At 41.7% G+C, this 112,862-nt stretch overlaps 5 protein-coding genes and 2 long non-coding RNA genes across 12 annotated transcripts; 2 read left to right on the top strand and 5 right to left on the bottom strand.

Annotated features, from left to right (window-relative positions):
• Positions 1 to 3,796: 3,796 nt before the first annotated feature.
• Positions 3,797 to 7,042, bottom strand: LOC308395555. Its single transcript, XR_013971413.1, has 3 exons — positions 6,906 to 7,042; positions 6,228 to 6,360; positions 3,797 to 5,621 (listed from the first exon to the last, which is right to left on the bottom strand). It is a non-coding gene; the product is annotated as an uncharacterized lncRNA (long non-coding RNA).
• Positions 7,043 to 8,514: 1,472 nt separating this feature from the next.
• LOC308407254 (uncharacterized protein) lies at positions 8,515 to 21,987 on the top strand. 2 transcript variants are annotated; one of them, XM_080898810.1, is made up of 4 exons: positions 8,515 to 8,765; positions 9,814 to 12,299; positions 13,327 to 13,458; positions 19,284 to 21,987. In XM_080898810.1, the coding sequence occupies exons 1-4, from the start codon at positions 8,676 to 8,678 to the stop codon at positions 21,292 to 21,294; spliced, it is 4,719 nt and encodes a 1,572-aa protein (XP_080754936.1). In that variant the 5' UTR covers positions 8,515 to 8,675; the 3' UTR covers positions 21,295 to 21,987. The 2 variants fall into 2 exon arrangements, with proteins under 2 accessions (XP_080754936.1, XP_080754937.1); XM_080898811.1 differs by having other exon boundaries at positions 8,748 to 8,883.
• A 6,693-nt stretch (positions 21,988 to 28,680) lies between these two features.
• LOC308402602 (uncharacterized protein) lies at positions 28,681 to 48,828 on the bottom strand. The gene is made up of 4 exons (XM_080891566.1): positions 48,775 to 48,828; positions 41,019 to 41,248; positions 38,299 to 39,354; positions 28,681 to 35,202 (listed from the first exon to the last, which is right to left on the bottom strand). Exons 2-4 carry the CDS (start codon positions 41,133 to 41,135, stop codon positions 35,155 to 35,157), a joined length of 1,221 nt encoding a protein of 406 aa, XP_080747692.1. The 5' UTR covers positions 41,136 to 41,248; positions 48,775 to 48,828; the 3' UTR covers positions 28,681 to 35,154.
• A 6,151-nt stretch (positions 48,829 to 54,979) lies between these two features.
• On the top strand, positions 54,980 to 81,932 carry LOC308402282 (PRELI domain-containing protein 1, mitochondrial-like). Of its 5 annotated transcripts, none has more exons than XR_013972726.1 (7): positions 54,980 to 55,115; positions 55,918 to 56,041; positions 56,341 to 56,566; positions 58,189 to 58,302; positions 59,689 to 59,767; positions 60,443 to 61,015; positions 81,349 to 81,932. XR_013972726.1 is itself a non-coding variant. In XM_080890985.1 (6 exons), the coding sequence occupies exons 2-6, from the start codon at positions 55,950 to 55,952 to the stop codon at positions 60,532 to 60,534; spliced, it is 603 nt and encodes a 200-aa protein (XP_080747111.1). In that variant the 5' UTR covers positions 54,980 to 55,115; positions 55,918 to 55,949; the 3' UTR covers positions 60,535 to 62,414. The 5 variants fall into 5 exon arrangements, 2 of the variants coding, with proteins under 2 accessions (XP_080747111.1, XP_080747112.1); XR_013972727.1 differs by lacking the exon at positions 81,349 to 81,932 and adding an exon at positions 71,047 to 72,538; XR_013972728.1 differs by lacking the exon at positions 81,349 to 81,932 and adding an exon at positions 70,716 to 70,879.
• On the bottom strand, positions 69,641 to 70,587 carry LOC308408953 (von Willebrand factor-like; the record flags this gene model as incomplete). The annotated part of the gene is made up of 3 exons (XM_080901435.1): positions 69,641 to 70,139; positions 70,327 to 70,389; positions 70,496 to 70,587. Coding segments are annotated over 3 exons (378 nt in total), but the record flags the coding sequence as incomplete, so codon positions are not given.
• LOC308408941 (uncharacterized protein) lies at positions 73,103 to 86,578 on the bottom strand (the record flags this gene model as incomplete). The annotated part of the gene is made up of 13 exons (XM_080901427.1): positions 73,103 to 73,263; positions 76,760 to 76,835; positions 77,376 to 77,485; positions 83,859 to 83,937; positions 84,098 to 84,285; positions 84,379 to 84,510; positions 84,620 to 84,819; positions 84,975 to 85,037; positions 85,147 to 85,234; positions 85,359 to 85,515; positions 85,819 to 86,062; positions 86,225 to 86,354; positions 86,524 to 86,578. 13 exons carry the CDS (start codon positions 86,576 to 86,578, stop codon positions 73,103 to 73,105), a joined length of 1,683 nt encoding a protein of 560 aa, XP_080757553.1.
• Positions 86,579 to 109,690: 23,112 nt separating this feature from the next.
• LOC308411464 lies at positions 109,691 to 111,289 on the bottom strand. Its single transcript, XR_013974378.1, has 2 exons — positions 110,790 to 111,289; positions 109,691 to 109,955 (listed from the first exon to the last, which is right to left on the bottom strand). It is a non-coding gene; the product is annotated as an uncharacterized lncRNA (long non-coding RNA).
• Positions 111,290 to 112,862: the final 1,573 nt, after the last annotated feature.

The following is a 112,862-nucleotide window of genomic DNA, read 5'->3' as shown; positions in this document are numbered from 1 at the left end:
GTTCATCCTGCTACTTATAGCGGCTTACAAAAGTATTCGGCCCCCTTGAACTTTTCCACATTTTGTCACATTACAACCACAAACATGAATCAATTTTATTGGAATTCCACGTGAAAGACCAACACAAAGTGGTGTACACGTGAGAAGTGGAACGAAAATCATACATGATTCCAAACATTTTTTACAAATAAATGACTGAAACGTGGGGTGTGCATAATTATTCAGCCCCCTTTGGTCTGAGTGCAGTCAGTTGCCCATAGACACTGCCTGATGAGTGCTAATGACTAAATAGAGTGCACCTGTGTGTAATCTAATGTCAGTACAGATACAGCTGCTCTGTGACGGTCTCAGAGGTTGTCTAAGAGAATATTGGGAGCAACAACACCATGAAGTCCAAAGAACACACCAGACAGGTCAGGGATAAAGTTATTGAGAAATTTAAAGCAGGCTTAGGCTACAAAAAGATTTCCCAAGCCTTGAACATCCCACGGAGCTCTGTTCAAGCGATCATTCAGAAATAGAAGGAGTATGGCACAACTGTAGACCTACCAAGACAAGGCCGTCCACCTAAACTCACAGGCCGAACAAGGAGAGCACTGATCAGAAATGCAGCCAAGAGGCCCATGGTGACTCTGGACGAGCTGCAGAGATCTACAGCTCAGGTTGGGGAATCTGTCCATAGGACAACTATTAGTCGTGCACTGCACAAAGTTGGCCTTTATGGAAGAGTGGCAAGAAGAAAGCCATTGTTAACAGAAAACCATAATAAGTCCTGTTTGCAGTTTGCCACAAGCCATGTGGGGGACACAGCAAGCCTGTGGAAGAAGGTGCTCTGGTCAGATGAGACCAAAATGGAACTTTTTGGTCAAAATGCAAAACGTATGTGTGGTGGAAAACTAACCCTGCACATCACTCTGAACACACCATCCCCACTGTCAAATATGGTGGTGGCAGCATCAGGCTCTGGGGGTGCTTCTCTTCAGCAGGGACAGGGAAGCTGGTCAGAGTTGATGGGAAGATGGATGGAGCCAAATACAGGGCAATCTTGGAAGAAAACCTCTTGGAGTCTGCAAAAGACCTGAGACTGGGGCGGAGGTTCACCTTCCAGCAGGACAACAACCCTAAACATAAAGCCAGGCAACAATGGAATGGTTTAAAACAAAACATATCCATGTGTTAGACTGGCCCAGTCAAAGTCCAGATCTAAATCCAATCGAGAATCTGTGGCAACATCTGAAAACTACTGTTCACAAACGCTGTCCATCTAATCTGGCTGAGCTGGAGCTGTTTTGCAAAGAAGAATGGGCAAGGATTTCAGTCTCTAGATGTGCAAAGCTGGTAGAGACAAACCCTAAAAGACTGGCAGCTGTAATGGCAGCAAAAGGTGGTTCTACAAAGTATTGACTCAGGGGGCTGAATAATTACGCACACCCCACTTTGCAGTTATTTATTTGTAAAAAATGTTTGCAATCATGTATGATTTTCGTTCCACTTCTCACGTTTACACCACTTTGTGTTGGTCTTTCACGTGGAATTCCAATAAAATTGATTCATGTTTGTGGCTGTAATGTGAAAAAATGTGGAAAAGTTCAAGGGGGCCAAATACTTTTGCAAGCCACTGTATAGAAAGGTGAAGAAACCCTTCCTGCTAAAGGGTTTAGGGCAATATATGGCTCTGTCCAGCTCTCCTAGTGTGGAAAGAGCCTGTCTCCTGGAATCTCCTCCATGCTCTTGAGACTGTGCTGGGAGACAGCAAACCTTCTGTCAGTTGGACAAATTGATGTTCTGCCCTGGAGGACTTGGACTACCAGTGCAAACTCTGCAGGGTTCAGGTATCAACTCATGCTATCAATAGTGACACTGAGCCTACCCAAATAGAAAACTAGTGAAAAAACAGTCAGAAAAAATGAGGACGGAGAAATTGCCAGTGGCCTCCACCTGTAAAAGCATTCTTGTTTTGAGGGATGCCTCATTGTTGCCCCTCTAGTGCACCAAAGCAGCTGAAACTTGCCAGACCAGATCAATATCCCAGATGTTTCACTGACTTGATGACATATCTGATTAAAAAGTGTTACTTACAGATTTTTAGCTTCTATCTCCTGAGATGAATTTTAATTTGATTCTGGATTTAACAGGGAGCCAATAAAGACAAGCCAATATTGGAGATATATGCTCTCTCTCTGTAACCTTCACTAACGCTGTTTCTTGACTGTGATTAGTCCTGAAACCTGACTGAAATGCTTCAAATAATTTTGACCTACAACTTGTGAAGACATCCTACTCCCGTGTGTCTTATCAAAAAGGAATATATATTTCATGATTTACTTCTACATGCTGTGTGTGTATACAAAGTGCCTGATAGCGAGTGAATAAACAGAGTCCTGCAGCCTCACACGAGTGCTTGTGTGTTTTATGGCTCATCTGCATGAGAGGTTTGAATACAAGCACAGCTGCAGAAGGCAGCTCGCTTTTTCTTTCCAGCATGCAGAGCAGTGACGTCTCACTTCAGAGGACATCGTGCTAATTTAACAGGTATTCATCATCCAATGGACTCAGTGCAACCATGTATTTATTTATTTTTTTAATTAAATAGAAACAGTGCACGTTAATGGCCATCAATATCAAAATATAAAATGTAAAAATGCTGTATTTCAAAAAAAGATTTTTTGGAGATGCACATGAACTGACTACAAAAATCAGGAAAAGATCAAAACAGTAACCAAACCTCAAAAACATAACATGTCCTTACAAGGTGTCGTTTCATTTCTGATTAATTCCAAACAGGTTAAGGAGATAAACTGGATTTAATTCTATGTGTTCAATTTAAAAATTCAACACTTTGATTTAAATCCATAATCGAATGGGTGGCTAGTTTTGCATTCACAGTAATGCTGTATGGAGTTCAAAGAGGCGTCATTACAGGTGAAAGATGAAATCAACAGGCTGCAAGAGCACCAAGAAGAAGGGAATACAAAAGTGGTGGACGATCACAGAATCTTTTCCATTGTAATAAAATAAAAGCCTTTTATAACATCCAGCTAAAAGAAGACTTGACATGTCAGTAATGTATCATGAAGACTTCATAAGAGACAGTTGAGATGCAAATCATACAGGCTGGGTTAGACGGACAAAAATCCCCTGAATCAGCACTCTGAAAGTGAAGACTATTGGAAAGCAGCTGAGTACACCAACTGATCTCAACATGCTGTATTTCACTGCTGAACACGAAAACTAAAAAGCACGAAGGGCTGCAAACACATGTGAACACACCAACACTTCAGTACTTCTTTTCTTGATTTCAAATAGATTTTTGGTGATGTAGAAGGAAAAAGAAGCAAAACATTTGCCTCTGTCCAAATACGTTTGGAACTATACCACCTTGGTTAATTAATAAGTAGGTCAACAAGTGTTTTACCTAACTGAGAAAGACTCTGTTTAGACTCCAGACGCCACTTGTAGTTCCTAGGAGACCCTTATGCACCCCCCTCACATTTATCACATATTTCCAGTGGTTTCCAGAGGGCTCTGGATCTTTCTGGCAGGTGGGATCGTGCCCACATTCCCATCAATGTTTTTAATTTTCCATGAAAAGGTCTCGGGGCCCCAAACACGAGAGCAGATGGAGACACGATGAGCAGGATTTTAATTACAGATGACAGAAGGTGTGTGTGTGCTTGAAGTGGTTTTTGATAACAGAATGAGTATTTACATAAAGAGAACCCCCTCTCTCTGCTTCTCATTCTCTCCTTACCTCACTTGCCCTCACTCACCCATTCTGTTAAGAGCATTTACATATCTGAGGGCACACATCAAAGAGCAAACCTCTTCCTTCCAAATCAACCTCCTGTGTGTGTGTGTCTGAGGTTTATTTACTGAATACATCAGAGGACACACGTCTCCATTATTATCCCTGCTTCTGTTTAACATAAATCTGTTCAACCCTGGTGGCATGAAAATGAAACATCTCAACACACATGAGCTGAAGAAACTAATCTTTAATGTTGAAATATACAGAAAAATGACCAGATACTCGTTTTTTATTGCTTTTATATTAATTTAGAGGTAGATCAGGTAATATTAAACTACAAACAAAGCATCAGACCATCAGGTTTCCCAATGTTAAAGACACATTTAGACCTTAGGGAAGTTCACACTTGGGAGTTTAAATTGAATTTTAAAAAACAAACATTAAAAAAAAACTGCAGAAAACTTTTTGGTGATTCAGCCGTAGTGTCTAGTTATAGAATTACATGTACTGAATAAATAACTTTGTGAATGTGAAGCCTGCAGTTCCTCTAATGTCCACTAGAGTGACTGTGTTAAAACATCTGACTTTACAAGACAAACAAACATATTTACACCCTGCTACAATAAAGGTTTTGAACCCTATAGCTAACTCCCCTCTTCTTAACAACTCTAAGGGAGGGTGAATTTTTTATAAGTCATCTGTTTAAATTATATTAAGGTTTAAAGTTTGCATTATTGGGGCGTGGCCTCTTTGACTGACAGGTGGATGATGACACAGGCGGCTAAGCTTCACCTCAGCTAATTGGAGTTCCTGAATTGGACCCCTGGACCCTGTTTATGTTGTTGGAGCATTTTTATTGTGATTATAAGACAAAAAAAGTACAGATTCCTGATTGGCTGACCAGATCCCAATAAATGATATGTGTAAGTGTGGGACAAAGTGTTAAAAATGCTGGGAGGTAATCCAATATATGTGAATGCAATTTTCCCAATTCTTTTTTTAAGTAAATATAATAAGATTTAAAGGGCGCTCATGTGATAGTCTTTACATACTCCTGCTGTTCCAACTGAAACTGTCTGTGGGTGTCAGTAGTGATGTATCCATAGATTATGTCAATAAAAAGTACACCAGAGTTTAGCTATTTTTAGTCAGTTGTGGCACAGCATACTGTGTCACCTCACACCAGACTTGCTTCCGTGCAAAATCAAAACAACTACAACAAAAACACTATTTTGATTCTAAAATACCGACACTCCATTTCATTTGTGGTGGTTCCAATCATAATCACTAAAATGTGAAAATCTTATGACTTTCTGGCAATTTGTAACATTCGCAACATTAAACAGGCTAATCTTTATTTGACACATATAAAAAAGCCTTCCCTTGATATGCACTGGGTAAAAGCCACACTTTAGAAAAAGTGCAGAAGAAGTCAAAATGTGAGACAGATGTGGGACAATGTATAAAAGTCTCAATTAAAGAGAGAGATCTGGTCTGACTGCCCAAGAAGTCATTAATCCAGCTTCAATTACTCTAAGTTACTCAGCAGTAATTACAACATAAAGTATCAGAGTGGATGTTGTGGGTTTTACTGTGTTGTGGGCTAAACGCAGTCCCCATAGAACCCGCTCAAGTTCGGAGCTCGTCTTCATTGTTTCTCTCATTACGCCGTCTTTTCCCACTTTTAAACCAGTTTTTGGTTGTTGTGTCGTCTCCTTTCAGATCTGACCTCCTGGAAACCTCTGGTGCTTTCAGCCGCTTCTGTCCTCTCCTACCTGAACAGTCACCATATGTTCAGGTCTGAACCTCTGGAACGAGGGCTCAAAGGGGTCCATCAGCCTGACACCAGAGCAGGAGGAACAGGTTTAACCTTCTGAAACCAAAGAACTTCACTTCAAAGAAAGTCCTTCCAGACACACTAATACATCCACAACTAAACAAACGACTGTAGACTTTAGGAAAAAAAAATCCTACAACATCCTATCGTGCGGGGATAAATGACCAGCCTGATCTTCAAGCTTCAACTCCACTAAAGGAGGCAAGCACTAAAGGGTCTTTTGTTATGTACCTAGAGAATCTAACCCACAACCAGGCTCATATTTAGGGTCATGTCATTCAGTTAGGAACTTTAATTAGCAAATTTAAAAAGTTAAGCAAAAATCTGACTGAAGCCTGAGATCTGCAGCAGATCACAGTTCATATACTGACCCCTGGTGGTGCTGCAGTGACTTCAACCTGGCTGGGTTTAAAGGGATGTGAAAAGAGCAGTGAGGTGTTCATATGAGCAAGGAAACAGGGTCTGTTTCTCCCATTTGTACCAGCAGCTAAAAGAGCTCTTCCTAACATGCTTTGTCTTTTATGCATGACGCTCACTTTGTGCTTTGAACAATACCACAGTTTACACCCTTTACACTGTGCAGGTGTCCGTGGAGATGACTTTATTTATGATACCACATGTCATCATGACCAGAACACAGACCTGTACGCTTGCACTCTGACGCACGGTCAGTCTTGCCTCAACGACGCGTCCTCTGTTCCAGCAGCCAAACGGAGGCGATCCTGCTGGCGTAGATCACATAAGACCAGGACAAAACCACAACTGCCAGCAATACCTGAAGGCCGGAGAGAGACTTGATTCAGAAGGACTTCAAACCTTGGAAAGATGGTTAAACGTGCTCTAAGCAGCATTTTTAAACACGTTTTGGACAATTGAATCTGTGCCACGAAGAGTTAAAGCAGCTCATGTCCAACCAGCAAGTTGTACCTAATGAGTTGAGGCTGATGAGTGTATAAGATCACACACAACTTTTCTGTGACAAACTCACATGATGCTGACATTCAGACTATGACTGTTTTCCTGTCGTACGTAATAAACAAAAACTGAACCACAATAAACGCACACGATAAAGCAATTTGTTACATGTCGGTAATTTTGTGTTTTCACAATCAAACAGGCATTTCAATGTTCTACGTGTTCTATTTTTGATGTGAGTGAAAATTTTTATGCATTTATTTTTGGTCTTTATGATGTTAAATATCAGCTTGTTAGTGTCTTCCTCGCTAGCTTTACTGTTTCCAGGCTGTAGCTTGTTGCTAACGGTTACCGCGTCTAGTCCCGGTGACTGAGAAGTCAATAGAATAAATAAAGAAAATTTACCGCGGAGTAAATCCGGTCCAGAGCCCGCCTGCTGAGTGCCTCCATCTTCTGTTAAAACCTAAAAACTAAACACAAACGCCGCCTCACTTTAGTTTGTTTACAGTTCTTCTTCTTCGACTGCCGCTGCTTCTTCTTCTTGGATTTCCGGCAGACTCAACAAAAGGCGTATTGCTGCCCCTTCAGGTCCTTCAATCAATCAGCAGGAGATGTCAAATAAAGAAAATCAAATAAATTAGATAAATAGAATAACGGATGGTTATAATAGGTTATAAAATAATAGGAATATAACATTTTAAAAAAATATATGCTATTTTTATATAAATATATACAAATCAAATCAAATACTATGTAAATATCAATCTAGAATGCTACCTCAGCTGCACGTGCAGTAGACAGCAGTGAGTGTGCAATTGCATGTGTGCAAACAGAGGAATATAGATGGAGGTAAAACAAGTTTACAAACTCCTGTCAGGTGTTTAGGAGTCTGATGGCAGGAAGAAAGAGTTCTTCAGTCACACACTTCTACACCTCCAGCAAGAGGCTGGGAGTGTGAACACAGTTTGTTGGTAGTGAGTAGGGTCTTTAAGGGAGGAGCCAGGTATCCTGTGGACTCTGCAATGGTAGATAGAGATGTAAAGGACCTTCTTTTTCTTTCTTTTTGCAGCCCAATATTGGCCTCTGTCCCCATGAACAGAGATCAGATTCAGGAAAATGCTTGTTAGTGTGCAAACTACTTTACTGAGAATTCAGGGGCTGTGTAAGAAATGACTGAAACTCATGAATAGTTGTTGTTAAACATCTTAAATTTAGGCTAAAGATCAGCACTACAGTAGTTCTACAGTTGATTTCAAATATAGACTGGGGGTATACAAGTCATCTAGATTGCACTTATCAACATTCTTTTTTCCAATACATCCACTATCCTTCCTGCACACATGCACAATCTCAGCCTTGATCCTCTCTAACCCAAGTGGGATAATATGCCTACTCCCCAGAGAGTCTTCTTCTCTTGCTCTGAAGTATTTTTTCTAATCATGGAAACGATCTTGCGATCCCCTATGGGCTCAAATTGTGGTCATAAATATTTTGTACTTGTAAATCAGGATTTGTATGTGTAAAAAAGAATTTGTGTGTGTGTGTAAAAAAGATTTGTATGTGTAAAAAGAATTTGTGTGTGTGTAAAAAAGCCAAACCCATGTGTTCTCTGATTGACATGACATTGGCCAATCAGATGAAAGGACGAAAAATAGGGTCACAATTCGTACTTGTAACTTGAAACTTGAGTGCAGACTATCTCACGTATTTTTTGGCTAAGTCCACACACAAATCTTTTTTAAGCACACACAAATTCTTTTTACACATACAAATCTTTTTTACACACACACAAATTCTTTTTACACATACAAATCTTTTTTACACACATACAAATCCTTATTTACAAGTGCAAAATATTTGAGCCCATAGATCCCCCCGTGCTGTCCCTCACACCCTGTGCTGCAGATTGCATTCAGAATCCTCGTACCATCACCCCACCCAACTAGGTGGCAGTGATAAACTGATTGTGGGGGCTGACCACAGAAGAAGACGAAGAAAACTCGACTGTCATTGTATTTCCCATCATCCATCGCGGCGTTTTTCTCGTTCCAGCTGTGAGGAGCGTCGCTTCTGAGGACAGTGACAGGCAGATGTGTGTGTTTCTCACAGCAGTCGGTTTCTAAACGGATCGATACAGTGTGTGTCCGGGGCCATCGCTGAGCTCGGTGACGGCGGATGCCGCTGAAAGCGCGGAGCTCGACCCGGAGGAGGAGAAAGAATCCGGATGAGGAGCAACCCGCGGAGCCTGCTGCTTCCTCAGCTCAGGTACGAAGCTAACAGGCATGCTAACAGGCTGGGGGAAGCCGTTTGTTTGAACCCGGCTAGCTTTGGTTAGCATGTTGGTCTGGTAGCAACCTCGGCATCGGTCCTGCTAGAATATGTTGTAAGTAATAAAATAAACAATATAATGTTTTAAAACATCATTGTTGTTATGGAGAAAGAATTAAAGAGTAAAGCCAAGTAATTAAACGCAGATTTTTATAATGACCGTAGAAAATAACAAATGTGGGCTAAATGCTAACAGGCAGGGAGCTTCTGTTAGCCAGAGATAGCATGTAGGGTTTTTAAGCAACGATGAGCATCCCTAGCTTGAAAATCTTTAAACAAAAAAACATATTTAATTTAAACAATTAGATTTTTCGCGAATAATCTTTGCAAAATTAAAGGTCTTTATAGAATTGATAGAATTAAACAAAATGGAAGGCTTAGGTAACAGCTAGCTGGTGTGTTAGCAGGCTAACAAACTCAGGGGAGTCCTTCCGTGTCGGTAATTGGGTGAATAATTAGAATAATAATCAGTGTTAATATTAACACAACTGTGTGAAGGGTTTCCACAGACGGAGGGTTAAACAGACGGATGATTTAAACAAACAGAGGCTCTGACAGGTGCAAAGTGTTTACCGCAGTGTTCAATCCTGACTGTGAGCTTCAGTTAGTCAGTGTTAGCACGCTAACATAGTGGCTACAAGGAGCATCAGTGAAGTATAAATCTATAAAGAACAGCACCACAAGAGGGGCTTTGATTTACAGTTAAGTTATTTTTCAATAAAAAGTCAAATATAAAAGCAGAAAGTCAAATGGGTAGCGAAATTTAAAGAGTGACAAAGAAGCAGTAGCTGCTAGCTGTGTTGGTGCCACAGCTTTCCTGTGTTTTTAGATCAAAGTGAAGCACTGGGGAGCCATGTGACCTGATTAATTTGTAATCCAGGACTTTGTTTTTGTTCTCAGCAGGTGTCATTTCACCTGTACTCAACAGTTCTGAATCCTGAAAGCTGAATAAGGACACATTTCTTCCTGCGTTGTTTGTTTTCAGGTGATGGCACCGACGCGAATGAAGCTGCGCGTTCGCCGCCGTGACAATGCAGCCGCAGGTGCTGCAGGACGTGGTGCTGCGCTGGAGGAAGATGAAGAGCAGAAGAGTCGAGAGAGTGGCAGCAGGAGGAAAAACGCTAGCAGATCTTCTACTGCGGCCACATCCTCCTCGTCCTTGTCTCCACCCGCGTCCTCCGCCTCAACGTCAGCACGCCCCCATCTGATGGCAGCAGAGGAGGCGTCGCCTGACTCCAAGTGCCCCATCTGCCTGGACCGTTTCAACAACTTGGCATTCCTGGACCGCTGCAAGCACCGCTTCTGCTTCCCGTGCATCCAGGAGTGGTCTCACAAAAAGCCAGAGTGTCCGCTTTGCAAGCAGCCCTTTGCTTCAATCTTTTACCGGAACCAAGCTGAGGATGACTTCAAGGAATATACGCTACGCTCAGCGCCCCCCAGCAGCAGCGTGGCCGCTACTGTGGCAATGGTGGCAGCGATGGCGTCAGCTGCAAGAAGCAGCCATCAAATGAGGCTAATGCTGAGGCGGCACCGGGTGTCAGAGGCTGGCGAGACAACAACAAGGAGGCGGCGGAGGGAGAGAGGGGCCAGAAGGGCGGAGGAGAGGGCAGGGAGTTGGGAGTGGTACCTCGATTCCCCTCCCCTTCCACTCCCTCCTCTTCCTCACCCTCCAGTCGTTGCTGAGGACAGTGAGGATGGGGAGGAACAGAGGATAAGAGGAGGTGCTGATTTGGTGGAGCGCGGTGTGATATTTGAAGGACTAACAGGCCTTGGAGGGGCAGTGGCACCCATTGCCCCCAATGACCGGGCATCACGGCGACTGATGACTCGCTTAGCGGCAAGGCAGCGTTTGCAGCGTGAAGGTGGAACCGTGCGTCGACTTAGGGAGAGAGAGACGGTGGCTTTTCGCCGTGGCCTCTATCGCTGTGGCATTCGGGTCCGTGGGGTTGCCGGAGTACACGGCAACGAGGGACAGCGTGACATCACGGCAGATAGCTTCCGTCGGAACCCTGCCCACTTGAACAGGCTCCGCCCCTGGCTGCGGAGGGAGCTCACGGTGCTGTATGGCTCGCACACCTCGTTGGTTGACATCGTTCAGCGCATCATCATGGCAAGGCTCGCCCGCCACGGCCTGGAGAATACACCCAACATAGAAGAAGAGTTGCGGCCATTCTTGCTGGCACGCACTGAGCACTTCCTGCATGAGCTCATCAGCTTCGCCCGCTCGTCGCTCAGCCTGGAGAACTATGACCTGCAGGCGGTGTACGAGCCACCGGACGCTGCAGTGGAACTGGATGGGATGAGCAGCTCGTCCGATGGCAGCTCTGTCATTGCCATCTCCGAGGGGGAGGATGAAGAGAGGGGGGCAGGGGGAGGGTCCGAGGAGAGGCTGGGGAGGGAGGTGGGAGCTCAAGATGACCCCATCCAAACAGCGAGTGTCCTTAGCCTTTCGGGTTGGGACGATGAAACCCCAGGCCCCTCCTACTCCACCGCCGAGCCTTCATCTTCGTTCAGTCCTGCCCTGCCGGAGGCAGCCAATCAGGATGGAGGAGAAAGGCAGGGAGAAGAGGATGAGTGTCTCATCGTTGGGTACAAGAAGCCGATTGCAGAACGGACGCCAGAGTTGGTGCAGCTCTCCTCTGACACAGAAGAAGAGGAGGTAGAGAAGAAGAAAGAGGAGGAGGCTCCTCCTCCCCCCTCTGCAACACCTCCCCTCTCTTACCTACCAGCGATCCCTCCCTCCACATCAGGTACTTACAGAGAGGAGCAGGACAAGGGGCAGAAAATTGGCGAGGTGGCAGGACAGCGCTCACGTGCACGCTCATGGTCAGGGAGCTCTGGTCGGAGCAGGAGCTCTGTGTGCACGCTCAGCCCGGCGACGCCTGGAGAGACTGAGCGGCAGCAGGAGATGGGGAGCTGGAGAGACAGGAAGTCCACCAGTGAGGCAGCAAGAGAGAAGAGGAGGAAGAGAAGGCAAGAACGCAGCAGCAATCAGCACAGGAAAAGTGGCACTCTGTTCAACCCAAATCGCTCCATTTATCCCGCCATGATGCGGCACCGCTCCTCGCCTCCGTTTGACTCCAGCGCTGACTCCAGCTCCCCGCCGTCGCCCAGCCCGCCGGACTCCAGCTGGGAGTACCCCTGCGCCCAGGTGTCCCCTCTCACCTCCTCTGCCTCTTCACCATCCCTCTCCTCGTCCTCACCACGTCCTCCCCCACCACCACCGCGGACGCCACCGACGCCCACGCTGTCCCCCAGCGACAGCGCTCATCACGGAGAAAAACCCAGCGGGAAAAGGAAATGCAAGAGCCGCCACCTGGACAACAATGTCAAGGATCCCACATGGAGGCCGAGCGGCAGTGGCGGTATTCGCAAGGAGAAGAGGAAAGAGAGGAGGAAGAGGAAGGAGCGAGACAGAGGAAGGAGAAGGGAGAGGCACAGGCGGGCGAGCAGTGGCTACGGTGGCGAGAGGTAAGAGGCCACTGGATTTATTATTATTATTATTAGACTTTCCAGAAGAGTGTAAATTATCAGTGGTCTATTATTGACTGTTTTTGACAAATTTTGATTTGCAGGATAAGCCAGTTTCACCCACCACCCTCACCTCTGATTTGGGTTTCATTTGACTTGTACCGTATTTTTCGGACCATAAGGCACTCTGATTTTCTTCAAATTGACAAAAAGGTTGTTTTAAAATCACAGGACAGTGCTTTGAGTGAAAAACTTGAGCTACTAAGTTTTTCGGTAATTTGACACATTTATTTTGCCGACTGAAGCTACCACAAAGCGCGACTTGCACAAGCAGACATGATGTCACTGGTTGTACGGTGAAACTAAGAAACATTTCCTACCTGGGATGTTACCTGTTGGTTCTCATCGTTTTGACCTCTTGTGATTTTCAAAATCATGTAAATGAATTCCCCACAGGGGATGTGATTTTGAACCCATAAATATTAATGTAAAAGCGTTCCCGCAGGCCAGTGGTGCCTAGCAACATTGTTTATACATTTTGATGTGATAGCTGCTTCTAGCTAGATCTGATTGATAGGTAAACAGAAGAAGCAAGTGTTTAGGTTTTGAAAATGATTATCTTTGGTTAATCACTAAGCTGCAGCTCTTTATTCAGGGGACGATGCACGAAAAATGAATCCTTTACCACGAGAGATCAGCATTAACGTATTCCTCTTTATTCTGGAAACAGACACAGTTTTGTTGTATTTTCTTAAGTTTAAATGAACCTCAGTCTAATATTAATGTTTGGGATTTTCTTTTCAGCAATGAAAAGGCTTCATGTTCGCGTGTTGTTTCTCCTCTTACTGTTGATTTCTTTTTTTAGAGTTGCTTTCCTGACTCTAAAACTGTCAGCTGAAACATCTCACCAGCTGTTGTGTGAAGTGCTCAGCTCAACAGATGAGGAAGATCTCTCAATAGCTTCCTGTGGTTCAGGTGTTTTAATGACGTTTCCAGAAGTTGCTCACTCCATGCTCTCCCTCTGCAGCAGCCGGAGGTCCAGACAAGACCGCAGCCCCAGCGTGGAGATCATCTACGAGGGCACCATCACCGCCGACGGGGCGCAGCCTCCTGCCCACAAACGGCGCCGGAAACGTCATCGCAAGGCTCAGCAGAGCAGGTACGAGGTGTCACACTGCTGGGAGGGGAAAAAAAGGTTTGTTTTAGCACGTTACACAAATTCATACAGCTGACAGTAATTAACACGTAAAGAAGAGTCTGAGACGAAGCGAAGTGGTCGTCACCTGATTAACTGTGAAATCAGTTATTTTAAATGAACACAGTGATGAAACACTTCTGTTGATCATTATCAGGTGTACCGTTTGCACAGGTGATATCAGTTTTTGAATGTGAGATGTTACACATCCACTCTACAAGTCTTTGTCAATCCCTGCATCACACTTTGCTCACAGACGGGGAACAGAAATGCTATTTAGAAATTACAGGCTGCTACATTTCTGCTGCTACATTTCCAGCCTAAAGGTGGATTTTTCTGCCTGTATTTCTCTGGTTTGTTTAGGATATATTACTTTCTTTCGAGGAGGGGGCCTAAGGGTACATCTTTCGCCATCTTACAATACTGTGATTGCAGCCATTCCCCAACTCTCTGTGAATGGTACTCATGGCCATTGATCAGTGGGTTTTGGTCAGTGGTTGTTGGTCAATGGTCATGACAATTTGCATAATTAAGATTAAGGAACTGACCTCCCAGCCCATTGTTCCTTCAGTGGGCTGGTTTCAGTCATTATGCAAATGTACTGTTTATAACAGGGGTGGGCAATTCTAGGCCCTGAGGGCCGGTGTCCTGCAGGTTTTAGATCTCACCCTGGGTCAACACACCTGAATCACATGATTAGTTCGTTACCCGGCCTCTGGAGAACTGCAGGATGTAATTTAGCCATTTAAATCAGCTGTGTTGGTTCAAGGACACATCTAAAACCTACAGGGACACCGGCCCTCGAGGCCTGGAGTTGCCCACCCCTGGTTTATAAGATTTGGGGAAACCTGCAGTCAGCTGAGACTGAAGAAGTCACTTTGATGAGTGACGAAACCTTTCTCCCACAAAACGCTACATCCAGATGAACAGAATCAGCTTTTGGAGATTTACTTTCCTGGATGATTGAGAATGCATCAAGACATTACTTTCTTTGTTAGTCCAAAAGTGATCTGCTGCACTGCGTCTTCTTTTAAAGGGAACCCCGGCTATCAAGACATGTTTGCGTTAAAATATGTACTGTGCTTTCAATAACACATGTGGTATTAAAATACGCCAAATGTTTTCCTTTTAAACACATTTTATATAAAACCATTTACCAGTAGGCCGCCATTGTTATTTACTTCTCAATACACTCTGGGTAGTGACGTCATATGGTTGCACCGCATCGAGTTCACAGTTAGCAGTGCACTGGAAATGGCTTCTGTTCAACCTTTCCAGTTTGAACCAGATCAAACCGAGAGAGCGAATGAAAATAGTCAACTTAGTTTAGATGAAGATGAAAACAATCCGTCACACGAGGACGAGAGAGTGAGGGAAAACTACTGGTGTCTATGCGGCTACTGCTTGCCAATGGCAACGGCGACTGAGAAGGTTTGTTGTAAAGTACCAAAACTTTTTTAAGCCGTTTGTCTTAATCCAGATGTTCTTTGGGCAGCCATGACCGGTATCTGGTCTTTAAGTGATAACATGATAAATCGTGCTTCCAGGCCCAAAGTTGTCTGCATTTAATAAGACTGTTGTGTTTTTAACATGTTTTAATGTTTTGTATCTTGTTCGATTTAATCTCAACAAGCCCCTAAAAACAGTCAGTGATCACTGTCGGCTTCTCGTGGTTTTTATTACCGCTAATCATTTTAAAGCTCAGTTTTTAAACCCTTACGATGTAACTACAGACCAGCCCATGCAGCAGTATATTAATGACTAACCTCGTATTGTGGATGGATTATCTTGGTGGTTCTCCTGATGTTTGGTTCGTTTACAGCATCCTGCCATGAGCTGTGTCGCTAGCGGCATGTAGCACATCATTATATACCAGCTAGCCCAACTTCAGTAACCCTACAAACGTCACTGCTGTTTAGTTTTCTGTCTTCATTTATGTTGGAAGTGATAACAGAGCTGTACGTTTACGTTTTTTTTTTTTTGTTTTTTTTTCCAGAAATCTCTCAGTCAGAACATGATATATCGTGTTTCACCTGTCTATCCAGTCGTTAAGTGATGACGTGATGAATCCTACTTCCGGGCCTAAAGTAGTCTCCGTTTAATATGGCTTTTGTGTTGCTAACATGTTTAATGTTAAGTATTTTCTTCTATTTAAGAAAAGCTCCTAAAACAGTCAGTGATCACTGTTGACCTCCCTCGGCTTTTATTACCGCTAATCATTTATTTAAGCTCAGTTTTTAAAACCTTAGGATGTAGCTACAGCCCAGCCCATGCAGCAGTATAAGAATGACTAACCTCGTATTGTGGATGGATTATCTCAGTTGTTCTCCTGGCTAAAGTTTGGTCCTTTTACAGCATCCTGCCATGCGATTACATTTGTTCCTGACCACCGAGAACACTCACGGTAACTTTTATCGAGTGGAAAAAAAGTTAGCTTGTTTATATTATGCTAACATAGCTGTGTCGCTAACGGTCACGTAGCACATCATTATATACCAGCTAGCCCAACTTCAGTAACCCTACAAACGTCACTGCAGTTTAGTTTTCTGTCTTCATTTATGCTGGAAGTGATAGCAGAGCTGTACGTTTTAATTTGTTTCCAAAACCCCGCAGTCAGGACATGCTATATTGTATTTAGATAGAAGCTAGCGAGCTAACTTCCTGCTAACTTCTAACTCCGTTAAATGTTATAAATTCCGTTTTCATGGATGCCTGGATGTTAAACTCAATTAACTCAATTGTTAAACACCTGGTAGAGCAGAACGCTGATCATTTTATTAAATATGAAAGACTTTGGACAGTTTTTCTACTCTCAGTAATGCCATAGTGATCGTTTGATATATGGACCTGCAGCGGAGTTTAGACCCAGACACGGCTAGTGACGTCAGACTTGACGGGATTTCCACCCTGCAATGTTAGTGATGACGTCCAATTCCAACAAAGTGCCAGCAGCAGCAGTATTATACTGCAACAGTTGTAACACAGGCATTATATCCAGTAACGCAGTCTAAGTTTAAGGACCTGCAAATGGTGACATCACCGCAGCTCTGTAACATTTACACCAAACTTTGCAAACATAAGTCCTCTGTTCGTTAGCGTTCGTCCTCCAGCTTTACTGTTTATATTATGCTAACATAGCTTGTCGCGCTAGCGATCACGTAGCACATCATTATCATTAGCCCAACTTCAGTAACCCTACAAAAGTCACTGCTGTTTAGTTTCCTGTTGTCATTTATGTTGGAAGTGATAGCAGAGCTGTACGTTTTAATTTGTTAAATAAATCTCTCGGTCAGAACATGGTATATTATATTTAGATGGAAGCTAGCAAACTAATTGCCTGCTAACTTCTAACTCAGTTAACGTAAATTCCGTTTTCATGGATGCCTGGATGTTAAACTTAATTGTTACACCTGGCAGAGCAGAACGCTGATCATTTTATTACAGATGAGCAAATTTAGACAGTTTTTCAACTCTCAGTAATGCTGCAGTGATCATTTGAGTTTGGGCCCAGACATGGCTAATAACGTCAGACTCAAAGACCAGATAGTGCTGGTCTACCAAGTCGTAACCAGGTCACTAATAGGCAAGTTAATTAAAACTGTTGTTACACTTTAAAAAACAAAACAGGTTAGCTGAACGAAAGCACCGATGGAAAACTGCCGACAACCAATACACGTCCTCGTCCCAGAATGCATTGTGTGCGAAAAAACATGGCTGGCATGGCATGGATGGAAACCCGAACAAAACACGCATTAGCAGGCTCTAATGCCTGTGTCTCAATCTCACGGCCCATGTCACCTCTACTTGCGAAAATTATTACTCTAAAAATTTTATATCAAGGCAATAGGCAGAGTGTTACAGGCATAGCCCTAAAGAATGTAGCCTCATGGGCAGTTTAGTCCATGCTGCAGGGAGAATGGACTGCCATACCTGTTGTGTGCAAAAAAGGAGAGTTGAAAAGTACAAGTTGTCACCGAGCAGAAACGGGAGCTGGAAGCATGTAAATATAATAATGACCACTGCAGCCAAAAAGAGTGCCTGACAAGTCCAGTTGTAAGTAAGCTATTAAGACTTGACTGTACACGGTGTTCATGTGAAACAATAAGTTCCAGTGGAGTAGCGTTTCAACGCCTCTCTCTGTCTCTCGCTAGCAAAGTTGACGCAGACAACAAAGTAAAGCTAGTTTTCGGCTACAAGCTCAACACGGAACCTGGCGTATTAGTCAGAGGTCCCTTTACTACGGTTCGGAGCCACAGACCTGTTTTATATACGCGTGGAATAGTTTTCTATACAAGATTGCTGCAAAAAGTGCAGTCTTACCTAATGTCCACTCTACTGTTACTCATTTATATTAAGATTTAAATATCTAGTTGGTATTGGTATGGCGAGTAACCTTCAGTAATAGTAATAAATCACACAGCAATAGTACATTCATGTATTTGGGTCATTAATATACTGCAACAACATGGGAATAGAGCAGCTGCGAGAGAATTCAACATTAATGAATCAATGGTACGGAAGTAGACAAGGCAAGAAGAATGAGTTGAGTAAAGTTTAAGTTATCTGACTGTTTTGTTTCCCTTAATGCGCCTCATGGTCTGAAAAATACGGTAATTTTTAAGGTTGCAGCAGCGTGGCGTTCAGAGTTCAGCTGTTTAAGGGTCAACATCAGGTTGTAGCGTGTAACGGATGGTAAACATTAATATCATCTAACACTTAGCAGGTATTTTGTTTGTCTCAGGGAATTTTGTGATGTCATTATCTCTTTTCCTTTCATGAATGATGCTTCAATGTATCCTCTGCTAAATGAGGCAAGTAAGGAAGCATTGAAACTCCTTTCCTTTGTGTTTAGAGAGTTCATCCATCTCTGATGATGGCTCCACTTCTGTTGCCTTCCTGAGGAAATCTGCCTGTTTGACTTAGGAAGAAAAAAGGAAAATAAATATCATTTTGCAGATACAAATTTTAATTTAAATGAATAATTTTTGCTATTTGTGCAGATGGTTTCTTAAAAGTTTTATTTGGGTTTTTCACAGATACGATACACATTACAGGATTAAATATGTATTATTTGTAAGCTCCGTAAGTACAGTAAAAATTTCCAGGAAAAAAAAGCAGTTTTAACCTCTGCTAAAAATTGACACCAGTCCAACAAATGTCATGTGGGTATCTTCTGCACTAATAAGGCTATAAATGCTCACAAATGCTGAATAAAATCTTTAATAACGTTAAGATAGGCAGCACGGTGGTTAGCACTGTTGCCGCACAGCAAGGTCTTGAGTTCAATTCCACCATCAGGCCGGGGTCTTTCTGTGTGGCGTTTGCATGTTCTCCCCGTGTTTGTGTGGGTTCCCTCCGGGTACTCCGGCTTCCTCCCACCGTTCAAAGACATGCAGCTTGTGGGGATAGGTTAATTGGATAATTCAAATTGCCACTAGCTGTGAATGTGCGAGTGAATGTGAGTGCGAATGGTTGTCTGTCCCTGTGTGTTAACCCTGCGACAGACTGGCGACCTGTCCATGGTGTACCCCGCCTCTCGCCCTATGACAGGTGGGATAGGCTCCAGCGCCCCCCACGACCCTGAAAAGGAGAAGCGGAAGCGAATGGATGGATGGATAACGTTAAGATTTTTACCACAATATGTACTTCAGGTGGGATTGATCTATGTATTGATCCCTTTGTAGAAGAACACCATTATTGATCACAGAAGACTCAAGTGATGAGGGTTGTTGCTGTTATTTATTTCTGATTTTATTCTGATTTTATTTCTTTGTCTTTCTCTCTGTCAGCTCTCCGGTCATCATCACCCTGGACAGCGACAGCACCCACGACGACGCCAACAACAAAAATAGCGGCAGTATCAGCAGCAGCCCACTCAGCAGCCAGCAGACCGTCGACTTCTCAGACCTTCCTCCGCTTCCATTGGTGCATTCGGCCAGTGTGGGCGGCGTTTTGGACGCTGAAATCGGAGAGCTTCCCGTTGACATTCTGGACCGAGGATACGATGGGTCGGACACAGAGCTGGCGGGCCGTTCCAAGGCAGCTAGACTGATCGCCATTGACAACAGCGATCACGAGGTGGACGTGGAGAACCTGGATGTTGATGTAGAAGGACCAATCAAAGCGACAGATCCAAAGACACCCAACGCCGACAGTCACAGAAACATGGGCTCTGTGAGCGTGGGCTCTCGACCAATGGGAGACCAGGATGCTGCCCGCGTAATGACTGATCTTCTTCATAAAAGACATACTGAAGCTTCAACCTCTGACAGCCACCTCTTGGCCTCCATCCTAAGTGACCTGGACAGGATCGCTGCACCTAAACGTGAAGCCCCGTTGGACATTGACGCCAGCTGTTCCCCAGACTCCAAAAAAAGGCGCTACCGAGATCCGTGTGGCGTTAGTCAGGCTCATCAACAGCAGGACAGCTGGAAATCCACTTTCTCTGAGGAGCAGCCAGTCCAGAATCAGGACGCTACGTCCATAAACTCGCCATCTCAACTCAAGCAATGGAAGGAGGGGAGGGATGCCCCTCCGCTCCTCAGACAGGCCAGCCCGGTTCGGTCATACAACAGGAACACGCCGCCACCACTAAAACACAAAGATGCTGGGAGTCCACGCCGCTCCCCTATCTTTAACAAAGACCTCCACTCAGATCACACCTCTGCCGGACCAATTCTGCATAGTTTAAATCCCACCGACTCCTGTTCGCCCGCGAAGCTGCCTGACGACAGCGAGTCCATCCCGCCCATTTCTGCACTGAAGAGACATCTGACCAGCATGTTCGCACTGAGCAGCAAGCCGGCCAACATGAGCAGCGTTTCAGCTGCTCTCTCTAAAGTCCGAGCACTAACCACTGACTTCGATCGCTCCGGTCACAAACCTCCTGTCGCTCCCTCTTCCTCTTCTTTTGCGTGTGATTCGACTCCCACGGCTTCTCGTTATTACTCCTTAAACTCCTCAGCTTTACATTCCACCAGGGAGAGCACGATGGGAATATCTTCCATCCTCTCACCCGTCGACTTAAATCCTGTGAATTCTTCATCGGACATTGATTTCCACTCAGCTGCTGGCTGGTCCAAAGAGAAGCCAGCTCCTGCTCACTCTACCTCCGCCAGCTGCAGGAATAAGACTCACAACTCCTTCTGGGCATCACCCGTTGACTTTCATCGATTCAGCAGTGCTGCTGGAGGTCCCCCGGCACGTAGCGGCATGTACTCAGGAGTCAACTCTCACGACACATCACTTCCCGTTTCTGTTAGTGATTCCAGGACTCAGAATGATGTCTCACCCCCTAACTCCCCCTGTTCCAGTAATCTGACTCTAATTGGCTTGACAACAGCTGCCACGCCGTCCACCGTGAACCTGCTTCCAGTTGACTTCCACTCCTCCAGTCCGGCCTCGGGAGGACGGACAGGCGAGGAGACGGCGTCGGTGCTGAACTGCGAGGGAAAGCCACTCTCGGTGGGTCTTGTTGCACCTGCTAACTTGCATTCGTCTTGTTTGATTGACGGACACTTGAACCACACAGCCTTCTCCTCCTCCTCTACTCCCTCTGAACACAGCATTACATTCAACGCCTCGCACAGAAAGTCCGAACTCGGCATGGACCCGAATCTTCTCCGGCCCCCCAACCACGTTGATCCTGATTCAAAACATAACCTCCCCCCTGACTCTGAGCCTCCACCACCAAAATACGCTCAGAGGGACTTTGAGCCCCACATGGACAATCACATCATCTCGGAGTATAACTCCACTTCTACCACTGACACCCATCCATACGAACGCTCCGCCACGTAGGACACGATGAAACGAGAGATTTAAATGTTCGGAATAAATGTCAGGGACAAACTGTTGCATTATACTTTTAGCATCATTTTTCATGAACCATTTATAAACTTGTTTATTTAGAATTTAACTCGAGTACAAACACATTCCTAGTGACTGATTTTCAAAATAAACTTGTTTTCTGAGGCAGCACCAATAAACTGATTGTTTAGACATGAGCACTGTCATGTACTTTTGTATTACTTTTATTATTTTAATCGTTGAGGCAAGCGGGTGAAACCCCCTCCAAACCTCGCTATCAATTGGTTGGTTTTTGTTTTTTTTCCCATGTTCAAACTGCTTAAGAAAAAAAAAAGTGTAAGGATGAGTCCAGAGTGAAGCGCTCTCAATCACATGTAGTCCACAAAACCGGTAGCTCTAGACTAAAAGTAAAAGACAAGGTGTAAACCTGAACAAAACTGGCCTTTTCAGGGGAATGATGACTGAATTTGGTAATGACACTCGGACACATGCTTGTGTAAGTGAGTGGATGTTTGTGCGTTTACATGTTCTGTGTGCAAAAAAAAAAAAATCTGAATAAAATTTTGGTTTAAAAAAAAAATCTTTTACAGTAATGTAAAAAAAATGCTTTTTTTACTCAAATGTATGAGCAATGTTGGCAGTGGCTTGTAAAACAGATGGAGAAGTAATGACTCATTAAAGCTTTCTGACTCATCATATATTTGAATGGAATTTGGATTTATGTACTGGGGTCCATTGCTAAAAATACGTGACATTAGCTTATCGTGGTAACGGATCTTTTTTTCTTTTCTTTTTTCAAACTGGTTACACTGGTGTGTTCCTGCGTTGTTTGACAATGAAAAGTAAAAGAAACACAGACCTCCAAATCACTAACTTGCCCACTCCAGCTCCTCTCCCACAGGGGATTTGTAGAAAAGGGCGGCTGCATTTATTTTCACATTAAACATAAAGTACGAACTTACATGGAACAAATTTGACTTACGATTTAAAAAAAAAAAAAAAAAAAAAAACCAACAACACGAAATCTGACATGCCTGACAATGAAAAGTAACAAAGACATGCAAGTCATTAACTTGCCCACTCCAGCTCCTACAACCAAATGAAAACAGTAGGGAAGAGGGTTAGCTCAACCCTCCACAACTCCCAAGCTAGCAAAAAAAATAGTTTTTTGGGGTGTTTGGGGTCTGGCCCAGTCTAGTAGCAAAATGTGGGGGGGTAAAGTCACAAATAGCTGCCTGTGCATTTGTGTTCACGGATATGAATCATCGGGTTTTGGGTTTGTTTTTTATTTGCTTTTTATACCAGTCAACAGACTGGAAGTGCACATCTGGTCTAAAGTTGCATCATCATATTATGAAAGCAAAGAAGTGGTAGTCAAAGGAGCTTGCAAAGAAAAGCGTCTGGACTTCTTTAAGTTACTTGAAGACGTTTCACCTCTCATCCGAGAAGCTTCTTCAGTTCTAAGGTCAAATGGTGGAGAGTCCCAGATATAAACCTAGTGGGAGTTTCCCCCCACAGAGGGACAAAAGGACCTCCTGATGATCCTCTAATCGCCTGAGCCAAGGTGTGAAACTGGGTGTGGGTCCCAATCAGCCAGAGTTTCAGGTGAGCTCATTGTGAAACCTGGCCCCACCCTATCATGTGATTTCCTGAGGTCAGATGGCCCAGGATGTGAGTGGGCATTAAGGCGTCTGGGAAGGGATCTCAAAACTGGATTATAGATGGCAGAGAGTTGGTGTCGTAAACCCCCGCCTCTGTTCAAAGATGGTCGCTCACAGTGGGCATAGATGGCTTCTTTCACTCCTCTTTCAAACCATCTGTCCTCTCTGTCCAAAATGTGAACATTGGCATCCTCAAAAGAGTGTCCTTTATCCTTAAGATGCAGATGGACTGCTGAGTCTTGTCCTGTGGAGGTGGCTCTTCTGTGTTGTGCCATGCGCTTGTGAAGTGGCTGTTTGGTCTCTCCAATGTAGAGGTCTGAGCATTCCTCGCTGCACTGTACAGCATACACCACGTTGTTAAGTTTGTGTCTTGGCGTTTTGTCTTTCGGGTGAACCAGTTTTTGTCTGAGTGTGTTGCTGGGTCTGAAATACACTGGGATGTCATGCTTGGAGAAAACTCTCCTGAGTTTTTCTGATACACCGGCTACATAGGGGATGACAATGTTGTTGCGTCTGTCCTTCTTATCTGGGACTCTCCACCATTTGACCTTAGAACTGAAGAAGCTTCTCGGATGAGAGGTGAAACGTCTTCAAGCAACTTAAAGAAGTCCAGACGCTTTTCTTTGCAAGCTCCTTTGACTACGATGACCTGGATGACTGAGAACCTTCACAGACACAAAGAAGTGGTAATTGTGCTACTTCAGGCCAAACCATGGGATTTTTTTTTTTGTAACTTAAACGTTATTTGTAATGTCTAAACAGGTAAACAGGTAAACCAGGTAATGTATTCTGAAATTACAAAGCATTAAGGAATCATATTTGTGTCCTCTGGTTTTTGTGAAAGGTGGCCCAGTGAATTTGCTAAGCCCATATATATATATATATGTATATATATATATATATATATGAAAAAGAATATAAAATGACTGCTTACAGACATTATATACACACAGTACGTTTAGTGCGTTATAAACGAATTTATCAATACTGGAAAAATGTATCTGAAGCTGTGTGATTGTTATGATTAACAGGTGGGAGGCCTCTCCAGATCTCTTTCATCTGAGTAAATTTTAATTATTTTATGCAAAGGTGACATTAAAAAATCAGTAAAACAGAATAGGTGGCAACAACATAAAATGAATAAAAATCAAAAAGGAAAGGAAAATAAAAATGAGTCAGGAAATCAGAGTGAAGGACAATTAAACCAACAATGTGGAAAACAGGAGAATAAAAACACATAAAACTTTTCCTTTTTAGATCTCATTTATTCCTTAATTTTCAATTAATTATTTTTCAGAGTAGTAGCTCTTGGAAAACATAAAAACAAAAAATATAAGGCAAAAACAGAGTTTGTCAACGAGCTTGCAAGTCTATATTTGGTATGACCACCTTTATTCTTCAACACAGCCGGAACTCACTTAGCAAATCTTTCTTGTAATTCCTTTAAGTAGTCTGCGGGACTAGTTCTCCAGGCTTTTTGAAGGACATTCAAAGCTCTACATTAGATGTTGTCTTTTGTCATGTTCTCTGTCAGGATGAGCCCACACTTCATCAGTAATATCTGGGCTTCAGAAAATCCATGACTGATAGTGGTCCGCTGTGTGTTTTTGTATCATGGTGGGCTTTTACTGCACTCGCAGTGTGTTTGGGATCATTGTCATACTGAAAATCTCCCATCGTCTCCCCAGCTTCTCTTGTGATTGCCTCAGGGTGTTCTCCTTGTTGGACATCAGCTAGGAGGCTCCCAGAAGGGCATCCTAGCCAGCTTGCTCCTTTTGATGTGGAGCAGCAGCAGTTCTCTGAGCTATTCTCACTCTAAGGCTGAGCCCAGAAACTCATCATAGGAACATTTCTCCACTTAAATCCATGATTAAAAAATTTTCAGTTAAAAATAACAATTTATTTGACATGAAAATAACCACATGCAGATACAGGTAGTACCTCGGCCTGCAGTCTAAGGGGATAAGTTGACTCAACAGTGACAGAACCTCCAGATCCCTTCACTGTGAAGGACTAGTGGATCAGTTCCCCCACAGTTCATCGCCCGTCTCATCAAATCATTTAATAAAGTTAGAAAAAATAACGTTTTTCTGTGATTTACATTTTTACAAGAAAAAAAGAGTAACAGAAAAGTCAGTGCAGTTTATGTTTCTCACCACCAGATGGAGCCAGAGGAGTGGTTTCCCCCCCCCCCCCCCCCTTTTCCTCTTCCTCTTCCTCATCATGTCATCACTTTCTCACCACATCCTCATCTTTCACTTTCTCCTTCTTCCTCCCAATTTCCGTGTCCTCCTCTTCACTGGCCCTTAGAAGAGAGCAAGAACACTAAGTGGGATAATGAGCCCCGAGAGAGACCGAGCCAGCGACAGCGGTTCTCCCACACTAATTAAAGCCGCTGGGGTCCCACTAAATGGCTGTTAAATACACACAGTTACACACTGTGATGGATCAATGTCAACTCCTTACTACAGTTGAAGAACATGAGGAGTGTAAAGGAGAAAAGATGACATGATGAGCTGTACAAAAACACCTAAAGAAAAAGCTGAGTACACAAGTGGAAAACAGCATCTTTTCCAGCATACATGTCCATACTGGAAAACGTGCTGTGAAAGATTTGAAATGAACCTCAGACAGTATAGACAGCAGCATAACGCTGAATTTACATTTTTTAAATTTCAAAATAAAACTACTTGTTGAAAACCCATAAAACTACTCTTCAGAAGTGAATTTCATGTCTTTGCACAGCATAAATATGAAGTTGTTTTATAAGTACAATTTCACAGTTTGTAAAGTCTTGTTTTGAAAGATACTGTGCAAAAGTCTTGAGCCACCCCTAGTTTCTTTACATGTTTCTTTTTGTTTAAAGTCATCTTGAGCAGTTGTTCTCCAGGCTTTCTGAAGGTCTTCCAAAGGTCTGTCCCTTGGCTGCTTTTTCACTCATTCTCAGTCCAGTCCTTGTACACAACCACTTTCAAAGGAATGTTTTTAGTTTGGTAAGCCACTAACCAGTGAATCATACAAGCGTAAAAAGGGATGAACCTGTCTGGTGTCTGCACATAGGTGGCACTATGATAAAGATAAACACATGAAAATAGTCACCCCCCCCCCCCCCCCATTTTATTTTATGCCCAAAGACACTTTATTTTGGTAAGGACACTATTAATGTCCATTTCCTGTCATGTAAGGTGCGCCAGCAGAGGGCGCTCTGTGTTGTACGCTTCAGTAGCCAGTGTTGCCAACTTAGCGACTTTGTCGCTATATTTAGTGAGTTTTTTTTTTCTAAAAAGCGACTAGCGACAAGTCTGGCGACTTTTTCTGGTGTTATTGGAGACTTATTTATGACGACTTTTTGACGTGAAAGAGCGTGTTGCTCTTACTCTCGACAAGCAGCGGTGCTGCTGTGGGCACCTCACCCGTGCTAAAGCGCTCATGGGCAGAGGATAGTCCTCCCCCAGCTGCAGGAGATGTTCACATCTATGCGTCCAAACTGCAAATGAACCACGCATGAGCGAAACCGCTGCTCCCGCACTGACTGTAACGCAGTCAGTTCTTCTTTTACTGTTATGCTGTTTTGTGGATCACAACGTTTAAAACTACTTATAAACACACACACATAAAGTGGGCTTTTTTCAGTGTTTTGTTTGTTCGTGAGTAAATCGGTTTGGCTGAGATTAAAGTTATTAGATTAGATTAGATAAAATAAAACTTTATTAATCACCCGGGTGGGTTCCTCCTTGGTTTTCACACAGCTGACTAAACGTCAAACAGAAAACTGATTAAACAGAAGTATGAGACAGTCGAAAATTTACGCCAGTGTCCTGTTATATTTTAGATAGCAAGGAGCAGACGGCTGAGTATATTAAACTCCACCGAGACAGCGGTGACGCTAATCTGAAGGCTAGACCGTCCAATTTCACGGCCGTTTACTTCCGGCCTATCCGACCTTCTAAGGACCCGGCCCACGTAGACCACAAAGGCCGGGTCCTCAGGAGGATGCAGCCCATGAATTTGGACACGACCATAGACTCCTCCGAATGCGGCCGACAAATGCGTCCTCCTTTTCCCCGAATTTGAAGGATGGGTCGGGTGTGTCCTTCGTGGCCCACCATATCCCAGCCAAACTCCAGTTTCCAGCAATGGCGGCCGCTACTAAGTTTTAAAATTACTCTTACTAATCTTTCTGGGTCACAAAATAAACTTTTAACATATTTTCAGGCGAGAAAGTAGCTGTGTAAACATCAAATATCTGCTCGTTTTATCAAGATATCGCATATTTGCCAAAGTGCTTCGATGTTTTCGGAGCATCTGCTACCCACCAGCTCGATAGCTAGCCGGGAGCTCGAGGGTTACTGATGCAGCCGAGAACGGCACAACTCCCGGCACATCATTTTCAGATCACCGCGGACTTTCGCTACTCGGGTTAAATGTAATATATAATTCACTTAGACAACCTAAAAATGTTATTGTTGGGCTTTTTTCAGTGTTTTGTTTGTTCGTGAGTAAATTGGTTTGGCTGAGATTAAAGTTATTAGATTAGATTAGATAAAATAAAACTTTATTAATCACCCGGGTGGGTTCCTCCTTGGTTTTCACACAGCTGACTAAACGTCAAACAGAAAACTGATTAAACAGAAGTATGAGACAGTCGAAAATTTACGCCAGTGTCCTGTTATATTTTAGATAGCAAGGAGCAGACGGCTGAGTTTATTAAACTCCACCGAGACAGCGGTGACGCAAATCTGAAGGCTAGACCGTCCAATTTCCCCAGCAGTTTACTTCCGGCCTACCCGACCTTCTGAGGACCCGGCCCACGTAGACCGCGAAGGCCGGGTCCTCAGGAGGATGCAGCCCATGAATTTGGACACAACCATACATTACACAAAACATCACATGGGGAAGACAGGTCAGAGAGGTATAACAATGGAAAAATGTACCACATGAGGAAAGATAAGGAGATACAAATAACTCCCCCCAGACTGAGCTCCAACAGGGAGATTTCTTTGGAGTCTTGTGTGGTGAGCGTCATTATTACCTCATTATTACACATAATTTATGGACATCTATGTTCTACTTCTTTCTGTGTGCAGATGGGATGGGTTGTAGCTGACTTTGGTGAGAATTTCATGTCAATAGCAACTTTAGAAATATATTTTCTTCAATACTTTTTTAACCTGCTGTAATTCCTAATTTCCTATCAGCAAATAAAGAAGCGAAGAGTGGATCAAGACTTTTTGTACAATAGTGCAGTTATTATTATGATTTTTGTTTGGATTTGGTCATTTTCAGCATACCATGTCTTTTGCACCTCAACCCTGTGCAGAATTTTATTCACGTCAGAGTTTTAAAGACTTCGTTTTTTGTTTTTTGCATAAGCACGAAGTGGTTCTTAAAGCTGTAGATGTGCCTTTAGATTTGTCATCTCTTTTTGTGTAATGGCGTTCCTTTTGCATGCTGTTTGTTTGTTTGTTTAGATTTCTGACAGATTTAAGGAAAGCTGCTTTATTCGCAGATTTGCAACAGACTGTAATAAACATCAATCATTCATGTCACAGCTGTTTATCACGAGATTAATGGGCTGAAAACTCTGCTGAGAGAAAAGTGCCCTCCTCTATCACTCAACCCCTCTCTATCTGTCAGGCCACGCCCACATTCTAGAACACTGGTGGTGGGCCATTGTTAGCGCTGTTGCTAGGCAACACGGAACACTGTCGTCAGGGACAACCAGCCTTTCAGTCTTTCTCTCTTTTTCTGATAGCAACACCATTACTGAGATGAGAAGCCCACGCGCACACATAGACACTCTTAGACACACACTCAGCTTCCATCTTGTGGCAGAGAATTTCACACAAACACAAGAAAACATATTGTTCATTTTCATGCCTGCCTGCTCTCACTCTCCCCCTTCCCCTCCAGCTCTCTCACTCTCCCTCTCACACACATCATTACAAACAATACTGTATGATGCAATCACCTGACATCCACTGCGTGTCTGTCACACACTCGCAGCTAATCTTTGAAATGCTTTATTATAATTCAGCACATGAGGAGGTCACAGAGACAGAATACATGAGGAGGAGGACACACATACAAAACAAACGCCCCCTTCCTCTCTCAAACCCCCCCTCAACACCTTCGACACCTCAGCCAACCTGAGAAAAAGGGGATGTTTGATTCCGACAATGAGGCAATGGAACATTTTCCTCCAAAAATAAATTAGGCTTACGTCAAAATAAAAGTAATCTGTATTTCCATCACGTCGGCAGGTGCAGAAACTTCAACACACTGATGGTAGTAACTGAAACCAGCCACAAACAAACTAATAGGAATCATTCAGCGGGAAACCTGAATCTTTGTACAAATTTAACACCAAATCATCAGGTAATTATCAAGACATTTTCTTTGAAGTTGAAATTCTGACCTACTAGTGGTGCAGTCTGTTATGGACGTGAACGTCCAAGTAAAACATTTAAAATATTTTACTGCCAGTTTCTATTACAAGAAGCTGTCGCCATATTTGTCAGGTACAGATTTGTCAACATGTCAGAGCAAGCAATCATGATGGCATCACACTCATATATTTATGGAATAATAGGAGGATGCATTGAGCATAAAGCTACATAGCTATATGCTGATGATGTCAGATTATTTGCAACAAATTAACACAAATATGTGCTCTTTGAAATAATTAAAAATTAATAAAGATTTTCTTTATTAAATCGGAATTTTTGGGCTTGCTGTCTGTGGAACAAAAGGATCAGGTTGTGATTACTATTTTTTGTCTTGTGTTGTTTCTTCTTTCTGGTCAAAATTCAACAAATATAGTGTTAGAAAATATAGTTCAGTATTTGTGTTTCACCTAAAGACCACTTTGTCGAAGTACTGATCAGCTACACAGGACCATAGTATAAAACACGGATGTATTTTCAGGTTGGAAAAATGAAGTCAATGCCCAAGTACCTAAACACTGCAATTTATCTGAAAGCCACTAGATGGTGGTAGCTAGGGTTGCAGAAAGACTTAGGGTCCCGTTGACGTTTCTTATGTGATGTTATGCACACTTTGCTCGAGAGTTGTCTGCAGTGTTGGATGTGATACAACCAATTTTGCTGTATTGGTAGCTAAGGAAATTTGTTTTTCCCAACTAGTTGGTAGTGGCTCCTCAATGTTTCTGCTGCACACTGGGTGTAATCTGTTGCAAAAAAAAAGGTCCACTACCAAAAACCTCCTGATGTTAAATTTGGTTGCTACCAAATTCCACAGTTGACTAAAATTTTTCATGTTTGTTTGCAAATACTTGCTAACTGCTAGGCTGCTAGGGTAGTAAAACTTGAAAAAGTTTGAAGCAAACCAGAAAGGGAGAATGTTTGCCTCTATAGTAAAAGTTCGGTTTCATGAAGGCAAATAGTATCCAGTTCCAGTTTGCATCCTTCTTTTCAGTTTAACTGTAGCTTGGACGGTAACTGACTACTGTTTGTAGACAAGTCTGTCACATTCATCCAAATTATGACCACTGCAATCTGCCAGTGACCAAAGCAATCACAAGGAAGTTTTTGCTAACCATAAGGTTGCCATCAGGTCACTGAACCATTTGTAGACAAGCGTGACTGGGGATTTAGAAATAATTTTCCCAGGATTTCAAAAACCACTGGATGGCATTACAGTATCTACATCCACCTTTTTATAGTGTCTGGCTGGAATCACATTTATGTATTTCAGGAGTTAATGTTCTCCTTTCTTAGTTACAAATCACTTATCTACTGAGTGGATAAGTGATAAAGTAACAAGAGTGTGTTATAATGAAAATCTTCTAAATGTTATGTGATCCAACCCAGAAAACATGTGAAATGGCTAACATTCTTGACTGTTTCCAGATACACCATATGGACAAAAGTGCTGGGCCACACTTCCTAATCAGTAAATTCAGGTTTTTTTCAGTTCCATTGCCACAGGTGTATAAAATCAAGCACTTAGCCATGCAGCGTCCCTCTACAAACATTTTAAACATTACAAAGAGTAGGCCTCTAGCATCAGCAAAATACGTCACCAGAAGCTTCATGGCATGGGTTTCCATGGTCGAGCAGCTCCTAATGTGTGGTTGGCCCAGTACTTTCATCCATATGGCATATCAAAGGTCTTCTGATGGCAGATTGCTCAACATTCGTGAAGATAATATTTCAAAATAAGACTGTAAGAAGGCTGTGGATTCTGCCGTCCAATCATTTTATAAGACAAATTATTGTTAACAGTAATAAAGGTTTTTGTGCACAAAGTCTCATAGGGCCTCATCAATGGCCTACAGACGTGTTGGAAATAACATTATTTTTTTCTGTGTGTGTGTAATGTTCTGATTTGATCTTTTAGTTCAGTTCAGTTCCTTTTAGTCCCAGAGTTATACTCAGAACCTCAGAGCTCTCCAGATGATCCAAGGGTGAGTCTCTGTGCCACAAATAAACTGCAGGTGAGTTCTTCTGTTCTGGATCCTACTGGTCACCATGTGTGGTACAATATGCCCAGATACAAGTACAGAGAAACTGGTTCTGAACTCTCTTGGAGGTCCTGGCAGGGGTCTCATAGATATGAACTTTAGAGATCTGAATATTCAGGACTGGAGGTGTAACTTGAGAGCAGATTTTCTGATCCATACTTCTCTAAAAATGCATCTTGCCATTTTAAGCTTTTAGTGAAGACAGGAATTTCAAACCTTCAACTGCCACCTTTTAATCAAATGTAAAAAAAATGCAACAAAGTGAGTTTTGTGTTCAGTCTACTGTAGTTCATATAAACCAGAAGTGTGACTGCACCCTGAGAACTTTCCATTAAATCTAGACAAATAAAATAAATTCAGACATTTCACAACTCATTTAGACAGCAGAGTACACTTGCAAATACAAAATCTAAACACCAGATTCCACAAGAGGCAGATCAGCTCCGGACCATCTAGAGAGTTAAGAAGCAGATCATGCCGTACCAACATGAACAGAGCCCAATAAGAATCAATCAAGGTGCCTTTAATGTTCTTGAGGAGGAGGTAGACAGAAGAGACAGATAACAGTGATGTGGTAGTCCTACTGTGGTGAAGTTGTAGTCCTTAATAACAGTCCTGAATCACGTCCTGCTGAGGTCAGTTTGTATCCTCTCTGTGGTGATTTTTTTTCCCTTTGAGGTTAACGTGTCATCCGGTTTTGGTCAGACTGTAATTGTTTCTGTGGTTAAGTCCTGAATCTTCCTGGTTTGGCTACAATGGGGTTTGTGGTTTGCTAGGAGGAGGAAGAAGAGGAAGCAGGTGACAGTTTTATCACAGATTGTGAAGGCTGTACACAAACATACATAATCTGTGCCATGATCACAAACTATATACCATATATACGGCTTCTGTTCACATTATCGGACATCTCAAGACAGCAAGACTACAGCTGACCAAAATTATACTTTATGTACTAAAATCAAAAAGTGCAACTGTGAGAGAGCAGAATGTGGAAGAATTGAAGCTCAAAGGTCAGATCAGGAGTTCTACTACCATGCTAGTTGATATTATGGCAAACTGTGTGTTGTGCACCCTGAGTTCACTCTCAGGTGTCAGGCTGCCAATGCAGAGTTCTGCTCCAACATCCCGAGGCAGGGTCCTGAGGGGTTAGAGGATGACTTCCACTATGCAACCTAAGCCATGTTGGGCTGCACATGAATTTGAACATCCTGAAAGGAAGAGTAGCCAATTTAATCCGGTATAGTTATTTTTTCTATTTACTTCGAACTTTCAGACAATCAGCTTTTCACTGGTAATGTCTTGGATGTTTATGTGAACACCGCTTACATACCTTAAAGATATGTTATTCATAAAAGAAATCCAGATTAAGGAGTTTGGACCTTGACCCAGAACAAGAACAGTCTTCTATAAAAGCACGTCAGCACGATGCTTCAGTGGTAAGCCCTGTTGCATGTTCTCCCCATGTTTGAACAGCTTTTCTCTGAGAACTATGGTTTTGTCATAATTGCCATAACTGAAAACCAGGCTAGACTTATGCTCCCTGTTTAGGATAAGGACACTCTCACAAAATCCAGGAAGCCAGAAAGAGATGTTTCATCTCAATTGTTTTACTTCCTGGTAATATAAGTGTTATGGAAAAAAAAAAAAAAAAAAAGTTGCTACATTGCACAGTACACAAAGCGTCCTTGCAATAATGTCACTATTAACATAATACTTTTTCTCTTAGCAAAATATGTTTGTCAGCAAGATTGCTGAATTTCATGAAATCTGTTTACTGGTTTACATTTGGTACTAAAGTTTGTATAATTTCTTATATTTACTGAAGATTATTTCCAGAAAGCTCTTTCCTGTGGGTGGCCAGTCAGAGGTGAGGTAATGTTAGCTACATGATTTTCCTAGTGTCAGGGGGATTACAGTGAGAGTAATCCATTGTCATTAGTTTAACAGGACCAAACTGGCATATATTGTTATTTCAGAATGATGTTTATAAGTAACAACAGGAAATCCTATGCTACAAACTGGGCTTTTCTTCTTCTGGGAGAGACTACCTTCCTTTGGTGTGGACTTTGGGCTTTGTGACTTGATGGACCTTTACAGAAAAGCTACATAACACATTAGAGGAAATGGATAAAACGGTTACAATGTTGGCACTTAAAATGATTTCTATGTAATTAATACATGTTTATGTGAATGAGATTGTCAAGACTGTTCTGGAACTTACAAAAACACTGCTTTGATTGCCTTTTTCCTTCCTTTTTCTTCTTTTATTTTCAGACATTTTTAAATCAAGGCTACATGAGGTACACCAGGCTAAGGTAAACTTCATGTTGAGGTCCATACTGGGATCTGAAATGGATAATCTACCTTATTGATAACACCACCCGCTTTTGCCAGAGCAATCACGTGACCGGAGCATCTGGCCAAAACATCTGGTCAAGCTTACAAAGAAGCCCAATTTCCCAAATCTAACATTTACTGTTGAAAGCAGGTACAGAACACTCTCTCTGCTGTTGGCTTATTGATCTTTGATGCCATGCCTCTATTTTCTGTTTTTCGGGGTCAGGTTGCATTGATAGCAAACTATGCAGGGTATTATTCTCCCAATGTCTGCAACATTTTTCAGTTACCCGTGGGAGTTCCCAGTTTTCTCTTGGCTGAAATGGGATCTACAATCTGCATGGCTCCTTCGAGCTTGGATTGTACTGGAACCTTCCAAAGGACAGTACTCAGAGGGAATCTCTAATTAGATGCTCAAACCACCACAGCTGGCTGCTTTTGATGCAAAAGAGCAGCATCCGAGATCCTTACCCTACCTATAAGGACCCAATGAAAGAAAGTCTAAAAATCAGTCCATAAAAAGTGGATTAGATCTTGACACAAAGAACTGCTAAAAGTAGAGGTACAGGGCAATACTCTTGCATTTTCACCAGTAGATGTCAGATTTCATATACCCTCAAAGATGTCGTTTTGATACAATTTCATGTAATTTTAAGAACAGCCTAGCTACAGACATAGACATAGTGGCAGCTTTGTTCCAGCACTAGTCTTTGAATTGATTGCAACTCTATGAGTAAGCCATAAGAGAACCGTTAATGTTTCGATATTCATCCAGTCAAGCTTGCAATGGAACAACCTGAGCTTTTCGAAATTTTTATGTAATAGATTAGAGCTACAGAATTTATAGATTATTTTTATGTGGCTACTTAGCGGCCTATCCTTTCAATAGTCAAGGCCTGAACTGTTTGTTAAGAAAAGCAAACAGGAGAAGTGATAGACAATTTAGAGGTCTGGAACAAGTTTGTTTAGCCAGTACAAATACAGACTAGTATCTGTTCTAGCCAGTTTGCTTGCTACGGTCTGGACATTCTGTGTGCGCCTTTTTAAGAATTGATTTATAAATTTACCTTTACACAATCTTGGGAAAAACATGCAATTATGGCATCACCACATCAATTGGCCAAGTCCGGTTGCCTGTGACCAAACTGCCCCCTCTTCCTCTCCTTCTGTCTAGCTACTCCCTGTTCCAGCTGAGGTGGGAATAGTCTCAGTCTGGGAACTGTCATCCATACAGTATGAAATTGTAATCCTGTCGCAGAGAATCAATTTCAGTTCCAGAGGTTGTAGTCCTTTTGCTGATTTTGCAGTCCGTGTGATGGTGACTTCCTGCTAGGCCTCCAGATTTTGGTTCTGTTGGTGGAGGGAAGGCTAGAAGAACCAACGAAATGCCTCACTGGCTGGGACAGAGGGAGGCCGCTAAGAATAGGAGACAAAATGTGGCGTGAGACATAGGAAAACTGACAGTAAAATCGAAATGACAAAATAAATACACACCTAAATGTCTGTTTCTACTATTTCTTTCCTGAATCTTAGTCTTTTACCTTTGACTTTTTTTCAGTTAAATTGTAAATATTGGATCACATCAGCATCAACGCTGGCTCGCAGTTTCTGCTGTGTTTCTTGAACCGTTTGTGTGGGTAAACACATCCGCAGTGATGCAGGCTGTAGATCAAAGTTGGTCTGCTGCGACTATACTCTCCTTCCTCTGAAAAGCTGCCAGCAGAACTTCATAGAGTCAATATAGATTTCCTGTCTTGTCACCTTGTGATAAAGTTTAATTTCATTATAATTTGGGGTTTGGGATATAAATTAACTTCGAAAAACAGCAAATCTCTTTGACTGTGTGGATACACAAACTATCACTGGTTTAGTTTAATACTGAGATAATATTAAAAAAAAGAGGGTTTGTTGAAAGAAGAGCCACCAGTCACAAAGTAAAGTATTCATCTGTAAAGGGAAAGCATGTAAAAACAAGTTCTTTAATATAAATTAAAAGGTGACCCCAATAATGAAACAGTCCCCAGCATTTTTGGGGGTGTGGCCTCTTTGAGAGATGGTTGGCGACACAGGTTCAGCTCCGCTACATTTGGACTGTTTGATCTCTTTGAGCCTTTTGGAGGATATTATTGCAATTATCTGATGATTAATATAGTCGTAATAGACTAATATATTTCAATGCAACTTTTCCTGTTGCTTTTGATCTTTTAATAAGATAGTAAGATAATAAGTTTCTTTTATGGTCCATGAAATAGTCTTTATACACCCCTGTACAGCTGCAATTCTGTATGGTCAGTGGTCTGTGGTTTTCAGTAGCGATACATTGTAGATTGACAGAGCCATATGTGACAATTTCGCTATTTTTAACCAACTATGACACATGTACTCTTCTTCAGTGTGAAACTGAAAAATATGTTTAAGAAAAAAACCTGAAAGACAAAAATGTTACTTCTCAGAATATACTACCACTTCATTTCCTTTATGGTGGTTTCCATCATATTCAACAAAATATGAGCTCAGTATTAAACTGGCTAAGTTTCATGTGACTATAATAAAATGCTTTCCCTTCATATGCTCTGGGTAAAAGAAGGCGTAGAAAAGTGCAGAACCAGTCAAAATGTGGGAGGTTTTTGTAAGATGTTTAAGATGTTGTGCAGTCTCACTTGAAGCATAATTTTTCAATCTGCATAATTGTTACATTGCTGGGGGGGGGGGGGGGGGGGGGTTTGTTTGTTTTTTCTTTTTTAATCTTCGATGGGGTTTTTTCACAGTTCTCCCATTCCTGGTGAACTCCTGTTGCTCCTGTCCTATTCTGACCTACTTGTCAACCAATTAGCATTTGGCAGATGCAAATGTCATATGGTAGCAATCTGTAGTTAGGATTTTGGAGGCCAGGATGGGAGCACGTCTGCGGTTGAAAACCCTTCTCTGCTCACTCCGTGAATAGAAAAATGTTTGAAGTGAAACCGAGTGTAAAAAACAATGAAAAGTTTCCACCGCTGCCATGATCTCTCTTTGTATTTTATAACTTCACTCTTCTCTTTGGCTGGCTAACGGACCAACAACAAAACAAGCAAGAATGGCCCACAGACCAGTTGTACCACTTATTTGTACACTGGCGCCACTGCAGGTAGAAGGGCCATCCTTAGACTCGAACCATAAATTCTGCGTAATGAGGGACATGTGGTCACCCTACCTGCTAAGAGTTGACCATCGAAGAAGTCTGTGCTTCAGTTTTGGTCAGTGACACTCACTAATTAGCACAGTTAACTGATAACTCAATTACATCCTCTCATCCAAATATGGTCGCTTCTAGCTCCACAACCGCCAACATGACGATGGACATGAAGTTGAAATTAAGGCTTCAAAACTGGACTTCTTAAAAGTGACGACGCCTACATATGCGGGGTATGATATCCTTGCATACGTTGCATCGAGTGCACTGAAATCAGCTGTGACTGGTTTTGAAATCACTTTGAAGTTAGTGGCCAGTTTGCTCTGGGCTCTGACAGGTTATCCTGCTGCAGAGAAAGGTGGAGAAAACTACCCAGGGTGCTTTGCTGTTCATCTCACAGAGTAAACTTGGTGCCAGGCTGAGAGTTTGTCAGGTCGACATCAAAGAGAGCGGAAAGAATGAGGCAAGAGTGTGAAACCACCTGCTGACACACACACAGAGAGGGAGAGAGAGAGTTGCCCTCACAAACATTCACATGCTTTGTAACACACACACACGCCGCTGTCACTTGCCGTTAGCCTCCACAGGTCCAATTAGCGTGTAATTGAGGAAGATTATGGCTGCTAATTCACTCTCTTCCCATCACACACACACACAGTGTTTCAGCGCGTGTCCTCACAGCACATGTGTGCAGATGAGGGAATAATTAGTGATAGTTTGTAGCGATTCCCACAGGAAGTGCGTGTGCGTGTGTGTGTGTGAGAGAGAGAAAGGGAGAGAGATATATAGAGTCATCAGTGAGGTCGAATGCTGGTGTCAAAGAATTATTGATCGCCACTAATTCTTATTGCGCTCACACACTCTTATACACACGCACGCACACAGCAGTGGTAGATCACATAAATATTCGCTGTTCCCTCCCTCTCGCCCGGCCGCTTTATCACCGTGAATCAGTGTTGGTGTGTGTGTGTGTGTGTGTGTGTGTGTGTGTGTGTGTGTGTGTGTGTGTGTGTGTGTGTGTGTGTCTGCTGGCGGCTTGCCAGACCTCAGCAGGGACCGAGCTCTCGCATTTCACCACCCACCATCTGCACAGCACTCACACACACACACTCAGCAGGGTGAGCGATGCCTTCCAGCTCGAGCATCACTGCCAGTGATCTGGGTTAAGTGAGCCAGGACACACACCGAGACACACACGCACACCGAGATGCACACATACACACAGACAGAGATGCGCACACACACAGAAGAAAGAGAAGATGAGACATACATTTGCTAACGTCCAGCCAATGCTGTGCGTGTGCACGTGTGTATGCGTGCGTGTGCGTGCATGAACTCACCTCCAGCACCCCCCCTCCTCCCCCCGGCTTCTTCTTCAGCTCCTCGCACTTTCTGAACTTGCAGATCTGGTGACCCGTCTTCCTGTTGCGGCACGATGAGCAGACGCCACAGTTGATGAGCCGCCTGCACGGCCCGCACACGCCACACCGCTTCCTCTTTCTTTTAGCCACCGTCCCGGATGACGAAGATGATGATGACGACAAGGAAACGGCCGCCGCTGTCACGCCTGATGATGGGGGCGAGGAGGAGGAGGGGCAGGGGGAGGAGTTGGCATGCTGCTGGCAGTCTGTTAGCGCCCGCTGGCCGCCTGTCATCTGAAAGGCGCTGCTAGCGTCTGAGATCCCGCCCCCTGCTGACCCCATTGCCATAACAATGACCCCGGGAGGTAGTCCCAGCCCCCCCAGGAAGCTGCCACCCATAACCCCTCCTCCGTTGCAGCTGCCACCCTCTGATAGGCCTATCATGTCCGCGTGGGTGTGTCCCTGCTTGTTCATGACGCCACAGTCTGTTCCGCCACTGTATCCAGGAAGGAAGTTCCCGTTGCTTGATGCCATGGCGTGATGGTGTGCCGTTCCCTGTGAAACAGGAAGTGAGGCAGTGTGTCCGTGTTTCTCAGCCCCTCCACCGTCACTGCTCCCACCACCTCCTCCCCCTCCCGACCCACTGTTGCTGCTCTGGTGCATGCTGGTACTATGGGGGTGCGAGGATGTCATGTGACCCGGCGTCGCAGAGGGGTGATGATGGTGGTGGGGGTGGTGCGTCGGCGTGGCCGCCACGGGTTTAGGTCGGCCCCAGAACATTGCCGCCGGGTGGTTCATGTTCATGTTCATGTTGTCGTGGCAACCCCAGGGCGTCGTCGCCATAGCCCCAAGTCTGGCAGCGGTGGGAGGGAAGATGGGGGCGGCCGCGGCCAAGCGGGCGGCCAGTTTGGCTGACTGAGGGAAGTTTGTAACGTTCATGTTCATATTGACATTGGTCTTGTAGAAACTGGCGATGGAGGAGCGGTACCGATCCATCTCTGTAGTGTAGTCCAGCATGGGAGCCAGGCCCGACACCTGCAGGACATAGCACCAATCACTGTTATCAATACCAGCCATAATCAATTTAAAAAAGCACACGGATAAAGTGGCTTTACAGGGAGGTTGGTGGGCAGAGCTGTCTTCATGGAGCAAAATACAAAGGACAGAGCGGTTCACCTGTTAATGGAGCCTCAAATATCAGCAAACACCAAGGCGACAGAGTTGATACTATGCCTAATGACGACTGCTAAAAGCTGGCTACACACCAACAAGTCCACCTTTGAATTGCCCAACAAAACCAAAATGAAGGTGTTGGAGTGGCCTAGCCAAAGTCCAGATTGAGCTGCTGTGGCATGACCTTAAACAGGCTGCTCATGCTTGAAAACATTCCAGTGTGGCTGAATTAAAACAAAGCTGCAGAGTAAAAGTGGGCCAAAATTCCTCCACCATGACACGAAAGACTCATTGGCATTGCAGTCATTGCTTCCAAGGGTGGAACAACCAGGTACTGTTTAGAGCAGGGGTCCCCAATCCCAGTCCACGAGGGCCGGTGTCCCTGCAGGTTTTAGATATGTCCTTGTTCCATCACAGCTGATTTAAATGGATGAATTACCTTCTCAACATGTCTTGAAGTTCTCCAGAGGCCTGGTAATGAACTAATCGTGTGATTCAGGTGCGTTGACCCAGGGTGTTATCTAAAACCTGCAGGGATACCAGCCCTCGCGGACTGGGATTGGGGACCCCTGGTTTAGAGAACAATTACTTTTCACAAAGGAACTAGTGGGTTTGGATAGCTTTTTTCCTTAATAAATGAAACCATCATTTAAAAACTGTGTTTTGTATTTACTCAGGCTATCTTTGTCTAATATTGACATTAAATCTAAACGATTTACCGAATTTCCCAGAGGGATTAATAAAGTTTTATCTAATCGAATCTAAAAAAAAATCCAAGACATATATGCAAATCGCTACAAAATCTGGAAGGGAGCAAATACTGTTGCACAGATCTGTTCCACGTTTTCCTTCCTTCACAGCTCACAAAGAAATATCCGCTGTATTCACCAGTGCAGTTTTATTCATCTCTATTATTTGCCTACAAACATTCGTTCATGAGAGCCAATCTAAGAACTACTTTATTCCAAAGTACAACTCTTAATGAACAGTACCACATTCTGTCTTTGTAGTAAATCCATTTTTGCCTAGACTTCGTCTGTCGTCTCACTGCAGGAAACATTTATTTTGCAGTTGGTCTGACCACACCGTCGCTGTATTCTCTGGAGCAGAGTGACAAGAAGGAAACTGAAAAGTAAAAGTTCTGTAAATGTGAGCATTAATTAAGCTGGCAGTCCCCCCCCCTAGCTGTGAAAATGTGGGGGTCATTTTCACAGCTAATGGATCAATCCTTAAAAGGCTTGTTTCGTTCTTTGAAAGTAACGCAGTGGATTGGACTAATGAGAAAGCGTATTGACCGAACAATCGACCAGCTGACCCTGAGATCGGCGCCCTCGCAGCAGAGCAGCGGTGGGTTCTGTAATTGATGCCTACCTGGATGATCTAATTGAGTTTTTGGCAATGACCCGAGGCCAGTTTCAACAGGAACCTTCTAAATTTAATTTGATTTAACCTTCGCTTCACCCGCTGATTCTGCAGCCCTGCACTGGGAGACCAACATGGATGCAAAAGTTTACACGTCAACTCACCTGTCCCTGTCCACCGTAGCCATGGTGATTTGGGTGATGGTGCGAGGGGGCTGAGCTTCTCTGGAGCATCGAGGAGAGGTCACTGTCCACACACACGCCACTCGTCATGCCCGACATGACCTCACGCACACATATACATACAAGCGCACACACACACTCACTCACACACACTCAGGTGGGCTTTGTTGCACAGGAAGCTAGTTAGTTCTGCGTGGTCGCCACGTTTTGCTCTGAAAGTAAAAAGAAAAGTCAGGTGAAGGTGCTGCATTCAATAAAGAAAACCCTCACTCTCGTGGATCATCTTTTTCAGGCTCAGCAACAAGATTTTCTGTGGTTTTAGTCCCACAAATGCACAACTCTGTTGCTTGTGAAGCTCGCACACAAGAATTTCACTCACATGTACTGTACCAATGTACCTGCACATGTGATGTGACAATAAAAGTGATTTGATTTAATTTGATTTGACAAATGATCTACAGAGAGTATTTTAATGTAGCTGATTGATTGGTCAGTTAAGTCGGCAGGCCATTACCCTCAGTTATTCACATCTAATCTGAAAGTAAACCCAGAAAGTAAAGCCGTCAGAGGACATGAAAGACCGACTATCCTGTGACAGTAAGCGAGGGGAAATCCCTTAAGCCTGCATTCCCTCTGAGGTTCGGCAGGGGGCGACTGCTCATAGCTGCAAAAAGAAGTCTAACTGTGTAGAAGTCTGATTCTAACTCGATGTCTGACTTCGGCTAATGCTTTCCTAATGAATTTTAAAAATTATAGGAAATTTAGTCGAGAATAAGCTCTCCTCAAAATCATCACATCAACAGCTCACTTGGTTTCAAAAACCATGATGGCAGCGCACAAAACGCTCCAACAAACTACCTGGTGACATTACGGTGGCTACGTCTTGTCTTTTATATGGAGATGGCGATGACACAAGGCTGCAAACAAAAGAGGAAACAAAGAACAAGCTGCCATCTTCTTCGTCTTCCTTTGTGGAATTCCCTTTTCCTCAGGTGATGACGTGCCCTTGAGCAAGCAAGCGCCGAATCCCCACCAGGGACACCGCAACATCCGACATCGAGTGAACTGAGGCCTCTATTTGTAGCTCGTCAGCGTCGGTTTCAAGGCCAGGTCGTGACCCCAGTGCTTCCACGGAGGGCACTCAATAGGCAAAAAAGTTCACGTAAGGCAGATCTCAGGTCCAAGCAGAGGCCTCGAAATATCAGAAAGGGTGGAATAATCTGATTATAAGTGACCTCTGACCTCTCGGTGTGCACACGCACAAACTCACACACAAATGGTTAAGTCCAACTGTAAAGGAGTCATTGTCGTTTGTGAGCGTGTGCAGAATAAACGGGCTGCAAATGTGTGAGCTTGAAAATGTGTTTGCATGGAGAAAGAAAGAGACTGAAATTGTGTCCCTGTGTGTGTGTGTGTGTGTGTGTGTGTGTGTGTGTGTGTGTGTGTGTGTGTGTGCATGTCTATGTGAAAAGAATTGAATGTGTGCAGCCTCAAATGTGTGTGTGCGTCCGTGCGCTCTGCTCTGCGTGCGCAGCCAGTGTGTACGTCAAGCCTGTGTGTGTCTGTGTGTGTGTGTCTCTCGCAACATCCCCCCCCCCCCCTTCCTCACCACCACCACTCTCCCACTCCCCCGAGGCGTAACTAATTACCCTGTCTGGTCAACCGGGCTGGCGCGAGCTCCGACAGAAGGTCATGGTGGCCACCGGCCGCGAGGGGGGAAAACGGCTCTCCCACGCGACACATTAACACCTCCCCTCCTTCCTCCCCCCCCCCCCCCCCCTCCCCCGGCACAGCACGAGAAAGGAAAAGGAAGGAGGGAAGAAGGAGGAGAGGGAGGGGGGAGGGTGAGTGTTGGGGGGGAGGGGGGTCAATCAAAAAAAAAAAAATAGCCAGACTCGATAACGAGCGGTAAATACCGTGAACACAGCATGCAGTCCGACAGAGAGAGGAGGAGTAAACGAGAAGATGGACGGCGCTTGCTGCTGCTGCTACTTACCGGGCCCGCGAGGAGGAGGAGGTGGTGGAGGAAGAGGGTGATGAGAAGAAGAGGAGGAAGGAGGAGAAGAGGAAGAAGACCGTCTGGGAATTAGCCCGCCACGGATCATGGCTGGCGGGAAGGAGACAGAGAGAGAGAGGAAAGGAGAGGAGAGGAGGGGTAGGGGGGAGAAAGGAGCACCGGGAGGGATTTGTCGGTCTGTTGGTACCGAGGAGAGGAGGAGGAGGAATGGAGGGGGGGGGGAGGAGGAGGAGGAGGAGGGGGGTAACGGATAACGGGGGGCGGATGGATAATCACCTGGGCTTGGCACAAGCCAGTGCGAGGCAGGGAGAGAGACACACACAGAGAGAGAGAGAGAGAGGCGTTAAATTAGCCCGGGTGAGGCGAGGAGGAAGCAGCTCTGTGGAGACCCTGCAGGGGTGGGAAAAAGAGACGAGCTCGAGGAAAGGAAAAAAAACGGCACCATGGGAAGAAAGGAGAAGGACGGGGGAGAGGGAGGGGGTAGGGGTTGATGAATAATGGCGGAGGTTATGAACGGATACGTGCGTCGCTCTTGCGACAGAGTGAAGGGAGCGAGGGAGGGGGGAGGGTGGTGGCAGGGGGTACACACAACGCTGATGTTCAGTAACAGGGAGGGGAGGTGTGTGTGTGTGGTGGCTTGTGCCCTCCGCCGTGTCTCCTGCTGTCAGCGGCGCCCGTGGCGACGTGCCGTGGCGACGTGCCGTGGCGTGTGCGCAGTGTGAACGGTCTGATTGGCACTGAGGCGAGGTGAGGCGAAAACAGGAGGCGCGAGACCCTGCAGATGATTGGCTGCCTGCCGGTAACAGAGAGAGATGGAGAGACCTTAGAAACCACACGGAGAGAGAGAGCTGAGCGAGGAAACACTGAATGAATTTACTCGATATTTTTGTGACAGTGTGGATGATTTTAACTGAGTCCTGTGACTTTGTTGGATTGCTGTTGTATTATTAGTGCGATTGTTTACTACATTTTTGTTAATGTGGACTTGTTGGACCCAGACGTGCCCACATTTAAAGAGGTCGGAGGGTAAAGTTATCAGAATGTTGTGGTCGTTACTCAAAAAGTTTAAAGCGTTAAACATTACTTGTTACTTTCCTTAAAAGCAATGCAGTGTGTTGCTTATTTACTCTCCAGAGAAACTAATTTGGTTACTGTTACTTTTGCTTAACTCTGTAACATGAACTTAAACACACTGTCACATAACGTGATAACAATATAAACCTGAGGCTACAGTTCCACGCACCGCCACAAACCCCTATCCTCATCATATATGCTAATGAGAATACACATATGATTTTTCTTACAGTACAAACACAAAAACAACAACAACAAACTTTGAAGTGATTGCTGGTGCGTATAAAGCACCTTTCCGCTTAGTCTGGGGAGTTATTTCACCCGCACCTTCTCTAACAATTGCACACACATACACACACACAAACACACACACACAAGCTCATCAGGTACGGTATCTTGCCCAAAAATATTTTTTTACATAAAGAGTAGAGCAGCCAAGGACAGTAGACAACCTGCTCTTCCTCTCCGCTACAGCAGCAAAGCAGCTTTGCATTGACTCAGAATCGAACCCGGATCAACTGCTCTAACTACGGCTGCAACGATTCATCGAGTAATTCCAGTAATTTGATTATAAAACTCTTGACACAGACAGTGCATCATTTAACACATGACTCTGCAGTATGCCGATGTGTTAAATCAGCAGTCCCCAACCTTTTTTGTGCCACAAACCGGTTTGTGTCCGATGATACTTTCACGGACCGGCCTTTAAGGTGTCGCAAACAAATACAACAAAATAAAACCAGTACCGGTACCCAAAAAAAGATTTCTTCATAACACACAGGAAAAAACCCGGGGAAACCGAGTCAATGATAAAAATGATTTAAAAAAATAACGATAAAAAACAATAAAAACCCTGAAAACAGTACATTTCACACCCAAGCCTCAACTGTCATGGCCCGGTACCAAACGCCTCACGGACTGGTGGATTGGGGACCGCTGTGTTAAATGATGAAAAGACAAACATTTCATTCTTGTAACTAAAAACAGCTCTGCAGTAGGAACATATTTAGGAGCAGTGTTTGAATAAAAAGTCTGAAAACATTAAGCCCACACAGCCCCCAGTTTTAAACAAAAACACAGATAACATAGCAGCAGTGATGATGACGCTGCCACAGTTTTTTTTAATGAGATGGTAAGCTCAAACTGAGTAAAAGAAAGAGTGTTTCTAGTGTTTAAAACAGAGGCCCTGTTCCTGTAATTACCATTAAAACCTTAACTGGGAAAAAGCTAGCAGGAGTCCTTCATCAAACCACCTGATCAATAAACTCCGACATGAAGAAAAGGAAAAGGAAACTGGCATTTCCCTCCACCACTGTTTGTTTTACACAGCAAAAAGTCTGCAGTAAGCCTCCAGAAGGTGTATTCAAATTTTATATGGAAGCGATACCTCCAGCAAATAGTGGTGACTCTAAAGGGGGGCATGGGGTGTACTAGTCCAGATTTATTTCAAGGCGTTCGTACCATTTTTCAGATTGAAAGTGGAGTAATATAAAATATTTTATCAATTAAACTGGATTCGCGTTTAAAAATATAAAAATAAAAGCTTTTTTCACAGGCCAATAAAAATGTACATGGGCAACTCTGAGCCACTGACGTGAGGGTTGTTGTTCGGTTGGACGCTATTAATTAACGTCTATATCATCATAGCGTCTGTTTTCCGCAGGACAAAAAGTTGCCTCCAAGAAAACAGGCAAGAAAACAGAGTAAAGGTATGCTTTATTTTCGATTGCGTATACATCTTATTTTATTTGCCTTTGCCCTTTGATCGTACTTGAGATTATTTATATATTTTTGAATTTAAGAAAATGTTTTCAGTATGAAATGTACATCCAATCAAAGAGTTTAGTTTTGTTGGTTTTTTATAAAAATCAATTTTATGCAGTTAAACTTTAAAACATTGTAATTTCTAAAATGCAAACTAATATGCATATTATTATTCATAATATTCTGAAAGACCTGTGGGTTGTTTTTTTTTCTTTCTTTGAATGGGTTTTATTGCTCATTAATAAGACAAAAGCATTTCTTATCCGATTAAAAGACGGACTAACTGATAACTAACTCGATTACCAAAATAATCGATAGCTGTAGCCTTAGCTCTAACAAGTATACCACCAATACTTAAAAATGCAGGTCAAATGGAGGCTCCAGTGTCCAAGCCTAATTCCTCATCACTGCCTTTGTTACCTGTTGAAGTTCAGGCTCTGGCTGCTGGGCTCAGGTCTGCATACACTCAGCTTTGATGTCACTCTAGGATCTTCGCTAGCGTTATGTTATTATTGTCTGTGCAGATATCTGCTGAGGACAAAGGTTGTGCTAGTAGCACAATGAATTTTTTGACACAATTTGCATGCTCTTGTTTTTTTGTACATTAACAATAAAAGCAATAAAAACTTTTCACTCAATTGGAGCTCTAAATTAGCTTTTTACACCAAGTAACAGACATTCAACATTTACATTCAACATGTTAGACAACATTGTTTAACATTTGCACTCACTCACATGAAAGCATTAGGGTTCAGTATATTGCCCAAGCTCACTTAGATATGCAGAGTAATCAGAGTAACCACTCACTCACTGATAGGCAGTGTTGAGTAAGTTACTTTAAAATAGTAACTTAGTTACATTACTAGTTACTTCTCTCAAAAGTAACTCAGTTACTTCAAGTTACTCGTTACTTTCAAAGTAACTAGTTACTAGGGAAAGTAACTTTGGTTTTACTCAGAATTCTCTTGTTAATGTGTTTCTTCCATAACATTGCCAGTCTTCTAGCTTGCTTACTTGCCACAGGTGCACTGTGCCACCTACCAATAGAAAGGAAAAGATAATGTGCATATTTCCACGAGAGAAATCCCACGCCTGGACCGTCATTGACTACTGCCATGATTCTAGCCTACGTCACAGTGTCATGTGCGCCTTTTACATCCAACACAAAAACTGCAGTCGTGGTGCTTTCGATTGTACTCAGAACTCGGAAATTCTGCCTTCTGAATAGGAAGATGTAGGTAACACCAGACTGCACATGAGCTGCATACAGGGCTGGACTGGGACAAATAAATCGTCCCGGGCATTTTGACTAGAGACCGGCCCACCATTATAGGAAAAATCATAAAGCCTTTGAATGAAAATAAACACTGTTGTGACAGTGATGTACACTGTTTTGATGGTATATATGCATCAATCTATCAATCGTTTGTTGTAAGATTCAGATAATTATTTTTTAAAAGCTAGACATTTTAAATGAGAATAAGATAGAAAAGTATTTCCTTGTGCCCACCTCTCCCTGTTAATGCCCTACCTGGCCCCCTGGCAACACTTTGCTAGATCCGCCCCTGCACAGTTACCAGCTGTCAGCTACCTAAAAAAGGATCCTGGTGTTATTTGTCTCTCAGAAACAGTTCATAACTTCCCTTCAACTCATTCATGTCACCTAAAAGGTAAACCTGTTTCTCCATCACCTGTTCAGCTCTGATGATCCAGTAAGGACATCTCCTGGTTTCATCTTCATGTTTCCCTCTCACCAGATAACCAAACCATATCATGACCAGCAGCGTTTTTGCAGCTGTGGCTCCAGCAAACATCAGCTGATAGTAGAAATTAATATTAAATAAATTCTAACAACAGCTGATCAAGCTTAAACGTGCTGCTGTTGTTTAGCGCGACATCCGCTGGTTTCCTCTTTCGGCGCAAAGTGGGAGATAAACAAACAAGAGAGCCGATCAGCTGATCACTGATCAGTTTTCATGATTTAAGTACAAACGGGAGAGGGAGGGGGAGAATGAGAGAAGAAGAGGCAGCTGTGCAGCATAAAGACAGAATAAATCCAGCTTTGTGTCTTTTTCATTGTAGCTGAATTACGGGACAAACTGTTCCTTTTCACCTCATTAAGAAACGCGTAATATTTTCTCTGAATACCAGACGGGACGGTTGGCAACTCTAATAACTTATGAACAAAATAAAGTTCAACATCATTAACTTCATAGCACCCACCCAGCTGTATAGAAACTCCGTCATGCTAGCTAGCACGCAGTACGGAAAAAGTCAGAATAACGAAAATAAACTCCACCTAAACTTGGTTCATATCTGACCCAGAGAGACTGCAGGTCATAACTTCTTACCTGAAGTTCAGTTCACACTTGGACCGGCGGCCGCCTCGGGTCTCTTTTCCTTCTGCGTCCCTTTTCCTTCATCCACCTGCTGGCCTCCACCACTTGCTAATGTTACTGAATCTGTGGAAGCTCCGCGATGCCACCACACGAAGTAACGAGTAACGACCCTATCTAAATCCCAGTAACGACTAACGCGTTCCTGATTTTGGCATAATAACTAGTTACCGTGCTCGTTACCACAATAATAACGTAGTTACTGTAACGCGTTACTTAATAACGCGTTAGTCCCAACACTGGTTATAGGAAAACTTTCCCCCCACCATTTGTGTGCCCTTGGCAATTCCAAGAAGAAATCAAGGAAAAGAGGCTGTAGAGCCCACTCTTCCTCCTGAGTTACAATCTCAAAACAGTTTTACTTTGGCCAGGAATCACACCTGCTTGGAAGGCAACTAAGCTAACTACACATCCAGTGCTGAAACATACAGATAGAAATGGGACATACAACACTGCAAGGTGAACTGCTAATTACTGTCTTTGTTACCTTTTTAAGTTCAGGCTCTGCCTGCTGTGCTCAGCTTGGCTACATTTGTGTTAGCAGGCTGTCTGTGCAGGTGCTTTCACAGACATGCTAACACATGCTAAAAGTTGTGTTGGCAATCAAATGTAGTTGTTTTGTGATCCAGTTTGCACTTTACCATTACAGTCCTGTCTTTTTATGCAATAAAAGCCTGCAAGTCCACTCCTCAAAAATTGTAGATTGCTCCACTGTTTTCCTCCTCCCGCCACACAAACTGAAATCACTTGATGCTATCGTAAAAAACACTTTGCAGTATTACAAGTAGCTCAAAGGTCACAACAAATAATAGGATGTCAAAAACACTATATGGAAAAAATTATGTGATATGTCAGTGAGTGAGTAGTGTTGGTATGTTTGCATGTGAGCACTTGTGATAAATGAAATGCTGCTTGAGTGTAGAAAAGAAGCGCAAAGGGAGGACTGAGCAGCAATTTTCGTCTCTCACCTGCAGCAGAAAACAGAGACACAAAAGCTACGTCCACATGTACACTTGTATTTTGGCGAATGTGGCTTTTTCTTTGCTATATGTTTTTGTGCACATGTAAATGAAGCATATGAAAGACTCGGTTTTTACATTTACACACGAAAAAGGAAAACAGAGATGCTGTCTTGCGATGTTTTTGCCTTTATCTACTTTTTCTACTATCTAATACCAGGTTGAGATGCAAATGAGGAGACTTCACTCAGGCAAGTCTGCTGGACCAGACGGAGTGAGTCCCCTTGTCCTCAAGGCCTGTGCCCCCCAGCTGTGTGGAGTCTTTCATAAACTGTTTATGCTGAGTTTGAGTCTGCAGAGGGTCCCGGTGATGTGGAAGACATCATGCCTCATCCCTATTCCAAAGACGCCACGTCCCAGTGGCCCCCAGGATTACAGGCCCGTGGCACTGACCTCCCACATCATGAAGACCCTGGAAAGGCTCATCCTGGACCAGCTGCGACCCATAGTAAGACCACATCTGGATCCCCTTCAATTTGTTTATCAGCCTCATTTCGGAACTGAGGACGCCATCATCTACCTGCTCAATCGTGTCTACACCCATCTGGACCAGCCGGCGAGCACTGTGAGGGTCATGTTTTTTGACTTTTCTAGTGCTTTCAATACCATCAGGCCGACCCTCCTGGGTGATAAGTTAACAGTGATGCAGGTGGATGCTTCTCTGGTGTCCTGGATTGTTGATTACCTGACAGGAAGACCACAATATGTACGTCTCCCACAGTGTGTATCTGACAAGGTAATCAGCAGCATAGGGGCACCACAGGGGACTGTCCTCTCCCCCTTCCTCTTCACCCTCTACACCACAGACTTCAGCCACTGCACGGAGACCTGCCATCTTCAGAAGTTTTCTGATGACTCTGCGGTGGTTGGATGCATCAGCAGGGATGATGAGACAGAGTACCGGGCTGTGGTCGACTCCTTTGTCACGTGGTGTGAGCAGAATCATCTGCAGCTCAACGTGGCAAAGACCAAGGAACTGATCGTGGACTTCAGGAAGACCAGGAAACACTTGACCCCTGTTTCAATCCAGGGGGTCAGTGTTGACATTGTGGAGGACTATAAATACCTTGGAGTACACATTGACAATAAACTGGACTGGGCTAAAAACACCACAGCACTTTACAGGAAGGGCCAGAGTCGTCTCTATTTTTTGAGGTCCTTCAACATCTGCCAGAAAATGCTGAGGATTTTCTACAAGTCTGTTGTGGCCAGTGCGATCCTCTATGCTGTTGCATGCTGGGGGAGCAGGCTGAGAGTCGCAGATGCCAACAGACTTAATAAACTGATCTGTAAGGCCAGTAATGTTGTGGGGATGGAGCTGGACTCCCTCAAGGTGGTGCCGGAGAGGAGGATGCTGTCCAAGATAAAGACAATGTTGGATAACACCTCCCACCCACTCCATGACATGTTGGTCAGTCACAGGAGCTCGTTCAGTGAGAGACTGAGATTACTGAAAAGCACCACTGAACGACACAGGAAATCATTCCTGCCTGTGGCCATCTCCCTGTACAACGCATCCACTTAACACACTGTTTACTGCTACAGCTACACATGTTTCTTTTTCAGCTATTTATTGATAAGTGACTTTTATGTATATATATATATGTATATATTGTGCTATTCTTAGTGTAGTGTATGTCTTGTTAATGTTAGTTTATAATGGAGCACTGTAACAAAAAATAATTTCCCCTAGGGATCAATAAAGTATTCTGATTCTGATTCTGATTTTCAGTCAGATTAGGGTTATATGTTTGTTTGGGTCTTGACAACGCTTGAGATGGGTTTTTCTTTTTAGTTTTATGTGGATGGGGGTATTTTATTTAAAGAAACTTGGGGGAGCTGTTTTAAAAATTAACCGTGTACTTGTGGATGAAGACAAAGGCAACTGCGACCCAAGAGGTGAGCTCTTTTTTTTTTTCAGCATCTAGTCATTGATCTAAAGGATACTTTAGGACACATCACTTATCCTATTTAGCCTATTAACTTTACAACACAGCTGAATCTATAATGCTGACAGAAAGAGGGGATAATTGTAAAATGCCAACATGTTCAGTTGTTACATGTTACCAAGCCAAGAAGAAGGAGACAAAGGAGACACTGATACTTGATACAGACACATAGTATAATATAGTAAACACCAGTATGAAATGTAAAATTTGGTTCTAAATTTCTTTGTCTAATGTGTATAATGACACAAAATCACCAGGCAAAATAGGTACACTCGAATAAGAGGATAACTCTTATTTAACTACATTCAAGTACTGCATAAATAATTTTAAATAGGGCCTAAATTGTAGGTATTTTACAGGAAAGGAGAAACAAATTATACTGTAATTAATTTTTCAATACAGTGGTCCCTCACTATAACACGTTTCACCTTTCGCTGCCTTGCTGTTTCGCATGAAATTTTGCATGCTTTGTTTTTTACTGAGCCCCGCAGGGGACATGGGAGAAAAGAAATGAAGATGAACTTTTGCGAGATCTCGCAAAACTTCAAACTGGTGGGTAACAGACATCTCCAAAAACGTTGGAGCACCTTTGCAAATATGTGATGTCTTGATAAACCAAGCAGATATTTGAAGTGTACACAGCTAGATTCTCGCCTGAAAAGGCTGGCCCACAAAGGACACATTTGGAGCAGCCTTTGAATTGGGCCAGCCTTCGTCGCCTGGGTCGTCAGCTTCAAGCTGGCAGCCTCTGAAGGATGCAGCCTATTTTGCGAGATCTCGCAAAACGTTTGTGAGATCCCGAGTTACTTTTGCGAAATCTCACAAAAGTTCATCTTCATTTTTGTTCTCCCATGTCCCTTGCAGGGCTCCGTAGTTTTTTCTTTTTCTTCTTCTTCTTTTTTTTTTTTTACAGCACATTGTGTTCTGCATCCTGATTGGCTGTAGACCAGATAAGAGAGAGATAAGATAAGATAAGACTTTATTAATCACTCGGGTGGGTTCCTCTGGGAAATTCGGTTTCCAAAAGCACAGCACCGACAGAAGTTACAGAGTTACAGAATGTTATATATACACACACACACACACACACACACACACACACATATAAATACAGAGACATATATAAATAAAATATACGAAGGGGATAAATAGAATAAATAGGAATAAAAATAAAAATACAAGTGAATTGCACATTTAAAGTATTGAGGTCTATTGCACCGTTGACTATTAACAAGAGTATTGCACAAAAGGTATTGCACAGTGAAGTGAAGAGGCACTACAGCTTAGTTGTTCCCCCCTCCTTTGTCCTCCTGTTTCCCCTCCCTCTCCCCTCCAGAGAGGAGTTAAACAGTCTGATGGCGTGTGGGACAAAGGAGTTTTTAAGTCTGTTGGTTCTTGTCTTTGGGAGAAGCAACCTGTCACTGAACAGACTCCTCTGGTTGTTTATGGCCGTGTGCAGAGGATGCCCAGCATTGTTCATAATGTCCAGCAGTTTTTTTAGTGTCTTTTCTCTGCCACTGTCACCAGAGTGTCCAGCTTCATGCCGACCACAGAGCTAGCCCTCCTGATCAGTTTCTCCAGCCTTGATGAGTCCTTCTTTGCTGTGCTGCTCCCCCAGCACACCACAGCATAGAAAAGTACTCCAGCAACCACTGACTGGTAAAACATCCTCAGGAGCTTCCTGCAGATGTTAAAAGACCTCAGCCTCCTGAGGAAGTACAGTCGGCTTTGGGCTTTTTTATACAGGTGCTCTGTGTTGCATGACCAGTCCAGTTTGTTGTCCACCCACAGCCCGAGGTACTTGTACTTGTTGACCACCTCCACCTCCTCCCCCTCTATCTGAACCGGCAGGGGACCTTCTCTGGACCTCCCGAAGTCCACAACCAGTTCCTTAGTCTTTGAGGTGTTGAGTTGCAGGTGGTTTGTGTGACTCCATGCGACAAAGTTCCTCACCAGACTTCTGTACTCCTCTTCCTGATCATCCCAGATACACCCCATGATGGCCGTGTCATCTGCAAACTTCTGAATGTGGCATAATTCAGAGTTGTAGCAGAAGTCAGAGGTGTACAGGGTGACCATTGTCAATCAATCTCGTGCCGTGTCTCCAGTACATTACAGAATGTGTCCAGCTTGTCAAGTTTAAATAAATCTTCGATCGCTACCAGTGTGGCTTTGAAGTGCTGTACTGTGTGTTTGTAAGTTTTCTCGCCAACAAACACAACAATGTCGATGAAACGTTTTGCACCGCCAAAGTCACCTGCGGGTGTCTTTGGTTTCATTCTATAATACTGGACTTATTTTTCTACAAAGGTTTGAACTTTGAGAGTCTTTAAACAAGAGAGAAAAGTGTGAAAATGTTCATGCCTGTCTGAGAAAAGTGTATAAAGTGTGTTGTGAGGGGTTCTACAGCCTTAAAACATCTATAATAATTGTATAAAAATAAAGTTGGCTACTTCGCAGATTTCACCTATTGCAGGTTAATTTTAGAACATAACTACCCCGATAAACGAGGGACCACTGTACTAAGTAATTTATTGAGAATTTTTCAGAAAAACAATATTTCCCCATTGGATAATCAGAAGAGAATGGATGAACGGATAATATTTCACCATTTTACTAGGGTGACCAACCGTCCTCTTTTTTGCAGTTGTTGACTTGTAAAAGCCTATCGTTTAAATATGTTAAAGTTTTCTTTAAGCAATTGTATTATTAAAGTTTTTCATGACTAAGCCAAATCTCCTCTTTTTTGGAAATCAAATGGAAATCAAAATATGGTCACCCTAATTTTACAAGACAAGTTTTCTTTACTTTATTGGGTGCAGCCCATATTATTGAGTCATTTAACCTGGACTGAATTCATGGTATTTTACCAGACAGGAGACACTCCTTTCCTGTACAGCTCTTTTGGTAGTTATGTTTAAACAGTGATTGCGAAAGAAAAAAAAAATCTTAGAATTTCTTAAACATTTCTTGCATTTTTCAACTGTCTTTTTTTCATCAACAACATGAAGTGCAGGTCTTCAGGGCCAGCTTATGTGATAGGAATTCCGTGGAAAGTGCAGGGTATCAAGCAAGTCCAGGGGATCAATCACTGCTCAATCTCATCATAACAACTTTATTCTCTTAAACATTAGATCTTTAAACCATAGTCTAAGTGGATATATCACCTGGAACTTAGATTTGCTCTAAATCTGACCAGGCCTGCTTCAATTCACAACTGAAAAGTGTCTGTAGTATATTTTTGCCTGTACAGTATAGTTATTTATTTATTATTTTATTTTGTAACAATGGAAAAAAGTATTTACTCCTTTTCTGTTAGCTGACACCCATCCTAGAGTAAATAAGTGCAACAGACAGAAGTGGTACCAGCACGTACAGACAGATTTACACTTTAAAAGATTGAGAGAAACTGTATTGTGATCTAAGGAGCTTGGAAGGAAAAGCATCTGGACTTCTTTAACCTCCTAGAACCTGGCGTCCACATATGTGAACGTCACATTTTGGGTTGCCTAGACTAAAATATGTAAATCATGTAAATTGACAGAGTGAGTGCACAGAGGGCACCAAATTTTTGCAGAGTTGCCACAGACCTCCAAACTTCATGCGGTCTGCAGATCATGTGGATTTAGTCGTGAACCGTTTACCAAGCAGCGCGACCTGATTTCTGCTTGTCTAGTCTGCCATCTGGTGGAAAAAGGCGGTAAGTGCACGTATGACCGCCTGGGTCCACTTTTTTTCTTCTTTGTTTCTGTCTCAAATAAGCAGCTGCTACAAAGAAACCCCCGAGCTGCCCCGCTGCTGTGTTTTATCCATGCCGGCTCACTTACAGTCCGCCGGGCTTTGAGAAACACGCGCTTTAGGTACGTCCGTTACTTGGCTAGCCGAAGCTGTTAGCTTCCTCAGCAGCTACAACAGACTGCGACGTTTACGGTAGAGGGTGTTTGTGCGACCGCGTTAAACAGCTAACTAGCTTGAGCCCGCTGATGAAGTGCGGTTATAAAACAAAGGGATTAGCAATGCTGGCCTCGAGCTGTAGCAACACCTAATAACGGTCGCAGCTAACAGTTTTTACAGTAAACAAATGCTATGATGAAAAGCATTGCGTAGAAGTACTAGTATTGTGTTAATCACAGGATAAGTTGCTCTACTTTCCCCTCTGCTGATGTGAGCGTTGGTGGTATAGTGGTTAGCATAGCTGCCTTCCAAGCAGTTGACCCGGGTTCGATTCCCGGCCAACGCAAAGTCATTTTTTCACTAAAGTGGCAACTTTAGATTCTACTGTTAACAATTGCATATTTAAAAACGTGCTCACCCCAACGGTTTTCATTTGGTGTCTGAAAACTAGCGTCTGAAAACTTTTTGTGGGGGAAAAGCTTTTTGTGGTATGAAAACTAAAGTCATTTAAACACACTGTTAGAATTTAAAGCTACCCGGATTTTCAGGCACTAATGCAGGCACAATCAGCTGTCTATGTCCTGTTAATGGGGACTTTGGCACGACTGTCCTATCCTCTCTTGCTTGCCGTGATCAAATTCAGTGAGTGTTCATACCAACGGGACAGGAATTTTATTCTACAAACTTAAACATGAAGAGGAACTCATGACACTAAATACAAAATATATTTAAAAAAAATATAACTTGTCTCTTATGTTGTTCCTGCAGCTGCTGAATGAGCTCTGTTAGTACATGCCGACATGGGGAGGTATTTCCACAGCGAGGTGGACATTAAGAGCCCGTGGCATCAGGTGCTGGCTGCCTTCTGGCAGCGCTACCCAAACCCATACAGGTAATTAATGATTGTTTCAGTGAATATGCAAAGTCATTTCCATCAATGAATCTGATATTTTTCCCTTATAAAACAGTGAAAAATGTCACCTTATTATCTAGTACAATAAAAGAAAAAAAACACATTAGTCCATTTTCTCCAGACAATGGACAAAGTGGACCAAACTGTCGTGCTTTTATCTTGACTGCATCAACCCTGGGTGTTGTTTGGAGAACTTCAGTTTTTTAAACAATAAAAGACATTTAAAAAAAAAGAATGTGTGAGTGTCCTTAAAAAATAGATCTGTTTTGGTGTACCAGCACCCATGTACTCACGGAAGATGTCATATACCGCGAGGTCACCTCCAGCAACCACCTGCTGTCCAGGCGACTGCTGACGAAGACCAACCGCCTGCCGGGCTGGGCGGAGCGGGTCTTCCCCATGCACATGGCTCGGGCGGTCTATGTCCTGGAAGATTCTATCGTGGACCCTCAGGCCCACACGCTCATCACCAAGACCTGGAACCTGAACCACAACACGCTGATGGTGAGATGCGCTCTGATTAGATCACTGTGGTTAATTAACCCCCCCACCCCCACCCCATGACAGATAGGATAGAGTTCAGATCGATGGTCTTATTGTCATCAAGTGATTTCTCCCACTTTGAATGGGGCAGTTTGCAGTTTGAGATAACCAATCAGAAAATGGCCACGAGCTGTGAATAGCATGAAAGCATGAGATCATGGTCATAAGAGGTGGATGTAATAGAGCAGACCTTCCCAAAGTGTGGGGCCCGCCCCCCAGGGGGGGGCGCAGAGCCATTGCAGGGGGGGCGCGGTATGAAAAGGGGGGGGAGAAAAAACAAAACTCTTGGACACTGCTAGCACGGGGCGCCCACAGAAATGCAAAGCAGGAGATGAAGCATCGCTGAATATGTTTCCAAACCAACTTCATTCTAAGCCAAAGACTAGAAAATCTGGTGAAGCATGTTTGCCCTTTGGTTTCACCTGCACAAGTGCCGAGGTAGGTCTCCCGTGCTTAATTGGTTTTCCCTGCGTTGGGAGCAGCACTGTGCTCTCCCTATCACGGACAAACAGTATCCCACAGTTGTTTATGTTTTTAAACCCATTTTGCACAGAGAGGCATTTTTTGAAAAATGCATTGATAGCAATGTTGAATATTATTACACATACAGTAAAATAATCACACCGTGACGCCTCTGCCTTTCTAAATGGAGGGACAGTAACTGCGTTTGTATATGTTAGTGTGTAAAACCTGAAGACAGTAAGATTAACAGTATTTTGTCTCTATCTGCCATTCTGCAATTCATCTCATGTAAACAATAACGTGCGCACAGCGTGACGTGAAAAAAGGCACATACCTTTGACGTTGCGTGACGAACTCTGTATTCCTCATCCACACGTAAACGGAAAAAAAGGAGTTTTAAAAAAATCTCCGTTTTCGGTGATTCGAAATGCTGTTTATGTGTCAACGAAACAGCTGCGTTTTCAAAAATACCCGTGTAGGTGTGGACGTAGCGTAATAGTTTACTTTCTTACTACCTGTAATTTATTGCAAGTTACTTGTATTTGCTTAATTGTTTACTAAATGTTTGAGGTGTGAAAGAAACCGCAATGGAGCAAAATATGGGTGTGTGTGGTTGGAGGATGTGTTTGTGCGTGTGCGTGCGTGTTGTAAAACAAAGGCAGCAAAAAAAGTTTGGGAACCACTGTAATAGAGGAACCAGCTGACATGGTTTGAGCACCTGAATAGGACATCTCCTGCACATCTAGACTTTGATGGACTAGGTCAGGGGTTTTGGGCATGTCCAGCTGTGAGGAGACCTGTGACAGAAACAGGACTGGACTGGGAATGCCTTGCTGGAAAGGCTGGAGATAGTTGCCTAAATGAGGCCATTCTCTCCACTTTTGCTCATCTCAGAAAGGACAAGAAAATGGATGAATTTGCAGATTTAAAGAACTGCACTGAACACAGGTATAAATGCTTTTTGACTGGAAAACTACAAGGCCTCTTACAGTCTGGTTGGTTTTAACATTTTCAGTATTTAACTAAGTTGAATATAATACTTTTTCCTGTGCTTGAACATAGTTTGTGTTTGGAGTAAAAACGGGCTTTTTTGTACATTTTCTACCGTCTCTGCCTCTAAGACTGTTGTGGAGCGGTGTCTGTTTGAAGAGAACCATGGTCGGCCATCTTGGACCAAATTGAGGAGGGAGGCCTGGATCTCCACAGCTGTATATGGACTGGGTCGACCCATACAGGTATACACAAACATACAAATGTTTCAGTCCTAAGGAAAATTGGCCACCAAAACCCAAACTCAACCTACTATCACTTAAAGTATAAAGAACACATCAGCTTCTCTTAGTGTATTTCTAATAGAGATTGACAGACCACGTGACCTTCGTGCATTGCTTTGTGGGTACCCGTGGCAACAAAATCAAAACACTGCATTAAGCGCTAGTATTTCCAGCACCGGTAATCATTAATTCTGTGGTTTTAAACCCTACTTGCATTTTATTTACCCCAAAAACAGTTATGTACAAAACGACGGACAACACGGCAGGTCCGTACAAAGGTTGATAGAGGGCGCCCAGTCTGGATCGCATTCCAGCATTTTGTAGGCTGGTTTTCCTACAAAACATAACAAACATTAGCCCGCAAAGCCACAGTGAACAAAGCAGCATAGCGCAATGAATTCTATTCAAATCAATATAAGACTTACTTGTAACCTACATCAACAATTATGTTATGATAAATTACGTAATAACTACAACAGAAGACTTACTGTTGTGGAAATGCTTGGAGCAGACTAACATGTGAGCTGGAGTGTTCTGAAACGTTATATTTGGTCTTCAAATTGCTGCAATCCAGGCCATACGTCAGCTCTTGTTACTTCGGAAACATGGCTTGAACAATTTCTCTTCCACGACGTAATCCCATAAACGATCTCTTTACCCGTCGGCTTCCCGTGGCTGTCATGCGACCGGCTATTGCAGTTAATAATACAACAGCTTCTCGCCATTTTTTGTGTTTCTTTTTATCGCTGTGTGACTGTTTTCATGTGAAAGCCTGCGTGCGCTAGTACCTCTTGCCACGAATTCCCAGAATCCTTTGCGGTTTTACCCCAGAATGACATCACATTTTCAATCTCTATAAAAGATCCCCAGTAATGGCTGGAGGTGTGGTCAACACGAACTTGATAACGGCTGCTTAGTTTGCCTTAATGTTCTGCATGTTTGCGATTATAATTTTATTCCATTATTTTTGCAGTTGGGTTGTTATGCTTGTTACATAGCTTCATGTTGGCTTAGCTAATATCTCGGTTACTCCTTGGCAATGCAGGTCATAAATAAAACCCCTGACTAGTTAGCGAGTTGTTGCTGGGGAAATTCGTTGCAAAGAGGGTGCTGCACCAAAATTCTGTCTGCGATTGGTTTGGTCTCTTATCAGATTGTCCATTGTCGCCCATAGTTTGCATGGAAGATGTCTGCAAACACTCAGAAAATTGTGAAGTAATACCTCCTGGCTCTCAAGCCAAGCCAAGATACCAAAACCAACTATGTGACACTTCGTCAGTATCTATATACAGCTAACGTATGGTGCGGGTATTTATCTTTGACTAATTCTTTGTCTTTCTCCGCCAGGAATTCGGTCTTGCCAGGTTTAAAAGTAACCAAGCTAAAGCCATGAGAGGGCTGGAGTACTCTCTCTCCAAGCTACAGAGTAAGTCACAAATACATGCACACACACATTTGTATTTCACCTCTGAGGGCTTCACCAAAACCTGAAGCTTAATTACCACAAGCTATGTGTTTTTGTACAAAAGTCCTGAAACTGTAAAAAGAAATCCAGTTAAAACCAAGAAAACAAACGTCAGCCTATCACAAAACCGCTGTTTTTTCTTTCTTAAAAAGGGAAATCATCATTTAAAAACTGTGGTTTTTATTTTCTCTGATCATCTTTGTCTAATTTAACTTTTAGAGCATTTCATTAAACGTTGGTCTCAATCTTGAGACCAACATTTACTGTATTGCACACCTTTGGTGGTGGCTTAGAGTGATGTCAACTTTTTCATTGATTTTTAGATTTGGTCACAGGAGTCACAATTTTTTTTATTTATTAAAATATGAATAACAAATGTCATATGAGTCTTCTCTTTTGACTTTTTTATGTAGATGTAGTTTAGATCAGCCTGATTTTCGGTCATTAGAACTTAAACCTTAGATTGCATATAAAAGACGACGGTACACTCCGGGTGTGAGAACTGTGCATTTTCTTTTCTAGTGTTAAACCTTAAACCTATTTTCAGCTCCATTATGCTCATATTCAGTTTATTTTTCACTTCAGGGCTCAGATCAGTGTGACAGTTCCTCATTTTCTACTTTTATTTATCCACAGCTAGTGACCAGGGAGAGTCATCAGAGAAGCAAAAGCCCCTCCCACCACAAGCCACGCCGACCCCCAACCAGAAACCCAAACAGTTTGTCTGAACCTCAGTAGGAACAACAAGCCCACAATAGAGATTGACAGACCACGTGACTTTTGCGCATTGCATGCCGGGAACTCGTGGCAAAACAATCCAAGTACCGCATCAAATGCAAGTATTTGCAGCACTGCAAAACGTTCATTCTCCGGTTCCAATACCTTCTTGCTTTTTCTTTGCCCCCCAAAAAAGGTATGTACAAAACGAAGGATAACAATGCCGGTCTGTACAAAGACAGACTCGACGAAAAGGCAAAGAAAAGATACGTGGAAAAAAATCAAAGGAGTGAAAGGGTTAGACCCTTACGAGCACACAGAGTGGACAAAAGACGTTAGCGTGCTGCCCAACTTTCACCACCACCAGTGCATACATTCATGAAGTTTAGTAACTTCAGGTCACTGCAACAAGCCCAGGTACAGTTTACTGACGGATGGGTACAGGACCTTGAAATGCACCGTGTAGAACGAAAGACCATCGCACAAACAAAGGTAAGTTTACCAGTCTCACAAATCGTCTTCATAAATACACATTCGTTAACCGTTTATTAATAGGACCTTTAAGCTCAATGGTAATTAATTAGTAGTGGAAATAATTTCTGGTACGGATTACAGAAATGTAGCAGTGACAATAATATTGTATGCTGTAATCGTACTGGGCAATTAGTGATACAAAAAACCAAAAAACCTGTTTTATCTGCTTTACCCGTCGGCTTCCCGTGGCTGTCATGTGAGCGGCTATTGCAGTTAATAATACAACAGCTTCTTTCCATTTTTTGTGTTTCTTTTTATCGCTGTGTAACTGATTTCAATTGAAAGCCTGCGTGCGCTAGTACCTCTTGCCACGAATTCCCAGAATCCTTTGCGGTTTTACCCTTGAATGACGTCACATTTTCAATCTCTATGGCTCGTTTGAAGAGCAGCACTAAAACGGTGGGGCATCCACTCATCCTCAGTTCTGATTGGTGACACATTAGCTGATACTGATTACTTTTCAAAGTCACCAGAGCAATGAACTACAATAATTCCCAGGATTCCTTGGGACTGATTTAATCATCTTATTAAAGTTTTAGTAATTTTTTTTTTAAGTTTGCAGTTTGTAATTTGTCAGTTATGTAATGTAAACATGATATTAAGTTAATAATTTAAGTTTATGTTGACTTTTCTTATCTTTGTTTTTATATTTTTATATGGAAATAGTGTTTTGTCTTATTTTGTAGAATTCTCTGAATGATTATTGTCATCTTGGATTTCTTTGGGACCTCCCACAGTAAATGTCTTAAGAGATTTTCTATCAATAGGAACGGGTTTACATCAGATTCAGGTAGTTTAGAATCAGACTGTTGTAGAAATGCATGTTTCATAGTATCCATATGCCAGTTTGAGTAGATGTTTGTTTTCTGGTGGTATGGCTCTGATCTTAAAATTCCAATAGATTTATGTTCTGGATAATTGGCCAACCCATTGAGACCAAGGGGAAGGTCAGAGTTGAGTTTTGTTTTTTCTCATGCTAAAGAGGATATTGTGTTTTAGATGTAGTCTTATCCGTTTTGGCTTTCCCATTTTTCCATTTGGTAGCTCGAAAAAGGGTTGTCAGTAACCTGGTGTATGTTAATATTGCAGCATGCCAAGCTGCATTATGCAAAATCAACCTCTGGGGCTAACAAATAAAGCTAATGTTAAAGCACTGAACACTGCAGTTTCTCTAATATCCACTTCAGACTGGTTCTAAAAGTGACCAAAAGTGAGTCAGTTCCCACAGACGCAAAATGTCAAACTTTACAACAGAAATAAAGATATTTACAGCCTGCTACAAAAAGATATTTTGGCCATATAAACTGTCCTGCATGTTGGCTAGAAGAGGGACATCAGTGTTAAAACTTCTGCCCACTCCCTGTGTGTTCTATATAATATCTATTCACACATCTTGACGCTGAAGGTTCTACATGGTTCTTACATGGTAAAGTAAGCACCTGAAAATAAAAGAGAAAAAACTTGTGGGCTGCAAATGGTAGTTTCTCATTGCCCGGATAAAAAGAATTTGTTAAACTGCCCTCACTGGATTGACCAATGCTTGTAATGGGAAAGCCTAAGTGAAGATATAAGAAGGAAAACTGTAGATTAACCTGAGTTGGGAAGGTCTGTTGGAGCCATTTCTAAGCAACTGCAGATTCCAAGATCATCAGTTCAAGCAGTTTCATCTAAGTACAAGTTATTTGGATGTCTCATTGCTAAGGACTGAAAGAAGAGCCAAACTGTCACTATCAGATGAGAGGAAATTGGTCAGGATGTTCAGGGATCCCCCAGGCTCAAGCCTGCCATGAACAGGAAACTTCTGGAACACCAGCATCAACGTCGATAGCAAAGTCAGTTTTAAATTGCCACGGAATGAGAGGGTGCTGACCAAGAAACAAACTCCTACTCCAAAAATAACACCTTCAAACTCCACTGAAATTTGTAGCTGCCCATATGGACAAGCCAAATGCATTCTGCAGAACATCTTTATGATGAGACTAGACGACCGGGGCGGCGGGTTGGGAAGCTCATCTATGTAACCGGAAGGTTGCCGGTTCGATGGACAAGACACTTTACCTACTGCCTACTGGTGTTGGCCAGAGGGGCTGATGGCGTGATATGGCAGTCTCACTTCTGTCAGTCTGCCCCAGGGCAGCTGTGGCTACAACTGTAGCTTGCCTCCACCAGTGTGTGAATGAATGAATAGTGGAATTGTAAAGCGCTATGAGGGTGTCGAAAAGCGCTATATAAATACAATCCATTATTATTATTATTAGACAAAGGTTGAACTATTTGGCCAAAATGACAGGTGGTGTGTTTGGAGGAGTAGCACTGCAGCGGCCGTCAAGCATGGTGGTAGCGTCATGCTCTGGGGCTGTTTTTACACTATTGCTACTGGTACATTACACAATGTGGATGCAATAATACAGGACTCTCCTTTTTTTTTTTTACTTGACAACGATCCCAAACACAAACGAAAACTCGATTCAAATGGAAGCACATTCAAAGCACATTAGCTCACATTAGCTAAGCCAGGTCTTTGCGAGGAAACTAACCAATTGAAATAAACTCTACCAATTCTGCCATGATGAATGGTCAGTTATCCAGCCTGAATTATGCCAGAAGCTTGTTGATGGATACCAAAAGTGTTTGGTTGAGGTCAAACCTTCTGAGACATTTAACCAAATACTAGTGAGGATGTAAGTATATATTTAAGTCTTTATGCATAGTTTTCGACCCTGTGTGAATTAGAGAAAATTCCAAATAAATTCAAACTTGAGCACCCAGCTCTTATTTTTTAAAGTAATTAAACATGTATGCTATACCATCATTCCACCATCGAAAAAGGTCAGTTCCAATAAATTATTTAAAAAAAACAAATTACCATGACATTCATGATGAGTGTATATAAACTTCTGACCACAACTGTATGTTTAAATGTGGAATGAATGGGTGGTGTCTGTAACACTAATATTAGTGCACATCTTTTCATTTTTCTAAGCCCGTCAGCTTTTCAAAGCCTCTGAATGTATTGCAGGAAATATTCATTAAAGCTGAAAAGACTGGAGTTCAAGCTGAACAGTTTCAGAGCCAAAAAGTAGAAGTAATGAAATTCTGGAAAAACACAGACTGGTTACCACACGCTTTATTTTTCCATCCTTTAGCAGAAATAGTACAAGTATAAAGGAGATGGATAAAAGCAGCATGTCTCTTGTCTCTGCGAACACTGTCACATTAGGTCAGCACTCGGTTGGTCAGTCAGTCCATCCAAGTCACCGTGGAAACCACCTGAGAAGACAACCAGAGTAAACTGTGACTGCTGTTCTTTCTGTCACAGACCTTGGCTCCTTTTCACAAATCATATCCCAGTTCTTCTGTTGGAATCATCTGTGTTTGAGGATGACCTCTGCCCTGATGCTGGACTGTCAGGTGACGTACAGTGGTGTGAAAAAGTGTTTGCCCCCTTCCTAATTTCCTATTTTTTGTGTATTTGTCACTCTTAAGTGTTTCAGATCATCAAACAAATTTAAATATTAGACAAAGATAACATGGCCCTGTATGAAAAAGTATTTGTAATTAAATAGAAATTTTCTAACAAACTGAAGCAAGCTAAGAGATCTCAAAAAGCAAAACAACATACCACGATCCAAAGAAACAGCTGATAAACAAAGTAGGTGACATCTCTCAGTCTGGAAAGGGTTAGAAGGCCATTTGTAAGGTTTTGGGACTTCAGTGAACCACAGTGAGAGCCATTATCCACATATGGACAAAACCTCGAACAGTGATGAACTTTCACAGGCCAGCCTACCGAAATTACTGCAAGAGTGCATCAGCAACTCATCCAGGAGGTCACAAAAGAACGATTCTTGACCTCAAGCTGAGATCACGAACAGATGGCCGTATATTCCCACTTGGGTTCTGCAGGAGGACAATCATCCAAAGCACAACAGCAAGTCCACCTCAATGGCTTAAGAAAAACAAAATGAAAACTTTGGAGTGGCCAAAGTCAAATTCCTGACCTGAATCTGATTGAGATGCTGTAGCATGACCTCAAAAAGGTGGTTTAGGCTTGAAAATCCTCCAATGTGGCTAAATTACAACAATTCTGCAAAAATGAGCGGGCCGAAATTCATTCACAGCACTGTACAAGACAGACTGCCATTTATGGTAAACGCTTCGTTTCAGCTGTTGTTGCTAAGTTTGGCCCGACCAGTTATAAGGTTTAAGGGAGCGATCACTTTTTCACACAGGGCCATGTAGGTTTTTTCCTCTTAAAAATAAACACCTTCATTTAGAAACTGCATTTTGTGTTTACTTGTGTTATCTTTATCTAATATTTAAATTCTTTTGATGATCTGAAACATTTAAGTGTGACAAATCTACAAAGGAAATACCAAATCAGGAAGGGGGGGAAACACCTTTTTGAACCACTGTATAAACTAGGACATTTTATTCACTCAACAGCTTATCAGGCAAAGTTGGAAATACAAACCCATCAGTTTAGGTGGGCAGAAAACTTAACTCCAGTAAAAATTGCTAACATATCTGTAATGTCTCTTTCCACCTCCACCAGTGAGGTTTCCTCAGGCATTTTTCCTCTTTCTGAATTTCTTACTTAAACTTCACTGTTCTCTTCAGCAATCACCACATAACATATATGATGGTAAATCACAAAAGCCGATTGTACCTTACCTAATAAGTCCAGGACACGCTGATGAAGGCTGGAGCTTCAGGTTCATATGTCAAACTGGCAGATCTGCGTACCCGAGCAGGTGTGTTACACGTCTGGAAGTTAAAGACAAAGTCCAGGCTTTACAAAACCAAGAGTGATCCATTCATTTAGGACTGAAGCCACTGACAGCAAACATTTCATCTTTTGTGTCAAAACCCTCCAATTATAACATTTTTATTGAATCTGATGATAGTAGTCTCTGAAAGTCGATCAGCATCTATTATATATGGGTCGATTCATCTTTTAAAAATGATGAATTCCGGTGATAACAATGAACAGCATCAGAAACAGCATTTTCAAAAGCTGAAGAACCTTTTAACCCTTTAAGACCTACCATAGAACCAAGTCCGCCAAAGCTTACTTTATATTTTTACATGCTGTAGTGCCATTTTTGGGAGCATTTCAAGTTGCTATACATCAATACAACTGTTATAGCCCAAATTTTAATAATATTTATGCATTAAATCCATAGTAACCACATAAATTGCAAAAAAGTGCAATAAACTACAGAAAAATTGAACATCGTTTTTGTTTTGTTTTTTAACATATATTTCTAATTAGAGAAATTTAAGAGGTTTATCCCTCAAAACTTTAAATACAAAAAAGTTGCAAAAAATAGTTTACAACCACAGGAAATTTAATTTGAGTGTCTTCATAGTTTTATTTCTGAGATACACCAATTTTTATATACTGCAGAAAAATTGAAAAACAATCGTATAATGCAAATTTGCAAAGAAAACAGCATGTGCATCAAAATAAACTATTTAAAGCAGTACAATTTGAGTTCTAAGCATCACAGAAACTATTCAGAAAAGCATAAAGTCAAACATGACTTTTAAAAACACCAGTATAGGCTTTTAAGGCCTACAAGTAAAAAAACTACATTTTCCGCGAAAATGACGTCACTTCCGGTTTCTGGCAGGTAATGGCGGACATGCGATCGTTCGCGCTGACGTCTATTTCAATGTAGGAAGTGTTACGAACAGCTGATCGGATTGGCAAAGTGTATTACATTTTTGTTCCTGCAAGCACTTTTTATGCAATTTTTGCAAAGCTATATGTGGAAGGAAACCGTGACCTAGCACAAGCTGATGGCATAAGATGTAAGTACAACCCCTCCAGTTTCATATGCAAAACAACATTATTGTGCTAGCTTACATGGTTCCGGTTCTACAGGGATTTAAAAATAGTTACGCAAAACGGAGCGTTGCCGCTCCGACCGCCTTTAAAGGGTTAATGCTTGATGCACTGCACCCATATCTAACAGCTCGGGCAAATTAGGAAAAAAATCTATGGTGTCATGGACAAGAAAGTCTACCACAACATTTTAGTGCATTATGGAGTCTCTTCTGGACCGGAGCTGATTAGTCGTGGGTTCATATACCAACAAGACATTGACCCCAATCATAAGTCAAAGCTGTGCAGACACTATTTGACCAAGAAAAAAGAATGTGAAGTTCTGGACCTGATGAAATGGCGAAGCGAAAGGTCAGACTTCAGTTCTGTTGAGCAGATTTGAGATTTAATGTATTCAAAGACAGCTCGCTAAAGTTTTATGCAAACCAATTCTCTGTGGACAGCTAGAAGCTATTTGGACATCAATAGCAAAAGACACTATGGATAAGGAACAGTAAATAATGCGCTTCAGTGCTTGAACATTTGCACACTGAAGAGAAATGTCTATGTGCAGAGCAATGTCTCATGAAATCAGAAAAGATGGCCAGATTTGGTATATCTTTCTATGAACATTTGCGTACCGGGATGCAGTTGTTCCCCTGTTTGGGACACAGGTGGAGCTGGCAGTGAAGGAAGATGTCACTAGAGCCCCCAGTGAACCGGAACATGTTGAAGGAGAAGTAAGTGGAGGTTGCCAGTCCGTTTTCCTCCACCTGCACCGTCGGGTCAGCAGGGTTTGCACAGCTGTTCATAAGCAGGAAAATAAACTTTGTTCAGGAGTCCATAATAGTGATCAAAAGGAATTAATCTCTGAGCAGCAGCGAGCAACCACCACCTCTGAATTTCTCTCACCCGTTAATGATCAGATCATGTCTTGGACTGCTGGTGGGTGATGCCTGGTCAGTTGCCCAGCAGGAGTCGGTCACCACACTGACCATGCTTCCATCCAAGCCATTGGTCTTCAACACCATCCAGATTTTCTGGTTCAACTGCAATTCACTGTTCCACTCCACAAGTTGTGTGCGGCCGGCATCAGTGTAGGCCTTGATAGTCAGAGTGTAATTCCAAGCTCCAGATGTGATGCACTGTGCAGCGGACCTGCAGAATGCACACATTTACACTGTTGTTAACAACAATCCCAACATCTTAAAATACTTGCTCTGTTAACAATGCCCACATTTTAACAAATATTCAAACAATACCTAGCAGCCATTACAAACCAGTCTCTGATTCTGAAGGTTGCAGTGTGGATGCTTGGCTGACTGTGAACACAGGAGAAGTCGATCTGGACTTGGTCGTTGCGAGTGATGATGTCAGAAGAGTGATTCTGGCTCCTGATGGTGTTCTTATAGATGATGTAGCTGTTGTTGGTCTGCAGGGTCACATAATCAGATACTAAGCAAGTTCTTCATTGTTTCATCTTTAACATCTGATACTGTTTAAGATGTTGACTGACTGGTATAAACTTCAGATGACCAAAAATTTTAGAATTCACAGAGATCAAAGCTTAAACAGCAGGAGATGAAACCCACCGTGACCACCGTCCCACATCTGTTGCTGCTGTTGAAGCTGAAGGTCACCATGTGGGTGAGCTCGTCCACCTGACCCCTGCAGGTCGGGTCGTTGAGCTGTAAAGCAGAGTAATTGATGTCTTTGTCCTCCAGGAGACAACCGACCAGAGTGACTGAAGCAGTGTTCTCCTTGCAGACCGCTGCATCACCTGAACGTCACAATATCAGTCAGAAAAATCACAATTAGAAGTTTTCCTCCATTATTCAGCCCTGTTGTCATGGTGATGTCACAGCTGTCGTACCCAAAGAGTTGTTTTCTTGGTACTTGGAGGCAAAAATGGTCCGACAAAAGCAGCGAGTGTCACCACCGACCGTCTTCTCACCACAGAACTCGTGATCGCTGCAGGTCCTGTCCTGACAGAAGGCCTCAGAGGCTACAGAGGAACACACTGATGTATTATCCTGAAAACGTGGGAGCTCTAAAACTCCACAGTTCAGTTCTTTAACAAAGGAGAGCTTATTAATAGGGGTGGGTTTTGATTAGTGATTTATCGATTAAAATCGATTCTAGCTTGGATAACGTGATATCGATTCATTAAAATCCTGAATCGATTTTTTAATCTAAATTTATTTTGCCCAAAAAGCCAGAATCTCAGGTTAAACCTCACAAAATTTCAACAACCACCAAACAGCTAAAACAGTAAATGAGAGCAGGTACATGGATTCTGCACAAAGACGTAAACACAAAGCGCGGACCCGCGGATCAGGATCAGGATCAGTGAGATGTTGCCTTTCTCACCCGACGGCACGGACTGGGGCTGAAAGCCGACAGCTCGCTGATTCTGATGTTTCGGCGGGTCCACGCTTTTTTGCGCTAGATTCCGAAGCTGCAGGTTTCTCTCTCCAACCAAAATTCACTGAACCAGCACAAAAGAAGCAGCAAACTACGCTTCACATTTGATAAACATCGACGTGAATTCCCTCTTACTTTTGCTGTTTTGCTTCCACCACGATACAATCACACTTCATGCACAGCTCTCTCTCTCTCTCTCTCTCTCTCTCTCTCAGTCTACTTCAAGAACAGTTTTGTTGAGCTAGTTAATAGGTATGCCCTCATTGTCATCTGTTGTGATTTTATTTTGAAAGGATGCTTCCTGTTATGCTGCGGAGTATACGCGAGAGTTCAATAAACAAAGTCACCTTTTGGTGTGAATGTTCCCATGAAAGCCGATGCCCCACGTGTGATTATTCCTCCGTCTAGATAATAAGTATCTTCAATATTTGATAAAGTCTCGCAAGTGTCAGCTTTCTTTTTATGGATATAAAAATATAGAAATGTACCGATGCATGATCTGAATTATAATATTTCTGACTGTCTGAGGCCAAATTTCCCCGATTCAAATCAAATCGAATCAGAATTGAATCGATTCTAGAAATCAGTGACAATCTGACGTCTTATTAAGGTCTTATTAACATCTTACAGCAGCCGGTCTTTGATGTCCAGCCATCCAGAGCGTGGTTGTGTTGACTGCAGGCTCTGGCGTAGGCCTTCAGGAACTGACAGTTGAGTCCGCTCACCGCAGGATATTTACACAAAGTGTCGGTGCAGGCGGTTATGTAGGGCTCTGGGTCAATGTCAGTGTTACAGGAGGAGAAGGGCGCCTCCTTCAGGAGATTACAGCTGTACCACAGATAGAGAAACAAAATTGAAGACAATAAAATAATAATCTGTAATCAGTTGTGTTTATCTTCCATCTATGCTACAGTCACATGTGATGTACCATGTAATTTACAAGACAGATCAACACACATGTTTTTTATTACGTCAAAGGGTAAACAGATCCTGCCTTGTGGATCAGTCTGCTCACCGTTCAGTCACACTGGTGCAGTTGATCGTGCTGTCAGCAGGCTCACTGTACTGCATCTCACAGCTAGGGGGCGACAAACAACAAAGTTCAGGCTCCTTTATAAAAACAGAATATCTGCAACATCAGCAGCAGCAGTCAGAGGGACTCTGAGCTTGTGATGCGGTCTTACCTGGTGGAGCTGTACTCAGAGAGCCTCAGGTCACTCAGAGAGCTGCTGGAGTTTCCACACAGACCCTCCACAGATGAACCAGCAGGTCCTGCACAGGATCAGGACAGAATGAGTCAGATCAGCATCAATATTCAAACTGGACAAACACAGAAGAATAAATAACAGCACAGTTTACAGTTTACATTACATGAGTTAAACTTTATTTTCTGTACCTTTTAAGACGATCTGTGCGGTGTCGCCATCAAAGAAGACAGAGATGCTGAGTTTGGTGAGTTCGGCAGTGACTCCAGTTTGGTCCTTAGAGAGCTGCACACCGTGAACCAGCTGAGATGAGCTGCTGAGGGTCAGTGTGGAGTCGTCCAGCTGCATCACAGCAGAGACAAAGTGGTGGAAACACTGAGTGAAACATGTCAAACACACAAACAGGCTGATTTCACAGCAACAACCACTGAGTTCAGCAGAGGATGAGGGAGGACTTTGGATCAGACTCCACTCTGACACATGAACTGTGGCTGTAGGTCGCTTACCTGAACTCTCCCACCTTGTTCCAGGTGAATGTCATGCCCGTCCACACGCAGCGTCACACTGTCCAAAAAGCTCACATCTTTACGACGTCTGTCCCTGAAGTTCCCCAGAACAAGGAAATCTGGGAGTAACGGAGTCGAGAACAGAGAGTACGCACAGCGATCCTGGATGGAGTTCATATGGCCGTGGACGTCGATGACAGTGGGGCCGGTCACAGTGCAGGTGGAGGCCAACCTGCAGCTAACAAAGGCAACCAACCACAAACATCACCATGAGTTGCTGCCAAAGAAGGTTACCGCAGGGGACCCTCTATTTCTTAAGTTATTTCACTGTAGAACCTTTTAGTAACAAAATATGAAGAGAAAATATTTACATGCCGTTGCCTTGACAATACTCCAATGGACCACAACCAGAGGTCTGGAGGGTTGCAGTCTCAGAACAGGTGACATTGGAGCAGATTTCTGGGTCAGAGTTGACCACAGTACCAGGTATATACACAGTACCTGGGAAGAGATAGAGGCTTCACTTTAGTTCAACAGTTTTCCAACTGTAAGTGCAAATAAAACAGTAACAATCAAATCTTTCAGAATTACATAATCCCAAAGTCACGGTAGGAGTTTAAGATTCACTAACCTGAGTGTCTGCATCCACTGATATCTATGGTATAATTATGATACTTGTTAAGAACGTTATTAACCGCTAATGTGTCGATTACGACATCACTGACCCGAGTTTGGAGCTAAACAGAAACAAACACAGCTAATGTTATAATCACAGAGCAGAAAGAACTGACATCAAGCTGAAAACAGACACAAATGTTGGCATTAAATATAAAGTATTTAACATATTACGTCAAAGTGTTATTGTTCATATACACACAGACTCACCGCCACTAAACCAGTGCCATGTGCTTCCAAACTCAGAGCTGCTTCTGTCCCAAAGTTGAATAGGTTTAAGATCATCTGTAAACAGGTTAACAGGAAAGATTCAGTCACTGTGAAGAAGTTTCATCTGAAAGTGTTTAGAAAAGCTCAGGTTCACAACATTAACATTGGGCCTGTTGAGCTGCATTGCTAAAACATTTTGAATTTCATAATGGAGTGTTTCCATATGCTATAAAAACTACAGTCATCACACATGTTTTTAAATCAGGTGATTATATAACCAATCATCAGACCAATCCTTCTGCTAGCAACAAAAATAGCAGAAAAAGTGATTTTTAAACAAACACGATCATAATCCAACATGTTGTCATATACTGAAGTGGTATCCATGCAAGTCTCTGTTTTCATGGTCTGTATTGTCTTAAAGTGCCTCTGTTTTCAATCTTTAATAGTTGCTTTTGATGTTTAGTTTGTTTGGTTATGATTATGCATTACTTTTACCATTCACATGCGTTGGTCCTGTCTCCTGTCTACGCTTAGATGCCTTTGCATCTTTGGTTTTCCTTCACCCTTCAGGTGAAAACTAGCCTGTACGGCTGCATCTTACATACTCATGTTAATTAGTCTACAATGTCCCTTTAAAAAATAAAAAATAAAAAGAAACATTTTTCATTTTATGTTTGTTTTCAGTGTTGATTGAAACTATTAATTTTAGGCACACCCTTCAGGCTTTGTGATACAGAGCAGGACTCACCGTTAAATGGCGGATCGGCATGATTATTTGCACACTGCATCTCAAACTGTTCTGAATTGTTTGTGTTTTATTTCTAATCCAACGTTCAAGAAAAGAATCTGCTTGAACTATAGAAAGAACTGCTCTCCTTTTGTCAGGTGAGCTCCCTATGATGCAGTCGCCTTTATTCCCAGGGTTGTAAAACTTGTCAAAACAGAACGCAATCTCTTCTCTTGTGAAGTTCGCCTGTAAAAATCAGAGACACAACAAATCAAATAGCAAAATATTTTGTGGGTTTTTCTGTCATGTACAGCTGAACTGTTGGTGCTCAGGTTTCAGTCAGAGCTCTCGCTCTTCTTCAGGAAGCTGCATCAGGTGATGGTTACATACTCAGCATCACTGCAGAGGACATTAATAAGACGCTGATCTCTGAACTCTTCACTCAGTCTGCAAACATCATCTCTGCTACAGGTGGAGATTAAACAGCAACAACACATAAAGCTCTGCTAAAACATCAGGCTTCATCCTACTCACATAGAGCTTCCCGTACTTCTGTCCATAATATGTGATGGGACATGAGCTGATGTCCAACACTGAAGACTCACTGACTGACTGTTGCTGAGCACCTGAAGACACAGACACACGTGAGAGGTGTGAGCTGCAGCCTGTTAGCTGTTAGGACAAACAAAGGTTCACATTCACGCGTTTGTAGAAACAAAGTATTCGTACAAGTTGCCAAAATCTTGGAAAAGGAGGGTAGATTACAAGTTAAACTTGGGGAACTTATATGGATGGGTATAGTAGACTTAACGTTTTTATTACTTACTCACTTTACACTCTCATTTGTAATAGCAGAGCATACTCGATGCAGCGATGGACAGCCGGATAGGTCATGATCAGTCTCATAGCTGGTGTAAAACAACTATTCAAATTATTTTGCTAAAGTAATAGGGTTGATGGATATATGGGGACTTATGAAGTCTTATCTATGTTACGGTAGTACATTAACATGTACTCTCACGACAGGCCTAAACACTAAAGTACAGAAAGGTTACTATGTTGTAACTTCAGATATTGCATTGTATAGATCAGCTATGCAGTGTTTGGAAAAGAGAATGAGAGCTGTTTTGATCTGAATATGATGAGTTGATAACATTCAGAGTGCCAGTGAGGCTAAAACAAAGTAAAACAAAATGTATGAAATACATGACAGGGACTCACAGATAATCAGGGTGAAGCTGAAAAACCAGTAACAGACAGATATGGACAGGGAAAAAACTCCAAATGCAAAGACTGGAGGTCCACTACGAAGCAGGATTCAAGGCAAGGCAAGGCAAGGCAAGTTTATTTGTATAGCACAATTCAACAACAAGGTGATTCAAAGTGCTTTACAGAGACATTAGAAACAAAAAAAAAATAAAAAGCATGATTTAAAATTGATTAAAACAAGCAAATAAACTAACTAACTAATTAACAAATCAAATCAAATCAAATCACTTTTTATTGTCACATCACATGTGCAGGCACACTGGCACAGCACATGCGAGTGAAATTCTTGTGTGCGAGCCCCACAAGCAACAGAGATGTGCAAACACAACAACACAAACGAGCAAAATACAAGAATGGCCAACCTGAAACTAATAAAACAAACAAACAAACAAACAAACAAACAAACAAACAAACAAACAAAACAGTATATAAAATCAAAACAGATAAAAACAGAACAGTAGATAAAATCAGTAGTTAAATGTAAGTTTTGAAATTTAAGCTTAAAAGTGTGGATTCAATCTTATTTACGCTGGGTTTCCTGTCCTGTGAAAGTGTGACTGGGGCATATCATGATGGTAACTAATACTGCAAACCTAACCTGCACTGGGTAAGAGATCAGCAGGTATGAAATCAGTCACCTATTCTCCAGAAATGAGCTTGGCCATTTCTGGGAGATCCCTCGGACCTCTGTATGGCGAGCAGTGTTGGTCAAGTTACTTGAAAAAAGTAATCAGTAACTAATTACTGATTACCTCCCCAAAAAATAATGCCGTTACTTTACTGATTACTTATTTTCAAAAGTAATTAATTACTTAGTTACTTAGTTACTTTTTAAAACACGATTTACAACCTGAATTGGTGATAAAGCGATAGATCTTTCAGCCCAATTCTACTTTTTCTGCATAATCCATCATACAAAATGTAATCAAATGGAAAAGTCTCTTTTTTTAAACTTGTTTTATCAGTTTTAATCTTTTAACTTTATGCATCAAGCAAAGCTTAAATTATATGCACCATTCTCTGACTTGAAGAAATTAGTTTAACATTTAAACCTATTTTCTGCACATTCCAGCACATAAAATAAAATATTTTTTTGTGTTTACACTCAGTCTTTCAAATAGATGCAAGTAAAACACAGCAGAAAATAAATAAAGTCAAAGACTAGCGGTCCTGTTGCTCTATTTTCACCTGTGAAGCAGGACTGAGGGTAGGCGGAGGTTTACCCTGGTGCAGGTGAGCCGCAGCGGTCAGTTGAAGAATCTGCGAGTTTCTCTGTGAGTTTCCCATTACGTGGTAGCGCACTCGGTGCTTGCTTGGAAGTTTAGGGGGGTTTTTTTGCTGTAAAAAGAAGTTTTCTTCCCACGCACAACGGACGCTAATGTTTTTGTCACTTTTTATGGAATCAAACTCAAAGTAAGGTCAGTACTTCCACGCTTTAAACGCTGCACGCTCATACTCTCTCCCACAATCGATATATGATCCATTGTTGATCTGCACACAGCTGTTGTCACCAACGTCGCGCTCGCTTACGTCACTGTCATGACACATTCTCGCAAAAAAATCACGGTTTTAGTAAGGCAGTAACGCAGCGTTCCTATACGGGAAAGTAACGGTAATCTAATTACCGTTTTTGCAATAGTAATCCCTTACTTTACTCGTTACTTGAAAAAAGTAATCAGATTACAGTAACGCGTCTGATGGCGGGTAAGGAGGGTCTAAACTTTTTCAATGACATCTAATGTTTTTGTATTTCTCTGAGTATCAGTTAAGAAAAAAAAAAAGATTCTCAACTTTATTTGCTGATTTTCTCCTGGCTGGCTGCAGATATCTTAACACATCTTTTCTGTTTTATAAGCATTAATATATTATTCTAAAAGAGAGCAGATATTTGTATTGGTGACCTTGTTAAACATTTTTCAGTTTTACTAACTGAAGTGCTTGAAGTATAAACTTTTAGTACTATATATTTCTCTACAGTGCCTTTCTCTTCACACACACACTGCTATTTTTGTGTGTAGCGATCCATATTTTCCCCATGGTACAGTTTTATCTTCCTGCATCCAGTAAATATGGAAGCTTGTTTCTGCCACTGAAAAAAATGCTGTCAGTTATCTGCAAGTTACACTTTTGGTTTATTGTCTTTAAATTTCAATTTAGTAACTCAAGTTTAGGATCAGGACTAGGGGTTATAATTTGTCTGAGTCTTATTAGTTCAAAATGCCACGAAAATAACTCAATATTAACAAAAAACAGGACTTGAAATGTTCAGTTATTACGTGAAAAGTTTAAGATGAGTGAGTTAAATTGAATGTGAACAGAAAACAGGAAATAATTTCTTCCACATAGACCCAAAACTATATTTACTGTGTTTGGACCTTTAAGGACACAAACATGTTAAATGTGAGCAAAATGTTAGTAAAGCTCAGTGTTTTCAATGCAAAAAAGACCATAGCATTGTCAAACGCGCCAAACCTTCCACGAGAAAAACATAGAAACTAAAAGACAAGACAGGGGGTTTGAAAGAGTTCAGGGAGTCGTGTTGAATGTAATTAATGAACCATCAGATTGATGGATGGGCAGATGACAGAGATCTACATCCCTTGAACTCTTTAAAAATGCTTGTTTGTTTGTATGATTGTTTATTCTAAAATAAAGATATGAAAGCAAGGATCCCAGGAAAATCTGTCCATGTTTGTCAGATTATCAGCACTTCAAATGGCCTTCACTGTCCCTCCTCACTTCAGGTCATTTGGTCTTTGTTCCTCAGTCTCTGATTATCAGTTCCTGAATACTAATCACCAAATACTCAAGTCTAGTAAGGATACTTTTAAAGTAGCTGCGGTGCATGCTTACCTGCCAGTACAATGAATGCAGACAGGAAGAGCAGTGGGCACAGCATGTTGGAGGGAACCAATCGCCTGACAAAGACCTGAAAGAAAAAAAAACACAGTTGGACGTCTGTGATTGGACAGAAAGTAGCACAAACATCAAATGGTAACACTTGGAGTTATTACTGTACATCATCTGTAAGGTTAGGAAAATCCCAGCATGCAGAATGTTTGAAATTATGACTCTGATGATGTCACAGAAACAGACTAACTGAACAATCATCACTGTGCGAGTTAAACATCTCCATGCTCCTTCAGCTGTCAGTGAAATTTGTCTCCTTGCATCAACACTTGGCACATTTCCTCTCTGAATCTAAGTTTATTTTCTCATTAAACACCAAACTTCAAAGAAGAGAAACATAACAATATGAATAAAAGACTGGAGGAATGCGTATCATGAGCAAAAAAAACAAAGAAAACCCTGAATTTATCCTTTAAAAGGAGGACTCAGCATTTAAAAGTTCTAAAAGTCAGTGTGCGAGTTTTGCCCACTCCTTCGTCTGTCTGTTATTTATCCTGTTAAAGCCACAGAGATGCCCGTCAGTGACTCTTTATTGTTCTACTCGTGCAGCTCGTCTTACCTTCTGGAGCTCTGTTGGAGGATGAGGAGGGTGGAGGCTGCTGCTAAGGAGGCTGTCTGGTGATGGTGTCTCTGTGAGCCGTCCGTCTCTCTTTATTTGGATCCTTCCTGCTGTCCACACCCAGGTAGAGAGGAGGGCTGGAGGAGCTACCTGATGGGAACCTCCCACTGATGAATCAGCCTCTTACAGAGAGACACCTGAAATAAGCCCCCGAGAGCTTCAGGTGTTTTTTGAAACCTTTCAGCATATAACATTTATGTCTTCTTAAATGGAATAAAATTAGAAATAATTCCTTATGAATTTTGATTGCTGAGATTTTTCTAGTGACCAACATCTTGTCCCGGTCCCGTTCGTAATCTCAGCTTTCTAATCACCACGTGGCTGCAAACACAAGTGCACACGGGCAAGAAAGTCGTCAAGGCCACCAAGATACAGAGATGGCAGAGATGGAGGAGAGTCCCAAGGCTGGAACATTTGAGGCCAGAGATATCGTATCAAACAAAAATTCCTTTAGTTCACTCCTTGTGCTGAAAGTTTTCGTGTCACCCTCACTGCACCTCATCTTTGGGATGACTGTGTATTCACACTGTTAGAGTCCAGTTAATGCCATCATATTACAACAACTTTAATCTACATCTGCTTCTGCTCAGACGGTACCTTTTTAGGGACCAGGAACCAGTGGGGTAGAGAGGAGGGCTGGAGGAGCTACCTGATGGGAACCTCCCACTGATGAATCAGCCTCTTACAGAGAGACACCTGAAATAAGCCCCCGAGAGCTTCAGGTGTTTTTTGAAACCTTTCAGCATATAACATTTATGTCTTCTTAAATGGAATAAAATTAGAAATAATTCCTTATGAATTTTGATTGCTGAGATTTTTCTAGTGACCAACATCTTGTCCCGGTCCCGTTCGTAATCTCAGCTTTCTAATCACCACGTGGCTGCAAACACAAGTGCACACGGGCAAGAAAGTCGTCAAGGCCACCAAGATACAGAGACGGCAGAGATGGAGGAGAGTCCCAAGGCTGGAACGTTTGAGGCCAGAGATATCGTATCAAACAAAAATTCCTTTAGTTCACTCCTTGTGCTGACAGATTAACAAAAGATTAATACACTAATCAATTTTTGTCAGAAGCACGTCGCATATGCCAGCAACACAACTCTAAATAGCTACAGAGAGACTGATTAAGCAGTAAGAGTGAGTTACCCAGAATTAAACACAGATCGGCCACAACTGTTATAGGTAAAAATGGAATAATGTCACTCTTTCACTGGCTAATATGATCACTTCACTGTAGGTCATTAGTCGCTCAATGAACATTTCATTAAACAGAGCAGGAATGTTTAAAACAGCGTGTTCAAACATCCTAGTTTTATTTTGAATGCTCACATTACTTCTTACTTTGCAAAAACACAAAACTAGCAGGGTCAGAATTATTAGCATCACTGATGCTAACAGTCAGCTGTGTGTGGTCTCTGTTGGATAACAGCCTGAACCGAGTAACCCCAGCCTATTCTTCTTTTGCAAAATTCTCAAGCACCTCCAGATTTGACGATCATCTTTTATGGAGCTCGGTCTTCAGTTCCCTCCACAGATGTTCAGCAGGCTTCAGGTCAGGACTTTGTGCAGGCCAGTCAGTAATGCTCATTGTGAGCTGGTTTTTCATCGCCTCCTGAAGGAGCCACGTCTGTTTTGTTTTGCGGTTATGTTGGAAGACAAAGTGAAGACCCAAGCACAGTTTTGCTGCTGACTGCTTGATGTTTTCCTTCAGGGTTGTCACATTTTCTTTCTTCATGTTTCCTTCCACTATGAAGCATCCTCACCGTGTTTCACTGTGGGGACGAGGTTCGCTAGGAGTTGGTTGTTCTGGGGTCTTTAGACACGTCTCTCACTAGTTTTCTGTCCAGTCTTTGAGATCTATTCCTTCCAGTCTCTGCCAGGCTTGTTCTGTACTGTCTGGCTGTCTTTGAATGTATCGATGATCCTTCTCACTCCACTTCTTGACACCTGGAAAATTTTTGTTAATGTTGTATTTTTAGCTCCAGCTTTCTGAGCCTCAGCAAGTCTTTTTCTCAAGTCTAAACTGATTTCTTTTGGTTTTGACATAATTTATCTGTGTAAGTTGAAAGATAATCCTCAGTTTTAACTTATTTCACAAGTTTTGTGGATTTCAAGTTAAACTAGATCATTTGCACAGCTGTGGCTTAATAAAAAAGTATTTTTTTCAGGACGGGTTTGATTACAATTTTGTTGTTCTTGACAATAAGATTCTGAAACAGAAATAATTTAGGCTTACTTAAGAAAACTAGTATGTTTACACATGCCATGTTGAAGTTTGAAAAGTTTTAACCCAAATTTTAAATTTTAGCGGATGAATGGAGGGAACATAACAGGATGTAAAATATTGGTCATTACATTTAAAGATGTTAGAAGGATCGTTGTGCTTAGTCTTTGGACTCACTGACCCATTGATCCAATCCTTTGTGAGCAGGTTTTCTGATGTTTGACAAAAATCTCTAGTAAGTGTCATTAGCATCAGCTTCATGTCAGAATTATTGGGTGTAACAGATAGAAAAGCTCCCACAGTCCCTTTATCAGCCCTCTGAAATATCAAAAGATGCATTTGAGTACACAGCATGTTTACAGGTAATCGTGTCAGTGTTACGTAGTTGTTATCAGTCCTTAACACACTCATCTGAAAAACCCCATTATACGTCATGTTGCTTTGACTCGGTGTAGACACAGATACAGGATGTGGAACAGTTTGGATAATAAGGACTTTAGTGTACATTTTGTTCCCACTGGGATTTTATTACAGCTAACAACAATACGCACTTTACATTCTGAAAGCCTTCCTTTACTCTGACATTTGGGCTCTGAATCAAGAACCGTTAAGTTTGTACATGCTTCTCTGATGGTGAACATCTGTCGGCGTATGCTTATGTACTCGGGCTAACAAACTGCACCACAGAAAGTACACTATGTGTACTTTCAAAATGCATTTCTTGCAAAAATTTAATTTTTGTCATATGTACATCATCTTCATCACAGTCTCACTTTTTCAATCACATGACATTTTACTATGGTATTCTGGTTGTGCTTTTGTGCAAGAACACGTATTTTAAACTGGCCAGACTGCATCGAGATGGGATTTTAGTGGAGCCGAGTGTAAAATGAGGATCTTTCAGTGCAATGATGTCATTTTGCATGCACTGAAAGTTTTCGTGTCACCCTCACTGCACCTCATCTTTGGGATGACTGTGTATTCACACTGTTAGAGTCCAGTTAATGCCATCATATTACAACAACTTTAATCTACATCTGCTTCTGCTCAGACGGTACCTTTTTAGGGACCAGGAACCAGTGGGGAATGTAGACAATTTAACTTTTAACAATTTTACTTGAGTGAACTATGTGAAAACCTCCTTTATTTATGAAGAGTCAACAAAATATTTGCAAAAACACAAAACTAGTTACAGTATCATCATGCAAGGACACAAAGACTATTTTTAGGTATTTTGAGATGAGACATCTAGAATGTCAAGGCTTGGGAGGAGCAGATATAAGGGTGCATTTCACATTTGATTTTGAGGAAATCAACATACTTTGGGTAAACCATGTGGAGCGATTCTCACAGAATCATAAACACAAAAAACTTGCTGTGCTACAAATTGAAAGACATCACCACTGTCGTGAAGGTAAATGCTACTAATTAGTGAACTAAATGACACATTCAGAATACTTTATTAATCCCTGAGGAAATTATGTGGTTACACATAATTAATGTTAATTAATGCAAATCAAATTAATTTGATTTACATTAAAATTAATGTCAATGTCAATGAAAAGGTGACAGGCATGTTTTCTGGAGTGCATCTTGCCAAAACACCTAGTGTGACAGACCTCATTCCAAAAGGTTGGACAGGATGTGAGATTGAACATTACACAACTTTTTATTTATGTCTGTTCCCAGAGGCCATTGTTGAGTTGTGGGCAGTACACCATCGACAGCTGGAGTGCATCTAGGATCCACCATACATGGAAATTTTTAGGTGTAGGCTGAATTCCAGTGTTTTCTGACAGGATGTCAGGTAAAAGGTGTATTGTGTATATTTGTCTGTAACAAGTTAAGCATGTGATCGTGTTATCATTGTCATTAATTTGATGATTATGTTTAGGTCCCCACCGTGCAGCACAGCTTTATCGCTGCAGTGTGAAGCTCTGACAGGAGCTCGGTGCTGTATTTGGTTGTCAGGGATGAAACACAGGGTTGTCTCTGCGAATGCTTCAACTCTAACTGTTTGGAAAAACTGTTGAATCTAAACTTTGATTGTGTCCTCTGTTTTATGTTATTTGAATTTTCTTTTAGATGTACATAACTTTAATCATCAGCTGTAGTTTTTAAATGTACTTTAGAAATAAACTTGACAGATAATTATGACATTTTTGGTTTATTTTGAGTTGGTGTGCTTGTGCTTTCCTTGTGCCATTGTTGATAATTTAGTTCAGCTGGGTCTCGTTCTACATGGCTGTCTGCACTTCCCTGAATTTCCCTCTGTGTATACTTCAGTTGCCACATTCTGTATATACTAGAGATGGCACGATACCACTTTATATGTCCGATACTGATATGAATCCGATATAGTGTATTTTTTAATCATTAAAAATGTTTTTTGAATATCTTGCTGCATTTTGTATAAGTTCATTCTCAAGTTTAAAAAACAAAACACTAAAGCTATTCTGTTATGCCTGTATGCAAAAAACACACTGCACTCAAAATATTTCATAGTTCAGCAATACTGATCAATCTAATAAACTTAAATCCTCCATCCTCTCTATTCTGGTATTTTAAAGAGTACTTGGCAAAAACATTAAACAGCCAACTGAAATAAATTTTTCTAATGTTTAAAGTGTCAGGAGGCTTTTAAGAAACTGAGTGGAAGGACTTGCTTCTAGGAGGACTTTGAGTCACCAAATACATTTCTCACTTCAAAAATGATGTGTTCAATTTATTTCTAGAAGCTCAAAATCATCTGCAAGTATTAAGGCCTTTATTTTACCTCAGATACACAGCTAGAAGCTGCTCCTGTTCCCTGTCAGTCAGTTCCCTAAAATTACTTCTCTGCCTCCACAGATGTCTTCCCAACTCTGCTAACCAAACCTCAAACTGCCCCACTGACATCCTGAAAAATGCACGAAAGCGGTCATGGTACAGATTTAAACTCCTGGATCAAATCTCACCGGCGTTCTTCTTGTGAGAAAGTGAACCCAAAAACTCATCCCAAAAAATTCTGAAATTCTTGTAGTCTTTTTGCATAAAGCTTAGTTTTTGTTTTGTTTTTAATGCTCTGAAATAATCTGGGGTGCATAGTATTGTGTACATGTGTGGTCAACTTCTAAATTCTGCCTAACAAGATTTAAAATAATTCAGTGCTTGCCTCATCTCCTACAACATTAGTTTCCTGTTTGCTATGGTCACCAGAGATGGGCAGTAACGCGCTACTTATAACGCGTTACTGTAATCTGATTACTTTTTTCAAGTAACGAGTAAAGTAAGGGATTACTATTGCAAAATCGGTAATTAGATTACCGTTACTTTCCCGTAGGAACGCTGCGTTACTGCGTTACTAAAACCGTGATTTTTTTGCGAGAATGTCTCACGACAGTGACGTAAGCGAGTGCGCCGCTAGTGACAACAGCTGTGTGCAGATCAACAATGGATCATATATCGATTGTGGGAGAGAGTATGAGCGTGCAGCGTTTAAAGCTTGGAAGTACTGACCTTATTTTGTGTTTGATTCCATAAAAAGTGACAAAAACATTAGTGTCCGTTGTGCGTGGGAAGAAAACTTTTTACAGCGAAAAAAACCCCTAAACTTCCAAGCAAGCACCGAGTGCGCAACGACGTAATGGGAAACTCACAGAGAAACTCGCGGATTCTTCAACTGACCGCAGCACACCTGCACCAGGGTAAACCTCCGCCTACCCCCAGTCCTGCTTTACAGGTGAAAATAGAGCAACAGGACCGCTAGTCTTTGACTTTATTTATTTTCTGCTGTGTTTTACTTGCATCTATTTGAAAGAGTGAGTGTAAACACAAAAAATATTTTATTTTATGTGCTAGAATGTGTAGAAAATAGGTTTAAATGTTAAACTAATTTATTCAAGTCAGAGAATGTTGCATATAATTAAATTTTTGCTTGATGCATAAAGTTAAAAGATTAAAACTGATAAAACAAGTTAAAAAAAAGAGACTTTTCCATTTGATTACATTTTGTATGATGGATTATGTAGAAAAAGTAGAATTGGGCTGAAAGCTTTATCACCTCTTCAGGTTGTAAATCGTGTTTTTAAGAAGTAACTAAGTAACTAAGTAATTAATTACTTTTGAAAATAAGTAATCAGTAAAGTAACGGGATTAGTTTTTTGGGGGAGTAATCAGTAATTAGTTACTGATTACTTTTTTCAAGTAACTTGACCAACACTGGTTGCGAGTGATGACGTCAGAAGAGTAATTCTGGCTCCTGATGGTGTTCTTATAGATGACGTAGCTGTTGTTGGTCTGCAGGGTCACATAATCAGATACTAAGCAAGTTCTTCATTGTTTCATCTTTAACATCTGATACTGTTTAAGATGTTGACTGACTGGTATAAACTTCAGATGACCAAAAATTTTAGAATTCACAGAGATCAAAGCTTAAACAGCAGGAGATGAAACCCACCGTGACCACCGTCCCACATCTGTTGCTGCTGTTGAAGCTGAAGGTCACCATGTGGGTGAGCTCGTCCACCTGACCCCTGCAGGTCGGGTAGTTGAGCTGTAAAGCAGAGTAATTGATGTGTTTGTCCTCCAGGAGACAACCGACCAGAGTGACTGAAGCAGAGTCCTGCATGCAGACCGTTGCATCACCTGAACGTCACAATATCAGTCAGAAAAATCACAATTAGAAGCTTTCCTCCATTATTCAGCCCTGTTGTCATGGTGATGTCACAACTGTCGTACCCAAAGAGTTGATTTCTTGGTACTTGGAGGCAAAAATGGCCCGACAGAAGCAGCGGGTGTCACCACCGACCGTCTTCTCACCACAGAACTCGTGATCGCTGCAGGTCCTGTCCTGACAGAAAGCCTCAGAGGCTACAGAGGAACACACTGATGTATTATCCTGAAAACGTGGGAGCTCTAAAAATCCACAGTTCAGGTCTTTAACAAAGGAGAGCTTATTAATGTCTTATTAAGGTCTTACAGCAGCCGGTCTTTGATGTCCAGCCATCCTGAGCGTGGTTGTGTAGACTGCAGGCTCTGGCGTAGGCCTTCAGGAACTGACAGTTGAGTCCGTCCACTGCAGGATATTTACACAAAGTGTTGGTGCAGGCGGTTATGTAGGGCTCTGGGTCAATGTCACTGTTACAGGAGGAGAAGGGCGCCTCCTTCAGGAGATTACAGCTGTACCACAGACAGAAGAAGAAGTTGAAGATAATAAAATGATAATCTGTAATCAGATGTGTTTATCTTCTATCTGTGCTGCAGTTACATGTGATGTACCACAGAGATCAAGGTACAACACAGATGTTTCCTGCCTTGTGGATCAGTCTGCTCACTGTTCAGTCACACTGGTGCAGTCGATCGTGGTGTCAGCAGGCTCACTGTACTGCATCTCACAGCTAGGGGGCGACAAACAACAAAGTTCAGGCTCATTCATACAAACAGAATATCTGCAACATCAGCAGCAGCAGCAGTCAGAGGGACTCTGAGCTTGTGATGAGGTCTTACCTGGTGGAGCTGTACTCAGAGAGCCTCAGGTCACTCAGAGACCTGCTGGAGTTTCCACACAGACCCTCCACAGATGAACCAGCAGGTCCTGCACAGGATCAGGACAGAATGAGTCAGATCAGCATCAATATTCAAACTGGACAAACACAGAAGAATAAATAACAGCACAGTTTACAGTTTACGTTACATGAATTAAACTTTATCTTCTGTACCTTCTAAGAGGATCTGTGCGGTGTAGCCGTCAAAGAAGACAGAAATGTTGAGGTTGGAGAGCAACAGCTTGGCAGTGACTCCAGTTTGGTCCTGAGAGAGCTGCACACCATGAACCAGCTGAGGCAAACTTTCAAGGGTCAACATGAAGTTGTCCAGCTGCATCACAGCAGAGATAAAGTGGAGGAAACACTGAGTGAAACATGTCAAACACACAAACAGGCTGATTTCACAGCAACAGCTCTGAAAGAACTGCTTCTAACAGCCCTGAGAAGAACGATGCGAGGAAACACAGCAGTTTCTTTGCATAACCTAAACTTGCACCACTGACCAACAATCGACCGAATTGTTATGACCATTAATTAATTGCCATGAGCACCATTGAGAATCGGGGAATGGCTGCAACAATGTACATGGCAATATGGTTAAAGATGTACCCTTAGCTTGCCTGACGCAGCTTACCCAAACTCTCCCGCCTTGTTCCAGGTGAATATGAACACCTGGCCCATCTAGACGCAGTATCACGCTGTCCAAAAAGCTCACATCTTCACGACGGCGGTCTCTGAAATTTGCCACGAGGTACAGGTTTGGGATTGACGGAATAGAAACCAGAGAGTAAGCACACCGATCCTTGATGAAGTTGAGTTGGCCGTGGACGTTGATGACAGTTGGGCCAGTCACAGTACAGGTGGTGTCCACTACACAGCTGATGGAAGCAAAGAAGAAAACAATCAACCACTAACCTCATAAGCCGCTGATGAGGAAGAGACCAAATACACAAAATAAAAAAAATTAATTAAATTACATTAAAAAAAAATCCCTTAATGCATCAGATCTTTCTTTTAAATATAAATGGGGTTATATTCACGTGTTGTTTCCTTGACAACGCTCCAGTGGACCACAGCCAATGGTTTCAAGGACTGCAGTTTCGGAGCAGGTGAGTTTGGAGCAGGTTTCTGGATCAGCGCTCACCACAGTGTCAGGTTCATATGCAATACCTGAGAAGTGATGGACGGTTTACTTTAGTTTAAAAACCAACAAGAGCAAGCAGAAAGGCACAGCACTCCCTGTAACATCCCAGAGTCAAAGTAATGAGCCTGAGATTCACCAACCTAAGTGTCTGCATCCACTGATATCTTGTATTGTATTCTTGTACACTGTAGTCACCTTGATACCACTGATGTAAACTTCCAAGTCCTAAGCAGAACCGCACAAAACTCATGTTACACAGCAAAATCTCCAGTGTTAAATTAACACTGGAGAGTGTCTATATGGGTGCACACCTCTGAGTGTTAAATACAACACTGTTGAGTGTTAAATTAACACTTTGACAGTGTTATATGTTTAAAAGTAACCTAGTCAGTTTTGAAGATTAACAATGGCTAACACTGAGCAGTGCTGATTTTCTAACACTGGAAAATAACTCAAAATGTTAGAAATATTTTGCATTATTCTCCTGAATTAGAAGAAGGTGATAACTATTGCATTTGTTAAACTGATTTGCATTACATTAGACTGCTGATTTATTGTGAATGAATGATATTGTTTTATGATGCATTATACTGCTGAGTTATAAGAAATACTGTTCGCAGAAAGTCATCGCCTTATTTGTCTGATTAGAAGAGAACAGAATATACTGGAGTTTTCTGCCCCATCTCAGCAGGAGGCCGTAGCTTAGGTGCTGTGTGAGAGAAAGAATGTGAATCTCTCAGGCCTGAGAGATTGAACTTTAAAGCGCTATAAAATATTCTTACTGAAAACAGTCGCAAAGTATTTTTCTCCATGATTATAATGGGCTTGGGAGAAAGATGGGACATTGATCACATGAGAAGTCCTGAGCCTAAAAGGATTGCAGCGAGTCAATCCAGTCCAAAAAAACCACAAGGAACTGTTTTCCTTTAAAATGATGACGTCATCTTGCTGGTGATGGAGGCTCGAATAGGTTGCGCGTGAGACTCCATTATCAGCAATATCTGGTATGAATGTGTGTGGATGTATGCATGTGACTGGACTGTGATGGACTGACGACTAAAAGTTTTAACTGACTTGATACTGAGACAAAAACGGTACCGACTTTAGGATTAGTAAATGTCCACAAACAATTCACCCAGCCTGTAAAAGAAGGGTGGATGTTTTGTCTTGCTTCGTTTTGTTTTTGCAGGAACAGAAGGATGACAGAGACTAAAGGGGGAGGCTGTAGCTTCACATGAGTGTGAAATGCAGACTTAACCCTTTGGTTGCTAATTTTGAGTTACTGATGTTTGCATTAAGAAAATTGTGTTTTAGTAGCTCTGTTTTAATTAATGTATCACATTATATTGTTGGGAATGTTAAATGCTAAAGTGAAGAAAAGGTTTGATTTCACTCATGACTGAACGTGTTATTATTAACCATAGCAGGCCACTGTAAAGAGTCAATTAACTTTTATAGAGGAAAAAAAAAAAAGCCAAAAAACCCTCTATTGAGGTCTGTGAATAACAGGGGAATGATAGACTTGTCACACTCAAAATGGAGATATGTAATAATAAACACTGGTCCCCGTCTTTTAGGTCCCTTCATTGAAATAGTCAATAATTCAGAAAAGTACAGATATAACCGACAGGGGCATGTGCTGAGGGGTGGTGCTGCACAAGAACAAGAGCAAAATAAAGAAAAATATTGTGTTTAGCTTTGAGAAATTCAAATTAAAACGTACCATTACACTCAGAGGATCAATATGAAATTCGATATATGCTAATTTTGTGTGTGAGTACATGACTGGTGACTGATCTGTCCTGAGCTTTTGTTTTTACAGCACCCACTTGACCACACCAACAGTTTCTCGCCACCAAAAGGGGGTACTTGCAAAGAATAGGGAGGAATATCATCAAAACTGGGAAAGGTAAGCCCCGAAGGGGGTGATAACACCATAACTTTCACTTATGGTCAAATTCTCAAAATTTGACCCCAAACTTGAAAAATTCTTCAAACATTTAGAGACAGAGTGGATAAACATAATGTCGCAAACCACATAAGGATGGAGCATTGGAATTGATAAGATGGTGAAATAACACGCAGGAAAAATATTGACCATGTTGATTATGTTTATTCCAGTGTACAGAGATTGGCTAATCTGACCAGGAAATGTTATAAAATGGATTGTCGGAACAGTCAGCATTAAAGTCACCATTGACAGTCCAGACCAAGGTTATTATCGTTAACAAAAACTAACGAAATAACGAAAACTAGAAGTGAAAAAACATTTTCGTTAACAGAAATAAAAATAAAAACAAAAAAGGAAAACTAACTAAAACTGTAATGAGTGTTCACAAAACTAACTAAAATTAACTGAATTTATAGCAAAATGTGTTTCGTTTTCATTGATGTGTGTGTGTCATACGATAGTCAAGGGTGAAGATGAAGTTTAGTTTCCAGATTTTTTCTTGCTGTCTCATTATGCCAGCAGGTGGCAGTACGTTAGTCGTGTCATCTGTGTTGCTGCCAGTGTTGCCAACTTAGCAACTTTGTCGCTATATTTAGCGAGTTTTCAGACCCCTTAGCTAAAAAAAAGACGTGAAAGCGTGTATCACTTTTACTCTCAACAAGCAGCGGATGCTGTAACGCAGTCAGTTCTTGTTTTACTGTTTTACTCTTATGCTGTTTTGTGGATCACAAGGTTTAAAACTAGTTATAAACACACACACAAAGTAACTCCACAAGAGTGCCTATTTCGGGTCACTTTTGCCGGTCCAAGCCCAGGTAAAGGAGCAGGGTTGGAATTGTGTCAAAAAAACAAAAAAACAATAATTGCTAAAAGAAATTTAATTTATAGTTCTAAATAGACTCTAAATGCATTTAGGACGTTTTTTACTCACTTTATGTCTCTTCCACGATGTTATTTCTCTCTCCAACAACTTAGGTTACAATGAGATTAGCATGACCAATTATGCAAATTAGGCGATGACGTCATTTAGCGACTTCTAGCGACTTTTAGGACAACCAATAGCGATTTTCCTTATTGAGGAGTTGGCGACACTGGTTGCTGCTCCGTCCACGCGCAGACTCAGGTCAGGAAAAGTCGGGAGAAAGCGCCAGAGTCCAATTTGGGATTACTTTGAATATGACTGTGTTTTGGATAAAGGGACATTTCTAAAGGGAAAAAACTCCCACAAATCTTAAAGTGCACTTGAAAAGTCACACCAGAAGGCTAACCTAGCTTACCTTGAGAAGGTAAGGGAGCACACTCAACCCTCTTCCCCAGAAAACAGAAGCTAACCCCAGGCAAGACAGCGTGATGCATCCCGAGACAACAGGATGGGGACATCTACATAACTGTGTGAGTCAATTGCCTTCAAAAAGTTTATCAATTCACTTGAACCAAAATTACGACCATCCTGGTGCTGCAAGAGTTAATAGTCTCAATACCCAAGGATAAGCAGAAGAGCATGACTGATATGATGGAACGGGGATTTCATTACACTTAGTTATTGCAAACACAACTAAAGCTATAACTGAAACTAATCAAAACTAAACTGAAACTAAGGATTTTCAGGAGAAAAAATAGAAACTAAACTAAACTAGCAAACAATTGGTAAAAACTAATTACAACTGACAGGAAATTGAAAATCTGAAGTCGAAACTAAATAAAAATAAAACTAATGAAAATTGCAAAACTATTAAAACCCTGGTCCAGACTAAGATGGCCTTGGACATCTTCAGGGCGGAAAAGTGTTGGTGTGACCAAGGTGTGGTTTGGCTTGTTGCATATATGTTTCAAGATGATACAGCTCTGGATGAACCAGTCATGTTTAAGCACTCTAATTAACAGATTGAAAATAGTGACATTAAAGGAAGAGTATGCAGTGCCACCCTGTCAGACGCCAGTGACGGTGGGGCTCAGTGATTAATCAGGTGAGCTGCATTCATGGCTGAATCAAAACATAGATTCCCCTGCTGTGGTCAGTGAGGGGAAAACAGGGGGAAGTGAAATTAAAAGAGGCATGGATAAACGTTTATGTGTGAAGGTTATAAACGGGATAAAAGGGGGTGTTTTACTGTTATTTTAGCGTCCGCATTATTATTACATAAGAATCATATAACAAGCATTGCATTAAACATTTTTTTAAGCTATTGACATTACATTAACATTTGTTTTACAGTGATTGTTATAACCTCAGGTTAATCTTCTATTTACAGGTGTTAGAATAATCATATAATCTTTCATTGCAGGTGTAAACATGATCATTTTTATACATATTGCAGTTTGTTGCTCATTATAGAGTTGTGCTGAAGTTAATAAGGGTTAAAAGCTACAGTCAGCGCGATGTTTGGCTGATCTATGGACTGGAGTGACTTCGAGCATAGAAGGCCGCACGCGCTTACATAACACTGATATCATGCTTTTCTTTGTGCTCTTTTATTCAGTTATATCTTTTGCTAAGTTTTAAGTAGTGGCAGTTGATTAAACAACATTCATTTAATATTACATACCTGATTCCGAGCATTACACACAGATCAACTTAACAATCTGCAAAACCTTGTGGCTGCATTGTTGTGTCTCCATAAGGGACAGTTGGCTCCAGGAGATAAGTGGGAGTCAGTGCCTGTCCTCGAGGAGGAGAGAATCTTCCTTTGCTGTCTCAGAAATAGTCAACAGGTTCATATTGAAGTGAAGTTCATATTATTACAGGTTTTGTTTCTTGGCAATTCTGCGGACGCAGGCTCTGGGCAGAGCCAGGAGTTGAACAGATCTAACATGACAATTAAAATGATTTCATTCCCTAACACAGGATGACAGGACTGGAGCAACGACACTGGATAGGAGAAAGTCTCATACTTTCTGAGATACGAGGTCACTAACCTTTTCTTTTAATTTTCTAGCTCCGTTGATTTGACACATGGGAATGTGTCAAAAAAGGGGGGAAGTTGAGTTTTAACATCAAACAAGGATTATATGAACATTTTTATGACTTCATTTGTGTTTTAATGACGTAGGTATGGTAAAGCTTAAGCTAATAGAGGTTTCCGGACTTTTTTATAGAATCAGTGAGAAGCATAAATCATTATTTCCATGTTTAAGCGTTAATCATTGAAATGAACTGAATAGCGTTTAGATGATAAAATGCCTGTGTTCATGAGAAGCTGAGTACCACACTGGAGAGGAAACCGTGGGACAGTAGGCGGAAGCAAACACATGAAAACGGGGGGCAAATGTTAGAATTAAAAATGGCTAATTTGTTTTTGATGTCTTTTGTTAAAATGAGTGGTTTTAATAATTTTCAGACACGCCTTGCAAATGTGCTTATAATGAGTTGGCATTTGGTCTTTTGAAGGTCATAAGCTTCGTTCGGCGTGATGGTCCGGACTGATATATTGCAGGTATTGACTTTGAGTGCAGAGGGCTAAATGCAAACACGCTTACACACACATAGGATATGATTAGAATAAGTCCCTGGGACATTCTGAATATTCTAAACCAATTCTGAATCGCCAGAAGATCAGTAGATAACAACATTAGATTATTAGGGCTAGGCAGAGAGGTGTTTTGGTTTTCTGTCTCTTACAGAGAAAAGAACAGACACCAGACGAGGTCACAGATATACGAGGATCCTTCGCAGCAGAGACAGACACAGTGACTGCCGAGACACCAACTGGGTTCAAGTGTCATGGCGCTTGGGCTCCGATTAGTCACCTCAAAAGGATGGATCCCATAAACACAGCAATAACCATGAAGGGGTTGGCGGAAATCCAGGAACACCTGACCAGCGAGGTTCGAGAGGCTCTTGGTCAAAAGGGGGACACGTTCCTGTTCCTTTTTCTGGAGGATACACAGGACCGGAGGATACACAGATCGTTGTTTGAAATCGGGGCAGAATAATCCCCTGATCTGTGCAACGACTGAAGGGTTGTCTAACCCCTGAGGTTGAAGAAAGACGAGCAGATGATCACCCAACTGGACGACACTGGTAGCTGCAGCAATAAAATAGAGGCTAAAAGCTCCTCGGACAGGGGTTCTAGTCTGAATACGTCTGGAGGGTATAGGTAGCACCAAAATAAAGCTGTGGCAGAACTGGGGAGTGTCATCTGTACCTACTACTGTTGTAATAATAGTTTTTCTTGCATCTGAACTGCGCAAACACAGAGGCCATCTCACATATGGTTCACCCAACAGGGGGACAAAGGACCTGAGCGGTAAGAAGAAATGAACCCGGCCACACTGGATTGCAGGGTGTAGGTGAGCTCTTTATTCTAAAGAGCTCAACAGGGGGAGTGTGGGATTATAATATTATTGTATGCCATGTTAGACCCCTAATTAAAGATTGTGAATTATTATGTAGTTTTGGTTTGCATTATTCTCCTGAATTAGAAGAAGGTGAAAACTATTGCATTTGTTAAACTGATTTGCATTGCATTAGACTGCTGATTTATTGTGAATGAATGATATTGTTTTATGATGCATTATACTGCTGAGTTATAAGAAATACTGTTCGCAGAAAGTCATCGCCTTATTTGTCTGATTAGAAGAGAACAGAACATACTGCAGTTTTCTGCCCCATCTCAGCAGGAGCAGATAAACAGGGAGCCAAGGCCGTAGCTTAGGCGCTGTGTGAGAGAAAGAATGTGAATGTTTAGGCTTTTATAATTAGGTGGGGGCCACTAGAGGCTATAAGAGTTTGATCAATGCTCCACCATTTTGAGATCTGATGCTGTCTGCGTACAGTGTCCATCTCCCACGCGTGTGACCATTAAAATCATTGTTTGACTTAACCCGGCCGGACCAGTGTTTTTCTTTTGGCTTTTCCTCTTGTATCCATCCCCAATATTTGAATCCGTAACAGTTGTTTTCACAGGTGTGCTCTATATCTCAACAATGGCTCATATTAAGACGACAGTCTTTCACACAGGTCAAGTGCCTCTATGCACTTCATTAGTTTAAATATTTGCCTATTTTACTTCATCTCATATGTCATTGTACTGAATTTGAGCAACCCTAAGCTTAATGCAGATTACTTTTAACAACTATCCACCTCAATTAAATCTATGGTCTGGAGCACAGGCTGTTGTCGAACAAGCTAAAGAATAAACATTTTGTGTCAGCAAGGGGTGGGGGAAAGCCATTCACCAGAGCATATCTTAAGTGCTGCTGATGTGGGCTGGCCTTCTCCACACGCTCTTCAAGGCTGATGTGTTTTCTGAAAACTTCTAACATTTGAATCTCTTCCATTTATAAGCCTGCGATTAACCGCACGGCTCAGGTCCGCGTGAAACCCGCGCAGCCATGGAGCCGTCGCTCTCTTTTATTTTTATTTAAATACTTTGTGCTGCCAGGAGCAAAGTCCAGCATAAACGTCTGTCACCCTCTGACACACTCTTGGTTGCTTAGGATTTCATGATAACAACAACAGCTGCTGACGTCACAGACCACGTGTTCTGCTCCTTACACACTCACACAACAACAACAACAACACAAAAAAGGGCTATTGTCCAGCACAATCTGGACCCCGCGGAACTTCTCAATACCCCACAAAGCGGCGGACCCCACAAAGCGGTCTACATTTCTCCCCACTAAGACGGCGAACCAAAAAAGTTCGAACTGCGCAACTCTGCGACTTAATGCTTCTGTACAAAAAAACCCCACTGAGCGGCTTTGTACATCGCCCCACTAAGACTGCGAATTTATCCCCACTAAGCGGCCACGGACAACGCCCCACTGAGCGGCGAAGACGTACAGTTATAGAGTTGGACTCTAAACTTACTCGGTGTTGCTTAGCGTGTAGTATAGCCTCGGATCCCGCCGATCGCCATTCATCAAGGAGAGAAAACAGACAGCTCATCCACTGGCCTGATGACAAACTCTCACGTCTCGGGACTTTACTACAGGAACTTCCTGGCTGACGTCAGTCTTTCAGCGTGTCTCTTCTCCCCTTGGTGAATGTCGACTCCAGGGCTCCGGCTCTCAAAGGACTAATTAATGATAGGTTTGTAGCTTGAACCTATTCGCTGGAACGTTGAAGACAATATAATTACACAGCAAGCAAGACACGAAGTAGGCAAAGTTCTTCTTGTTACTCATGCATGAGGGAGACCTGCCTGGAGCCAAGTGTCGTTCCACCACTTGACCTCCGTCAGACTCCCAGCCAGGTTCCCCATAGCACTCCTTTTATTGTGGTTACATGAATATGCATAGGGTCATAACATACGACGGACGTCTACATACAAACAAAGAGTACCGTGTGTGTGTGTGTGTGTGTGTGTGTGTGTGTGTGTGTGTGTGTGTGGGTGTGTGTGTGATAAGTGATAAGTTAACAGCGATGCAGGTGGATGCTTCTCTGGTGTCCTGGATTGTTGATTACCTGACAGGAAGACCACAATATGTACGTCTCCCACAGTGTGTGTCTGACAAGGTAATCAACAGCATAGTGGCACCACAGTGGACTGTCCTCTCCCCCTTCCTCTTCACCCTCTACACCACAGACTTCAGTCCCTGCACAGAGACCTGCCGTCTTCAGAAGTTTTCTGATGACTCTGCGGTGGTTGGATGCATCAGCAGGGATGATGAAACAGAGTACCGGGCTGTGGTCGACTCCTTTGTCACGTGGTGTGAGCAGAATCATCTGCAGCTCAACATGGCAAAGACCAAGGAACTGATCGTGGACTTCAGGAAGACCAGGAAACACTTGACCCCTGTTTCAATCCAGGGGGTCAGTGTTGACATTGTGGAGGACTATAAATACCTTGGAGTACACATTGACAATAAACTGGACTGGGCTAAAAACACCACAGCACTTTACAGGAAGGGCCAGAGTCGTCTCTATTTTTTGAGGTCCTTCAACATCTGCCAGAAAATGCTCAGGATTTTCTACAAGTCTGTTGTGGCCAGTGCGATCCTCTATGCTGTTGCATGCTGGGGGAGCAGGCTGAGAGTCGCAGATGCCAACAGACTTAATAAACTGATCTGTAAGGCCAGTAATGTTGTGGGGATGGAGCTGGACTCCCTCAAGGTGGTGTCGGAGAGGAGGATGTTGTCCAAGATAAAGACAATGTTGGATAACACCTCCCACCCACTCCATGACATGCTGGTCAGTCACAGGAGCTCGTTCAGTGAGAGACTGAGATTACTGAAAAGCACCACTGAACGACACAGGAAATCATTCCTGCCTGTGGCCATCTCCCAGTACAACGCATCCACTTAACACACTGTTTACTGCTACAGCTACACAGCAAATTCAAAAGTGTTAAATGTTTTGGTGTTAATAGTCTTCTTGCAAAAGTAGAGTTGATTTTACTCTAAGTAGAGTCACATTATTTTAATGTAACTCTGAGGTGTAAAATGATAGTAGTTAAAATCGAGTGTTAAAAATGAGTGTTTCTCTGTCAAATCTGGAGGTGTTACAATGGAAACATTAACTCTTGACCTCTTAACTCTGAACTCCTACAGGGGCTATGACAGCAATAGAGTAAATTCACAGTCATTTTTTCAAAGATTGTTTCAATTATTATCATGAGCTTTTACTTCTGTGGCTCTTTGGAGCAGGGGCGGAGCGTGGGGGTGGCTTACTGGGCTTAAGCCCGGGTTGTTTTGTCAGAAGCCCGGGGTCTTTTGGAGTGTAATTTTTTCATAGTTAGATGTCTGGCTGACAACTGTATAAAACAAAAAGTACACACAATATTCGAAGCACATAGTGCACACTGTGGGAATTTACGACTGTGCGTGAATCCCCCCTGATATTGGTATGATCCGAGCTCAGGCACTAAGCGACTGAGCGAGGGGGCGGGGCAGCTGCTGCCCGTCAGTGCGCTGTTGGAGAGACGGAGCCAGCCATACTAAGGAGAGCTTAAGTTTGACCAGGTACCAAAGAAAATCATTCATACCGTACAAATAATGTAAATATGATGGTGCATCACGAAAGATTGATATCAAACTGATCACTTGACCAATATTACGTTACTTGCTCTTCAAGTGAATCAACAAATGGCGAAATGAAAAGCCGAACAAATGCTATTTTTTTTAGAGAGTCTTAGCTTACGTGTGTTTATTTCATATTTTCAGTTCTTACCCTCCCCGACTAAATCGGTTTCAGTAATGCACTGAAATATAAGAATGGACATTAGAGGGTTCTTTCAAAGAAAAAACTCAGGTAAATGTTATTTTATATATTATGCTTTGTATGTTGTTCAGTATATTTCTATGCAAAACAAGAGGGATTTCAGTACACAGCAGGATATTCACATTTGTAACCAGATATTTACATACACTTTAGGGAGAAAACATAAAACATTTTTACTGTACAAGATCAATTTAGAGTAAACTTTTGTTTTAGATAAATATTGAAATATATTTTGAATTTGTTAAATGTCAGAATAAAGAGAGACAGAGCTTCTATTTTTTATCACTTTCATTAAATTTAGGAGTACATATACACTACGTTTATTGTTAATTAATAAGAAAACTCCAGAGGATTCCATTCTGAGCTGAAGAAGCTTCTGATAGGTTAGTAGAGTCCATGTGAGTAAATTGGTGGCACAGCTGTGGATGCATATAAGGCAAAACACAGAGCCTGTTTCTTTGACATGGGAAAATCAAGAGATGTCAACCAAAACACCAGGAAAAGAACTGTGGAGCTCCATAAGTGTGGCTCAGTTTTGAATACAATTTGGTGCCATTTGCAATTAAGAAATACAGATAGTTTCTCTCTTTACTCTTAAAGTTAACAAATATGTTTTTTATATTTATCAATCTAAAAAAATAAACATTTAGTCTGATTTGATCTTACAATTAAAAAAGTGTTTGTGTTTTGATCTGAAGAGTACATAAATATGTGGTTTCAACTGTATATTTGATGATTGTCAGCACAAAGAGGGAGAGAGAGGAACAGAGAGGGAGATGGAGAATGAGGACAGAACAGAGATGAACAAGAGCAGGTGAGACACACATGTTACTCAAATGGTTGTTTACCAAAAGTATCACTGTATCATAGGTACTCATGTATCTCGTACCTAGTGTTTCTTTTTAGGTTTGCTATTTTTCAAATTCTATATTTATTAAGTTATGCAGGCTTGTTTGCACAACAAGGCTAAATAATTATATAAACTTTTCTCAATCTAAATAGTGGACTTTGGTAGAATTAAAAAAATAAGTGTAGTGCAGGTCTATGATGATTTTTAGTGCTACTATCATCTAGTTCTGATTCTGGTTCTGTCTTGGTTAAGTCCTCAGTAGTCCTGATTTTGAACTCTTGTAGTCCTGTTTTAATTCCGGATCAGTTCTGGGTCTGGTTGAATTGGGGTTTAGTCCCTGTGTCTTGATACAGCCCCGATTTTGTTCTGCCTTGCTGCTTAATTAAAAAACTAGTTTAAGGTGTCCTGCACATGTGATATATATTTTTCCCTATATGAAGTCATTCTTTTTTGAACAAAACTCAAAACAGAGCCTATTAATCTTTCAGTCATTTCTACACCCCCCCCCCCCCCCTCAAAAAAAAAAAAAAAAAAAAAAATCCCACATGCATACTACCCTTTAGGGCTAAGCCCCGGGTGTTTCAAATGTCTGGCTCCGCCTCTGCTTTGGAGTTGAGACGAAGCTGTGTGAAAGGCATTAGCCATGTTGCTCGGTGATAGCATAATATTCTGTTTTAGCTAGCTGAAAGGTATTGTTTGCGGCAAATACCACAGCCTTGAAAAAAGCTTGCATGTGAATTTTCAGTCAAACTTTTGGTCAAATACACCTAAAACAATGTCTAGAATGTGAAATGTTGGTATAATGGTGCTACTTGAAGCCTGAAAACGATCGCCCATAAAAAAAAACAAAAAACGAGCAAACAGCAGTAGCAGACGTCCTGACTGGATTCTACGTTAGCATTTAGATCCCTCCAGAGTTTTGTGCACACGGTTTAGGTAAAAATTAAAAAGGTTGAGGTTTTACATTTAGTTCAGTATTACCTGTTGCCTGTGTCTTTGTCTTTTGGGAAAATACTTTACACAAGTAATGGCTCAAAGAGGATTCCTTTTTTTTTTTTTTTTTTACTGTGCTGCAATTGTTTACTGGATTATTTGTGCCATTAATTAGTGTCAACTAATTTTTATTCAATCTCCACACAGGATATGCTTGTGAAGATGGAATATGGGGGAGAGCAGAAGTGCGTTGAAGTTCCACAAAGGGATGAATGAAGGACATGCATATTGTATTGAAGAAATAAGAGATGAGAATGCTGTTATTTGCATTTACCATGTCAGACCTTTTGATAAACAAAATTCTAATGAAAGTGAGAACATGTATACTGTTACATCTTTCAGAAAATGTTTTGAAATTGTGGTGCACAGTTCAGAATAAATGTTTTTCAAAAACCATTGCATCTTTTTAGTAAATGTTTATTTCCAAAAGAAATTTCTAGAAGTTCAGAACAGTAAAATTCCCGCTTTTTAGAATGAATTAGAAGATAACTCTTAAGTAGTTAAACTAAAATACTCTTTGAGAGTTAATATATAAACTCTTAACACTAAGTGTTAAATTATCAACTCCAGACAGATTTGGTGTTTAACACTAAATCAGAGTTAATGTACCAACTCTCCAAAAAGAGTTAAATTAACACTCTCTGGTGTGGACCCATATAGACACTTTAATAGTGTTGAAATCAAATCCGACAGTGTTAATTTGGACATGCTGGATTTGCTGTGTACACATGTTTCTTTTTCAGCTATTTATTGATAAGTGACTTTTATGTACATATATATATATATATATATATATATATATATATATATATATATATATATATATATATATATGTGTGTGTGTGTGTGTGTGTGTGTGTGTGTGTGTGTGTGTGTGTGTATATATTGTGCTATTCTTAGTTAGTGTAGTGTATGTCTTGTTAATGTTAGTTTATAATGGAGCACTGTAACAAAAAATAATTTCCCCTAGGGATCAATAAAGTATTCTGATTCTGATTCTGATTTTCAGTCAGATTAGGGTTATATGTTTGTTTGGGTCTTGACAACGCTTGAGATGGGTTTTTCTTTTTAGTTTTATGTGGATGGGGGTATTTTATTTAAAGAAACTTGGGGGAGCTGTTTTAAAAATTAACCGTGTACTTGTGGATGAAGACAAAGGCAACTGCGACCCAAGAGGTGAGCTCTTTTTTTTTTCAGCATCTAGTCATTGATCTGAAGGATACTTTAGGACACATCACTTATCCTATTTAGCCTATTAACTTTACAACACAGCTGAATCTATAATGCTGACAGAAAGAGGGGATAATTGTAAAATGCCAACATGTTCAGTTGTTACATGTTACCAAGCCAAGAAGAAGGAGACAAAGGAGACACTGATACTTGATACAGACACATAGTATAATATAGTAAACACCAGTATGAAATGTAAAATTTGGTTCTAAATTTCTTTGTCTAATGTGTATAATGACACAAAATCACCAGGCAAAATAGGTACACTCGAATAAGAGGATAACTCTTATTTAACTACATTCAAGTACTGCATAAATAATTTTAAATAGGGCCTAAATTGTAGGTATTTTACAGGAAAGGAGAAACAAATTATACTGTAATTAATTTTTCAATACAGTGGTCCCTCACTATAACACGTTTCACCTTTCGCTGCCTTGCTGTTTCGCATGAAATTTTGCATGCTTTGTTTTTTACTGAGCCCCGCAGGGGACATGGGAGAAAAGAAATGAAGATGAACTTTTGCGAGATCTCGCAAAACTTCAAACTGGTGGGTAACAGACATCTCCAAAAACGTTGGAGCACCTTTGCAAATATATGATGTCTTGATAAAACAAGCAGATATTTGAAGTGTACACAGCTAGATTCTCGCCTGAAAAGGCTGGCCCACAAAGGACACATTTGGAGCAGCCTTTGAATTGGGCCAGCCTTCGTCGCCTGGGTCGTCAGCTTCAAGCTGGCAGCCTCTGAAGGATGCAGCCTATTTTGCGAGATCTCGCAAAACGTTTGCGAGATCCCGAGTTACTTTTGCGAAATCTCGCAAAAGTTCATCTTCATTTTTGTTCTCCCATGTCCCTTGCAGGGCTCCGTAGTTTTTTCTTTTTCTTCTTCTTTTTTTTTTTTCAGCACATTGTGTTCTGCATCCTGATTGGCTGTAGACCAGATAAGAGAGAGATAAGATAAGATAAGAAAAAAAAAAAAAAAAAAAAAAGAAGTTACAGAGCGTGAGCAGAATATTATATATATATACACACACACACACACACATATATAAATACAGAGATATATAAATAAAATATACGAAGGGGATAAATAGAATAAATAGGAATAAAAATAAAAATACAAGTGAATTGCACATTTAAAGTATTGAGGTCTATTGCACCGTTGACTATTAACAAGAGTATTGCACAAAGGTATTGCACAGTGAAGTGAAGAGGCGCTACAGCTTAGTTGTTCCCCCCTCCTTTGTCCTCCTGTTTCCCCTCCCTCTCCCCTCCAGAGAGGCGTTAAACAGTCTGATGGCGTGTGGGACAAAGGAGTTTTTAAGTCTGTTGGTTCTTGTCTTTGGGAGAAGCAACCTGTCACTGAACAGACTCCTCTGGTTGTTTATGGCCGTGTGCAGAGGATGCCCAGCATTGTCCAGCAGTTTTTTTAGTGTCCTTTTCTCTGCCACTGTCACCAGAGTGTCCAGCTTCATGCCGACCACAGAGCTAGCCTTCCTGATCAGTTTCTCCAGCCTGGATGAGTCCTTCTTTGCTGTGCTGCTCCCCCAGCACACCACAGCATAGAAAAGTACTCCAGCAACCACTGACTGGTAAAACATCCTCAGGAGCTTCCTGCAGATGTTAAAAGACCTCAGCCTCCTGAGGAAGTACAGTCGGCTTTGGGTGTTTTTATACAGGTGCTCTGTGTTGCATGACCAGTCCAGTTTGTTGTCCACCCACAGCCCGAGGTACTTGTACTTGTTGACCACCTCCACCTCCTCCCCCTCTATCTGAACCGGCAGGGGACCTTCTCTGGACCTCCCGAAGTCCACAACCAGTTCCTTACGGTGTGTTCACACCGAACGCGATGGACGCGAATAAAACGCCCCAAACGCCCCTAAATTGACACGTGTACATTCGCGTCTCAACGCGTGTCCAAGAAAAATCCATCGCGCGTCAAAATATCATATTTTGACGCGTGTGAACCGGAAATGTGGGAGGAATGTGGGAGGAAGTTGTGCCAGACCGGTATCTTTGCAAGATGGCAGCTTTCGAGCTAGCGCTTGAAGAGAGAGTCTCCCTTCTCTATTTACTGTGGAGAGCAGAGCAGCAGCGTAAAAGACGTCCTCGCCGTACCTGGGTCCATCAGGTCCTCCAGAGGCGTGAGCAGTTTGGTGAGTTTCACCATTTGCTCCAGGAGCTGCGCCTGGATGACGGCCGATTCCAGCGCTATCACCGTCGGCCAGTTTGAGAACCTGCTTTCCCTCGTCGGTTCCAGCATCGCCCGCCTAGACACCAACTACAGGCGCTCAATCCCACCTGCAGAGCGCCTGTCCGTCTGCCTGAGGTTAGTAAAAGTATTTAATACGGTAGTCCTTTATTGATACCTGTGCTAATATGCTAAACCATCCATTTATACACTGCTATCATGGATGTGCTATGCTAACAGTGAATGCTGTCGGTGTTTACCGATAATATTCCTAGTGATACTCAGACGGTCTCATCAAGTCCCGATTTAATTCGATTTATGCTGTTATCAGTGTTTGAATGATAGCATGGCTGTGGTGTCATAGGTATGCTCTCGGTGTTTGCTGATATCAAACTGGTATTAGGACCAATGTGGGTTAATCTTTGTAGTGATACTCACTCCTTTTTTTTATTTAGACCTGGTTTAATTCTGGGATAGTTGAATATTTGTATATAATCACCGCAGACTGTTTTGGATTATATCTAAAATATATCATGTAATTATCCTTATAATTACAAAATGTTTTATGTAAGATTTATGTTTTGTAATTTGTAATTTTGGAATTTCAATAATGTATTTTGTAACTGCAGTACACATAATACTCATTTTAAACAATTTTGTCCAGGTTCCTTGCCACTGGGGACTCCTTCAGGACCATCACGTTCAGAGGCTGTCCTGGTGAGGGAGAAGTTCATGGCTCACTTCTCGGCAGAGGGAGCCGTGTCTTGGCAACCAAAGGAGTAGCCTGTTTGAAGTCTGAGTGACTTCCCCACAACGGCTCTTTTAAGAGCCACCCACAAACCTCTAAAGAGTGTTCCTGTCTTTTTAAATTTTTCTTAATAAATGGAGCTCTACGCCAAAATAAACTAACCTCTTTTTACTCTGCAACTTGTTTTCACTATGTTCCTGTATACAGTGTGGTGCAAAAGTTTGGGCAACCTTATTAATAGTCATTATTTTCCTGTATGAATTGCTGTTACAGTAAAAAATGTCACTTACATATATCATATAGGAGACACACACATTGATATACACTACATATTTATATTATTTCTCTTTTTTTGTGTTGCCAATTTATGCACCTGCTTGATTTGGTTTAAACAGTTATTGCACACTTTCTGTAAATCCAGTGAACTGCATTTCACTTCTCAAATATCACTGTGTGTCTCCTATATGATGTATTTAACTGACAATTTTTATTGTGACAACCAACGATTTGTACAGGAAAATAATTACTTTTCACAATGTTGCCCAAACTTATGCATCCCACTGTATTAGTATGTTTTGTTATTAGTGTAATATGAAATAAATTCTACTTTTGTCAAGTCGGGTGCCAATATTTGCTGTGTAGTAGAACAAAGACATTTGTCATTATAAATGTTTATTTGATAAAATATATAAATTCAGTAACAAAAGGACATAAATAACATAAATATATGAAATCTAACTATTTACAGACAGACAGGAATAAAAAGGACCCAGCTTGGAGTGGAAGAGCCTCAGGGAGAAGGAGGATAAACATAAGAACATTGTTTCTGCTCTGGAGAGCTGCTGCCTCATCAGAAAACTACTGATCACTAGAAAAATTTGCATTTCCTGCGAAAATGCAGTGTGGATGCTTTAAAGCTGAAGCTGTATGCAAAAAGTAGCTGAAAAAGCTGAAAAGTTGCAGAAATTGTAAAAACTTTGCAGAAGCAAAGGAACTTTGCTAAAATGGAATAACTTAGCAGAACTGCAATATCTTAGAGGAAACATAATACTTGGCAGAAATACAATAGCATAGCAGAACTTAGCAGAAATATTGTAACTTACCAGAAACATAACTTCTCAAAAATACAAGAATTTAGGATAAATAGTATAAGATAACAGAAAGAATATATTTAGACAAAAATACTTAAGCATTACAGAAACACTATGATTTAGAAAAATAGTACAACATAGCAGAAATACTGTGATTTACCAGAGACACTGTGATGAACTATGAATATTGTAATTTTAAATTAAGACTATGTTTTAGCACAAATATTATAATTTGGCAGAAATACTATGATAAAGCACAAATACTCTGGTTTAGCACAAATATTATAACATAGCAGAAATACAATTATATAGCAGAAATGCTATATTTAGAAAGAAAAATATAATATAGTAGAAATAGTATGATTGAGCAGAAATACTACAATATAGCATAATAACAATGATTTAGCAGAAATACTATGATTGAGCAGAAGTACTAAGATGTAGTAAAAGTACTTTGATTTAACAGAAATACAATTATGGAGGAGTAATACTTTAAAATGGGAGAAATATTGATACACACACACACATACACAGAGCCTAAAGGGAAGAGTATTTGTGCCATGGAGTGTTAAGAATGTGAGGTCCATATTAGAAAAGCTGGTAAAATCATAAAAGTTTGCAGAATTGTAATAAATGATGAATATGAATTACTGGTCTGTGACAGTGTATTAATTTGTAGGGAAAAAAACATGTTGACCAAGGTGGAATCGAACCCACGATCTTTGGCTTGCAGACCCGTGTCATTACCAACTGCGCCACTGGGAAAGAGAGGAGCCGTTTTGAAAAACAGGGTGATGAGCAGTCAGAATTAGATCCCGGTGAGAGGCGAAATATGCCGTTTTTTGGAGTTACAAAACGTTGTGTAACTCAAAAACTAGGTGGACTAGAGGCATAATTCTTGTACTGGGTGAATCAGCGGACTTTGGTGTACTTTGACTGCGATTTTCATTGCTCTTTGTACAACCGTCGCTGAGATATGACGAGAGAGGAAACGGAAGACCTCAGACATGATTGGCTGGCTGGGAAGCCGTGCAGGCCCTGATATGTGATATGTGTCTGAGTCCGCACAGAGGATTGGCTGCCTGGCAGAAATATATAGAAATAGTATGATTAAGCATAAATACTACATTTAGCAGAAATACTATATTAAGCACAAATCCTATAAAAAGCAGAAATAGTATATTAAGCACAAATCCTATAAAAAGCAGAAATACTATATTAAGCACAAATCCTATTAAAAGCAGAAATAGTATATTAAGCACAAATCTTATAAAATAGCAGAAATAGTATGATTTAGCACAATAGTAATAAGTTAAACAGAAAAATTGGAAAAGCAAAATGGACAGCTGAAAAAATGCTGAACATGCTGAGGGTCCCTCAAATATACTTGTTAAATGAAAAAAATCAGCAAAAAAAATATATAACAGCCACACAATCAGAAATATGTACACATAAGGAAACACACATGCACAGAGAGACACACACACAAGATCCAATTCAGTCAACCAGTCTAAATATATTGAATTTGAATCTTAGAATGAGATCATCCCATTAAAAGGCCTTCTCTCTCTCTCTCTCTCTCTCTCTCTCTGTCACACACACACACACACACACACACACACACACACACACACACACACACACACACACACACACACTCACTCACACAGGGAGAGAGAAGTAAGTTTCTAGCTCAGTCAGCCATGGAGCTGCTGAATTTGAATCCACCAATCAGAGAGCCTGTGCACTTTTTCCCGCCAAAACAGGTGCATCTATTTACACACGCAGCACAGAGAGACACAGGATTATCCGGTTGTTCAGTCTGACGTCACTAGCCGTGTCTGGGTCTAAACTCCGCTGCAGGTCCATATATCAAACGATCACTATGGCATTACTGTGAGTTGAAAAACTGTCTAAAGTCTTTCATCTTTAATAAAATGATCAGCGCTCTGCTCTACCAGGTGTAACAATTGAGTTTAACATCCAGGCATCCATGAAAACGGAATTTATGACATTTAACGGAGTTAGAAGTTAGCAGGGAGTTAGCTCGCTAGCTTCTATCTAAATACAATATAGCATGTCCTGACTGCGGGGTTTTGGAAACAAATTAAAACGTACAGCTCTGTTATCACTTCCAACATAAATGAAGACAGAAAGCTAAACAGCAGTGACGTTTGTAGGGTTACTGAAGTTTGGCTAGCTGGTATATAATGATGTGCTACGTGACCGCTAGCGACACAGCTATGTTAGCATAATATAAACAAGCTAACTTTTTTTCCACTTGATAAAAGTTACCGTGAGTGTTCTCGGTGGTCAGGAACAAATGTAATTGCATGGCAGGATGCTGTAAACGGACCAAACTTCAGCCAGGAGAACAACTGAGATAATCCATCCACAATACGAGGTTAGTCATTCATATACTGCTGCATGGGCTGGGCTGTAGTTACATCCTAAGGTTTTAAAAACTGAGCTTAAATAAATGATTAGCGGTAATAAAAGCCGAGGGAGGTCAACAGTGATCGCTGACTGTTTTAGGAGCTTTTTGAGATCAAATAGAAGAAAATACATAACATTAAACATGTTAACAACACAAATGCCATATTAAACGCAGACTACTTTAGACCCAGAAGTAGGATTCGTCGCGTCATCACTGAACAACCGGATTGCAGTCTATTTCTCATAATGACGACTCCCCTCAAACAAATGACCATAATTTCCTAACCGTAGGGGCTAGAGCGGTCATTCTTACACCGTTTTGTTCAGAAGAGATGGGGGAATCTTCAAGTGTTGACAATTTATCATTAAAATATGAATTTTTAGAGATATATGACATGGATGACTTGTTGACTTAGAAGCCACGAATTCCCCAATATGCAAATTTGAATGCCTCAGACCACATATATGATTGGCTGGCTGGGAAGCCGTGCAGGCCCTGATTTGTGGATTTGAATTCCTCAGCCCTCAGATATGATTGGCTGGCTTAGAAGCCATGAAGGCCCCAATATGCAAATTTGAATGCCTCAGGACACATATATGATTGGCTGGGAAGCCGTGCAGGCCCTGATTTGAAAATTTGAATGTCTCAGTCCTCACAGAGGATTGGCTGCCTGGGGACCTGGCAGAAATATATAGAAATACTATGATTAAGCATAAATACTACATTTAGTAGAAATACTATGTTTTAGCACAAATACTATAAAAAGCAGAAATACTATAATTTAGCAGAAATACTATATTAAGCACAAATCCTATAAAAAGCAGAAATAGTATGATTAAGCATAAACACTACATTTAGTAGAAATACTATGTTTTAGCACAAATACTATAAAAAGCAGAAATACTATAATTTAGCAGAAATACTATATTAAGCACAAATCCTATAAAAAGCAGAAATAGTATGATTAAGCATAAACACTACATTTAGTAGAAATACTATGTTTGAGCAAAAATCCTATAAAAAGCAGAAATACTATATTAGGCACAAATCCTATAAAAAGCAGAAATAGTATGATTAAGCATAAATACTACATTTAGTAGAAATACTATGTTTTAGCACAAATAGTATAAAAAGCATAAATACTGTAATTTAGCAGAAATACTATATTAGGCACAAATTCTATGAAAAGCAGAAATAGTATGATTAAGCATAAATACTACATTTAGTAGAAATACTATGTTTTAGCACAAATCCTATAAAAAGCAGAAATACTGTACTATGATTTAGTAGAAAAACTATAAATAATCAGAAATACTATATTTGGCAGAAATACTATATTTTGCACAAATCTTATAAAATAGCAGAAATAGTATGATTTAGCACAATAGTAATAAGTTAAACAGAAAAATTGGAAAAGCAAAATGGACAGCTGAAAAAATGCTGAACATGCTGAGGGTCCCTCAAATATACTTGTTAAATGAAAAAATCAGCAAAAAAATGCACAGGGAGAGAGAAGTAAGTTTCTAGGTCAGCCTGGGAGCTGCTGAATTTGAATCCACCAATCAGAGAGCCTGTGTACTTTTTCCCGCCAAAACAGGTGCATCTATTTACACACGCAGCACAGAGAGGCACAGGATTATTGCAGCCTATTTCTCATAGTGACGACTCCCCTCAAACAAATGACCATAATTTCCTAACCGTAGGGGCTAGAGCGGTCATTCTTACGGTGTGTTCACACCGAACGCGATGGACGCGAATAAAACGCCCCTAATTTGACGCGTGTACATTCGCGTCTCAACGCGTGTCCAAGAAAAATCCATCGCGCGTCAAAATATCATATTTTGACGCGCGTGAACCGGAAATGTGGGAGGAATGTGGGAGGGAGTTGTGCCAGACCTGGTTTTGCAAGATGGCAGCTATCGAGCTAGCGCTTGAAGAGAGAGTCTCCCTTCTCTATGTACTGTGGAGAGCAGAGCAGCAGCGTAAAAGACGTTCTCGCCATACCTGGGTCCATCAGGTCCTCCAGAGGCATGAGCAGTTTGGTGAGTTTCACCACTTGCTCCAGGAGCTGCGCCTGGATGACGGCCGATTCCAGCGCTATCACCGTCGGCCAGTTTGAGGACCTGCTTTCCCTCGTCGGTCCCAGCATTGCCCGCCTAGACACCAACTACAGACGCTCAATCCCACCTGCAGAGCGCCTGTCCGTCTGCCTGAGGTTAGTAAAACTATTTAATACGGTAGTCCTTTATTGATATCTGTGCTAATATGCTAATCCATCCAGTTATACACTGCTAACATGGATGTGCTATGCTAACAGTGAATGCTGTCGGTGTTTACTGAAAGCAAACTGTGGTACAGAGACGACTCTTTATAATATTTCTAGTGATACTCAGAAGGTCTCATCAAGTCCCGATTTAATTCGATTTATGCTGTTATCAGTGTTTGAATGATAGCATGGCTGTGGTGTCACATCAATGTATGCGCTCGGTGTTTGCTGATATCAAACTGTAGCATTAGGACCACTGAGTTAACCTTTGTAGTGATACTCACTCCTTTTTATTTAGACCTGGTTTAATTCTGGGATAGTTGAATATTTGTATATAATCCCTGCAGCTGTCAGACTCTATAGCAGGGGTCACAGCCTTTATTAAAACAGAGTTAGATAAAACTGTGAACAGTTTGGTTCATCTCTAGTTACATGGTTCTATCTTGATAAGCTGTCTTATCACAGATTAATTTTTCAAAAATATTAATGATTTAAGCAAGGAAAGGGCTACATGTCAACACACAACTCTTTATTTCTATTAATGTTTTACTTCATTCCTACCTGATTGACATGTTTAGGAATTATGAGTGATTGGCTCACTGTAGTTGTGAAAGTTGCTACCAATCAAATTATATGTTAAAGTTAAAACAAAACACAACTGTTTTAGATATTATCTAATATACATTTTGTAATTATCCTTATAATTACAAAAGGTTTTATGTAAGATTCATGTTTTGTGATTTAAATCTGACATCACAAAAGTATTTTGGAATTTGAATAATGTATTTTGTAACTGCAGCACACATAATACTAATTTTGAACAATTTTGTCCAGGTTCCTTGTCACCGGGGACTCCTTCAGGACCATCGCGTTCAGTTTCAGAGTCGGTGTGTCCACGGTGAGCCAGATCACCCCCCAGGCAGCGACGTCCATCTGGGACTGTCTAGTGGACGACTTCATGGCTGTGCCTTCACCTGGAGACTGGCGGTCCATCACAGAGGGATTCCAGGAGCGCTGGAACTTTCCTCTGTGCTGTGCAGCTCTGGATGGGAAGCACATCCAGACAAAGGCACCCCATATATCATATAGGAGACACACATTGATATACACTAAATATTCATTTCATTTCTTTTTTGTGGTGCCCAAATTGATGCACCTGCTTGATTTTGTTTAAACAATTATTGCACACTTTCTGTAAATCCAGTAAACTTCTTTTCACTTCTCAAATATCACTGTGTGTGTCTCCTGTATGATATTTAACTGACATTTTTTATTGTAACAACCAACGATTTATACAGGAAAATAATGTCTATTAACAAGGTTGCCCAAACTTCTGCATCCCACTGTATCAGTATATTTTGTCATTAGTATAATATGAAATAAAGTCTACATGTGTCAAGTCGTGTGCCAACATTTGCTGTGTAGTAGAACTGAGACATTAGTCATTATAAACATTTATTTAAAATAATATTAAAAGTCTCAAACAGAAAAACATTAAACATAAATATATAAAATATAAGAATTTACAGAGAGACAGGAATAAAAAGGACCAGCTGCTCTCCAGAGCAGGAACAAGGCTGAGGAGGAAATGCTCCATTGGAGACTGGTGTGGCCTCTTCAGGGACTCCAGGATGGCCAGCTCCACCGCCGATGGACCGTCCTGGGACCCGTCCCTCATCTGCCTCGGAGCCGTCCTCCTCTGTGGGCCTGTAAAACAGCACAAAACACAAAGAAATGAGAAGGCTGCTACTAGATTTTAATTTCAACATTGAAAAAAAACAAAACAATAACAGGATATAATCAGATTGGTTGTAGATATTTAGTAAAGGTGATCACAAGGGAATCCCACCGACTAAAAAGGTATCAGTGCTTGCTGTACATATCTGTGGGTGCAGCAGCAGGAGCTCAGGGACTGGGGATGCTCTGCTGCAGAATCAGTTGGTTCTATCAATACAGTATTAAATGTTAACAGGTTCGATATAATAATCGTAGAGTAGACAGTGGTCCCTCATTTATTGCAGGGGTTCTCAGAATAACTAGCCCCTGGTCACAGTTCTCACAATTGATTCTCAAAGTGCAAACCTTTGTAGATTGCAAAACGTAAAAGTATTATTATGCCGCGGTTTGTCTTCATCTGCCCGCCACTTTCGTGCGCCTTTTTCCCTCACGGTGCAGGTGTCTATTTCCGAATGAGGCTCATAGTTATGGGTGTTTTTGTGCTGTTTTTTCTATTGGACGCGATGGTTATCAAAACCAAACGTGATAAATTTGGCAAGCGCAGGAGATTTGTCAATCAGGCTGCAGAATGCAATGCTGTACTGTGCAATAAAAAATCAGCGAAAAAGCAAAGCAGTGACGGATGAACAGCGGGACCACTGTGTGCTGTTTATTAATAAACAATAAAATATATTCCTAAATGATAACATGCATAAAAGCAGAACGGTATTTGTACGTCAGTGGGAAAATAGCGGTGGCTTGCTAGCTTTTGTGCGGCTTCCCCGGGTCAGTGAAAACTTTCAAAAGAGAAATGAATGAACTTACCAGGTTGCCCGATCTCTTCACATATCTTCCTCCAAGCTCGGTCCTTTTTATTCCTGTCTCGGTACTGAAAGCAGCTGGTGTTGTACAGCTCCGAGTTGTTTGCTACCGCATTGATTAGCCTTCCCCTCCATTGAAGTATGAAAGGCTTTGGCTGGATCTGCCCCTTTGACCTAGGTAACAGCCACGTCACCAGGCTCCTGATTGGTTGTCGCGGCGCGATTTGACGCTGGAGTTCAGATTTTTCCAACTCGAGCGGTAGACGCGAAACGCGCGTATGCACAAAGTGCAACACAAAAACTCACGCGCGTGGTTTTATTCGCGCGTCAAACGCGCCAGACGCGCTACACTGACGCGCGTTTCACGCGTTTTGGCGTTTTCGCGACGCAAATCTGCTTCCGAATTTTCGCGGGACCCGCAATCGCGCGTCATCGCGCCTTTCCATTGACTTTACATGTAAACCTGACGCTCTATTCGCGTCCATCGCGTTCGGTGTGAACACACCGTTACACCGTTTTGTTCAGAAGAGATGGGGGAATCTTCCAGTGTTGACAATTTATCATTAAAATGTGAATTATTAAAGATATTTGACTTCTAATGCACCATAACTGAGTAGAGCGAAGCAAAAACTGGCTTGACTTGCCCTCAAACAACGCTTTGTAACTCGAAATCTATTTGGAGTATCGATATCATTCTTTCACCGTAAGAGACAGCAGGCTTTGGTGAACAGTCATGGAAATTTTCAGGTCTCTATGGAAATCCAACAAAAAGTTATGCCGAGAGAAAAAAGTGGTTCATTTCCAGAGTTTGAAATCTGAAGAAATCTGAGCGACGGACGAATTTCCTACCCTCAAACAAGTCCAACTCATTTCAGAACGGTAATACGTGAGAAAGAAATTCTTGAATTGTGAGCGTCACGAGTGTCTGAAGATATACCGGGACAAGCCTCATGTCTTAACTTTGCTTCGTTAAGGAGATATGACGATTCGAATATGCCTCTCATTACAGAAATGCAGCGGTGATTTTGAACAAACTCTCCATTCACTTTATATGGAGAGTTTTCCGACATTGTGTTGGTCTGAGGAGATTTGCGAAAGTTCTATGAATACCACAACAATGATAGTGACATTTTCGGAAACCCAGCAAAAATACCTACGTTTTGATGTATAATTTGTGGAAGTTGAGTGAAGATTGAGCAAGTAGCAAGAAGTAGTTCGGACATGAAGAGAAGACTGCAAAACCTTCAGTGGCACACTGGAAGCCAAGTGCATAGCAACCATAACAACGCATGTATTTTGTGAAAAATCACAATTTTGCAACTGAAAACTTTAAGAGGCATAAAGGTAAAACGGTAAAAGATTTGAAAAAGCTGAATCATACCTGAATAGCCCCATAATTTGAGAACATTTTAAAGTTTGAATGGTTGTTCTACGTGAAAATATGAGGAAGTAGTTAAGTTTCAGAAACAAGCAAATTTTAGCAGAATTGCAGAAGTTTCCCATTCATTTCAATGGGACTAATTAAGCTTAATATTTTAAAAAGTATAATAGTGAAAAATACCAAAAGACATAGCAGGAATTAGCAGAAATAGCAGAATATTTTAAAATTTGAACGGTGAAAATTGGCTGAAAATTGTGGAAGTAGTTAAGTGCCAAAAAGTGTGCGGAAGTCCCAAGAGGAACTCAATAGTGTGGATGCTTAAAGCATCCACACAATTAGGGTCCAATGTTTCCAAATTTAGCACAGCTGTGCTGTTTTCATAAACTGATTTATAAATTTGGAATTTCACGAATTCTCGTGTCTGAGGCGGCATGCTCTCCAGAGCAGGAACAAGGCTGAGGAGGAAATGTTCAGTTGCAGACGGACGTGGCCTCTTTAGGGTCTCCAGGATAGCCAGCTCCACCGCCGATGGACCGTCCTGGGACCCTTCCCTCGCCCGCCTTCGAGCTGTCCTCCTCTGTGGGCCTGTAAAACACAGAACAAAACACCACAAAGAAATGAGAAGGCTGCTACTAGATTTTCATTTTCAAAATTGAAGAAAACCAGGATATGAACAGATTGGTTGTAGATATTTAG

The sequence above is a fragment of the Rhamphochromis sp. 'chilingali' genome, assembly GCF_963969265.1.
Source record: "Rhamphochromis sp. 'chilingali' genome assembly, chromosome: 1".
Lineage (NCBI taxonomy): Eukaryota > Metazoa > Chordata > Actinopteri > Cichliformes > Cichlidae > Rhamphochromis > Rhamphochromis sp. 'chilingali'.
Note: the sequence above shows the minus strand (reverse complement) of the source record. Positions and strands in the feature narration are given on the sequence as shown.

Excerpts from the sequence above, each read along its gene's own strand:
- LOC308407254 (XM_080898810.1), top strand. The coding sequence starts at position 8,676 with ATGCCGCTGAAAGCGCGGAGCTCGACCCGGAGGAGGAGAAAGAATCCG. Across the intron at positions 8,766-9,813 it reads CTGCTGCTTCCTCAGCTCAG|GTGATGGCACCGACGCGAAT; the intron begins GTACGAAGCTAA and ends GTTTGTTTTCAG. Across the intron at positions 13,459-19,283 it reads CGCAAGGCTCAGCAGAGCAG|CTCTCCGGTCATCATCACCC; the intron begins GTACGAGGTGTC and ends TCTCTCTGTCAG.
- LOC308402282 (XM_080890986.1), top strand. The coding sequence starts at position 55,950 with ATGGGGAGGTATTTCCACAGCGAGGTGGACATTAAGAGCCCGTGGCAT. Across the intron at positions 56,567-58,188 it reads TGAACCACAACACGCTGATG|ACTGTTGTGGAGCGGTGTCT; the intron begins GTGAGATGCGCT and ends TCTGCCTCTAAG. Across the intron at positions 58,303-59,688 it reads GACTGGGTCGACCCATACAG|GAATTCGGTCTTGCCAGGTT; the intron begins GTATACACAAAC and ends TTTCTCCGCCAG.
- LOC308402602 (XM_080891566.1), bottom strand. The coding sequence starts at position 41,135 with ATGTCGGGCATGACGAGTGGCGTGTGTGTGGACAGTGACCTCTCCTCG. Across the intron at positions 39,355-41,018 it reads GCTACGGTGGACAGGGACAG|GTGTCGGGCCTGGCTCCCAT; the intron begins GTGAGTTGACGT and ends TATGTCCTGCAG. Across the intron at positions 35,203-38,298 it reads GAGGAGGGGGGGTGCTGGAG|CGGCCTCCCTCTGTCCCAGC; the intron begins GTGAGTTCATGC and ends TCCTATTCTTAG.